The sequence below is a fragment of the Zosterops lateralis genome, assembly GCF_965231275.1.
Source record: "Zosterops lateralis genome assembly, chromosome: 13".
NCBI classification, from domain to species: Eukaryota; Metazoa; Chordata; class Aves; order Passeriformes; family Zosteropidae; genus Zosterops; species Zosterops lateralis.
The window spans coordinates 1,167,584-1,272,102 of record NC_139773.1 but is presented as its reverse complement, the minus strand read 5'-3'; the positions used below and the strand labels follow the sequence as shown (position 1 = coordinate 1,272,102).

The window sequence follows — 104,519 nt, the reverse complement described above, 5'->3', positions numbered from 1 at the left end:
CACTGAACTTGGTGTTAAACACACATCCAATGCAAAAATACTGACTACTTTAGAGCTTTATGTATGTAAAATTATATTTTCATACTGTGATTTTTAAAATTTTTTTCTTAATTTGGAATGTCAGATTATTACCAAGAAGTCTCAAACCTGCTCTGCTGCTAATGAAGCTGTCAAAAACTTACCTTTCAATTGTACCAACAAAAATTTGAAAGTGTTATTGCAGGCCTTGAAGTGAGACCGATATAAAGGACAGTATTTTTGGCTAGAGAAGATTGCTTGGGAAGCACAGAAAATGAAGGCATGTTAGGGCAAAGCTCCATGAGGCTCCTGTGCCTCTGAATTTTGCCTGGTAAGTATTTCTTGTGCAGCAAAGGCAGCAGCATCCTTGTGAGAGAAAATGTCAGTAGAAGCCGAGCTCAGAGCTTCCCCTGTATTTTATTTCCCGTGCACTGTGGCTGTCCCAGCTGCCGTATCCAAACTGGTATCTTGCTCCAGGAACCTGCTGGCAGCACGGTGCTGGGCCGTGGTTCCTTACAAGTTAACCCACTTATCTTCTCAGAGCAGCAGCACCTGTTCCAGAGGTGGTTGGTTCTTTCAGTCGAGCTGTTCAGTAACTGGTGCATCAGGAGGAGTGTTGCACTTTGGTACGTAAAATACCTGTTTTTAGCAGCTGATAGAGAGACACTGTTAGTAACAGTTGCCATGAAAAACCTCCTGCGACACCTGTTAAGGTGACATTGCAGATTGGTTTAGATGGAGATTCCTCAACCTCACTGGAGCTTTAGCCATGGTGAGTTCTCCCTTGTTCTGCATAATTCTCTGTTCTGCTTGTTGGAGTATGGGAAGTGTTTGATTGTTTGTTGCTTTCAAAGAGAGAAGCTGAATCAGGTTCCTTTCTGATGGTTATTGCCATCAGCATCACAAGGGGATTCAGTAACTACATTCTTTACATACACAATTGCAAATCATACTGGATTACGTAATGTTGTAAGCAAGAACTAGTGCATAAGAAAAGGTGCCCAGTTCTCACCCCTCACCTTTTTTTTTTTTCCCACAAGGCTGTAATTTTTCTCTGTAGTACATGATAGTGATAACATTGCAGGCTCTTTTCCTGCTGTGTCCTTTGCAAATTGACTTCATTGCTTATGGTTGTACATTATCTTTATCAGTGTAAATCAACAGTGCTATTCCTGAACTATGGAGATAGCAACAGACAGACCTTTTGAAGCCAAATTTGCAGAGTGAGAAGCAGAGTTGTACAGAAACATGGTGGAAAACATAACCAGCACAGGTTATCAGGGAGTTCTGCTCAGTCCCCCCCAGGGGACAATGGAAGTGCTGTGGAATAATGGTCTTTTCTAAAATATTCCTGCACAACTGCTGGAGCAGCTGGAGGGTCCATGTATACACTAATAGTGTGTAGAAGAAATAGCTGTAAACAGGTGATAGACCAAAGCAACAGCATTTGAATAAGTGGGAAATAGATTTAATGTATTAAATGTTACATAATTAGGTTTTGCCCCGGAATTGAGTTTCTGCAATTCTTTGCATATTAAATATTGGTCTGTCTACATAGAAAGCTAACTTGGGGTGCTTTCATTAGAAAGTATTTAAACACCCAAATGGAATGGGATCTGTAGAACACAGGAGGAAATATGAATCCATACAATGAATATTGTTGTATTCAGCAGCAAGCGCAGCTTACTGAGGGGGTTATGAGTTCAGTCAATAGTCACTAAATTGTATTGCACAGATAACACATTGAATTTTTTTGTGTTCTGCTGACTAAAAGAGTTGGTGTACATTTTCAATCAATTAATCACAATAGAAGTTTGAAAATATATTGGAAAAATAAGCAGCCAGTACTCAGTTCATACCTGCAGTGATTGTGCTGGATGCAAATACCTGAACGGTGGATACAAAATTACTGAATAAGAGAAATAATTGAAAATCAGTATCGGTTTCTAAACCAAGGTAAGCTCTGCTTTTCCAAAAATTATAGTGTTGTCATCAGTGTAGACACTGGGGAGGAGCACAGTCCCATCCTCAGTCTCTCTACAGCAGATGGATGTGGCTTCTTGGGTTTCTCTTGAGTGAGATGAATGAGATGCTTGTCCATTCAAGCTGGTGTTTCAGATGAAATGCGAACAGTTGAAATCTAAAAACTTTTCTTTCCTACTGTGAATGTGAGGCAAGAGCTGGGGAGTTTTTGTAATTTTCTTTTTGACTTTCACCTGCCAGTTTACAAATGTCTTTAGCTTAGGGTGTTTTAAAATCCATAGATTTCAACTACTTCAATTAAATTGACTTTGCCACATGGGTCAGGGTTTCTTTTTCATCACTATTTTTCCATGACTTCTTGGAGTAATTGTTCTACAAGCAAGGTAAATGTGTGTCAGACATAAAAATGTCCATTGGATGGTGCAGGGTAAAATATCTGCCACGTCTGCATAATCTGCTACAAAGTTCTGAAACGTGACAGCCAGAGGACAGCTCAAAGCCTGGGCAGCTCCTGGATCCTTCCTGGGACCAGTTGGAGGGAATTTGCTGTCTCTGAGGTGCACCTGCAGTCATCAGCCTGCACCTATAAATTTTTCTTGAGCATTCTTGTTGTTTCTTGGCAGTGAGTTTGTGATGGAGCTTAGAAAGGAGAGATGTCTCACCACACTAAAGACACTCTGCTCATTAATTTGAGAGATGAGGTAGACTCAAGTTCTATTCTGAGAGCTTAAAAAAATAGGAGAATGGACAGTCATCTCTTCCTGAGGTGCCTTCCTCAGGCTGATAAGGAGCACACTCCATAAACCACAGGAACTCCTCACTTCCATGGTCTGGGTGCGGGTGGAGTAGCGTTTGGGAACAGACTATACAGAGAACAAAAGGGTGTCAGTCTTGAAGTTAATAGTGCTGCACCTGAAAAATCAGCAATCTGGCCTTTAGGTAAGGAAAAAATATTAAAATAGAGGTCTGCTTCTTTATTTTTACCCTGCAAGAGGAAAGTGAAGACGTCTCATGATGAAGACAACTCTCTTTCTGAATGCTGCTTTGCTAATTGGTGTGACCCCACTGTGTGTCTGCATTACTTCACAGCGTGTGCTGGGGCCTGGGGTAAACATTTCCTTTTGGAAAAGCTGTACACAATGTGCAGATAGAGGGAACATGGTCTCTTCTGCCTCTCTAAGATGAGTTGGAATGAATATGTTGTTTTGAAAGGGTTTTTTCATATTTTTCAGATGAGCAACTCTCTTGAGCTTTGTGCTTTTTATTACATAACGTTTAAGTTTTTTAATTCTGACTATGACCACAAGTTTTTACTTTGCATTCATAAATTATTTGCTGCTTGTAGCCATGTAAAAATGAATACATTTCACTTTATTCTAGCTTCCTAACATCTCTAATCCCCCACAATTTGTTTGGGAGCCTTAACTCCGCAGTGTTTTGAGTAGGAAATATTTTCATTAATACTTACAGAATTCAAAGTCATTAGAATTTGCTCTGTATAAAATTAGGACTTTCTGAAGAAATATTGGCACAAACTGTCGAAGCTGTTAGGTTTTGGAACTTGTATTCAAATTACTCATTTTCTCTGCTTTATTTCTTTCACCTCATAATTAAAGATGGACAAAGCAAACTCAGGGCTGAAGGGCCTGCTTTGGAATCTGACAAAGGCAGTCACTTAGAAAAGATAGTGTCTTTTGGGTGGAGAAAAAAGAAGTGCCTGAATTGTAGAAACAATTTTAGGTGCTATGGCTTATTTTGTTGTTTGGCTCTGCAGACCAGTCAGTTCTGGCATTTCTATGCACCAGCTTCTGTGATTTCATCTCTTATGTGTATAAATACGTTTATAGTTTCATAGGGAATAGTTATTGACTGATCCATTTTAGTATTTGTGGAAGTTAAGCTTTAAAATTTGTCAATGGTTTAAGAGGACTCTCTGTAAATATCTTTGGCTGTGAATATTTGAACAAATGTGATCATTCTACAGTTGCTCTTAAATCTACAGCTTAAAAATATTTTTATCTCAAAATCAACTTCTTAGTGTTATTGGGGAAAAAATATATTGTACAAACTTTCATTCAAAGAAGAGACATTTATTGTTTTCACCCTGAGAATGAGGTTTGTCTGCTCAGATTTATCTGGATGTGGATATGTATATCTTACATAAATATTTGTTTGATGTGACTGTTATTGCTGGCTATGGAAGTAGTGTTGAATCTTCTGCTACATTCATGTTTTGGGAAGAGTCCATTTTTATCTTCAGAGTAGTACAGTAGAAGGTAGGGGTGATATAAAAACATTTCACTGTCTGGAGAGTGTGACTGAAGTGCTGATCTTTCCGGAAATTTGCTGGGACTTCAGTTTGCTAAACTATTTTTTTCTTTAAAGTGCTGGTTGAGGAGACTTTTAATGAGTATCCCAGCTGCCTGTGTGTTGGAAGCAGAGAGGCAGCAAAGTGAAATGCCTTTTTGAGTCAATTCCTATCTAAACCCAGAACTCCATCATTTACTGATTTTACAAATAAGAGAACTAAAAGCTTGGCTTGCCAGAAGTTAATTATTCTAGTCTTTAAAAGAGGGCCCAGAACACTCTCATGGTCTTACTCACTTTGCTAACCCAGCCTTTTGAAAAGAACCATGGTAAATATTTATTTAGCTGCCATAATAGAGTATGGGAATGTCTTCTAACCTCAGCAATGGGGCTGCTGCTTATAAAAGCTTTAGTTTGAATGTTAAAGATTTATGGCTTTACATCACAAATTATATTTCCAAAGGCTTATCCTGGCACTGCTGTATTTTGTTTTTGTAACTCTGTTGTATTGTCATCTTTCATGGATAACTTGCTGTGGAACCACATGCCAGGCCGTGTATTACAGTCAGTTCAGAGCAAGCATTGAACATTTTCCCAGTTAAATATTTCTCTCTGGGAGCTGCAAGACCTGCCTTGCATATCAGCAGCTTGCAGCCCAACCTGCTGATGAGTATTTGCTTTGCTTATGGCTGAATACTTCATATGTGATTTGGGAGTCATCTTTGGAATTAATTTCTGTGTTGTTCAGCAATGGGAAAAACTTGGGAACTGGGATGGTGCTTGGTTTGTTGCTCAGTTTTCAGATTATTTAATCTAAGTGCTCTTCTCCCATCTAAAAACTGAAATTTTGGATTAAAACAGTTTTTTTGCTATTTTTAGAGCATGGAAGATCCTGCCTTTAAACTCCAAATCAGAGACTGAATAAATACTTGTAAGTAAGGAAGCCTAATTTTTACAATTTTACTCGTTGACCTCAGGATCACCTTTTCCATCATTTATGACAAGAGAAAGCAGTCTGCTTGCAAAACAGTAAAATGCATTCAAGTCTTTTGGTATTGTCAGGCCATGACAAAAGCTTAATAAGATGAAAACGATTGAATTATGTGTACTCTCAATTTTTTCAACTCTTCAGTAAATTCTCACTTGTGGAGCTGAATCAATTGAAAAGAGCAGCCAAAAATGCAAAGTAGAAATACTATTAAGTAGTCTGAAATATTTAGTTGCAATGAACTGCATTAAAATAATTTGTTATAATTAATTGGTGCTTTCTGTTATTTGTTATGCACAGCAGTTTTCATGTGTGTACCACAGTCTTATCTTGAAGCAAGAAAATGAGGCTCTTTCTGAGCTGGTTAGTGCCTTATTGCAGAGATTTATTTCTTAATCTTCACTGGAGATTTTGAGGTACTGCCTGTTTTTTTAGCAGGCTGATTTAGTTCTTGTTGATTCAAGAATATACAGAATAGGACTGCTGTAATTAAAGCTTGGTGGTAGCTATTGGCAAGTCCCGAGTTACTTGTGCAGTAGCATTGTACTGAGGACACGATGCATTTTAGGGAGGGGAAATCAGAACAATATGCTGATTTGCTTGTGTGGGCTAATATGACTCATTTAGAATGAGCTCCTTTAAAAGTTGTTTCTTTAGGAAAAACTGTCAGGCTAATCTCATGTTTCAAATCAATTTTAAACTGGAAGTCTCCCTTCGATCTGCAAGGCCCTAGCAATTCTCCATGGTTGGGGTCAGCAGTTTACAAACACTGCCTGGGCCAATGATCTGTGAAATCAATCTTTGAGTCTTCCTGCTGCTGCCTTTGAACAGTTTCATTGGTGGCAAAGTAGAAATGACTCAGGCTATGGGATGTGATTATAAACATTCTAAAGCTTAAAACATACAGAAGACAAAATGTTGATGCTTGGAAAGTTTCTTTACCCTTGGAATGAGAGAATTTTGGTCCTGACATTTTCTGGAGGTACGTCACAAGATCCTGAACAGAATTACTTTGGTAATGTGTTGCTATTGCATAAATATATTTGAGACATTTTGCCCACCTTTCAAATTGAAACTGTGGTATAAATGAGTCAGCTTGCAGTCTGCTTGCATGTTAAAGCTAACATTTTGTTTGTTCAGATACTTAATAGCTTTTATTCTGTGAATGAATAAGGTGGATTAATTTATATCCAACACTTCCTAGTCAGAGAGAAGTCAGTAGTTTTAAAGCCCAGTGAAGCAATGGTTGTAGGTGCCACAATCTGCTCCTCTGTTTGAAAACAGTTCTTTAAAGCTGAACTGTCATGGTTCCTCCATCTGGAGCCCAGTACCTCCGTTAATCAAACATCATTTCTGTTGTTGCTTCAATATCTGTGACAACTGGCTTATTGTCCCCCCCAGTGCCAAGTGGTGGCTCATATTAAGGCATTTTTCCAAAACAGTTGTTTTGGGTGAAGGTTCTTGCATACTGACTCCAGCTAGCAGTGGATTCAGATATCCCTCTGAAGGGTTCACATCTTTGATTCATCTCTCATCTTTTGCGCTTGTACTTTCTTTACTGTATCTTTCAACACAGCATATCTAGAAAATACTGTGTGTTCTGGCTTGAAGGATTCACCTCAGTGTAGGTGAATACAAAAGTGCTACAAAAATCATAGTTCTGGCTGCGTGTGCAGGAAAATTGCTGGAACCTGTGGCAAAATTTGGTATTGCTGGCTTTTTCCAGTGCCAGAGGAGCTGATGCTGTCGGGACTGGGGAGCACAGGGGTGCCTCCCATGGAGCTGAGGCTGTGTAGGAACAAGAGCAGCTGTTGGACGTGTCCCAGCGCTCAGGGCCGTGGCCATACAAGGAGCCCTCTCGGTACAAAGCTGCTCTGTCTGCTCCTTGTTTTCCACATGTGTTAAAGTTCACGGGGCTCTTTGTCTGGGGTGTGCCACGGGTGCCTTTCATCCCCGAGGTGTCTGCAAGCATCTCTCCGTATTACTAAATGGTAGAAAGGAGGTGGAAAAGAGGGAAAACTCTTACTGAATGTTTCAGGGGGTCTTTGCCAAATCACATTCTGGGATTCATTTCTATTTTAAATACTACAGTGGCTGCCAAAGCTGGCAAACTGTGATCCCCTTTAGAAGGGGGAGGAGACTTCATTGCTTCTCTGCCAGGGGAGGAACATCACTTCGTTTCCCTTTTGCTTTGTTTTTTCTTTGGTAGGGAACAAAGAAATTCTGGAAATTCTGCGAGAGAAAAGTAGAAAAAGCCATTTTTCAAAGCTTTTCCAGAAATTTTACAAAACAATGGGTTTGATTTACACTTTAAATGTGGTTTCCTGTCTTCTCTCACGTTATTTGCATACCTTTAAAAATAGCTTGGTTTGACTTTATTTTATAGGAATGTGTCCTTTCCTCTGCTGGTGGTGGTCGGGGTATTGTTTACTTGATTATCTCTACATGCATATAAGCAAGAAGTGGTCAAGTTTAATCACCAAACAATTGGCCAGATTTGCATAGAGAAAAACTGATTAGGATCACCAAGAAAACAGGCTGAACATAGGATATCTATGCTTAAATAACTAAATCCCAGAGTTTAGGAAGATAAGATGACTGAACAGCAATAAAGAAAGAAAAAGAAAAAACTGAGCCAAAAAATATCTGGGTTTTCTTCCTGCCTTTGTCATGCTTCACTTGTAGCCTTGGAAACTGAGACAAAGAGGTTAAGAAACTTGCTCATTCTTAAAATGGAGATAAGATGCAGTGTACAGCTTATTTTAGTCTCACTTATCCCTCTGCAAAGTGCTGTAAGTGAACAGTGCTGGATTTATGCAGTACATATCTATAGCATGAACCTGTTTATTTGGGACCTGAGCCAATGAACCCACGTTCAGTTGTGTTTCCTGTGCATACCTGTTAGTGCTCCCTTGTTTGAATCTGTCAGTCTCTGCAGGTTATTTTATCCTCTCTGTCTGGAGGGGGCTGGATTTTGGTGGAACCAAGCAGTCCTGGGACCTTGGTACCCCAGCACAGGGCAGGCTGGCTCCAGACTTTCCAAACAAGCTCCTGTTTTCCCTCCAGGTATTCAAACCAGGGGTTCAAGATTGTGGGATTAAAACATTGGAAAGGGTTCTTGGCAAGTTGATCAACTGTGAAATAGTTACAAGCTCTTATTTTTTAAATCAGAGAGTGGCACTTTTTAGTTAAGGTCTGTTCCAGGGGCTTTTGTTTTATAGGCTCTCTGGACATTCCCATGCTGTTTATATTAATGCAGCTCATTTGTAGGCAGTGCAGACACTTTTAGGAATTGTAAGACTGTGGAGACGTTTAATGGCTGAGGATAAATTGCACAGCTGTGGACACTATTTATACTTTCCTGTATAGAAAAGAGTCTGTATCATGAAATAAGCATAGCTCAGTGTTGTGTGTTATTTTTCATGTTTTTTTAATCTTGGAGAGGGCTTGTCAGCTCTTGGGTTTACATGTTAAAAAGTGTTAGCGTGTCCATATCCTGAGAAGATAAAGTTCATGCTTTACCCATTAAGAAAATAGATATTGAAGAAAGGAGAGTGAAGGTAAAATGTTTAAAAATATTACTAAGGAATTATAGAAGCACTGCATAAAAATTCTGGGCTGAGAGGAGTAGTTCCTAAATAAGCAAAGAGTAACTAAATATGATTAAAAATAACCAGGACTTGATAGAAGGCAAAGTGAATAGTATCTCATGCAACAAGTTAGTTTACTGGTTAAGGATCTGAAACCTCTGCAGAGCACACATCCCTTCCTAAAGAAAGAAATGTCCAAACCCACAGCTTTCAGTAAAAGAACAATTTAAAGCAAGTTCCAACTTATTAAAATCTGTAAGGAGAAATAATTATAACTTTAATAATTAGATCTCAACCAGAGAACACAGAGAGCAAGTTGTTTGTTCCTTGCAGATGTGTTAATGATGAGAATCTTTAGAAGTCAACTTTAAAGGACAAAAGGACAAACACAATTATAGGATGTGTAAAATGGAAATTAGGCACTGAGACAGAAACGGAATTGCTTCAAAGATAAGAGGCTAGGATAAATTAAGAACTAGTAGATACCATCTTCGAAATACTGGAATCTAATATCTTTGACAATTACTTTGAAGAAAGTTTGCTGAAAGAAACCATAGGCAACTGCAGACACTGTATAGTTCTGGGCTCCTAGTTTTTATATCTTGCACGTGGACTGTGGCTAATTTCAAGTTGTCCCCATATTTTATATCTGCAAGGTTCCATAAAATTATTCTGCTACGTAGAATATTCCGAGTGCTTCTACATCCTCTAGAGATTTAGTTGCAGCACTGTAGTTTGTTCCTTTTTCTCTCTTAATGCTCTAAAATCCACAGGCTTGTTCTGTCTCAGATTGCTGTCTGTCATGGAAACCAGGGTATAGCTGTAGTGGGTGAATTATGAAGTACTTTGATCAAGGGCTCAGGAGATAGGATCTTTCCTCTCTTTTCTTCCCTTGTAATGTCAACACTGTGGTTTTTAGAAAATAATAACTTGCACATATGCTCTGAAATTCCAACTTTGGCTCTGACTTGTCCTAAGCTGTTATTGCTTTGTTTGGGGTCCATGTGATTTGACAGCTCTTGTCCCTCTAAGAAACCGATTTCCAAATTATGTATTACGAAAGTTTGATCAAAAGATAAAGCTTGAACTAATAAGATGAATAACTTGCTGACATCAAAGAGAAAACGGAATGGGGCAGAGCCTGGAACACTGATGTGTTCCCAAAATATTTCTTGTGGGTGAGTTCTGCTGACCACTGCGTGTGTCTCGTTGCCACAACTATTGCTGAAAATGAGGCTATGTACTTACCAAAAACATAAAATTTGTTTAACAAAGATTTTCTCAGAATATTTTGTACATTGATAATTTTATTTTTGATTCAGAAACTTAGAAGGTCCTTAGACCTGCCAGCCATGTTCCTGCAGTTCTGTTCAGGACTCAGACTGATAAATTCTTTCTGGGTCAGGTTGGAATCCATGAAGGGGACATTGTCCCTCTCCTGTCAGTCATCCCTCAGCTACGGGTACTGCCCCTCCCTCCACAGTGCAGGACAGAGCTGCAGGACCTCTTCCTTGATTTCAGTACAGAGTGAGGGGATTCCTTTACCTAGGGATTTAAACATCTTAAATTGAAGTTGTTTTCCTGTGCACTGCAGTGAGCTTGCGCAGGCATTCTCCATATTTTGCTGAGACACAGCACCTTGATAAATCACTCTATCTGACAAGAGCAATTTTTTACTTCTTGACTGGTATCTTCAGCCCGCTCACAAATGAGGTGGGTTTTTTTTCCATTCTTCAGATGTCTGGTTATGTGAAAAAAAGATGTGGATGCAGCGGTAAAATCTGTCAGCACCCTTCGTTAAGACAGAAGTTGTTAGTCTGAGGAGCAGCAGCTGTCTGTGCGCCCCTGGGGGGCAGAACCTCTCTCTGCTGAGTGACCCCAGAAGGGACCTCTGGGCCACAATCCTGCAGTCCTTTGGGAAGAACTGCTGCAGTATGATGCCTTCATTTGAATGGCACTTTCAGGAGAGGTTCCTCTGGAACGCTTAGATGTGTTTATACATGTGCGTCTGTTTCTTTGCATATTTAGCTTTTTCCATTCTGTGCATTTCAGTCCAAGGATGCGTGCTCAGGGAGATCAGGGCAGATTGCTGGCTGGCTCCACAGCCTGATGGGGCCCTGCTGTGGAAAACCTGCACCCCATGATCCATCTGAAATTGCATAGTGCTAAGTGATTTGTGACTCCAGCCTGAAAAGCCCTACTACTGCTTCAGGCTTCTTGAAAGTGGGACAAACTGATGTTACTGCTGCCATGTTAGAGGAGCAGTGTATGAACTGTGCTGCAAATGTAGCTCGTGACTTCCTAGCAGCAGCTCCCTCAGCCTCAGTGTCCTTCAGAAACAGGGAACTGTGGCAGGGCTCAGTGCAGGAGCAGTGCTGCTCATTCCTGAGATGGCAGAGGAGGGAAGATGCACCAATGCCATAGCACAAGGTAATTAATTTTTCTTTAGATGTTTTTTATTACATAAATTGTCAGCATTGTCCTGATGATTCTGCACAAATACATCAACTGAATAATGCAGCTGTACTTGTGAGGGTCCATGTTATCACATTGCAGTCTGGGCAGCTCTGGCATGCAGAACCTCTCACAATGAGCTCCTGCTTCTTGATTTACTTGCTCTGTGGCAGTAAGTGGGAATATTTGTTTCAGACTTGCAGGGGTTTAAAACATGAGAGGGTTTTTATTGAATGTATAGAAAGTTGCTCATTTTGTGAAAAGACTGTAATATCAAGTGCTCAACAACTGAAAGCCTACACTGAGTGAGAGAATTTAATAAAACTTGGAACTTGCTAGCAAAGGAAGGGGTATCGCCTCATTCTACACTGGTTTCCCAACCATAAGGAAGTTGGGTATGATGTAGCACCAGTTAAATGCAGACTGCAGCATTTCAAATGCAGCCACAGGCTGGGCAGTCAGACTTCTACATTCTGAAAGCTCTTCATTGAAGGTCTTACAGATCAACTGGCTTGTAAGTATACCTGATTAATCTCTCTTGAGGATGAAATAACTTAGACATGTTTGGGAGAAAATAAGTTCTTCATTAAAAATTTTTCATAACCTTTTATTAAATTAAGGAAAATAGAAGTATAGTTCTAAAGAGGTTTTCTAAATGGGAATTTTTAAAGGAATTTGAATTAAGAAAGGCTATCACTAGTTGCATAAAAGTGTAATTAAACATTTATGATACTGCAAAATCATTTTCCATGTGCCTACATAAAGCCAAGCATTCTTCTTGTGTTCCTCTTGTTTCTGTTCTCAGATTTGGGGTCAGGGATAAATTAATGACTCTTAGTTGTGTCCAAGCTCTTAAGCTGTGTTTTATTCTCTTCCTGTTGTGCAATCTGTTTTCCCAGGAGTTTGTCAGTCACAGTGGAGTAATGCATTTACTCCCTGAACTTGGGCTAGCCAGGACCCTTGGGGTATTTCATGACTCCTTCTGGAAGGTGCCTGTGGTGTGATCACATATGGTCTGTCAGTATTCCTTGGAATCCCCTGATATCAAGGTAGAAGGCAGTGAGGGAATCATTTAGAAGAACACATCATGGGGAAAAAAAATCATAATTTTTCTCTAGAAGGATTGTGTAGGTGTTTAATACCATCTCAACTTGATGATGTTCATAGGGAAAAATGTTAAAGTGCATATCTGAAGGAATGGGATCTATATTTGTATTATTACACTAATATTTGCCATTAGGCTGCCAGACTGTCTAAATGTAGCTCAGGAGCCAAGCTCTTCACCATGGCTTGATAATCCCACTGTGGTGGGCTTCATCTGGGAATGAAAACCTTGCTGAAGTCCACCTAGCCTTTTTACCTGTGTCTAAAAGTAATAAATTATGTCAGGAGTTAGCTTAAGAAGAGCTTCAGTGCATTATAGTCTGAAGAATCCATAAAAGTCAATGTTGCAAGATGGCAGTAAAACTTCCTTACTACCTTCATGCTGAGCTCCTGCAAGCAGATGCGAAATCAGGAGGATTGTTTTATGGCATGTGACTGTTGCCATGATATTCTTGGTTGCCATCAGAAAGGTAATTTTGCTAAATGACTGTGATCAGCTACCAATTGAGACAGAAAAGTGCTGCATTAAAATAGCATTCTGTCAGTTCCTGTGCACCTCTCATCTTTTATCTCAAAGAGCTGTTTAGCCATACAGAGCTCAGAAGCAAGAAAGCAAAGCATCTCAAGGTTAGAGCTCATCATGCTTGGATAGTGCAATTCCCAAGAGCCTAAACACAACAAATCAGAATCTGTGAAATGATGCATGGCTTCACGCTTCTGTAGTTTTGAAAAAGTACATATAGATTTCTATTCTTCCATTCCAAAGAGCCTTTGAAGTATGTCAGGTATTTGTAGCTTTGGATGTCTCAGTTGTGCGTGGAGAGTTAATGACTCACACCTTTCCCAAACAATTGAAGTGCTTCCTGAGTAGCAGAGAAAACATTCCCTCCTTTGCTCCAGTACTGAGTCTCATTCTGATTCACATTTGTTTGTTGTTGTGTGGCAAACACCATTTGGCATGTTTACTCCTAGGTCTTAATTACCCTGCAGCAGTACTTTTCTCATTATAAGTCTTATTTCTGTTCCCTCTCTCAACTGTAGCATGAAACAGCATCTAAATTAATCCAAAAATAATGGCTCAGTTCTTCCTCCTATCTTCCCTCCTCTCACTAGCTACCTCTGCTTCTTCCCCTTCCACCAGCACCTGTGGGCCCTCCACTGAACTTGAGTCAACTTGTTAAAGCAGCAGAGAGTTACTCCATTGGAGAAAAGAGTTTTAGCACTAGTTTTGCAATTCAAATTGCCTCAGTGATGAGGCTTATAAACATCAGGACCAGCACAGAGAAGGGAACCACACTGGCACCAGGAACATGGCAAGGGAGAAGGACCTGTGCAGTATTTCTGTATTTAACACAATGAAATTAATTAAATTCTTTATTTTGCTTAACTTTTGTTAAAGATTTATGTTGCTTTTTGTCCCTGAGCTTATCCTGAGGCGTGTGAGAAGGAAACAGAGCATGCGCTGGGGCCAGAAGAGAAGGGAATGGCTCTGGAACCCTTCCCTATGTCATCCTTCATTGTTACCCAACCCCTCACATCAGAGCAGTGTTTTGGCAGATGTCTTGCACAGGCCATTTTGAAGAGCTGCCTGTACCTCCTGTCCTGTCTCTTGGTTAGGAGGTGTGTACTCATGTACCTGTCCAGAAATGGACCCCAGAAAAAATGGACATGAGGCAAGTGCTTATTTAGCTGAGTTTCTGTTTACCCGGATGAGTTCATGGCCGGGCAGAAGGATGTCAGCATCACCAGGATTGAGTCATGTCAAAACTTTTTTTTTCTTCAGCCCCTTGGCCATATTGTATTCCACTTACTTATCACAAATGTGTTGCTCTCTCATTTGTGCAGAAAACAGGTTCATAGGGTTCTAATGGAAAGCAGGCCATGGAAACCTTTTGGGCATAGCACCTGGAGTGAGGAGGTGCCTATGGAGCAGCAGATCTGCAGAACAGCAGCAGCAAGATTTAGGAGAGCTGGGTGGGTGGGTGACAGTGTTCAAAGTCAAGTTTGTCACAAAAAAAATATTCATTACCCAAACTCTCACATTGTGTCCATTTCTGACGTTTTTATTTGAAAAAGTTGGAGGTATAGCCAGTAAGTGGTTGTTGAAAAATGCAATGAAACATTTATGGGCTAAACGTAGCCTATAGGATGTGGTTAAAATGGAGTTATTTGTAGGACTTGGGCTTTGTGACGCAGCATTGCTTTGAACTTTAAGTCTTGAGGACTGTTGTAGAGGCTATCTGTGCTTTGCAGAAGAATCTGTAGCAGCTAGATCAGATCTCTCCTCGATGGTCCTCTTTGTATGAGTTGTTACTCAATCACCCTTCATTCTCTTCATTCCTCTGCCCTTTATGCTTCTGCCTGGTTTTCTTCCTCCCTCTTACATGCTTGATGGCATTTATATTCCCCTCAATGCATCTCAGCTATTTCAATGTACCAGTGGTACTTGTTGTTCTCCCACTTCCAAACAACACCGATTTGCTTCCCCTTTTGATAATTTTTGCTGTTGACTGCTTACCTTGCACAAGTTAAATATTTTAACAGGTAATCAATACTACAGAGAGTTTAAGCAAAGCAATTTAGCAAAGACACTGATAGGAAACCAGCAATCATCCTCTGCCCAAATAAACTAATATATAAACCCAAAGTTTCCCCTCCACATCCCACACAAATGTCTATCTTAGCACACAAATAAAAATATTTGAGATGTTATGAGATTCCTGTGGGTTCTTTAAATGAAATGACCTTCTCTTGCTATCCCAGGTTTTAAAAAAACAATTGTTGGAAACCCAAAATGCTTTCCCTGAAGTATTCTGTAACGAGACCACACAGATTGAAGTTTGCGTGTTGTGAGAACAGGGCAGGGTTGTGCTGTAATAGAGTTTATTAGGGAAATCTGGAGCGAAGGCATCCACGGACCAGACGGAGAATCACAACTGGAAGCTTTCTTTCTGTCATCCTTCTCTGCAGCATTTGAAAAAGAAATTGAACTAATAGCCCTCATACCTCAAAGCTGTGCCTTCAGGGAGCCATTATGTTCACTCCTCTTTGCACAGAGGATAAATTTATTTCATAATCAAGTGTTGTTAATGCACGGAAGAACATCTGCTTTTTAATGCTGGAAAATGAGCAGAATTTGTCTTCTGAGTATATTGCAAGTGGTGCTGCAGTTCTGGAAAAATCATTTTTCTTCAGGTTTTGGGAGTTTAAAATAATTCAAAATTTTAGAAGTTTCATCTTCATGAAATTACAAGTACAATAGAAAATGTTTGTTTTTAGAATCTTAGAAAACTGCATCTTGGGGTACCTTTGACTTGTTCTCTGCTGTCTACAAAAAAAAAAAAGTGAAACATACCAAACTGTCTTGAAAACCACTATTTCTCCCAGGCTGAGTTGTCCGTCAGATGATTCTGATTATTTTTGTAGTCTTGGTAATGGTTAATTGTAACAAGTGAGACTGTAACTTGTTGCAGGATCTAGTTGGTCTTGTTGGGCTTGCATTATTAATGAAAAGCAGAATAAAAAGTCTGTCTGCTTTACCATCAGGTTCTCATTGAAGTTTTGTCTCCAGAACATTTTGGCAGGATTATTTAGTGATTTCATTCTGATGTGTCAAATACATTCACATATTAACAAATAAATTTGGCTAGGATTGCAAATATTTGTTTATGTAATGTATTGCAGTAGTTGTATTTTGGTAACTTGCTATTCTTCTCTTCCTTGGTTCTTAGATATAAATAGAAATGAGTTGTCCTTTATCCATATATTGAGAAATTCAGTTTCCACCTGCCTCCAGATGCTAAATTGTCCTTTTCCAACAAGTTCAGTTTAGCTAATATGGGAGATGGACTTTTGTGAATCTCTTACTCTGATAACTCAGTCCAAACTCAGAGCCACATCAGAAGTAGCAGTCTGGAATCCTGTGTCTGGGAGTGACTGCTTCCTTTTTGTGAGAGGCTTGGGGGAAAAGGGACAAGGTCTCTCCCCAAAAGAAGAAAGTTTCTCTAGGACTAGCTGCAGAGTTTTTGATTTTGCTCAGAGACCTAATCAAATCAGATCTTCAAAACTGCAAGCCAAATATTAATGCGGGTTCAAGAGACAAGCTGTTGCTAGTCTAAGAAAATTATTTCCATTTTTCTATTCAGAGTGAAAAAAATGCGAAAGAAAGCTGAAGTGACCATTTTAAAACATTGTGAGGATTTTTTTCCTGTGACTTCTACTCTCTCTGGGTAGGAGGGAGGCATTAAAGGGTAATTCTGTCAGAACTTTTTGATTATGTGATCTGCCAATTAACCAGTTATTCTTCTACAGATTGATTATATTCTAAATAAGCTGTGGTGATTGAAACCATACCCCAACTTCTTGTGAAATCTTGGAATAATTCTTGCAAGAAATGTTTCCTTGGACCAAACTGCTTAATGAACTTGATGGTGTTTGATAGCCACATGCCAAATGTAGATAAATATTTTATAGTTATGGATCACTTATCCAATCCATTCCACAGTAATGGATCTGGTATCTGCCCAGCTGGAGCTTTTATGCTGCTGATTATCCTGTTGGGACTTAGAGGAAAATGGAAGCACTTGAGGTCAGTGGAAAATTTTCAGTGTCAGGGTGGAAAGATGAGATTTATGGTGGAAATACAAGACTGTTCATGGTTGGAAAAGGTGAATAAACACTTTTTAAGTGAAAAGTGTCAATTTTATGACAAAAACAATTCACGGAAGTGCAGTAATTGTCCTGAACTACTTTACACTGTTTTTCCCTTTTTTTCTCCAAAGGAGCTGAAATACATATTGTTGAACCTGTTAACTTTGGGTTGCTTTGTGTGGTGGTTTCACTTTGTCTAAGCACAACACTGAAAAAAAGGCTGTGGAATATCTAATTTCCTTGAAAAAATGTTTTTACTCCTCTCAATTTGGGGCAGAAAACAAGTTCTTAGAAAACTGAGGTTTATGGGGGGTTTTTAACCCATAAACCTCAGCAGAGAGGAGAGCTGTTTCCAACACACTTTCCCTGTGGTTCCTCATTTTCCCTAGTCCATTCCATCACCAGCATCCCCCTGTCACACCCAGTGCATGTCAGTGCCTTTTTGTCACCTCTGCCAGGGACAGAATTTGAACTGTTAAGCCTTCCTCAGCAGTCTTTGTTTACTCAATGGTACTTCCCCCCAAAAAATTTGCAGATTTTAAGACAGATTTGTTCTTCCCCCAAAAAAATTTGCAGATTTATTAGTTCTGACACTCCTTTTATTTGGCTGGCATTTGTTAAGGGAGGGCATGTAGCAATAAACTTCATTTTCTTAAAATACCAATATGGACATGCAATTTATAGGAAGTTAGTCCAGTGGAATGAGTGTTAGAATTTTTTGAGAATGTTACTGTATCATGCCCAACTCAAGTTTTTACCTAAGAATTACCACAATTCTGGGAAGAGCATTTCTCTAAATGTGTTTCCATGATCAGAATAACTTATGAAAAACAAAATGCAATGACATGGCAGGAAATTAGAGTTGCCCCTTGTATACAATCTTGAACTGAAGTAATATGAAAAGCATGAGGCTGAAGTTCCCAATCTGGCTGAAGTTCTCTGGTATGGGGGATTAGTTTCCCGGGAGCACATCTATCAGTCTGATTACACAACCCACAAGCACTTTCATCAGCTCCAGCTGCCAGAAAAGTGCAGGGATGGTCCCTTCGACCAAAAGTGCAGATTTTTATCTCCTTACACAGATTGTAAATCCGTACCTTAAGAAATGTTTTGTTAACATGCAGATGGGCTCAGGATGGCTCAGCTTCGTCCTTACACTTTAAAGAGGAAAACAAAGCTCCAGAAGCTTTGCCTTAAATATAGTTGGGGAGGGAGTAACCGATCATTTTGTGAGCAAGCTTACTACTGAATAAATTTGGATGTTTTGGAGCAGAATACCATGTAAACACTTCTTGTACCTTACCAGAGTAAAAAGGATTCTTCTTCATAAAGTCTGGTCCGTTGCTGTAATTCATACTGCATCAGTTCTGCCCAGTTTTTAGCTTCAGATTAAAAGTTGGAGACAGATGTCTAGACTTGTAAGATACTGGAATTAGAGGTGTGTGACACAGCGAGCGGAAATGTGGTGGATTAAACTGATTTTGTTTTCAAGCTTCCTGGTTTTTTAAACCTAAAAGAATTATAATTTAAGATCTAGTCTGTCATTCCATATTCTTCATTTCCATTTCAGTTGATTTTTCAGGTTCATTTTGGAGGATGTGTCTTCGAGGGCATGGGGAGGGAGGTGACAAAATGCTGGTGATAGTGGCATCACTCCAAGAGCTGTGAGTCTGTTTCCTGGTTTGAAAATTTTCAGGATCAGTTTTTTAAAATTGCTTTGGTTTCTGTTCCTCTTTCCTTAGGAAAGCACTGCTTAGGCTGGATTGGCACAGAGTGCTTTTGGCTCAGCTCTTTTCACTGCTTGGCATTTGGACGTGCCAAGGCATGCTCCAGGCTCAGCATTCACTTGCTGCACTGAATAACTGAGCTGATAAAGGTGCTGAGCACTTGCTCCATCAGGCAGGGCAGGGCTCTGCGCTGATTCCTGAGAGCCTGATAAAAAAAAAAAAAAAAAAATGTTTAAAAGGAGAGATTATGTCCCTTTGTTTCTCAATTCCTTACTTCTTGTTCCTGTGTAATGAAGTTGTCTAATTTCCATGTGTGAAACACTGTCTTGTCCTGTTGAATGTCAGTCTGTTTTTCACTGGGGATTACTGCAAAAACATTTTTAAAATGCTTAGCTTACAACAGGTAATTAATCCTTTCTTAGTAATGCTGTTTGTATTCTCTAACCCCTTTGAGTAAAGGCATCTCATGGGTCTTGAGTGGATGATAAAGCAGTGATAATGAATAGTTTGCTTTTATGGACATAATTGAGAAATAAATTTTGCCCTCTGACATCCAGTACATTTTACCCTCTACTAGTTGCTCTTCAAGATAATTTTTTTTCTTGCTTGAGATAAACTTTTGGTGAAAATGTCCTGTGGACCATGTCCTTGTACACTGTGCATTGCCATCAGCTGCCATCCTCCTCATGCAGCCAGTCACACTTGAGGGAACTCATTGGAGATAATATCTAATGCAGAGAACTCCAGCCTGTGCTCAGCTTGGAGCTTGAACACAGTAATTACACACATTTTTAGCTTCTAAGTGAGCATTTGCACTTGGAAAGGAACAGATCAAAACTGAGAGAACAGGCAAATCGAAACTGAGCATCCTTCTCTGGTAAAATACTTTTTAAATGTTCATATTGCAAGAATGATCATTTAGGAGAATGTTTGAGCACTGATAGTTTGAACACTTGGACGAGGTGTGTGGCTCAGGGCTGTGCAGGAAGGTGGGGGTGCGGTGTGCTTTTCTTTCCCCCAAAAATACCAGTCCAGAATTTCCCTGGAAGCCTGTGAAATGATACATCCGCAGAGAAATAAGTGACTGTATGAAGGGATGGGGGTTTCAACAAGGCATTAGTAGCTTATTAAAAATCTCTGCAGAGGGTAGAAGTTTTATGTTTCAGTAGGGTTTTTTAGTTGTTGGCTGCTGCACTGTTTCTTGTTCTTACCCTGAAAGTCCAAAGAAAATGATGCTGAGTTGTGACAGTGTAGCCCAGTTTTTTAAGGATGCCCTGCTTAAGGGAATATTCACAGGGCTTAATAATGTATTATTCAGCTTTAAGGTTTATTTGTGGAGATTCGAATTCAGGAAATGGTGTTGTTATGCAAGAACTGGAGTGGCTAAAAGGAAAGGAGATTAATATGCCAAGATTTGGGAGGGGAAGCTGGGGTTGGAGGATTATGTTAGCTTAGGCACTGATTTTCACATTGAACTATGAAACTTTCTCCAAAACTTATTCTTCTTCAGAGCTGAATTGGGATTCAGGATCAAAAATATGTTACTGATGCATAAAAGCTGAAGATGTTTCTTCTCTTTGTGCAGAACTTTTCCCACTGATTCAGGAGATCTGGCCATGCTTCACTGTAGGCATTTCTTTCCAGGGACTCATTAAAATGAATGCACAAGTAGCATCAGATCATTTTTATTCAACTATGTTATTAACAAAATGGAAAGTTGGAGTAATTAAGCCATGAAACTGTAACTATCCCTTGGGAACAGCTCAACAATTGTGTTTCAGAATGTTTCCTATTTGAATTCAGTGCTTCCCTCAACAGAGGAGAGGGGCAGCAGTACAGAGATGAGCTTGTGTGTGTACAGATCACAGACTGGCATTTGCAGGGGAGTTTATATTGTGTATGTTTAAAATGGAGAATTTAACATTGGATTTTTTTATCAAGTTGGTGTGTATTTTATATATTTCGTTTTGTTGCCATGTATGTACTGTAACTGCAAATCATAAAAAATAGAAAATTTCCAAGTTCTGTAAGGTCTCATGCCATAAATTATGTCACAAGATACTGCTCAAAATTCCACTGTAAGAGATTTGGTATCTCACATATTGCTTTGTCTTACTACCAAGAAAAGCACAGCATTGCAGCTTTGATGTTCTGTTAGTTTTTCATGGGGAGAGAAAATCTCTTTGAACAGAGAAATGAGTTATAAAGGAGTAAGACTAGAGAAAATTAATCTATAGCAATTAAGTAACTTAAGATCCTCAGGGAATGCATACCTTGTCCTGTTAAGAAAAAAACAACTCTGCTGTTTCAGAAAGGAAAATAAAGATTGTCAATAACTTAATGAAGTATCTAATAAAAGGTTAGTATTGAAAGCTACTGACCTGAAGGCAAGTTGGAAAAGTAATTTGTCCATGTAATCTTTCTCACCTATCTATAGGAAAACCTGGGGCTCTTCAGGCATAACTTCTATCCTGTGTTCTAAGTGAATGTGTCCATGCTGTAACTTTCAGGACAATAAATGTGCATTGGGAACTTTCTTTCCCACTGCAGCTGGACTGAAAGAGAGGATTCTGGCATCCTCAGCTGGGCAGGTCCTGGAGGGGACTGGAAGTACCATGGCCTTTGTCATTTATCCAGCAGCATCTCAGCAGCCTCTGAACACCTGAGCTGTCAAGCTGAGCATTTTATGTGTGGTCTGCAGGCAAAGTGTTCTGACCTATTATGAATGAGAAAGTTGTTCTAAAGCTAGTAGTGCCTGAGGAGAGGAGTGTATGTGAAAAAGAAGGTTCCCAACTGCAGAAATCCCTGCTGGGCAGGGGCAAGGTGAGATGCTCTGATGCATAATTACACCCTGTTCTCGATGGGTAGATATGGTTTGTGCATTTCTTGAGTGCATAGCCCACAAAATACCTGGTGTTTATGTCCCATCACTGTGTTGGGAAATGCCTCACAGGACTGTGTTGCCTTAAGATTTTAAATTAAAAACTTTATAATGGGATATGCAAATAAAATTTACTGAAGCCTGAGACTTTGAGGTGGAAACCTCAAAACTTTGGGAAATACTGATTTAAAAAAATTCTGGATAACATTCACATGTACAAATATGAATCTTTAAAGTGTTAACACACATAATCTCTCACTTGCAGGTGGTACATCTTTAAAGATCTGTGGCAAAAAAACAAATGGAGAAAGACAGCACATCTTAGTTGCCTAATTAAAAAAAAAAAAAAAAAAAAATCTGGGCTAAATCTTTGGTAATTGTCATTCCAGGAAAGGCAACAATAATTTTCACTTGTTCAAACTTCGCTGCCATTAAAGAATAGTTCTCGGTTTTCTGCTGTTCCTCCTTTAGAAGTGTTTGTTGCTCTTGGCAGGTGAGGACACGAGAAAGCTCAGGATGGTTTGGTTATTTTGGAGGAGCTGGAGCTGTTTGAGAAGATAGGAATTTCTCTTTAGAATGGAAACTGATCCTAATGGTCTCTTTGGAGACAGAATGGTCTTTCAAAAATTCTTTTGCTTCTGGATATTAGAATTTTTTTTTTTTTTTTTTGTGGAAGAAAGGCATGTTGAGACTGAAATATGGCACCACTGAACATGTGTCCAGATAAATTCCACCAGTTACTAGTTTTAATTTTGATTAAAAGTAACCTTAGAGATGTCTTCCTGTTCACAATAGCAGCTTTATTCTGACAGTACTTGCTTTTCTTACAGTATTTATCCTTCATCCACTGTCCACTCTGAGTGTGTCTGCTCCTCTCAGGGTGTGTGACAGGGTGAGTGCTGCTCCACTGGGCAGTCAGGAATTCTATCAGGAGACTGGCCGCAGTCACCCTGCACGTCATCCAGAGCTGGAGCTTTTCCTTTGAAAACAGGGATAGTGTTCATTTAGCCAGAACTGTGTGGGTCAGGGAGTGCTATTTATAAGCTGAGACATCCTTGTGTTGGTCTGACAAGTTGATACACACAAATTTTTATTTTGAAGTATTTAAGTTTTTGTATATAATGAACTTGATGTAACCTCATGAAAGCCAGAAGGAAAAACTGTATTTGTTAACATGCCATCTTTTTATTTTCCTTCCATGAACATATGCTGCTAATATTTAATCTTCAGCGTGTCCCAGATCATACTCTGAAATAATAATTTTGCCCTATCAGATCACCTTTCTTCGAAGATGGTTTTTTTTTTTTTTTTTTACCACCTGGAATTAGTTGTTCTGAGTTTAATTAGGTTTAAGCATTAAGGATACACTTGCAAAGGAAAGTTTGAAAAGCTACCACCTTTTCTTTCATATTTGTGTCCTGTTTCAAAGGAATATGCAGTATGAAACCTCAGTAAAAACTCTTTTTAGAGGAAGATAACCATTATTCTTTTGATAATTTCTATCAGCTCTATTTATGGAATGTATAGTTATCCATTCCTTGTTTTTATTTATTCATGGTTTTTCTGTTTTAAGTCCTGGTTTTTTTTCCTCATAATCCCAAAATGTCATCAAATAGTTGAACACTCTGTGTTCACTCTGGCCCACTGTGGAAAAGCCTTCAGGAGAAGGTGTTGGTGTGGAAGGGGAAAGCTCTAGGAAAGAACAAGTGTCAGACACACTTGGCTTTGACAAGGCAGTGCAGGGCTGTGCTTCACTGCTTGTAATAGAAGCTGCTGTGAGTAAAGGGGCATTTTATAAAAAGGAAATTGTAATTAGGGAAATAGCATGTTCCTTAATTGCTGCCATTTCAGAATGATTGACAGTAAAATGATGGTTTGTGTCCTGGTTTTTGGAGGAGAGGGATAGGCATGGGCTTTAGGAAGCACATCTGGTTTTTAAGTGTTTTTAGCCTGTATCATGTAGCAATTCTACATGTTGATTTTGTAGGAAAAGGGAGAGTTCACTGGGAATGTGGAGAGGGAAGGGAAGATACAGCAGCTCATATACAACAACATCTGGAAAAAATCCCTGGAAAAAACCCACATGATCATGTAAATGGAGTGAGAAACAAGGTGGAGCACCTAAAGCTGCTGAGCTCCTGTTCCTGCATCTGTTTAGCAGAGCAAGAAAGAACACAGGACCTCCTCCTTTCCCACAGAGCACGACTGGGTGTTCCAGCCAGCTCCTCCAGCATTTACATTACCTGCTTTAGGAGGACTTCAAAGCAGGCACAGGAATATGGTAACTGAGTGTGGGATCTGATACAAGAGATGTAACTGGACAGTTTCCCTCTGGAGGCAAACCCTCGTGGCTACTGGGTGTTTGTGCAGAGAGAAAAGCAGTTTTATACCAGTAAGGTGTGTATTAGTAGCAGGAGACACCACCAAAACCAAGCAAATTGTGTTATGGTTGTTTTTGTTGGTTTTCAGACATAAACTGCAGATCTGGCTATCACTAGTATCAAACTGCATCATCATAATTCCTTCCCAGATACTCCTGCCAGTCCCTGTGTAACGAATGCCTGGTGGGAATGTGGATCACCTGTTTGGCCAGGTACAGAGCTGAGTGTTTAGTCCCAGGACAAGACCCTGGGCTGTCTTTTCATCCACTCCTGGTTCTGTGTTGTGCTGCCAAAATGAGTATTTGATGTTGGATGTGAATTCTGTCCCTGGGCACACTTGACATTTGCAGAGGGCTGGTATTTATTCTATGCAGAACCAGACTAGACTGGTTTTGTCTACTTAAAATAGCAAATTTGAAAGATTCTTAGCATTTGTCATATTGAATAACTTTCAAACCTTTTCAATCTCATTTGCAAGTTTCTTAAGGTTCCTGGTGTTGTGTCTCTAATACTACAGGCTTTTAGAGATGGATGGGTCTTTGGCTGCCAGCTTATTCCACAGAAGAACATTTGGAGAGTATTTATTGACTGATATGTCCTAATGGCTTCTGAAATGCTGTATCTTGGTTTGGTCTGGAAATCTGCGTAGATATCACATTCTTTTTGTTTGTCTTTTGGGAGAAGGTTAATGAGTCTTGTAAATTTTTAAGGGCTATACTCACATCTGCCAGGCCTGATTTCTGTGGATGGGTGCCGTGTGCTAAAACTCCTCATTATCAGGTGGACTGATGGCTGCCTGGATGTATTATTGATGATTTAATGAGAATTTTCCTGTCTGGAAAAAGGTGACAGGCTGATAGAAGAGCTTTGCATAGAAAGGTGATGTTAAAATATTTGACACTTAATGCATTTATTTCTGAAGGTGTGTTTGGCCTTAAGCCATGGGTACCCAGCATAAAAAGTTGTCCTGGGAAGCAGATGGAATCCTGTCTTGCAGTTGTCTTGCTGTTCTTACAGACCCACAGGATTTCTGTTATAACTTTGCTATAATCTGGAGTGTATTTTTGTAAAAGCAATACAGTTTTATTTAGCGTGTCTTCATAAATACATTGCCATTTCTACTACTGTTTTACCACTCAAAAAGGGGCTCTTAAACAAAACTAAAGCAATGAAGCAGAAAAGATTCTTAGAGTTGAGTGTGGCTACTGTGGTATCCTACCTATCATCAAAACCACCTTCAAGGTGTTACTGCCAACCATCAGGCAGGGAAAACAGGCATTATCTTGCCTGAACTCATAATCCTTAAAGTTTGAATCTGCTCTTAAAGATCTAGTGAGACAAAATTTCATTGCTATGTATCCTATTAAGAGAATATATTACCAGTATACCTAGGATAACTTTTCTGCTAATGTACAGGTTTAAAATGTTTTAGGGACATAAATCAATACCTTAAAATGAAACCCAAAGCTCAGAATGCCCATTTCCTTTAAGACATGCCTCGTTCAGGATGATTAATAACTCTTAGTGGTACACCTCCACTTAGGCCTGTCTAAATCTGGATTGCCACAACTTTATCTTGTGATGTGTCCTCCATCACTCCCACTCCCTGTGGCTCCTCGTGGTTGCACTGGCCTGGTTTCCAGCTCAGTCACATCCTGGATCTGCTCTCTGTGGGATCATGCAAGCACAGGAAGGGGCAGAGGTCAGTGACAAGGGCAGGGCAGTGCCAGCCCAGATTTAGATTGATTTAAAGGGTTGTAGGTCCACACCCTTTTGAAGCATCGCTCGTTTGGAATATATTATCTTCAAGTTTCCACTGAGCCTGGAAGTTTCTAGTTGAAATGGATTTTAGATTAAACAGAGAATTTGCAAAACAATAGGAGAGAGAAAAATGGTAGCATGAGTCATAAGCATGGGACCTTCCCGCTGTCTGCTCAGAAGTGCTGAGATCCCAGGATTAGCTCACAGAAGAGCTGTAGTTTCCAGCATGCAATCAGCCACTGTGTCCATTGTACTTTCAGTTTGCTGGAATAAAAGAACCAGATTAGTCATCAGGATTTAGGGTTAGCATAAAACTCAGGGTTAGCATAAAACTCCTAAAACTACTCATAAAGTAGTTTATGACTGCTTTTTTGAACAGCACATCTTAGATGGTGCTAAATGCTGATATTTTTTCAATGTTTATTGGTTTGATTTGTTGGCAAAGTGGCTATAAGTGTCTAATGGATGTGGAGCATTGGGGTTGGTCTGTCTCTGTATTTATCATTGTGCAGCTCAGCAGTCAAACATGTTCTGCAAAGCTGCCAGATTGTCATGATGTCCAAATGTCTCACTGGACTCCCTGTAATGCTGAACTTTAGATGAGACTGTGAAGGATTTCAATCTAGATTATTGCTACATCATTTCCTGAGCCTAACCGTACCTGTGGGCTGTGGGCCACAGCCTCCTCAAGAAGCAGGGAGTTATAGAAATGTTTGGGCATTTGAGGACTCAGAAAGGCTTCCTTACAGCCTGGCTTCCAGGTTGTCCCCATCACCCTTCCTGGGGACTGCAGCAGTCCCTGGGAATGGGGAAGCCCTTCCCTTGGCTGGCTGCTGCTGTGGAGCAGCTCAGTGGGCAGCTCAGTGCTCCTGGAGCAGCTGCCTGGATGTGGCTCAACTCTGCTGTAACTCAGCCAGCACTTTGGCTTCCCTCAGAACATTCTTGTAAACACCAAAGCATGTTGTCTCCAAAAATTCAAAATACTTAATTCCACACCTATCCCTATCTTCTTCCAAAGCCACTTTTTGTTGTAAATTAAGGCCTTTTCTTAAACTCTGGTGTTTAAGCAGGTTGGTATTCCTTTGCCTGGATTTTTGGAATGATACCATTCATTAATGGCATTCTTGACAAAAGAAATATTTCTTTCTGTACATTTGGGAGGATAATGTGGCCAAACTTGGAATTACAAAGCCTAGAAATGGTTTTGGGCATTGAGTAGTAAATCATGAGTTTGGGCAACTTTATTTGGCATTGTTATGAAGACTGATATCAAATAGGATATTTGCATTGGCAAAGTGAAGGGTGTTTAAATTTTCTATGGAACTTAGAATTTGTGTGGCTTGTGGGGTGATTAAAAGATATCCTCTCAAGATTTAACCAATTTAAATGCTGCTATTCTGAATCTGCTCCCTACTCATCATTGCTAAATCCCTCCCTCACCTTTAGTTTAACATCACTCTCCCTTCTCTTAATGTTTCTGTAGCTTATCTCGAGTGTAGAACAGAAAGCAAATTAAAGCTGAGATTTCATCTGTGGTGGCACTGCAGCCCAATAAAGCTTGACTTTGTTTTTTTCCTGGTCATTCCTTTCCCCTCTGCACTGTCTCCTGTGCCGTGCCAGCACATGTTGGTGAACCCAACCAAGGAAGTGATTCAGCTGGAGAGGGAAAATCCTGCCAAAAAGACCAACTGCCAGCATAAACCCATGTTGTCTTGGGTGGTTTGACTGGCATGGGAGCAAACAGCTGGGAGAGAAAAGGTAGGAGTTGTTTAAGTTTTTTCTCCTGCTGAAAAAGTTATGATGGAGCTGCAGCCTAAAAATTAAGGTTTTGCCTAAAAATAAGTGATATGTAAATGAGACACATACAACAAAAGAGGCAAACACCAGAGTCAGGGTCTCTGTTTTTCAGATCTCTGTGTTGATTTAGCCCAGGTCAGGTCCTTACTAAGATAAATTAAATCAAAGCATACAAGTGATGCTGATGAGGCTCAGGCAAACTACTTGATTGCTGGAGCTCCATGCAATGATGTTTGTCTGATGCAGTTTTTCTGAGCCAGGTTTGCAGGCTGCAGTCTCTTTGAGGAGCACTGTAGAAGGTGGTGCTGGAACTGCAGGTGTTGGTCACTGGTGCCCTTTGTGCAGCCCCTGTGGACCAGGACCAGCCCCCTGACCCACACCAGCAGCCTCAATGCCCATGTGCACATTGCTCCATTGACTCAGCTTTGGGTCTGTCAGGGCAAAGGAGGAAGACAAGGATTCCTTTGGATTAGGTATTTCACTTGGCTTTCCCTTTATTTTTCTCTAGCACTAGAGGCAGACTTGCAGCTCTGCAGCTGGGGGGTGTGTACCACTGTGTGGTTGTGCAGTGGTGCAGTTGGAGCAGAGCCATGGGGAGAGCATCCTCAGAGCCTCTGTCAGGATGGATCCAGTGTGGATCTTGCTGCTGTGGGGCAGTTCTGAGCACTCTGCCCTTCCCCTTCGTCCCCACCCACAGTGGTGTTGCCACCTCAGGCCTTTGCAGTGGAATTCCTGCAGTAACTCATGGACAGAACCTGGCAGGGCAGAGTTCCCTGCTGTGAGAGGAGTGACTGGGCACGGAAGAGGAAGCAGAAGGGCAGGGAAAGGAGTGAATCCTGTCTTTCATTTGCCAGCACAGCCTTGTGTGACTTCACTCAGTGCCACAGGTGATGCAGATAAGGAGGACACACCTTAACTGCTGTGTGTGTGTCAGCTCTCAGCTTTTACCTCAGAAGCACAAGCTGCACAGCCAGGCTACAGCACTTCTGTGGGCCTGTGCATAGCTCAGAATTCAAAAAGGAAAAATTACTTTCCCTTTAGCTTACAAACCCACAGCCTAAGGGCATTTTGCTAAAAGGAGGAGGACCCTGTTGCATGTACTGGGTGTTTCTGGTGATTGATTTTTGTGGTGAATCGTGAACCTGTAGTTTAGATGTTACTTCTGAAACTCACAAACAGGCATTTGCACTGAGCAGTGAAGTACAGACACCTGATGCTTTGGTTAGGTGGCTTTCTCACAGTGCTCCAAAGGTGTTTTTTTTAGGGAAGCATGTTGTGATGGCATTGGCCATCATGCTCTCTCATTGCCTTTCTTCCATTGCACATGCAAGAAAAAATAAGCTGTGTTAAACTTTATTATTTTCACAGCCAACAGTTTTCCATTGCCTTCTGTTCTGTTGGTTTCCTACAAGAGGTTTTCAAACTGCAGTCAGCAAAAATACATTTCTCTACAGCTTCTTACTAAACAGCTCCTGTCTTTCTGAGAGTTTGAGTGTGTGTGGCAGCCTGCATAGGACCTCATTAGATCACTTTAAATACAGGCTTTAGGAAGCAATCCTATCCAGGTCATGCTCCCTCTCAGCCCTCTGGCATGGAGGAAAGTGCTGACAAGTGGGATGCTTTCATTCACAGTGGTGTCTGGTAGAGGAATAAACTTCAGTTCAAAATGCATACGCAGAATTTTAACTCCTAATATCACCTCCCTCAGAGATCAGACAATAATCGGTCTGGTTCCCTTATATAAGGAAAATCACCTCGAAATTTCTTAAATTATAAAGGGAAAGAGGATTTACCTAAGCATACATTTCTAAATATTTTTACTTGTTAAATAGTTATTTTCACGCTAGTACATGCTTTTCTGTCCATAGAAAGTTTGTGTAATGCTCCAAATTCTGTGTGGAAAGAGATCTGAGGCTAAAAGAGAATAAAGGCAATGAGTCTCTGAGCCGTGCATGGGCTCCCAGGATGCTAATGCCTGTGTCAGAGAAAATAAAGTGAGGGGAGACTGCATGAAACCCATCAGAGCTGTTAAGATGTAGCGACGCAAAGCTGCTGGTATTTTAAATAATGGTTAAAATAAATTCCTCTCGGTTAGTGCTGGACTATTTGAAATTCCCCTGCATTTAAATAAAAGGGAGAAGGAATTTTAACCAGCTCATTTGATAGAAAAATGACCTGCAGATGGGGTTTGAGAGAATAATAGGCGGCAGATTACAGTGGGGAAATCATGGCAGAGCATCAGACTTTGATGGGTTTATGCAGAGTGGGCAGTGGGGAGATGAGAAGAATTCCCACTGCAAACCAGTATAGCTCTCATCTTATTTCCACTGCCTGTAGCTCTTCATAGCAGCATTAGGTTTATGAAGTCATATATGCTGAAAAGTTTTAAAACATCAGAAGTGTTATGTGATATGCAAATACCAGTGGGTTTTCTGCTGTTTATGTGCCTATTTTCAAGTACAGTCATATGTAGAAAACCTTACGTGTTTTCCAGTCTTGACCTGCTATGATTGAGGACAAATACTCCTTCCCTAGTTCCCAATATCCTGAAATGTATTTAGTAAATATTAGATTTTATCAACACTTAAGATAATGTACTGAAAATATAAACATAGTTGTTTTTTTTTCTTCAAACCATCATAACTCTGCCAAATTAGAAGGATTTTATGAAGAAGGCAAAAATTTTATACATGCCAGAATTAAATTTTAAAGTGAATTTCTAAGCAGGAGAGCTCTTATGTACATACACAGAATAGCACTGGAATATCTTCTTTTCCTTTCATCTGTCTTACTCTTGGGAAAATCTAAAATACACTTGATAAAACTTACAACAAAAAAATTGAGATTGCTGTGGCAGACTACAAAAATTTAAGTACTCTCATGTGTGGCACCTGAAGGGATTTTTTTTTTCTTAAATAATGGAAGCTAACATTTTTAATGCAATTTATAGCATTTATGACCCCATTTTTGATCTGAAAAAATATCCTGTAAAATTCCTGTGTGGGCTTCTGCAGCCAAAGGATGCAATTTCACGTGTGCCTCCTGTGGGATTTTTCTTTTTTGCTTTTTTAAAATAATATAACTTTGAGTACTGGAGATGCTTACCACAGATTAGAAGTGGGGTGTTCCTCACAGATGTTCCTAGAACACTTTTTGTGGCAGCAAATGAACAATGGCCATGTCTGGACTGAGCAAAGCTTTTGAGCAGGGTCTGTGCAGGGTCTGCCATGGCTGTGGTTTGCAGCAGCTTTTAATCTAAGATGTTTTCCCCAAGGGGGGCTGTACTTGCAGTGACCTTCCCTGACCTCAGCTGGGGTTCCCTGAGTACTCCTTGAGTAAAGAAATGTCACCAGGAGCTGTTCTGCTGTGCCCCTGTTCCTGGTCCAGTTTCCATGGACAGCCAGGTAGTGGTGATCAGGTGAGAAAAGCAACTTTGCCCGTAACAGCAGCTCCAAAGTGCTTCAGTGGGACCTGAGGGGAGCCTGAGCTGGGTGCTAGATCACAAGTGCTGAAACAATTCCAGTGTTTCAAGAATATTTTGTACTTTTGGAAGTGAGTGATACAGATCCCAGTTGGCTTTTAAAGCTGGAAAAGTTGAGTTCCAGGTATTACTCCTACGACATTAAAAATATACAATGACCAGTCATTATTTTTCAGCCTCCTTTACCACCACTCACTGTCCAGTTCTTTGCAATCTGTTTCACTGCCTTTATTTCTGTTCTTTCAATACAGTCATACAATTAGAATGCAGAGGCTCATTAGTGTCTGTCTCTAGCACGGGTGCCCCTTTCTAAATGAACTAGGAAGTTACAAAATGCAGTGAAATGCTCATTTGAAGGGGAAACAGAGCACACTGAAATTATTTCAGTTCTGTAAAGCATGAAGGCACAGAAAAATAACCTGATTTCTACTACAAATCTTACCGTTTGTTCCCTATTTCATATCTTTTAATAATGCTTGAATGGTTCTGCTTGCAAACATGTAGAATCACTGTGAACTTTCTTTTATTTCCTATGATTTTTCCCTAAATAAATTTTCTCTACCTTCAAACACGCCTCTTTGTTGTCACTGCTCTAGAATTCTTTCATCCTCTTCTCAAAAGCTTCTGAATATGACACACAGTCTCACTTGAAAAGAATGCAGAAGAGGAATGCAGGGTGGGGAGTTGGAGGTATGGAGCCCCATCCCCTTGGCACAAATACAGACAACAGGACAGTTCCACTGCAAGGCAGGCTGAGGGGGCCTGGAAAAGAAATCACAAATCATTATGGCATAGGAAAAAGTAAATAGAGGTGATAAAGGAACCAAGTTTATTATCTGTTTTCTTTTTTTTTTTTTTTTCCTGACAAGAACCTGGCAGCTCAAAACAAACGCACAAAGCTGAGAAGCTGGAATGTCCTTCCACAGGATGTTGTGGATATGGGATTGTAAATGGGTTCAAAAGGTAAGTGGATAAATTTATGAAGGAAAATTCCGTGCAAGAATATGAAGTACAGAGACCCCAGTTCTTTCACAGGAAGTCTCTAAGCTACAAATGGAGATGGGAGTGAGGTTGGAGATGTTGCTGTTTGTGCCTCTGTGTTCTGGGCTGCTGCCAGGAGCAGCCTAATGGACACACTGGATCTGGGGCTGAGCTGCCAGGCTGCTGGCATCCTATAACCACTTTTGTTCACTCTGGGACTCTCCTTGGGGTGTTTATGATCTTTCTGACCTTCTCAACATCTTTGTTATTTGGCAGCTTTGCTAAATCTGTGGTTTGTTACCTCTGTTGTTTCAAATGTCAGCAGCTGAATCGCATCCTCCCTTTCAAGTCCATAATTTATCCTGCACAGATGGAGCACTCCTGCTTTTCCATAGCAGTCGATTCCTCTGTCTTTAGATTTGTGTTTAGGAGTGAAATGTGTGAAAAAGTAACTTGCTGCTTCAGCCTTTCCAATTTGGAATTTTATTCTGAACTACCATATAAAATCATTTTCCAGAGGAGCATTGAAGAGATTCCTCTGTAGCCCCGATAACTGTTATTGAAGTATAACACTCACTGAGGTCACTTCACCCTGGGCAGTTGCTTTAGCACAATGAATCATGTTCCTTTGGCTCTGTGGTCTGCACCGGTTACCTGGCAAATCGTTCCTGTTCACCAGCAGTTCCTACTTGTGATCCAAGATTCCCCTCCTTACTGCTGATACCTGGTTCTCCTTTCTGTGTATTCCCAGTGAACTCTTTGTCAGCTGTGGATGTTCTCAAGTGTCACTATTTGCATCACTCTTCTGAGAGTCTTTTACTACCCTCTTTTGATTTTGTCTCATTTTTCTTGAACTACAGGTTTCAAACAACCACTTTTCTCTGGCAAGTGAATTTAGAATTAAAGCTGTCTCCCTTTCCATAACAATACTCATCAATGCAAGAGCATAACTCTTACATTGGTCTTGATCCTAAATTTCAGTATCTTTTTTTTTTTTTTTTTTTTTTTTTTTTTTTTTTTTTTTTTTTTTTTTTTTTTAAGCAAATGCTCTGCCTTTGTAGAAGTGAGGCTGCAGCAAGCTCTCTTATGTGTCTAATAACAAGCCAGAACTGGAGCAATGCTTGCAGTGTACTGTCCTCTGTCCTTGCCTGTTTCCTATTGCTCAGCACCAATTGTTTCCAGTTGCAGCTGTTTTATCCAGCTGCCAAAACCACTAATGCCCAACCTGTCTCTAGTAAGAGAGAGTTTAAAGAGATAATCTTCCTTTTCTTCAGTGGTTTGAAAGATGGCAGTGCTTTGGGTCATGATGTCGTTTGCCTGGTGCATTTAGTCTAACTCTGTGGTGCAGTGGGTCAGTGGTTGGTGGTGAGCAGTGCTGTGCTATGTATGCAGCTCAGGCAGGAAAATTTCAGATAACTGGGAAAAAATCTGGAACCACTGAACACTTGCTGAATTTTGTGCTATTTAAATGCATACTCTGTATCGTAATACTTCAGAAATACTAAGTAGGGAACTTGAAGTTCACTATTACAACTCTAGTTGTTTTCCATCAGTATTTTTAAACTGCAGTCAGAACAAGGGAAAATGCCTTAAGTACTTGAGGGAGAGAAATAGCCCAGGAAGGACTCCCAGAGCCTTTCCCATGCCCTCAGGCCTTTGCAGGGAGCACTGCTGTCACTCCAGTGCTGTTTGTCTTAAGGAGGCTTTTCAGCAAATAGTCTTGGTTTTGTTAAATTTGTCATTGTTTGCTCAGGTTTTGTATTCAGTACACTGTACGTTCTGACTTGTCTGCAAACTCTGCTTATTCTGCTGACTGGCTCTGCAGTTGTGGCCCTTTCACTCGGCCTGATGTTCGATTTCTGATGTTCTCGCTCACCTTCAGCACTTGTTGCCTTTTTTGTGACTTCTGGCTATTTCAGCCAACTCAGTTCACTTTCTGATGTAGTTTCTTCCTCTAGATTTACATAATATATGAGTGCCTTTCTCATTGCAAGGTCAAATGGTACTTCACTGAGAAGTCAAAATGTGTAGATTGGCTCTTGTCACAAGCTTAATTTAACCATCATTTATGTTCCTGGAAGTATTCCATTTTTGATCCATTTCATTTATCTTAATACCTGCTTTTAAGCAAAACTTTGACAAATGATAGCAATATGGGGAAGATATTTTAGCAAAGTCTTTTAAAAATCATTTTCCTAATATGTGAATTCTAGTCCAGACCAGACTTAAAATAATAGCGTTACAAAATGTCAAAGCTGGTAAAACTATTAAAAAAGAACAGGAACTTTGACTAATGGCCCATGTATATGGCTTAACATTTAAGTAAAGATTGCATTTCTGACTTGAGCAATGAGAAGAATTCAGCTAAAGCATTTCTCTCCAGCTTCCTGCTGCAGTGAGTTTTCTTTGTCTGGCTGGAGCTGTGGGAAGAGCTCGGTGCCACATCTCTGGAATTTTCCAGCTTTGTCTGGGCTGCTGTTCCCGCTCTGCCTGTGGCCACGAGCCCTCTCTGCCTCGGGCTCCAGCCGTGGTTTGTGCTCAAGCTGAGTTGGCTTCCGGGGCTAAATACTTGTGTTTTGGGAGGGGTGTGTGTGACAAGCCAGGGAAATGGCAGGATCACTCTGACAGAGCCATCATTGCTCCTAACCGAGAGTACAGAACTGAGGACCACGAGATGGACCCTGCGTCTTCGCCAAGGAAGGAAGGAGCTGTGGGTGCAGCCTCATGGCCATGGGTCCCCTCAGGTTACAGGGGCTGCAGAGGCTGCATTGGTGAAGCCCCTGCCCTTTGGCAAGGTCTGTGCCCAGGAGGGAGGGATGACTTTCCTGTTGAGTTATCCTGGGGCTCTTGTGGCAGCTGTGCAGAATTCTGCATCCTGCTGACACTGGGGACTCGAGATTTGCCTTTGTCCCTGGCATGAAACTGCTCAGCAGGTTCACAACAGCCTCTGCTCTCAGAAACTTCATTCTGTAGGAACAGATTCCACGAGGAGAATGCCATGCACACATTCAATCTGCCACTTTCTCCTCTAACCCCAATTCAGTAAGATTTTCTGATAACCTCTGTCGTCCATCCAGGAGTGTTTGTTCCTGTGGGGTGGAATATTTGAGGCAGTTTTAATGTTAGAATTGTTTGGATGCAAGCCTGGACTTGGAGCACAAAACCATTTCACAGCTTAATTTGAATGGAAACCAGGGAATCGACATCATGTATTCAAGAGCAAGAAAAATGGCATCAACAGCAGGGTGTAATTTTTTTTTTTATTGTCCCAAGCCTGCCTTTGTTTGCAATTTTAGCTTAATATATTCATGATACCTCGAAACAGGGGTATGCATTGAGATGGGGGTTTGAAATTGCTTTTGTGGTTGTTTTTGGCTTATGTAAATGTATATATTCTGTAAAGATTAAAAGTGACTGGAAAAGTCGGTTTGGAAGAGATTATTCATCAAAATTGGGGGTTTTTTTTGCAATACATCAGAGAGGAGAGGGAGAGAAATATCAATCTTGTTCTCTCAGACTTTGGTTTTGTTCAGCTTTCTTGCTTTCAAAAGATGTCTTATTTTTGCCAAAATTTCTAATAAGCCACTGGAGTGAAGTATATGCTAACAAAAGTAATGTTAAGTGTTTCAATAAAAATCTCTCGTGCTAGTTGATCACAGAAGCACAAACTCTGTGGTTATTCCATTAATTCTCCTGAGAGTTTCCAGGACACTTTTTCAAGAGCAGATCTACTTTTATATACTATTCATTGAAATGTATGGATTTCTTTAATTATTTTCAGGTCTGTGTTTTTAATTTTTTATTTGCATATAAAATTTATAAAGTTAGATTATGATCATGTTGTTTCCAGTATTTCTGAAAATACTTTTAAAGCCTGCCTTCCATGATCTGTCAACTCAAATTATTATATTTGCATCTTTTATTCTAGAGCCTGTGCAATTAAAACCATTTAAATTGTTTGTGTTTTATTATAAAGTTCAAGGGAGAAGATAAGCCAATTTGTTCATGGCAATTTTGAAGTCCTGCTCAGTACTTTTATGTAAACCCAAAAATGTTCTATTAGGATTGAAAGGAAAGTGTGGGAAGAGAATGGCAAATCCCAGTGTAAAAGCTGTAGAAGTCTCAGAATGCTTGAGAAACTTTAAATGGTCTTGTTTAGTTAAACAAGGAATTAGGAATTTGCTCAGGGAAGACGTGGGCTGGAGGTTGTATAAAACAGAATCAGAAAGGTCAGGGGAGATGACAGCGGGGCTGGGATGTGATTGATGGTTAAAGGCAGCTCATGTGCATGTGTGGAGAAAGTTATTTCCAGCATTGCTGCAGCTCTGGGGAGATTTGAAATAGTTCAGTTCATTTCACAGATTCTTCAAATTTGCACGTGTGCAAACATTATTTGGTGCCAATTGAATATTGCCTGTAGTTATTTGTTACCTTTTAAATAGCAGCAACGAAGAAAATGTTTGTATTAATCTAAATGGGAAAGTAGGAGTGGTGTTCCTCAAGTATTTTGAGTTCGTACTTGAAGTGAATTTTCTTTTTAAAAATTTTCTATGAGAAGATTTGGAGAAATCTGGAAGAGAATTCTCTGTTAATCCCCAAAAGTGAAGGTTATGACATTCTTCTGCAACGAGATGAATGCTTCTGCAGAAACAATTTGGAGAAGAAAAATATCAGAATCAGTTGAAGGCCCAGGACTTGTGCCGTATTTCAGCAGTGCTGCCGTGCCCTGCCCTGTGCTGCAGCAGGAGCTGTCCCGGCAGAAGGGACAGCCTGGGGACAGCAGGGACATCGGCACGCAGAGGGGAACAAAGGCCTTTCAGGAGGGTTCCAGAGAAAAGGTGGAAACTTCAGCAGCATCGTGGACAGGCTAATGAACGGAATTGCAAAGCACTTCATATTCAAAAACTTGTAATATTGTATCATGTTTAAAGAAAATAATTCCAACTCTGCTACTTCACCAACATTCCTTCTTCCCTTAACACTCCCCTCACTTATTTTTGCCGAGAGATGCTGTAAGAAAATACTTCTCTGCATTTCTCTTGATCCTGTAATAATGGGGAGCCTGAAACACTTCTGCAGTGGCAACTTTTAGTACTTCAGTAAATTGTGGCTTTTGTCAGATAAATTGAGTTGGTAAAATTGTTCTTGATCCCAAAACCCTCATTTATCTTCCCATTAAATATATATATATTTATCTTTATATATATATTCCAGCTTCCATTCTTCCCCTTCAATCTGTAAAGAACAGCATAAGATGTGTGTTGATTTTCAAGATCATTTTTAGCCTGTCAAAGACTGTCTGTCTCAACAACTTTGTAACAAAGATTTTTTTGAATAGATGAGAAAGTGCAGCTGGAAGGGGAGGATCTTGCAGATGGTTCTAATAAAACTGGGCAAACAGCAAACAGGGGTGTGGGCAGAGTGGGTTGAAATGCAAATTGCAATCCCAGTGCAAGTTTTGGGGTTAGTTTGTGAAAAAAAGTTGCATAAACAGTCACTTGAGGGTCTGGGACCGGAGGCAGTTTATTGTTGCCAGCTTTTCCTTCTCCCTGTGTCCCTGCTGCTACCTGAGCTTGTGTGGCTGTGCCAAGAGTCCTCCTCTGGAAGGCCACATTCAGCTACACACAGTGGTTTTGTGAACGTGAAATACCAGTAACAGTCTAGGTTTTCAGTAGCTGTTGAGAGAAGGAATTGTGCTTGTTGGAGCACAGAGCAGTGAAAATGGAGCAGAGGCTTGTGCTGCTTCATTGTTCCTGCCTGCTATCCAATAGCCGAAACTGCATTTTGGCCAAGCCTTGATAAACCCTGTGTTTGAAGTTTGTAGTACGTGATTCATTCATAAGGATGGAGGGTGACTAGTAGTAATTTCTGTCTTATCTGCTAATTTTCTCCTCTTATTAAATGGTATTGGGTCTGTAAAATTAGGCCAACAATTAATGGATAAAAATTGCAGTAGGAGAGATGCAGCTGAGGGTCTGGATTGCTTCTGATGGTCTCAAATTCTATCACTACTTCTTGACATGATAATTTGGGGTTCTTCGGTGGTTCTTCAGGCCAGAAAATCTTATTGACACCTCATTTCCAAAGTCAGAACAGTTAAGTTTTTATTTTTTTCTTCCTCTTGCTAATCTTTGCCTACTTTAATGAAAGGAGGAGTGTTTGAGAGCACACAGGCTTTCAGCTCACATGGCAGCCCTTGGGGATGTGTCTTCATCTTGCTGTGTCAAAAGCTTTTCAAATCAGTAGTTCGGGAGTAGCGAATCCTTCAAATGCATGAGTAACAGATACTTGTTTTATTTAAGAGTGCTTAAGCATGAACAAGTCATTAAGTACTTCCTTTCTCCCGATGAATCAGTTCTATTTTAAACATTTAATGTTTTTAAAAAGTATCAGAAGTTTTGGCTTCTAAACTTTCTCGGAGTCTCGTGTGCACCTCTGTGAATTTGTATTAAAAACATAAAAACATATCTGTCAAGGGCTGCACATTCCCCGTACTGGTACATTCCCTTTCCCTCTCTCCTTGAAGAGTTGGCTATATTCTGTGTGCAGCATTCCTTTGCTCAAGGAGACTATTTGAAAGCAGAGCACATCTCTGCGTTACCTGGCTGATGGCTGGGCAGTGCCACCTCAAAATGCCACCACCTGAGTGGCCTCTCAGGAGCCCACAACGACCCCCAGCAATGGCCCTGGGGCTGGAGATTCCTGCGGGATTGAGTGATTGCTGTGCCAGCTGATCCCTGCAGCCTCCTGGGCAAAGCTGTCACACAAACCATGTGGAATTCCACTGCAGGGAATCCCATGGAGCGCTCTGGTCGTGGATATTGACCCTGTGATGTTGTCATGCTTTGCTCATTCGGTCCATCTGTTTCCCCTCTCTTTACTGTATCGTGCAAAAAGGATAACGAACATAAATATTTATAATTAGGTATTTTTGCAGGGGTTTGTGTCCAAGATACAACATGCTGAGACATTAAACAGCACGAGTGTTGCCAGAATCCTACCAGCTTGGCAAATGTGACAGCCAGCTGAAGGCAAGGACGGGTTTTGATGATAAAATCGGGCCACGTACTGAACGCTAAAGCACCACCAGTTGTTCACAGCTCGGGAAGGGTTCACTTGCAATCAACGTGAATAGGAAAAACCTTTCCCAAGTTATGCTTTGTTTCCTTGTGGGTTTACTCCCGGTTTTGCCTCTTTACACAGTCAGCAATCATAACTCAGATGGAGGGGGCTGAAAGAGTTTTCCTGTTGCTAATCTTGTGAGGAGGAGCCCCTTTACCCTGATTGTCACTCAGGCTGGCAAGCCCAGGAGCTGCTCCAGCCCCGGCAGCTGCCGAGAGCCGGGATGTCTGCAGGAATGGTTTGTGATTCATTTGTTGAGCATTCCTGCCCTTCGTGCTGCGGGAGGGGGCCGAGTCAAATGGCAGCTCCTTCCGTAGGGAGCTTCTTTCTGCTGCTCGAGCCGCCAGGAGAGCCAGGGAAGATGGAGAGAGACTCATCTGCAGCTTCATTGACTCCATCCATGTGAATTGCCTCTTTGGGGCAGTGGCTAAAAAGGATTGCACATCATCTTTATCAATTAACTTCAAATGTTTTAAATTAATCTGTAGTACCGGGCACTGGAACAGAAGTGAATATGGAGTGGCTGGAGTCTTTTCTTTTGGAGTGGTAGATGATGTTTTTTAAGTCCCTGTGCTGCTTGTGAGTACAATGACAACTGTATCTGTGCTCTCTGTGCCACCTGTTGCCTTACCATTTCACATGCAGTATGCTGATGTTGGAGATAAAACGTATTCCATGACACCTATAAAACACCTCAGTGATCCTCACAAGCCACAGGAACACCAGATTTATATCCAGCTGTGGCAGTGAATCTCTACCATCTGCAGCTGTGCCAGAGCTGTCGGAGTGCAGCTCCACATCAAAGGCAAAGGGTAAGGAGAGCCCTTTGTACTGCTGGGCAAAGCCTGCAGAATTTTAGGACAGAAGTACAAACACCTGCATGCAGCTAAAATTCAAAAATGCGTGTAGCTGTTGATATTTTATTCTACAGATGCAGCTCTGGCAGTGTTTCCTGGCTGGGTGTTCCCTACAGAGACGTGCCCACAATTTGGGAACGAGTCCTGCAGGCTGGTGGACATTAAAGGAGGGGAAATCCATCCCCCTCCTCCACTGACCAGCTGCTTGAACTGCAGCATCCTGCCTGAGTCCACAAAGTTCCCAGTCTCCTGTTCTTCTGGCCAGAAAAAAAGACATTTTGGAAGAGGTTAAAATTTTGCACAAACATATCTCCTTATGCAGGGACTTTAAATGATCTTTCAGTGCAGCCATTCCATGCCGTAAAGTGTTGGCTGATTTTTCTTCAGGGCTATTTTCTCTATTTCAAAGAACTGGATAATGTGCAAAAAAAAATTTTGCTGCTGTGTGAGGTTCTCAAAACTAGGAAGGATTGTGGTGTTCCTTCAACATTCCTTCTGGAGGCTTTGCAGGGCTCAGTTCTCATTCCTTTTCTTCTCCTGCATCCTATTTCTGGCTAATCCCATCTGTAAAAGCAAATTGGTTGGTTAGGAGAAGATTCAATTTCCTCCATCCAGAGTAAGCTTTTGACTCATCTCTAATATCTCTATTTAGACAATAAACCACAAGCTGAAGTCTAATTTAGTGGCTGTTCCCTTCCCTGCCTTCAATGGGAGGGTGTTCACCCTTCTTACTAAGTCCATTTTCAGGCACATAATGTGTGTTTTCTCTCAGGATGGTTCTTCTTCATCTCACTTGTTGCTACTCACCTGCAGAGCTATTTCAGAAACTTTCTTTCCAATGTCCTAAGAAGTCCTTTTGTGGTGATAATCATTGTCAAGGTGTTCTGGTTGTGCTGCTCAGCCTGTGCCCTCACCAGGCTATTTTTGCTTTGCACAGAAGGTTAAGTGCTTTGCCCCTTGTTATTTGTGGCTTCCTCTATACAAATAATTTGTGTTTACTTTCTTTCTGCCAACTTTGTCACCCACAAACCTGTTCACACTTGAAATCACAAGAAGCAGAATTCCAGAGGCGGGAAAAAACCAACCCCACAAACAAAACCCCAAAGATCTAGACAGTGCTGTCTCCTTGAATAACTCCAAAGAGCTCTGCTCCTTTTCCCAGGAAAGAGAAATTTAATTCTACTTAATTCTTCCAGTAGGTTCTACAGGCTTTCCTCAGTCTGTCTTCATTGCAAAGCTGCAGCATGGCTCTTGGGCAGGTCAGATTAAAGCAGCAGTGTGCTCCTGGGGGATGGAAAAGAAATGGGAATGTCCAGGACAAGGACAAAAGTCTGGGGGGCAGCTAGAATTCTGAAGAGAATTCAAGTGTCTTTTTACACAGCTCCCATAGCATTTGAGGTAGCAAGAGGTCACTCAAGAAAAATTTACAATAAATCAGATTTGAAATTTGTTTGGAATAATCTCCTTGTCTGTCTTTCACAGAAAATGTTGCTGCTCTGACCAGCAGTCATGAAGAGAAGGGGGTGAAGCAAATTTGTCTGGAGAAGTTGGAAGTTTTGAAATTTTCAGCAGGATTTATAACCAGTGGCTGCAGGAGATTTTGCCAAGCCAGCTGTTGACATGAGAATGGATTCAGTGCCTCAGACTTAAGTGGTAACTCATTTTTTCTGTCATCTTCTTATTTCCAATACAGTACTGTAGGATAATTTGGATTATAGATGATATTGTTTTATTACTAACAGAGTTTAAATAGAGAAATCTTACAAGAGCCAAAAGTGTGATTTTGTGAGCTTCATTAATTAGCAGAAAGTTGGAATTTTAGTGTCTGGTGCTTTATTCAGTAGCTGAATTTTCTTCCTGTGGGTTCATCCCATCCTTTCATCATTGAAGAACAAAAAGATTTTGCTGTTTCTCCATTACTATATGTCTTCCTACCCAATGCCCAGCAAACTGCAGTTTGGAACAGGTTGTAGAAGCAGCTCTGTTCCCTTTTTTTTTTTTTGTTATGTTTTAAGTACTTTGTATGACTCCTGAAATATGTGGAAAGACACACTAGGAAGTTTGTTCTTTTCTGCTAATATTCAGTATTTCCTCAAAAATCTTTTTTCCGTTTTCTGATTTACTTTGCTCTTCTTATTTGCTTATCTTTTCCTCTGCCGTTCATAGCTGGGTATTAAACATCTGAAGTAGTTCTGTTCCTGTCTTCCTATGGTCAGTTTACCAGTCAGGAATACACAACTGCTACTTTCTAAAGTTAAATTGGGAGCAGAAAGACCCCCAACTCTGTCTGCTCTCACATTTTGGGCTCTGTGCCTTTGGAACAATGTAGGACTGACCACTAAAACCAGAAGCTTTAAAAAGGGTAGAGGGGAGTTACCACATCTTTAATACCACACCAAGATGATGTTTCAATGTCTTTTGAGGCAAGAGAGTGAAAGGACGTTTTTGTGCTTTCCTCAAAGCCTGACTAAACCCCAGCACAAGAGAATCTGCCTTACTTTGAAAACTGTAATGTAACTGCATATATCAAAAATGACATCTCACCACGTTTCTTTCATTTGTCATGAGTAAAACAAAGGAAATCTGTTATGTGCTGTGTTTTGTTTGAAATGCTTCTTTCTTATTCTACCCTCTGTTTTTTAGAGGGAGAGTGAACAGATATGACAGTTATTCTAAGTGACTGATGGTAGAAAAATTAGACCTTCATTTCTGAATTTGACAAATATACCTGTTCTTATTTACCAGTCCAGGTGAGGCGTTCATTCCACCCCTGTATCACAGGCTATGTTAGAACTTCAACAGGAGAACAGTCAGTGCCCCAAAAGATTCTGTCCTAATTTCTGTGAGATTAAGGGTGGGATTTCAGAAAATGGTTAATTTCTGTCTGAAACCCACACTGAGGCTCCCGTATCTTCTGTCAGAGCACAGTCAGACCAGCACTTAGGAGCCTCCCAACCAAGAGCTTAGAGCTCAGCCAGTGCATCAGGTGCTCAGGAGGCTGCCAGGTTCTTCCCTCACTGAGTTCCCATCTTTAGGAGTTGTTTCTGTACTGTGTCAGTACAGAACTACTGCTGCACTTCTGCTGCATTGGCAGGAAGGGAAAGCTTGCAGATTCCATCTGTCTGCAGTGGTGACAAATGAAGCTCTAAAGAACTTAAAAGAAAAATGTTTTTCTTCTTTCAAGTTCTCAGATTTGCTGTGCTCTCATTAATGCCTTTTGTTTGTGGTTCCCTGTAGCCTTGCAGTCCTTCCTCTTTGAAGGTGTGCACTGATCCTTAGATCTGATTCACTCAAGTGTCTAATGAGAACAAGAAAAAGACAGTTCCAGCTCTCATGGATGATTTGCAAAAGTTTTGGAGCTGGAGCACTTCAGTGGGGTGTTTGGTTTCTGTAGGGTACTTTAGAGCCAGAACTATGAGCAGTAAAAGGTACAAGGCAGTCCTAGTCACAAACTCTTGCCCATTCTTACTGCGGAAAATGCACCACCTTGGCCTGTGTGTATGCAGGAGGTCAGGAGAGGATACAAACAGGTTGTAACCACCATCCTTTTAGAGGAAACATTTCTAGGGAACTGGAAGGTGTTTTGTCTGTTCCCTTGTACTTCCCTGCCTGGCAGAGCAACTTCTCCATGCATCCAGCCTTTGACAAAACAGCACCAACTGTAAATCTGCCTGGGACAAGGCCTTCAGCTGAGGAAATAAGTTTCCATCATTGTTTTTGCATTCAAATTATTGTTATTTAGCTGATAAAAGTGACAATCAGAGGCCCAGGAAGAGGGAGAACAATGCTATGGGATAGATTCCTCTGCTGGCACAGGAAGGTGTTCATCACCTGAACACCAAGAGGTTTTTGTACTTGAGGGAAGTGCTGGGTGAGCTGGGTGGGAAGAGGCCTGGGAAGTGCCAGGGGTTGCTGCTCTGGGCAGATCCATCTCCTTCCTGCTGGAGATGCTCTGGAGTGGCCCAGGTGGGAACTGACTGAGTGCACATATTCTGTCTGTGTCTGAGAACAGCTGGAGGATGTTGCCAGGGAGGTGCTCTTGGCTCGGGGATTTTAAATGGGAGGGTTTTCTCTCAGCTTGAGAACACATTTTTTCTGTTTGACTCACCAACTGAAATCTGAATCAGTGATAAAATTTCTAAAAGTAATGTTGAATTGGTTGGAATAATAAAAAACACATTTATCATCAGGAAGGAAGAGCAAAATAAGGGGAAAGATTCAATGAAGAGGAAGTCACCACCTTCCCAGTAACAATGGGAGGCTCTGGGCAGCTCACACACCTCAGCCTGCCTGGCTCTGCAGCCACACAGCGAGCTGCCATCACAGAGGGTGCTTCTGAAACCCTCTCAGGGTCCTGTCCCACACATAGAACCCACACACATTCCATGGGATGCTTTCCATTGAACAGACTGCACCAGGAGCGTGTTTGCAGAGGTTCCCTCACCATACAGAGCACAAGCCTGTGTGTGCATGAAAGGAAATGCCCACTGACTCCTGCAGGACCCATTCTTTCCCAGGAACAACAGCAGCCTTTGTTGCTTCTCTTTGGCTTGGCACACAGAACAAGAAGGAGCAGAGACTGCTGGCACTAAAGAGGAGCCCATTGTGATCCACGTGAGCTGTAGATAAAGTGAGGTATCTGCAGGGACAGGCAGGGCCTACTGGCTTAGATGGATTTTTAGGTTAGGGTAATAACCATATTAACACTCTTTTAATGCTCTTACATTTCTATAATGCATTTCCTTTGTGCATTCCTGAACAGTTTTCCAGACTCCAAGTACTGTATCAGTTTCTGTGTGTTCGCAGTTTGGAGAAGCACTGGGCACAGATCACTGCTGGGTGCACTCCTTGTGCAGAGCAGGGCAGCTGCTTCCCCCTCAGGGTAAAACAGGGAACAGACAGGGGAACATTCTAACTGCAGCTACATGTGTGCAAAAGAAAAATGCAAAATTGGGGATATTTATCTCAAAAGAAGCTGAAGAAACTGAAGTCAGGATGTGTTTGTGTTGGGGATTAAGGAAGAAAGACTTTTTTCTTCCCGAGACATGGCTTGTTCATTTGTCAAGTCCAGCCAGGCTTTTCCAGCTGAGGTTTTAATGGCTGAAGGCTGATTCAAAATGGAAACATTGACAGACTAAGGAACAATAACTTAATAATATTTATTCCATGTCCTGTATTCGCTTCTTTACAGAGGGCAGTTCAGATCCTTCACGCTTGCAGTAGTCTCTGTTTTCACTTAGACTTATCTCTGAACTGTGCCCATCACAGGTGTGTTAAAAATTCTGTCCTTGTCAGTTTAGTGATGGAAGGCAGCTGATGCTGTGTTTGCTGAATTCATGCTGGCGTGATGGCTGGAAATTTCAAATAAACAGGACAAAATGGAAAAATCATTTTGTAAGTGGTTAAGGCTCCTGCTCTTCATTTTGGCCATGCTGTTGTAAGTTCCATCCAAGTATCTCTGCTGCTGAGGGTCTTGTAGCTCCTTTTGTGATGGGATGGCAGATTGCCCATTGCAGGAGGAGGGAATTTCCAGTGGTTGGGAGGTGAGAGGCCTTGCTCATGGTGAGGTCTCCTCTTTTTGTTTGCTCAATGTTTGTACCAAATTCACTTTTCCTGAATTGCCATCATGTGAAACTTGTGTATTTTGCTCTGTCTTTTCTTTTATCAGCTGCTCAGCTGGTGATTATTACATTGTATTTTTCATGCTGGGTCCTTTCATTTTTCTCTAGTCTGTTATTATGTGATATGGCCTTGGCAAGAAAGACATTCCCATTCTTCCAAACAAAAAAAAAAAAAAAATCTCAAACCAAAAAAAAGAAAAACCCTGCATACAGTTCAGATCCTGTTAATTAAGAAGACTATGAACTTCTAGGTGAACAAGATAATTAACACATCTGAACCTGCTGCAAGCAATAATCATTTCCATGGAAAGCAGGTAGTGCCACTGTCCCCAGTTCTGGGCAGTGTTGGATTCCCTTGGATACTACAGCACCTACCTCATCCAGGGAGTTGCTGCAGCAACACTTCTTATGCCTCTTTCACACAAAATAATTAGAGTTTTGGAGGTTTCTCAGAATCAAAAGGTTTCTTCAGTTTATCCAGAATGCAACTTTTTCTCTCAAATATCCATTTCCCTGGAGATGGACTAGATGACCTCCAGAGGCCCCTTCAACACTAATGATTCTGTGATTGCTTAACTCTCCTCAGGATAAGTTTAAAATGCACGCAGAACCAGCTGCTGATGGTGCACAGTCTTTCTTCCTTTGTTTTTCCAAAGAGGAGTTCTTTCAGCCCAATCATCACTATCTTAAACATGAACATTAGCATAGCTATATTTTAAGCAGAAATACTTCACAGGCAAATGGGCAGGGCTTTAAAGAGACTTCAAAATACTTCCAAAAATACCTGCCTTGCTTTCTTTCTCAGCCTTGTCTTATATATCATTCTCTGTATGAGTTAACCTACTTTTTTTGCTCAGCTTTTATTTTTGTTCTGTTGCTTTCCATTTCTGGTGATATAAATTTTGTGTATTCTCTTGGGGAAAACTGCCAGTTACACTTTAACTTGCACTGTGGTGGCAGTGCTTTGTGATTTACATTACAGTGGCATTCCAAAGATATTTCACAAAATTCAGACTTTTCCTACTGAAGGGGTATTGGTAGGCCATGTACAAACATAACTGGGATTGTTTATTTTTCCATTACTAGATAAGAAGGTGCAAGGACAAATAAAATACAAAATGAGAAGAATCCCTATTCCGGATTCTTTGGATTCCTGCCTCCCCACCCAGATTTTTTGAGAGCACTGCAGCCTGCTGAGATGCATGTTGGTTATCTGCTGCATAGCCCTACCCAAGATCCAACAATTACTGATTAGTTCTGTCTCTCTTTTATTGTGCCTTTACTGGGCTGTATTGCTGTTCTTATGAACATCTTTACCAGGTTAAAATACTTCAAATTTTTCACAGTGATTTCTGGAATTAGTAACTAGGAGTAAAAGTACCACTTGATAACAAGTAGTGACACCTTGTTTTCTCCTATCAATGCAGCTGTAAATCACTCAGAGGGATTGATTCTATCCAAAAATCCCTGTTTTCAGGGAAAGCACTGCTGCAAATGGAACTAACAATGGACAGCTTTCTCTTGTTGGTACTGACTTCCTCATTCAGTTTTTTTGCTGAAAGCAGTTTCAGGTACCTCACAATCTAAACATGTATTGTTCCATGCAGGAGGAGAGGTGCATCAGCAGTTCTCACTGACACACATTTCAGATTTCTTGAGCACCATCTCTGCTGTCCTCTCCTGTAACAGTTTCAGATATGTGCACTGGCAGTCAAATCAGGATATTTGATTTTCAGCAGAGAACTGTTTGCTTTCAGCATCCATATAAAGCTTACTGAGGAGGATACACACACCCACAGGTTTAAAGATGCCATACTATGAGAAATAAACAGGTATTACTCCAGTAATGTTCACTGCAACAGTTTGAGATGTATTTTATTACATCAGTGTTGTGATTTCAGTGTATTTAAGTGTAGGGCTTTAAGTAAGTGAATTTACAGGTATTAAATGGATCAAAATTTATGAGTTTGCTGTGTTGATGTAGCTGCAGCTAAAGAAAGATGGCACCAAGCTCATTGAAGGAAAAATAGTCCTTGCCTATGACTCCGTGTTACTGATTTTCAAGAGTTTAGCTGATAATATCCATTAAGCTTGATGATGGTGATGGATACAAAAATTAGCCTTGAATATCTGAGTGCTAGTGACATACTTGAGCCTTGCATCAGTCAGTATTCAGTTAATTATCTAAGTATCAGTGCAAAGAGAGCAGGCTCCAGCTGGCTGTAATTAGGGCTGGATTGTTCCATGCCTTCAAGACAATTTTTACATTCATGGGATCTGCAGCTTTCTGTTGTCCTCATTTCCTGCAACATAAAAGCACTTGTGTGTCAAAGAATGAAAGGGGGCAGAGAGTGAGAGAGACTGTGAGGATAAATCTCATTAGCATCCCTTACAGTCTTGCTGAGAAATAGGCATTGCAAGATCTAAATAATTTTTTTAAAAAATAAAAAGGGAAAACAACCCCCAGGAGCCATAGACAGAAAGTGTTATTTCAGTTGACTGCAAGACAAGGTGGATCTTTAGAAAGCACAGTGGGTTCTATAAAAGCTGAAATTTGCTCTGTAAATTTTGGCCTTAATGAGAGACCACCAGCCTGTGCAGGAAGAAAGTTGAATGGCAAATCGGAAGTGTGTGACAGAGCAGTCGATGAGGAGCTGTGGGATTCAGCACTGCAAGTGCCACAGATCACAGCCTGTCTGTGGGATTCAGGCTCTGGGTTTGCCTTTGTGCTGCTGAGTTACCAGCACTGCAGTGCTAGCACTGGCTCCAGGGATGTCCTGCCTTGGGGAGACACTCCTCAGCTCCCCTCAGCTCTCAGGGCATCCTGACCTGGGCAGCCTCTTGTTACCAGCCTGTTTCAACTCATGAGCAACACTGGCAGGTTTTCAAATTCTTCCTCTGTTTGGGGAAGAAACAGCCTTTTTTGTAGTTTGCATGTAAAAGTGCATGTTGGTATTTCAGGGGGATCCAGTGTGGAAGGTCTGTGCCAGTACCTGGGGGTGGGGTGGGAAAGGGCAGTCAGTGAGCCCAAGAACTTCAGAACAGGATCTGTTCAGGCCATGGTGCTGCACAAAACCTGCTGCTCTTCACCTCCTGGGACCTCCCCTGACCCTTCCTGGTGAGGGGAGGGAGAACAGAGGCCCAGCAGCTTCCCTGCTGCTCGTGGCCTGGCGGCCTCGCTCCTCTGGCTGAGTGTTGGTGCTCATTGCTGATCTCCAGCTCCCTGACCTGACAGACATCGACCCTTCCTCTCCACCCACAGGTGCATTTGCTGAGTTTGAAAGCTAGGGCTGTTCAGAGGTGTCAGGAGACACCCCAGATGTCTGGTGAGGGTACATCAAGGTGAGCGTGGCTGTCTAATTTAGCTTACAAATGTCTTACAAGCATAAAGCCTAAAGGAAGTTAACAGAACCAGTAGTTGATAGGGAAAGGTGTACAAGTTAAAGTCCTTCTTTATTTAATGCAAATTCAATGCTGTGATAAACACTAATAGTTGCATGTGTGTTTCTGTTCAGGTTGGCTCTATTCAGACAGGCATCCCCAGCACTGGCTGTGCAGGTACCTGAACTGCATTTAGCAAATGCTTTTGCCATGTGGTCATCAAACTGCAGGTACTGAGCTGTGTTCGAGCCATCATCCTGCAGTGCTCTGGCACTGGGTGAACACAGACAATCTGTGTGTCAGGGCACTTCAGTGGGGCAAGGCTGAAGTATGGAATATGCAACCAAGAAAATAATTTTATTTCATGTGCCAAAATAAACTTTGTAAATTTTCTTTTGTGCACTTGATTATTAATAAAGAATTCATGTTTTGCTACTTCAACAAGAATGCTTTACTTACTGACCTGCTTCTGTGAAAGTTTATGGAATTTAGAATCACAGATTCTGTTTATTGACTGAAACAAAGTCTCTCAATCTTCAGTATCTCTCCAATTTCCTCGAAACTTTCCTATGAGAGCCGTGCAAACCCAGCTGGACAGATAAGAAACTGATACCCAGTGTTTCTGTACAGACCCTGTTTCAGCTCTGGCCATACAGAGTCCCTTAGCCATGGTTTGATGCTGGTTATTCAGCCTAGTAACACAAGCTATTGCATCATTTTGTTATTGCAAGTTGTGAAGTTATTCGGATGTGAGCAAGGGCAATTTGTGACCTGTTCTCTCCCATTACAGATTCAGAGAATTGTATAGGTTGAAAAAGACCGTTATGGTCATTGTGTCCAACCACTTCCCCATCACTGCCAGCCCCAGCACTGACCCACGTCCCCAAATGCCACATCCACACAGCTTTTCAGTCCCCCTAGGGATGGTGACCCTGCCACTGCCCTGGGCAGCCTCTGCCAGGGCTGGACAACCCTTTCAGGGAAGATAATTTTCTCTAATAGTTTGATAGTTGGATATTTTCTCGAATATCCAATGTAGACCTCCCCTGCACTCCACATCTTCTTTATCCTGAGGGGCCCAAATCTGATCCCAGGATTTGAGGTGTGGCCTCAGCAGTGCCCAGCACAGACAGGTGGTCACTGCCCTGGTCCTGCTGCCACACCATTGCTGGTACAGCCCAGATGCCATCAGCCTTCCTGCCTCCCTGGGCACATCTGGGCTCATGTTCAGCTGCTGCCCAGCTCCTTTTCTGCTGGGGAGCTTTCCAGTCCCTCTGCCCCAGGCTGTAGCACTGCAGGGAGTTGTGAGCCAAGGACAGAACCCAGTTCTTCACCCTGTTGAACCTGATACAGTTGGCCTTGGCTCATGGATCTGGCCTGTCCTGGTCCCTCTGCAAAGCCCTCCTGTCCTCTATCAGATCAACACTCCCACCCCACTTAGTGTTGGCTGTGACCTGGCTGAGGGTGCCCTCCCTCCCCTCAGGCCAACCCTTCTTCCTTAGGCACTTAGTAGTCAAAGGAAAGGGAGGCACAGGGGCAGTGCCTGAAGTCCTTTCCTTCCCACAGAAGTTGCCTTTCCTTAGTTTTGATGTCCAGCAGGGGTCTTTGCTGTAGGGCACCATAAGCACCAGTGCTGGCAGCACAGCTGTGCAGTGGCTCTAAGGTTAAACAAATGAGCAGTGGGACTGTGACAGGTTCCACTGTATTTGCAGGACATACAGCCACAGTCTCCATTTTCAATGTCTATATTTCACTGGTTTCCAGAAAATCTTAAGATATGTTTTCCAGGAAATTAGGAGAATTCAGTTATGATGTCAAAATGTTAAAGGTACAACTTGCAACAAAATCTAGGAGCTCTTCAGAAGCTCCTCCACTCTGTTTTGTGGTTCATGGGGTGATTCATCCCAGGCACCCTGCCTTCCCACCTGCCTCACCTCATACAGAAGTTTAAGCCTGTGTCTGTGTTGCAACTTCAGCATAAGGGCTAATGGTTCCTAATTGTTGAGTAGCACATCGAGTGCAGTAAGTGCTGACCTCTCTCTGCAGCTCTGCGATACAGAAGGAATGGCTTTTGTGTTGAAACCTGATTGGAGTAGCTGTAATGCTTCATGCATCATTTTAATGGCACTCTCAAAAAGCCTGGTATCTTGGTATGTCATTATCTCAGACTCTGCAGTTGTTGTTTCTTATTTAAATGTCCTATCTCACTTGAGATTTAATGTAATTAGAACCAGCCTGTGGAAAAATCTTTTTCTATTATGTCTTAGCTATTGTTCCAGTCAAGATGGTAAAGCAAATCAAACAGGATATAATGAAAATGATAAAACCGTTTGCAAGAGGCCGTTTTCCTGAGGGAAGCAAAAGGCAGCACCATTTTCATTTTACTTTGTAATTCTAAACATGGCATGGGCCTGGAGTGACTATGGAGAGTTGTCCAATACACCTGAGAGCAGAGGCAGGTACAGCTGGCAAGAATCTGCCTTGGCTGATCCAACAGGGAACCAGAGGCACCACAGCAATAGTCTTCCACTATTATTGCTCCTGTCCCAGCCTGTTCAGCCAGCACCAGGTCTTCTTGCCAGCCAAGGTATGTGTGAGGGTGCTGGGCCTGCAGTAATAAACATCTTAGATTGTTATTTTCTCTTGGAGCTACAGCATCCTGGATGGGGAGGTACATCCAGGGTGTGGGTCTGCAAAGGCACTGGTCCCACAGCCTCAGTGTCACAGGTGTCTCTAGCAAGAACTGCTGTTCCTGGTTTGGAAGGACAGGGAAAAGTGTCCGAGGATTTTGTGGTCTGGCTTGGAGGCCACATCACAGCAGGAGCCCTCACTGCTGTCTCTGCTGGGTGATTTCTGAGCAGTTCAGGTGTTACTGCTCCATATCTCTTTGCTTTTCTATTAGGTTTATAATTTGATGTCAAAACTGTTTTGCAATATCTTTTCTCATTTGTGCACAAGCCACTTGTGAGCAGGCTTTTGTGTTGTCAGCATGTATTACAAGAATCTATACTAATTCTCAGCAGTATTGATAAACTTTAGGTCTGAGGGGTTTGATCAAGGGCTGCGTGCCATGGGCAGAGCTCACCAAGCAGTGCTTGCACGGGATGCTGACAGGGCTCTCAGCATTGCTAGTTTAGTTATTGTTCAGGTTTGATATTAGTTATATTATATTAGTTATTATAATATTACATTAGTTATATATTATATTAGTCATGCCAGCAGCTGTGAGGGATGGATCGAGTGTCCAGGGACACAGAGCCTCTCCAGCCCTGCTTGGCTGCTGCTCTGCTGTTGGGTTTACCTGGGACAAAGGGCTTTGGGGTGCACAGTGCAGCCAGCTGAATCTATCTTCACACAAATGTCGGAAACAACAGATCAGGCTTGTTTTTCAAAAGCCAGTGATGTAAAAATTCAAAGGATCAAAATGCAAGTAATTTAAGTAATGAGAGAAATCATTAGGTTAATACTTGCAAACTATTGTGTAACTTCAGATGTAATGAAGAAAGAAAATCTACCTGAAAAAACCCTCTTTTTTTGTAGGTTTCTGGGTTTGGTGCTGACTAATTTATAGATCACCTGCGCACAAGTTTGCCTCTGATGTTACCTTGATCTCTTTGGAATTGAAGAAACAGTAGTTTCTTCCTCTCCCCTTCTCCCTGTTCCTTTCTTGTAAAGAAATGATTAAATACTCAGAGTACAAATGCTGCACATGAATATTTATAAGAACTTTTATAACATTTAGCGAGGCAATGCTTCATGGCTGTCTCTCTCTGAATGCACATAAGAAAGTGCCATCATTTCTTCGAAGCTGCACTGAGTCCTTATTTGCTACTGGGTTGGCAGGAGCTGGAGGCTCCTCGGGGCTGCAGTCACTGATGATGACAAAACACAGAGATCATTGGGGTGTTTCCTACTTCTCTGTTAAAGCACTTGGCTTGTGTTTAATATCTCATAAGAACACGTTTTTCATGCATCATTTACATTTAAGCTGCAGAAATCTTGTTACTGGCATTGGATAAATACCTGATTCCTATGTTGATACTTTGGTCCCAGAAGAAACAGAAGAGTTAAATGTCTTCTGCTTGGAATAGTGACATGGTGGGACAATTGAGTGGCCCTGGAGCACACTCTGCACAGCCCTTGGAGGGTCCTCTTGTTAATGCAGAAGTGTTTTAGCCTCCACTTCTCTGCATATTGTCTCTCTGGAGCAGGGCATCCTGTGCATACCTAATTGCCTGTGTAATGCCTCAGAGTGTTGTCACACACCCACTTCTAAAAAGCAAATGGAAGCTAGTAGCTCTTAATAGCAGATTTGTCCCCTTGACATCCTGAAAGAATTTAGATCAGATTAAGCACAAGAGGAGAATGAAGAAAGGCTTTAGGAATAAGCAAAAGGGAGAAGGGGGGTTAGAGTTCTGATTTGTTAAAGCTGAAGATCATTTTAGAACTGGGTTTGGACATTTCTTGTTTATATTCCTATTTTAACCTCTCCCCTTTTCCCTTATAAAATTATTGCCATAAATTACATGTTCTCATGTCCACAAGGTTACTATATGAATGGGAGACTTGCAGTGGTTTTTTTTAAAAACTGGATTGGAAGTTACCTGTTGGGACCTGGCACACCATGTGTGGGTCTGTGTGATGAGGTGGTGCTGGCGTTGCTGTGGAGGAGCTAGAGTTGTTTAGCCTGGAGAAAAGGAGACTCAGAGGTGATCTTATCACTCTCTACAATTCCCTGAAGGGTGGTTGTAGTCAGGGGGAGGTTGATCTCTTTCTCCAGACAGCAGCTGACAGGAGGGGACACAGTCTCAAGTTGTGCCAAGGGAAATATAGGTTGGATATTAGGAAGAAGTGGTTTTTTGTGGAAAGAATAATAAAGTACCGGAATGGTCCACCCGGGGAGGTGGTGGAGTCACCATCCCTGGATGTGTTTAAAAAAAAGACTGGATGTGGCACTCAGTGCCATGGTCTAGTTGAGCTGTTAGGGCTGGGCCGGGCTCGATGATCTTGAAGGTCTCTTCCAGCCTGGTGATTCTGTGAAATGCCCCCAGTGCTGGGGCTGGTCCCACAGACCCTCTCGAGGGCAGAATGGGAATCATCCCCAGAGGCAGGGCTGTGGGCAGAGCCCTGTGGTGTCCCGTGGGTCTGCTCCAGCAGGGTCTGGCTGGGTGATGCACATCCTCCCCAGCAGGTTCTGACAGGCTGTGTCCTATGGCATGGGCTTTAAACAATCCCGAGTTTAGCACCTTTCACTGGATAAGCTGGCTAAGTTAATTTTTCCTGGAATTGATTAATAGTCTTAATATTTCTCTTTTCTAACCATATTTTCTCAGTTTTAAGTCCCCTTTTATCTGGTCACACTTAAACTTGTTGCCTGTGATGTGTATGTCTTTTGTAGATCTCAATCTGAAGATCTCAGAATATCCCAATGGATCTAATACTTGTGATTTCTTCCCTTGTGTGTCTGTGTGTTTATAAATATATCTAATTTATACTTCTCTGCTACAGCAGTATGCAAACTACAGAGATGTATTTTTAAAGAAGGCACCATTTATGTGACTTTAATCCCTGAACTACTACTGTACTTAATTTTCAGGTGGTGATTTTGATCTCCTTCCCAGATGTTTTGGGCACAGTAATTATTAGAATCGTTTTCATAATTAGCAAAAGACAATTGAAGGAGGCTATCAACAAACAGTTTAGTTTACATTTCAATTAAAGCTGTACATTTGTGGCATTTCATCTATCACTACATATTACCATAATAATATTGAAAGACAATAATGCTCTCGTTTGTGCTTTACTTGTGCAAAACTTTTGAACCTGATGCATGACCTCTGGACCTCTGAGCATGTCAAAATCAGAACTTGGCTACCTCTGTAAGAAGAGTATGTACTCACCTGAGAATCTTGAAGTGTGTTTAGCAGCAGCCATAATGCAGGATCTTGGGAAAATGCTCCCATGTTTGCATCTACAAGGAAACAGAGGTATTGTCAACATTAGTGTGGAGCAGCTCATCAAATCCACCCAAACAGATTAAAAAAACTGTAATCCTTGGATAATAATATCTACAAGAGTTTTCAAATCACATTTTTCATAGGGGAGATTGAAATTGGACTTCAGAAAAAAAAAATAGTATGACAGCTCTTCCTAATTTATTTCTTTGCACTGAATTTTTAGTACAGATGAAATGTGCACCAGGGAATGCATAGGCATAGCAAGTGGTAAAATTCCAGGGACCTTTAGAAACTTCCATTTGTCTCTGGTGGCTGGCATATTAAAGGTTTGTGGAGATTTGAGCCAGAATTTATTTTATTACTTCTACAGAGCCTCAAACTGAAATCTTCCATCATACCCTATGAGACAAATGCCTTGACTCAAGTAGGGAACTTGCTGCTAGAGCTTGGTATGTTTCTGCAAACCAGGGACTGCCGACAGCCCAGTGCTGCCGCGGGACAGGGGTGAGGGGCCTGCCTGCTCCTCCTTTAGCTCAGGCATTAATGATGCTGCTGCCTTACTTCAGCAGGCAGCCAGCTCATTATCTCTGGGAAGTCTTCTCTGCCCTTTTCCTTTCCAGTTCTTTCTCCCAAGTTTAGCAAGTAATTAAAAGAGTACAGTGGCTGAGGAGTGAAAACGGAATTTTTCCAAATGCTGTTCCTTGTAAAATGTAATACATTGCCCACACATCTCAGGGCAGTGATTGAAGATCTCGTCACATTTGTCTTACTTGAGATTTAAGCAAAATCATCTGCTGAGCATTTCAGTCTATCCATGTGCATTACAATCCATCCAGGCTCCCTGAAAAGAAAAATGGGAAAATAAGACATGGTTAATGTAGCAGTCTTTATGTGGAGAGAACAGATTTAACACAGGGCATTAGAGACAGAGGCTCCAGTCTATCTCCTGACTACAAAGCTAATGAGCATTATGAGCCCATCCTTTTGTTAAGGATTATCTCAGCCTTGGAGGAGCTCTGGGCTGGAGCAGCAATGCAGGGAGCTGGGGCTGCCTGGCTGTGGCACTGGCTGGGGCTCCTGTGTCCTGGCAGGGGAGGGCAGGGCAGGGCAGGGGCTGCTCTGGAACCCACCCAAACCTTGCTTTGGCACAGCCACAGGTGAACAGGAGTTGTGCAGAGCTGCTCCTTAAAACCACTGGCTATCCACTTTACTCTTCCTGTTCTTGCAGTACCATATGGAAGTAAGGAAATCACTTTGCTCTCTAAAGAAAGAAAGAAGAAACAAGTATTTTTATGTAGCAAAAAAAATTTGTGTGAAGATGTATTTTGAAGACCTGCACAGCACAGAGCAGATCTGCCTCAGTTTCTCAGCTCTGCTGTATGAAGCAAGCAAGAGGCCAATCTTACACCTGTATCCAGGCAGCTGATAAATCTCCTATTATTGAACTTCATCATTTTTGATTGGTTTTTTTTTTTTACATACAACATTCTGGCATCCAAACAAGTCTTCTGCCTTTATTGAGTTTGACATACTGCAAATTCTCTCAAAATTAAGGTTTTGGGATCCCTGTTCACATACCAGGTTTCAACAAAAGGCTTTATAAACCAGCTGACTTTAAAAGCTGAGTGATTGTCAGATGAGAAATCATTTGTACTTGAAACAGTCATAGAAGGTGAAGTTAGTAGTGACTCATTTTCTGGTTATGCCAAAAAATGTTTCTGCAAATCACTGAAATCCAAAAAATTTAGCATTTAATCTTTATTCAGACTACTGAGACTGGTTTTTCTGTCGAATAACTGCTGGATACTATTGCAAACAAAACGCTTGCTTTTTAAAACAGCTTTAAAATAAAACACAAATTTGTTGTATTTGAAAAACCATGTTTCCTGTCTTCCTTGTGCCTCTGTATATTGTCTTTGCAGATGCTGGATTTTAGTGAGGTATAAATAGATAACTTGGTTAACAAGTACACAAAAGGCTAAATTAACTTTAAAATCTAGTATGCTTTATTTTCATTCTTCTGTGTCGTTACTGAGAAACCAAAATGGTGAAAATGCAGTGGATGTTCCGTGGGTTAGGCCTGGCTATAGGTGACAGGTCTGAAACTGGTTGTAGGTAGGAGGCTGTTACTGAGCAAGATGCTCTCTATTAATCTTTGTCCTAAAATTAGTCAGGGTTTTTTATGAGCAGTCTGAAAGAAAATGTAAATAGGGAGAGCAGGAGATTTGAAATAAATGAGATATGCAGAGATACAGCACTGGTTATATGGGGGGAAAAATATGAAGGAAATACATTTTTTTATTATGTATAGCTGTAAACTGGGAATAAAAGATTTTGGCCAGGCTTGCCTGATTGCACTGAGAGAAGTGAAGCTGCTCAAAAGCTTGTGGAAGGCATGAGCACATTATTATGATGAGTTCTGGCCATCAGTCTGGACTGCAAAGGGCCATGCCCCGACTCCAGGTGTGGAGGGATCTCTTTCAGGAGAGGAAGAGTTTGTTCTATGTTTGTCCCTGGGCTGCAGAAACACTGCATTGTCTTTGGAGAGCCACAGCCCAAGAGTGCTGCTAACAATTCACAGAAGCCACTGGTGGTTAAAGGCTTGGGCAACCTTGTTGCCAGAGAAGTCTAGAGAGCTCCATTTATTCCTATTCTTATTTGAAAATAGCAAAGTAGGACCAGAAGTGTTTGTGAAGTATGGGGGCAAAAGCAATGAGTCAGGCAGCCTGATGGCTGTCATGGTTACCAAGGCAACCCCTTGGCCACCGGTTGGGATCCCATCCCTGTTTATGTAACCATCACAGAACATATGCCACCACAACTAATTAAGCCAAGGTTGAGCCCAGAACGTTCAAATCTGCCATACCTCCTTTTTCTCTGTCTAAATGGCAAGGTTAAGCACTACAGAGAACGTGGAGTCTCCCCTGTGCCCATTCTGGGGAGACCTGCCATGAACTTCCTCTCCATGTGCAAAGCATGGTGAAGCAGCAGCAAGGAACCCTCAGCTGCATTCCTGAGCCATTTCCTCCTGCAGTGGGACATGGTGATGTCTCCTGAGCAGTCCATGGGGACTGAGCCCAGGAGCTCAGCAGGGAGCAGTGGGCAGAATTCTGCTGCTGCTATGGCTGTCGTTTGGGATGGTTCTTGTTATAAACAAGTTACTTCCAAATGCCTCAATGTTGCACAGGGCAGGAATAAGCCTCCCTCAAGACCCTCCAAGAGAGCAGGTAATAGCAGCCTTTCCCCTTTCACTTGGAATGGCAGTGAAAAAAGGTAATTGCCCTGGGCTTGGTGTGGTTCCTGGTGTGGGCTCATAGCAGCCCAGTCTGCTAATAAAGTATTCTGTCATAAAAACTTAGTTTGAAAGCCAAGGAATTCAGATGAGTGTGGTTCTTTTACCTTCAGACCCCTGTGGACTGGTATTGAGTCATCTCAGCAGTACAAGAATAGAAAATTCACATTGTGTTTTTTCTGGCTACAAAAAGCTTTGCATTCTCAGGATTCTGTCAAGCACAAGTAGCAAAATTTATGTTTGGCAATCAGCTCCTTTAGGAAGACATTTCTATCGGTAAAGAAGAACTAAAGAAAGAGAATTGAATGTTGGTGGTGATTTTCTTTCTCTTTCCTTTGCCAGAGCTCATTTGCTGTGCTTCAGCTTTGTTGTTTCCTGCTGTGTCCTGGTCCAGGAGTGAGTGCTGGCTGGGCTGCCAGCTTGGCATTCCCAGGTATGATCAGCAGCCTGTTCGTTAATTCCAGGTGTGGGCCAGCCTAGGGGGACAGGGGCAGCAGGAGCAGCTGCAGGGCCGTGCCAGGCTGGGCTCCAGCCCTGAGGCTCTGGGATAAGTGAAGGCACCTCTGGATTTTAGGGGCCAGGATGCAGCTGGTGCTCCTCCTGCCCTAGAGCACATAGGCAGTGAGGGGAGGGTGTTCCTGCCTGCATCAGCCTGCTTGGGAGCAGCAAGGGATTCCTGCTTCCCCTTTGCTCCTCTTACAGCACTGGCTAAAAGTTGTAGTGGTTTACACACTTGATAGGTTTAAACATCTGTCTGTGAAAATGCAGGGTATTTCTTCTCTCATGGAGTAAATTCAGCAAATTCCCCAGCTGCAAAAAACAGTCATTGACTGTAAAGATAAGAACTAACACAGGATTTGTGTTGCATTTCCTTTCTGATTCTGTCCTTGATTATATTTAATTATGCCCTCACTGTGTAGTTTTCCATGTGTGGATTATTTTAAAGTATGGAATCAGATTTTAGGAACTAAAATAAATTACTGGGGTTTTGTTGGGGTTTTTTTTCCTGCCCTACCTCTTGTCGCTTTTGATAGCCTAAAAAGCTGGTTGCTGACTGTGAGATGCCCTGGGTTTGGCTGTTAGTCCTTTTCTGTGCCCATGAAGGGAGAGCCCCCACAATGCCCCTGGAACACTGGGGTGTTGTGGCCTGGCAGGAGCAACACTTAATCATCAGAATAAGGAAAAAACAAATTCTCATTATGTATGCTAAAAGCATCCAGGGCCAGTACCTCCTAATTCCTTTTCAGAATTTCATCTTTGCTGGTGCTTTTTATCCATAATAACATTCTTATCAGTGGTGGCCTGCTATTTTATGGGGATGGATTTTAGGCAAAGCATAAGTAGAATAAGCAAAGAAATTATCTGTTGTAAACTTCAACACTAGTAAACATTAATATCTTTAACCTTTTGACTCGTAGCTCATCACTCATTTCATAAGCTCTGGCTTACGACTGCAGATTAAAATTTCTTGCATTCATCTTGCCTGGTGAAGTAGCTTATTGGGATGAATAAATGACACCCTAATTAGAAGAGTAGCCTGAGTGAGAGTAAGCTGCTGGAACCAGCTTTGATGGTCAAAAAATTACCTGTAGCTAGTTTCTCAAGATTATCAAAGAGACCCTCAAATTAGAATGTCTGTCTTTGATCATAGATGTGAGGAATGAGGCAAAATGAGTGCACCAAGCAGATGGCAGTAGGAGGAGATGGTTGCTGTGGAATGGGAAACTGGAGGAGTTTTTACAAAGATTCAGGCCCTTTCCAGGCATTGCTCTACCACATAGTGAATGAGACAGCAGTATAGGGTTTATTTCTATTTGTATTTTCCACCATAAACTAGTAATGTATGCATCTTCAAAAGTTAAATTGATTCGGTTATTTTTAGAGAAAAGTCCCTCTTCTATCATTCCTCTGTAAGCTTACCCTGATTTTTCTATCCTGTAGTGTGACAAGCTTCAAGCAGTACTAATCTTTAGTAATCTCTTTCCACCTGACTTCCTTACCTTGCTGATTACCACTGCCTGACCTGGGCATTGCTGTGGGTTTGTCCAGGTCCCTGCAGGACCTGTCGGTGTGACTCAGTCCCTTGGCCAAGCCTGAGGCCCTAGATGCCCCATATCAAACATGAAGTCACCAAAGGCAGAAATGAAGACAAGGGATGGCCCAAGACTGACTTGAAAGTCTGGGACAAGAGAGACAAAGTGTGGGAGGAAGAGAGAAAGGCCTGACCTTAGCAGTGGGAGATGATGGGATGTCAGTGTTCCTGCACCATGGGGTTATTTTGTGTATCAGACTAAAACTACTGGAAGTCAAGAGCAGGATTTGGTTAAGCGAAGGAGCAGTCAGGCCCAGCCTCACCCTGCCCAGACTTCTCCACTGGACAGCACAGGAACAATCTGGTAATAATCCTACACTGAAATGAGTAGTGCTGGTTGTAAGCACTGAAATTGAGAGCTTTGGGAGCACCTCATACAACTGTCACTGGCTTATCCCATGTATAAATGTCTGGCTGTTTCTCTGAATCCATTGACCCCTTGATCTCAGTGCCAGCTTGTTTCAGGAGGCATTTTGTGTGGAATAATTTTCTTTTTGGAGATGTAAATATGCTGCACTGAGTTTATTGCTTTTTTTTTTGAGACAGGCACTGAATGGGAGCACCCAGTCTGTCTTCCTTATGTGATGGATCATTTAATATACTATTATATTATTTTATTTGTCTCAATTCTGAACTAAACTATCCTGATCTTTTTGTTTCACTGAAGGGATGAAAAGCTTTCCATATTAAAATATTTTTGTGGCTGTTTTATGTAGCATTTCTTCCTGAGATGTCATAAATAGAAGTGAGCACAATACTCAATAAATCATGTCATTGATTTTCTCACACAGAAAGCATGTAATCTGCTGGTTGCCTGCCGTTTGCTGTGACACCATTTGCATGCCCTGCCATTAGGAACTGGAGAGAACTTCTTAAAAGCTTAAAATAAAACTGTGCCATTTCTCTCCATTTCCCTTTTGCCCATTGGTTCATTGTTTGGTAGGAAGAGCAGGTTTCCTTCCCAGCAGTCATGATACAGAGCACGATCCTTCACCCTGTGCTGTACTGATGCCTGGTTCTGATAAGGGACTGTAATTTGGCATGGTTCAGCCGCCTGGTTCCTGAATTTCTCCACAATTCTTGGCTCTACACAGTCCAGCCCTGCTGTGCTGTTGCTTGTAATTTATCGGTTATTTTTAATACATCATTTTTTTTAATAATGGCTCATAGTGGTTTATTTTTAAACTTAATCCTGCCAATTCTTTATTTAATGACTCCTAAGGCTCCCAGGGGGCACTGAGACCACTGGAGGGTGTCCACTGTGCTGTAGCCTCAGTCTTGTAGCTGATCCTACCCTGGCTGTGAGCCAGCCTCTCCCTCCCCTCCCTCAATTACCTGCTCTGACACCTCCCTGTGTCTGGTTACTTTTTAGTCAGTCTTTCCCCATCCTTTCCAATGCCATTTTGGATTTTGCTATCCACGAGTGATTTGCTAAACTGAAATGGGTTTTTTGGGGCGGGCTTGGGGGGTTGGCACTTGTGGGTTTTGCTGCATCAGGTGTTCAGCACTCAGCTCTTTGGAGCCAAGACCTGCAGGAAGGCAAGGGAAAGAGGTTTAAGCAGAGAGAAGTTGCAGAATTTCTGGACTCCACAATCCAGTGATGATCCACCCTGTTTTCCTTCTCAAGCTGTGCTCAGCAGAAAGATAATGCAGCTGTTCCCGGGTTTCTGACTACAAAAGCACTATAACACTATAATGGCTCTCAGGTATTGCTTTTTTGTTTGTTGTAAGCACATTCTGGAGAGGTTTGGTAAAGTTCATTCTTCTCTGTGAGTGTTTTCATGTGCTTAAACAAAAGGAAAAAAGATCAAAGGGCAGAATTTCAAGTGAGCCCAGGAAGGGTAAATCTAAGATAATTAGATTGGTCAAGATATAGTCATACAGGTGCACTTTCAATATGCTGTGAAGGGCTTAATTGTCACAGTTTTCGTTAAATAGAGTTGGGAGAAACTGAAATGCACTGGAATTGAAGATAATTTTTGAAATTATAATTACTATGCTTTTTTTTTCCTTCAGCTGATATGCTGACCCATAATTTGCTGCTAGATCCCAGAATGTTGTACAGCCATTTTCAGAAAACAAACTGTTGGATTATGCTTTTTTTTTTTTTGCTTAGAGATGGGGTAACTGAAAGATGTTTTGAAAACTTCTATTTTTAATGTTTTGTGAAGGGTGAGACAATACAGGTCTTATAATTTACACTATCACAATTAGAAGTTAACTATTTTTTAATTACAATGTATTTTAAGTGCATTTTGGCCTATTAGCTTTTTTTACATACAGGTGCATACTATGTGAGCCTTCTATTAGGCTTTAAAAATTCTCTACAAATCTATTTCCTACAGCAAACAATTTATAGTTTGGCTTACCTCACTTTTTTGAAAGTAGAAAATAAAAATCAAATTTCCAGGTAAATAAAAAAGTATTCCTAAAGAATATACTGTGCAGCCTTGTCTGAGTGATCATCATTATAAGAATTTATATATGTCTAAATGGACCAAATAAATTTAAAAATTTATTCATGCTAAGTGATTCTTTCTTTTTCCAAAAGGAAAAAAATCTCCAGTTAAGAATGTCAAGAATTCTTATTATTGGGACTCATAAGAGTTCCTGTTCAAATACCTGCCTTGGCTGGCCTGTGGGGCCTCAGCACCAAAGGGCAGAGCTTGGCCTTATTTCAGCTCTGTGTGTTCCCAGTGTGTTGATGCAGAGTCTGTTCAGATTACCTGGGCAGATCCCGAGGATATTCCTTGCCTTTTCCTTGCTCTGTGGCATTATCTCTTTGGGTTAGGTAAATTGCAAAGAAACGCTTGTTTTCTTCTGAAGCATCACAGATTGTCTAGCCCTGGGCAGGTTTTTGCTCCAGTTCATTGGTTAATTCTGTTATGTTTTATCCTTGCAAGTTTTAGGGAGGAAAAAAACTCCCATATTTAGGTTTCCTTCACTTACTTAGTATTATGTTCTATTTATGTCATTTGAACTCTTTTTAAAGGAGAGAAAATACAGTGTGAGACAATAAAACAGGATAAAAAACCCTCTATCTGCAGCAAGATAAAACTTCCTCTTTAACAAAAGTGGTAATGCCCAGCATTTATGGAAATGTCCATCTGTGCTCTCTGCCAGAGCCAGAGCTCTGCCCTGGTACTGCAGTGAGCTGATATTCAGCAAATATCCTTCACTTTGGGAATAAACTTGTGCCAGTCCATAGTGCTTCTTGCCATTCTTTAGCTCCATGGGTTTTCCTGGCATACCCTGAGTGAAGTGAGTGCTTGACACTCCGTGGGAGCATTTCCACAGCCCACTGCCACCTAAGCAGGACCTGCATGAGTTTCGGTTTTTCAAACAGTCTCTTAAAACATTTATGATTACATTAAAATTTAAAAGAAACAGAAATCAAATCCTGGCAAAGAACAACCATCACTTTTTCCCTGCTACGTGAGACTTGCAGTATTGTTTATGATGATCAGTGACTGTCCAGATGCCTGTAAGTGGTTCAGACAAACCACAAAGCCGTGGTGGTTTTGTGGCCTTTGGGCACTCCCATATAGGAAGCCCAGGTTGAATTCCCACTGCTGATTTTTTCAGTCTGAGGACAGGCCTGGCAGTGGTGAGAGGTTTGTGGTTGTGCAGCAGCCCTGACTGGACTGGTGCCGAAGAAGGCTGATCAATGCAGTTTATTCTGCAGCACAGAAATTGCAGCCCCTTTGTCAGGGACAGCAGCACTAAAGGTAAATGGATTGTCCCTGGAGGAGGATGAAGCAAAGGAAACCTCTGCCAGGCTGTGGTGATCCCAGAGGAGACCAGAGGATGCTGGTTACCAGCTCAGGAAAATCCCAGCCTTTCAGTGGGGGGAGATTTTTGCAGCACACAGCATGGCAAACACATGTCTAATAGGTGCATTCATTTTCATATGCTCGTTCATTGAGCAGGCCTGATTAATTAGTGCGTGTCACCATCTGGTACTTACCGAGACTATTCATTTTTAAAATGTTGAAATTGTAGGGAATGTTGCACACCAATTAAGTTCTTTTTAATTGGATTATTTTAGTATAAAGTATTACTGGAGAAGGCCTTCATTGTGATTCAGCCAGCATGTGTCCAAAGGAGACCTGCCAGCCTGAAATTACCTAAAAGAAAGGCAAAGTGCCTGAAATGCATGTTTTATTACTATCTTCATGCACTCAGCAAAGATGATGTCAACAAATAAAAGAGCCACAGAGACATTTCTGCATTACTGTGCAGGCTTCCTGACACGAGGGTATCTGAGCTGATCCCTCCTTCATCTTTGCACTGGAACTCCAAATCTGTCATCTTTTTCCTCTGACCTGAACACTGAAATATGCTTTTGCCTTCCTGACTGCTTGATACCAACTCAACGGAGCCAGGCTGAGCTCTCCTGTGCACAGCTATGTACCTGCTGGAATGAGGAGCATTAGTCTCATATACACAAAGAATGATTTGGCCTTTAATGCTGATAAATTATCTGTGCTGACTCAGCCATTTAGTTAATGAAGTCTCACGATCTGCTGTTGGGAGCAGCAGTTGTCTGTCTGTACTTGCTCCTGACACTGACTCATTGGGTGAATTTTAGTTCCTTAACGTCACTGTGCTGCAGTGGTTCCCTGCATAAATTGTGAATAGTTCTGTTTATCAACTTATATAAAAGGCTTTGAGATACAGGGATGAAATGCAGACTGTTGATGTTACATACTTGCTATTAATACTTTACAAGTCTGATGCTGTTTTGTAAGGAACATCTTGTCATTTCCTTGATTTTGCGTAGATTGAGAGTCTTCAAATAAGTTTTGTCATCTGAACTACTCATTTCAGAAGAGTCAGGAGCTCTGCAGGGTTCACATTCCTGTTCCTTAGCAGGTACATGGAGTGCCAGTGGAAGCAGGGAAGTTAGGGAAGAAAAGACAACCGGTCACTTGCAGCTGGGGAGATCTGAAGTGTGACTGCCTGGATCTCTCGTTGCCTTGCTTTGTGTTGGAGATAGTGTAGGAATCCAGCGATGAACAAGTCAGGGTGATTTTTTCCTGTATTTGTGTGCATTTTCAGGCCCTTCGATGGCCTCTGCTGCCCCCTGCCAAGTTGCAGCTGCGGGTGACAGCCGTGGGAGCAACAGCCTGCTGAAAGATTTCATTTCTCTTATCACTCCTAATCACTCACCATAATTACCACACATAATAGAGAATCTGTAGTTGAAAAAGTAATTCTTTTTAAAGGAAAGGACAGCAGCATAAAGATTGCTTTTAGTTGTTCAGCAAAGAAGAAACTGGCAAATTTTTTTGGAATGCAAATGCTTGCTTTGACATATAAAGGTCACTGTGGATTTAATTTGAAATAGCGTAGGAGTGCTTCTGATTTCAAAATACAAAAGTAGCACAGTGTTGGGATTGTTTGGGTTGTTTTCTTAAGATCCATTTCCTCTAGTTGGAAGGTGGCTGTTTCCTCTGTGCTGCAGCTGCAGGCAGTGTCAGGGCCTGGGACAGGAACTGCCTGTCCTGCTGTGCCCGAGCCAGTTGCAAACCCAGCTGGGGTTCACAGACCTAGGGAGTCAGTGGCTCTTCTGTTCCAGACTGTCACAAGTCATCCTGGGGGTCAAAGCTGTGTTCAGACCAGTTCTGTTGGCTGTTGGAGACCAAAAGAGCTGAAATATGGCACACACATATATATATATATTCTGTGGCCAGGTTCCACATCTGCATTTCCACAATCACCAGGTGTGTGATTAAGGTAAACTGCTGCAGGCAGCACTGCTGGCACATGGAGGGGTGTTCTTGGATAAAGCACAGAGCTGTAGTTGTCACTCCCCCTGGAGAACAATGGTTCTGCTTGAGTTTCTTGTAGTTCCCATTCTCAGGTTGAGTGTAACCCTCCTCTGGCTTAGAGGAAGTGTCAACATCAGTGTCAGAGCAAAGGAGAGTGACCAGTGTGCTGTGACACGGGCAGTGGTAGCACATCAGGATGTAGCCACAGGCAGGTGGGCACTGCAGAGCTTCCTCAGTGTTCCCCTGTTCCCAGCAGGAAATGCTTAGCCTGGGACGCCATAAACCTGCCTGCCTTGTGATGGGATTCTAAGGCAAGTGCAACTTATGCAATTTCAGAGAAATAAGATCACACGGGTAAATCTTGAAACTCACACACAAGCACTAACCCGTTTGTTTAAACCGATTGTTCAAAGCTTTTATGTGATGGAAAAATATATTTTCCAAGAAAGCATTTAGTTTAGGTTCCCATTAGTGTAACTTTACTCCTTTTCTTTGTTGAACACATGAAAAGGAGCTAACCAGAGTATAAAATTCTCTCTCTGGTTTTAGAACTATTTCTTTATGTAATTTTTCTGCTTACAATATATGGCCTTGCAAAGTGTTGAAGCAACAAATCTTGAGAGGGATCAAGAACAATATAAAGGCATTTTACTCTGTATATGTAAAATAAAGTCTAAAAGTGTGGGCCAATCTCAGTCTGGCAGACTCTCTATCTCTTAGGTCATACAGAGAAAGCTTTTGGCAGTGGCTTTTTGGCAAAAAGCTTTGTCTGGAAACATATTTAGTCAGCATATGAAATGTGATAGCCCTGGTAGCATGGCTGTGTCTGCAGGCACTAATAGAGTTAGGCTTCAGCCCCATCTGCTGTTGGATCATGATTGCTCTGTTGGTTTGCCAGCACAGGACAGCCCTTGCCAAAACACAGAGCTGGACGTGAGGAGACTGACAAACCCCTCCTGGTGTCAGCTCTCCTAATGATCCTGTTGTTTGCCACACTGATAAAAGCTAGTGGTGCCCATGGAGAATTCCAGCACAGCCTCCCTGCTGCAGAGCTCCCACCATGGGCTCTGTGGGGAGCTGCAGCTGTACCTGCAGGGGATCAGCCGTGCCCTCCCACTATACCTGGGTGAGCAGTGAGGATATTTGCACCCCAAGGCCTGTAAGAATAGAGCATTATTCATTTCCAGTGCCTGTGTTTACAGAAGTAGCAGTGGACATAGAGATCCTTTCACTTCAGTGAAATGTCTTCAATAATTTGAGTTATGCAACAGTGACATAGAGAACAGACCTGCGGATTTAGCTCAGAAGGCTTAAAATCTTCAGGCATTAATTCATGAAACTCTCAAATCCTGGATACTCTGGTGACTGTAAAGCACAGCAGATTCATGTTTGATTTTTACTTAAGGCTGATTGTTTCAGGAAATAAAAAGATTCACTTTGAAAGAGATTTTCAGTTCTTCTTCAGTTGTTATTTCTGGAGGGGTTAGGTAGAAAAGCTACATGTGAAACAAACCAGGGACTAAAAATCCTTAGCTTTGTTTTGAGGATATCAGAATGGTTTATTGCCATTGTGGTAAGCGAAAGGGAAAAAAGTAGTGACTTTCTAGAAGGATTTCCACTGTATTTTTATCTGACTTTTCCAGCACATCAGAACAGCCTATCTGTTCCGCCAAAATACCTCTCCAGTTATCATTTGACTCTGATGAAAAAAGTGCTAAAATGGCAGAGTTTGGGATCGCTTGAACATATTTTCTCACTTAAGCTGAGCTTGTTCACATTCAAAGCTAGAACAAATTATCTCAATTGCATGTAGGAGGGTAAACATACTCTTACTTTTCTATCTCGTGTTTGAGTAGTTATGGTAAAATCATAATGTGTGGTAATCTTCGAGTTTATATCCTCTTCCTGCATTTGTTTTATTGGACAAAATTAAAGGTCAATGGTCCTGAACTAGTCAAGAGAATTACTCTAAATTCTCAGTCATTGCCATTTTTTCCTCTCTCTGCTTTAAGTAACATGGGGCTTAGCTGCCAAAGTTTTAATTCTTTATGTATGAGAAGAATGATAGTTGCAATTTGGTTTTGCATTTCAGTTTTATAGTTTTGTAAATGAAGACATCAGCAAAAGGCTACTTGCTCCTTCCACATTGCCCCTAGTGTGGAAAATATAATGATCAAGCAGATTTTTCCCCATTCTCATCCTCTTCCTGTTTCATGTTCTTCCAGCATGATCACTGCCCGAGGAAGTGTCCGTACTATGTGAACAGAGTGGAAGCACAATGGATGGGACTCCTACCATGCACTGAGCAGCGCAGCATCAGGCACAGAGCTCTGGGAAAATGTCTGCTTGCAACACATTCACTGAGCACGTCTGGAAACCCGGTGAATGTAAGAACTGCTTCAAGCCCAAGAGCTTGCACCAGTTACCCCCGGTGTCAGAAAAAAAGCCCCTCTCGCATGGAAACCTGAAAGCCAATGCAAACCAAAGCAGCGGCCAGCGTGGGAGGAACGCCGGCAGCTTCCGCCCGCCCGTGGCCAAGAAGCCCACAATAGCTGTGAAACCCACCATGATGGTGGCAGATGGGCAGGGGCTGTGTGGGGAGCTCGCCACGCTGGAGCAGTGCGAGAACAAACCCCTGCCCACGGGGTGGAACCGCAACAAGGCGGTCTTGAATAAAAAACCACTGAACAATAATAATGAGGAGGAGATTGAAGGTTACAGCCATGTTCCTAGGCCTTACGGCAACAGCGAGAGCATGGGGAAGATACCAAATAATAATAATGGACTGACAGAAGTTTTGAAGGAGATTGCAGGTTTGGATACCACACCTCAGCTCGCTGGAAATGAAACGAACTCAAGAGAAACCTTCTTGGGAAGGATAAATAATTGTTACAAAAGATCCTTAGAAAGGAAGATCCCTCCGAGCTGCATGGTGGGTGGAATGAAGGATTCACAGAGTAAGCACGTTATTCTGAGTGGAAGCACTGAAGTCATAAGTAATGAAGGTGGACGTTTCTGTTATCCAGAGTTCTCTAGTGGAGATGAGAGTGAGGATGACACGTTTTTTGGCAGCATGCAGGAAGAGCATGAGAGCTGGGATGAAAGTGATGAAGAGTTGTTAGCAATGGAAATCCGCATGAGGGGCCAGCCTCGCTTTGCTAATTTCAGAGCTAACACCCTGTCTCCTGTTCCATTTTGTGTTGACAAAAAATGGAATACTGTGCCCCTTCGGAACAAGTCTCTCCAGCGGATCTGTGCAGTGGATTATGACGACAGTTATGATGAAATTTTAAATGGTTACGGGGAAGAGACTGTGATTCTTTATGGGCAAGAGAGCATGCAGAGCATGGTATCTTCTGATTCTGCATCTCCTGATTCTTCTTTGACAGAAGAGTCTCGTTCTGGGACAACCAGTAGTTCTTCCCAGAAGCTCTGTAATGGAGGGTTATCTCCTAGCACTCCTCAGGACCTCAAAGTGATTGAACGAGAATATGAAAGTCTTTGTGACAATCAACAAGGGAAGGATGTGCCAAAAGCACCCAGAACTGCTCTGAAAAGTCTGGAAACTCACAAGGCAGTCCTTGCCCTTCGCCTGGAGGAGAAGGATGGTAAAATTGCTGTGCAGACTGATACACAGGAGAATAAAAGTTCTTCAGATGTTGCTAGTCAAGCCGTAACTATTAATTTGGTGCCCGTGGAGGAGCAGGCTAAACCTTACAGGGTGGTGAATATGGAACAACCAGTGTGCAAGCCATACACGGTAGTGGATGTATCAGCTGCTATGAGCAGTGAATGTAAAGAGAATCAGACTGAAACCTCAGAAACCAAAAAGGCATCATCTAACCCAAGCTCACCAGTAACCCCAGGCACACCTATTGCATCCTCTGCAGCATCACCTGTACACATACGTGCTACTCAGAAAAAATCCAGCGCAATCAGATACCAAGAAGTGTGGACTTCTAGCACCAGTCCAAGACAGAAGATACCTAAGGTGGAACTGATTGGAAACAGCTCAGGACCTTCCATTCCTCCCAGGAAGACAAGCCACAAGTCAGCTCCTACTTCACCTACAGCTACAAACATTTCTTCAAAAACTATCCCAGTTAAGTCTCCTAATTTGTCTGAGATAAAATTCAACAGTTACAACAATGCTGGCATGCCACCTTTTCCTATCATCATTCATGATGAGCCCACTTACGCTAAGAGTTCCAAGAATGCTATTAAAGTTCCTATTGTAATCAACCCAAATGCGTATGATAACCTGGCAATCTATAAAAGTTTTCTAGGGACCAGTGGGGAGCTGTCCATCAAAGATAAAACTACAAGTGTGATAAGCCATACCTATGAAGAAATAGAAACTGAAAGCAAAGTGACCGAAGCCATAGGCAGCAAGCCCACTGAGTTGCCCCAGGCAAAGGGGATGGCCAACAGCTCTGAGTGCAGGCTGGGCTCTGTGGCTCAAAAGGTCCAAGAGTTCAACAGCTGCCTCAGTAAAAGCCAGATATCCCCACAGAGAAGTCACAGTGCTGACCACAGCTCCCCATCCAGAGTTCAAAAGGCAATGCAAGAGCCTGCAGCAAAAGCAGACGTAACCCCGTATGGTTCTGTTGGCAGCAGCGGTGGCAGAGAGAATGCAAGCACAGTGCTCTCACAGATTGTGGCTTCTATCCAGCCTCCACAGTCTCCTCCAGAAACGCCTCAGTCTGCTCCCAAGTCCTGTAGCGTAGAAGAACTGTATTCCTTACCCCCTGAGGGAGATGCTACTAAAAACACCCTGGTACGACCCAAATCTCTGTTTACATCACAGCCTGAAGTGGAGTCCTCCAAGACGGAGAACACTGCCATGAAAATGCAGAAAGATCCACTTTCACAGCCCGTTGCCACTCCGTCTCCAAAGCCAGCGCGGGCCACCCCAAGTGCCACGAGTCCCCAGGCAGAGCAGGCGCCGCCATTCCCCCCTCCACGCTCCACCTCCTCTCCCTACCATGCCAGTAACTTGCTGCAAAGGCATTTCAGCAACTGGGCCAAACCCAACAGCCCCACCAGGTCGACAGAGGCGGAGTCCATCCTGCACTCCGAGGGGCGGCGTCCCGATGCAAAACCCAAACGCTGGATATCGTTCAAGAGCTTCTTCCGCCGCAGGAAAGCTGACGATGAGGAGGAGAGAGAGAAAGACAGGGAGAAAGGGAAGTTGGTGGGTCTGGATGGAACTGTTATCCACATGCTCCCCCCTCCTCCAGTGCAGCGGCACCACTGGTTCAGTGAGGCCAAGTCAGAGTCCAGCGAGAAGCCGTCGATCGTTTTCATGTACAGGTGTGAGCCGGCACAAGCAGAGCCGAGGGCTGAGCTCCCACACAAGGGTGGGGTGGAGTCTGCTATTGCAGAGGCCCTGGCCAAAGACAAGGGAGAAACGCAGGAAAAGCCTCCAGAGAGCTCGGAACAGAGCACAGCGAGCCATTCCTCACCACCTCAGGCTCCCAAGAAAATCCCCAGGTACCACTCAGCTGTTTTAGTCACTTACTCAGTTGTGAGCTGTCCTGTATATGCTGCTGAAAGGGAGAGACTAAGGAGTTTTATTACATTAATGCAGTTTTTTCAAAGTATATTATTTTAGGTAACTTAGAGTGTATTTTTAAATCTTTCTGTTATGTTAGATATAGCAGAAAATATGTAAAACATTTACTAGACGCAGTGCCTGAGTTTATCTTGCAGGCTCACTAATATGTCACAATAGTCATGTTCCATTGAATCAGATCCATTCTCTTGAATTTCTACTTTTAAAAAGTATTTCTGTATTATGGGAAACTTCAGAATTTCTCAGCAGAAACAGAAGGCAACTATTGAGAAGTGCAATAGAAATGCAAAGATCTGTGACTCACGGAAGATGCTGTGCTAACTTTACCTCACATGCCCAAGAATTCAAGAGATGCTAATTAACCACACTGCAACATCACTGCAGCACTCCCAACATAAACCTTGTAAAAAATAATAACAGAATAACAGTAATAATAGAATTAGAGTACCTACAAAATAGTGTTAGCTCTGTCTTGCAAGGCCTTTACTGTGCATTGTCCCCTGACAGTATTGGATCCAGTAAGAGCTGGTCACATCAGTTGCAGTCAGTTACATGGGCAGAGTAAAATTCCCTGAGTGCTGGACCACAGCTGTGGATGTGTTAGAATTTGTCTTCCAGTGTTGTTACATTAACCAATTCCAAAGTAGCCTCAAACTCAAATTATTTATTTCATTACAACAAAAACCTAATGGGAGGAAATCAAAAATTTTGTGAAGTGTGAGCCCCAGAAAATATATCATGACAGTGTTTTTTGTTTTTCTTTCTCCATATTCTGTGCAAGAAAACTGCAGTATTTTTTAGTCAAGAACAGTTTTAACCTAATAGAAATCTCTCTGTGAGCATAGTTAGAGCTTACTATAAACTGACTGGCACTAAAGTAAAATAACTTGGTTTTCTTTCTCCATTGTCTACACAGGAAAAGCGCTAGAATAACCCTTGATAGGAGTGCAGTCTCTAGATTTACCCTAAATGAATTGGTGAGAAGTATCTACCTTAAGAGAGCAAGTTAAAGGATTGCAGGAGTTCGTGCTCTCAACCTCCTTTACAGGAACCTGGTTTTTCTCCTCTCTCTGGAGGAAGCTGGAGAAAGTAAGGTCGATTTTGGTTACGGTGCCATCAGGAGATTCCCCAGCTCCCACCTCTTAGTGCCCCCTCTTGTGCAGGCAGGACAGTTCCTGTGCTCTGGTGACCAGGGTAGAGATCCAAGTGAGAAGGAACTTTGCAGTGCTGTTCAGCCACATCAGCTGGGATGGAGCAGGGAGGAGCAGCTGCTGCTCTGGGTGGTGAGAGAGCAGGAACAGGCTGTCAGGGATTCTTGCACTGCCCTGGAGATGGTGCTGTTGGAATGTGTCCTGTTCTCTACTGCAGCTGGAATTCCTTCTGCCCTTCCTTGTGAAGGCAATGGGTCACTGATGTCTCATTCACTTATTCCAAAAGGCATGTTTACTCTTTAGTTTTCTTCAAGTCACAATGATGTTGGTTAAAACCATAGCTCAGAATTTTCCCCAGTGAAAACTGGAATTTTCTAAATGTTAGAATTGGAACTTCTTTTTTCTGACAATGTTGTTCCCTGGTTTCTACAAATTTCAAAGAAAAAACACTGAGGTGCTGAATTGTGGGAATACTGGGCAGTGGGTAGCTTTATGCTTCAGTTCTTATATTCTTGGTGCCTTGAGTTATTTAGGGTTTTTTAATATTTTTTAATGTTGTTAATGAGACAAAACCTTATAATGCCACAAAATTGAAGGGTCTATTGTTGTCTAAGGGGTTTGGCTTTTGTTTTTAGTATCCTAGTGGGTGAGAATCAGGATTTCTAAATGCCATTTTTGCACAAGCAGGAGGCATGACCCATGAGAAGCTATGCTTGTTTTGTGTTAACCCTCCAGGTATTAGTACAAGGTTAGCTGTAATTCAGGCTAAAATATGTGCATGAAAAAAGTGTTTAGAATGTTCAGTTAAGCCTGCAGAGGCTTAGAGGAGAATGGATGACCTGAAGTTAGCAATCAGTGAACGGGACACTTCCCTAACTCAGAATGCCAAGAACAGCAAGCTCTCTGAAAAAACAAACTGCTGACCTGGAAAACAAGATAAGCTTTAAAAATATCCGATTACTGGGGGACCTCAAAAGCAAATTAAATGAAGATACAGCATTTCCTTACTTTGCAATGGATTAAAAAGCTGCTAAAGATTGCCAGCACAACCACAAAGCAGCTGAAGGTATTTCAACTTATCACTAGAAAGGTCAGTTTTCCCTTTGAACTGCACTTGCAAAATAATCAGTTTTTCTGAAAGCTGAAAATTATCTCTGTTATACAAAGAAACTTGGTTTTGGTTTCTCAGTGTGATTGTTTCTGTTTGATGGCAGGATGCACATATGCTGATTCAAAAGAAACTAGCAAATAATAATAATATATTAAATTTACCAAAAAATTGTAGATACATTAATTTTTGCTAAAAATCAGCAGTCATGTCAGTTTTATCATTAATTAGAATGAAAGCATCTTTAGTTCATGAAGCAGCAGTTGTTCTCAGGTGCAAAACCTAAAACTGACCAAAAGATAACATATTTCTGGCCTGAGTCACTGTAATTGATGAAGGTGGTACACCGCAGCATGCAATCCATTCAGCACAAGTTGAATAAAAAGATCCTTCAAAGGCTTTGTTATCTTATGGATCAGAGTGTTCCTGCTGCTCATACCCAGCAGCAACTTGTTCGATTGAGACATTTCCTAAAAGCAAAGTGCAGCACAGAGTCCTGCTGCTTCCTTGACTGTCTTCATAAAGCACATCAGAGCTGAACTAATCTGATCTGGGCACAGCCATCTCCATTTCAGTTACAGGTTAAACTGAAGAGTTTCCTTTCACGGCTGCAAGTCAGCCATAACTTTCCTTTATGGGATCTTTGGGCTAGTCTTGAATGAAGGGAAGATAAAATTCTGTTTTTCCTGAAATACCTCCTTCAGGCAGTTTGGTCTGTGTATTTATTTTGTTCTGGTTCAGATAAGGAAGCATTTCTTCATAGCTAAATTTGTGATCACCAATCTAATTCCTAAGATTGTGTTAATTTTTGCAAAATTATTTGAACTTATAACTGATAGATCTGAGCCCTGTATAGAGGAATATGAGTGTTGTGACAGGTCACTCAGTAGGAATAATGGGAATCACTGATCTTCAAAAATGTAGTCATACATTAAGATCAGGATTTCGTCCAGAGACAGGCAGGAATAACCACCACTGCCACATTCCAGTTTCACATTGTGACTGATCCAGTCTTGCAGATTCCACAGCTTCTTCAGAAACTGCTTGGGAAGATAACAAAATCTGTGCAATCACAGTAGGGCTCTGTTTAAAACAAAGTCCTTCCCAGTTTGGAGGGCTTCTGGTATAACTCTTAGGATGAGGTTCTCACATGAAACGAGAACCTTTTAGGTACAGCCCAGTTAAATTGATGAGAGTTCAAGGATGTTACAGGTGAAAAGAAATTCCTTGGTTGAGCAAGTCTACTGAAATTGGAGAAATTCTCCCTAAAATTTAAGGCAAATCAGCTCTTCCTTCCTCTCAAATCCATGTTGGGGCTTTTCTTATCTAGGTATCGGCAAGCTTTATCTACCTTACTCAGCAGTGCTTAGCAGTGCTTTTAAAAGTATTAAGTAGCTATCTTCTACTATTTCATCAATTAAAAACTTGTGAGATTTTTCTCTAGAACATTTTCCAATTCTAACAGAATTGGAAATTCTGCATGTGCATTGAGCAAATAAGTTTGGTAACATTTTATGTGAGAACTTGCAAACACCAAGGACTGTTAAAGATCCAAGTAGAAGGGACTTTACCATTTATTATCTTATAAATTTAGATTAAGAAATGGTAAATCATTTATTATTGTTCTTAACTCCACTAACACAGTCTGCAAAATGGAAAGACTGAGAACCTAAAATGGATTTAAAAAGTATCGTCTTTATAAGGCTCAGTTAATCTGTGAAACTCATTGCCATTAAGTTTCAGTGACACTAAAGAGCTTAGCAGGATGTCTTTACTGGATTATCAAGTGTACTCCCTTTATCCGTGCAAACATCGCATTATACAAGATCTAAAAAAAACCCCAAACATTCTCAAGCTTCAGGACTAAGCCAGCTTCTCAAAAATCAGAATTAGGAATGAACTTTATGGCTTAGTTGTTCCAGGCGGTCACTTGAGAAGTTTGTTTCACTTTCCTCTTCAGTGACTATTTGTGGTGGTGAGGAGGGACTGAACTGCAGGAGCCACTGGAATGTTTTCTCTATCCGTAGTGCCCTCTGACTGAAACCTGGGCACTGGTTGTCTCTGCTCAGTGTTTTGCAGGAATAAAGTGGTCTGTGTTCTGAGGAGAAGTTCCTGGGTAAGGTGGCCTCTGACCTCCCTCCGGCCATTAACCTCTGCATTTTTCCTCAAGCATTATTCAGTCAGTTTAGGCTATATATTGGCTTTATTAACTTGAAAGTGCAGGGCCTGGGAGCATCTCAAAGCACTCTCTTTGAAACTAATATAGCTACAAATTACACAGTTGGGTTTTTGTGTGTGTAAAACGAAGTCCTCCTCCTTGTCATCTCCAACTGCACAGCTGCCATTGATCGCTGCTGTGTTGATGTCCACTCGTGGGGGAGATCAGGGTCTGAGCTGGCTCCAAGGCCACATCAGCTTTTCTCTGTTTCTGTCACTAATTCCTGCCACTGGGATTTATGTGCTGTCTTGTACAGAACTGTGTTCCCTCACCTTGACCTCTGCATCTGACCCTAATTCAGGAATACACTCTCACAATCACTTCTTATAAGCATTCCACTTTATCTCCCTCATATTCATTGCTGTTTATTAATCACTCTAATTGAGCAGGCGTGCTCTGAATAGAGGAGAACACAGGTCACACAAGAACTGTGATTCCAGTGTCCTTACCAAAATTAACATGCTACACAGGCAGCTTTCTGGATCCTACTGTTCCCAAAAGACCAAGGCGATGTAGACCACATCATCTCCTGCCAATTCTCCAAAAACCGTGGAGGAGGAGAGCCTGGAGGAGAGAGTTACAGGCATTTGTCCCTGCAGAAAAATGACACTTTTAAAAGAGTTTTGAGCCTGTGCACATGTGAGTAATAAGTATTTTAATTCAGTGGGGTATTGTCTGAAGGACAGTCGTTTTTATGGCAAGTTTTTTTGCTTCACATAATCTCAGCTTCTTAGGAAAACAGACACATTCTCTCCATACAGAGGGCTGCTTCCTCCACTAACTGAATACTTGTTTAACTTCAGCCACTTGTGCCTGAGGAGCAGAGTTCTCTAAGATAATTAATTTCTGTGAAGTTTGTTTTTGAAATAAAAAAGGGAAGAGAAAAAGACTTGGACAGAGGAAGCTGCGCCCACTATGGTAGATGCTAAGTATGTGCTCTTATGCAAGGCATCAAAGAATCCATCCTGGCAAAATATCTATAAGTATCCCAAATAAGGAGATAGCTTTAAGTATGACTTGCTACCAAAAAGCAGATAGAAAATTATACAAAATCAGGCTTTAATGGTTCTAATCTGATAGAACTGCCTGTTTATCAGCTGCTCCTCCTTCCTCAAAAAAACTTAAAACAGTTAAAACATTTTAATTGTTTTGTTCATGAAGCAACTGGGGATTTGGTTCTTGTAGCTCCCTGAGTGAGGATAGTTCCCCCTTTTATTCTTCTCATGTCCTGCCAGCACCACTGAAGGGTTGACATTTGCACTGTGTACATAAGCTTGATCTTTCTGTCCTCAGCGTTGAGATACTGGGAAGCATTTCCCCACGCATTTCATGACCTGACCTCTAATTGCTGTGGTTTTAAGTGTATTCTTTTGAGGCACTGAATACAGATTTGAGATACTCTCTTACTCTTTAACAATAGGTTAGTGTTACTTCTTAGAACTCCTCTTGAGAGTTGAACGTGCTTTTCGTGGAGCAGTAGCCATGAGTAAGGCCATAGCCGTCATTCCAGAGCAGTGATGCAGCAGCCGTGCCCTGTGTCCTGCAGGGAGGCAAGGAGGCAGTGCAGGAGTTAAGAAGGCAAGGCTGGATCTGCCTGGTTCCCGGGGCCTTGGCAGGGCCCAGCCCCCGAAGGTAAACACTAAGGTGCAGTAGGTGTATCACTCTGTGCAGAGTTCAGCCCTCTTGCTCACAGCTTGCACAACTTGTAGCACACCAGAACACTGTGGAATCAATGGCTCGCCAGAGTTTCAAGACATGATTAAAAGACTCAAGAAGGCCCTGAAAGAATTTCCTTTAATGGGGAATTGTGTGAGTGAGTACAGTGGGTGAGTTGGTATTTTTTTTCCTTCTTTCTTCCTAGCTGTTGGTTTACTTTGGCAGAACGCTTCTGAGCTTAGGTTTAGTGTCTATGCTTGCATGTGTCTGGTTTGGAGAATGAGTATGTTCTTACCTCACCAAGTGATACTAAAAAGTTACTTTGAGATGTGATAATTCCTGGTTTGTGGCAATGACAGAACTGTGAAGCTATTAGAACCTATTTCTTCTTAAAGAAAACATTCCTGTTGAGGAATGCAGGTATGTGTATTATTTACAGCAACTACAAGTCTTTAGTTAAATTATCCTGAGAACCTTGTTACTGCTTTAATTTTATGTCTGCTTTACTCTGAAATTACCGAGGTTAACTCTTTAATGTGGATACATTTATGGCACATGGAATGTTCTTCACACCATTCCTATGCATGGTACTAAAATTGAACAAAAAATGTTACGCTGATTAAAGATTACATCTTTTTGAATTTAAGCCATTTTTTCTCTTTTACTAACAAGTTCTAATGAGTTTGGTTTGTGTCAGCCTGCAGTTAAAATTCATGAGTCTGAGCAGAAACAGCATGTGCACATTGCACTGTCCTGGGTCTTGTCATGCAGAGCATTGGCATGTCTGAATCTTTGTACTCGGGGATTGCTACAAGATTGTGTCTCAGGATTTTCAGGATTTTGGCTTTGCCATAGACATACATCTATCATTTATGTTAACTCTTTGTGGAAGTTTGAAATCCTTATCACAAAAAATAAGTATCTCTACAGATACATGATGTGCTGATCATTTTTTTGATGGAAGTGTGTTACTCCTGTCCCTAATGGGAGTCACAAGTAGTTCAAATTCTTGCTGCTGTATTTGATCAGGCTGTAGTAATGAGAACTAGCAAACAGCATGTATGCTCCTGAGATTTGGCCTGTAATGAGTAATTGTTTCTGCAAGTGAGAGAACATAAAGGTATGGAAATATTTTTGCTCTGACATGTTTTTGTGGCATATTATTGATAATTGCTGCTATGTTTTCAGTATGATTGTGGGGGTTTATTAAATCTCAGCTTTTTTTTCATGCATATAATGCATAATTTTTAAATTATACTGCAATAAATATATCCATGGAAACCAACTGAATGCACAATTTTCAGAGTTCTGTGCTTTAAGTCATCACAATTTAATTAAAACTTCATAGCTAAGAGCAGGCACAGAGGAATGTCTTCAGTGCCTTTTGCATTTGGCCTAATGCAGGTGGATTTTAATGGTGAAGAATTTTATATGGGAAAGAGATTATTGGCCTAAATGAGGTTTGTTTCCCAGAGTGTCAGTTCCCAAAATCCTACCAGTATATGAAAATGCATCACTGAATTTTTATGCATTTATTGGGACTTAATCCCCCTTGCTATAGCTTGTTGTATTTGTTTGAGGCACAATTGTTTGCAGTGGTAAAAAGCACCTTAAACTCTGCTGCTGTCCTGAGTCCCACACACTTTACCCAGAATCATGCCTGCATATTTATCATGGATGTTTACAGCAGTCAAGCTGTAAAACATTTTATTCTACCTTTTATATCAAAGGCATGAACTATTATATACGTAGAGAGAGAGAGAGAGTGAGAGAGAGAGTGAGTTATAATCATGATAATAGTAACTAACATGTTACTATTTCAGTCACAAGTTGTTCCTTGTCATTACAGAAAATAAAAACCGTAGATAATTGTTCTTACAAAAGGAGGGTGAAAGAGCTGACTTCTCAGGCAGTTTGTTCCCTTTCCTGAGGATTCTTAGTGCCTGACCTGGCTCTGTGTCAGCAGGCCCCAGTGCCCAGCTGGGTGCTCCAGGTGACCTTGTTGTGTTTGTTTCAGTCAAGTGCCCGATGACCCGACCCTGGAGGAGTTGTCCCCTCGTGTCCCCAGAGCCGTGTTTGTGAAGCAGGACAATGGGGGCAGCGCCTCAGTCATCCCGGTCTCGTCCGCCCACAGGACACCCGGGGAGGAAGAGAAAGAAGAAGCTCCAAATTCTCCTGATCTGAGTACCTGCAGTGCTACCTACAGCAATTTAGGTGAGTGAACTCTTACAGGAAAACACAGGGATTGGATCAGATTTTGGATACCTTTCCAGAGTGTGAAGAGCCTTTTCTTCTGAACATCTCAATACATCTTCATAATGGAAGCTTTTAATGCCTGTTTAGTATTGATTTGCAGAAAATAAAGACATATAGTCTCATTCAGAGATCATAACCAAGAAAGCGAAGATTCAACAAACTCAAAGGTTTGTTTCCCTGTAATTTAAAAGTCTTTTAATTGCCCTTAGTGATAAACAATCTCAAATGATTTTTAAAAGAAACATTGTTTTATCCCTTTGGAGGAATTTTTGTCAAAGAGGTTTAAAATACAGAGCAAGCTACCTAATTTCTTTAGAAGGAATAAGTAAAATTCAATATTTTTCTAAACTTTAGCAAAAGATAGGGCTTTTTGTTTTAGAGCATCAATAACTCTTAAAAAAATATTTGTAACCATCTTCTATTGGTTGACACTGTTCTTACCCTAGTCAGAGAATTTACTTTTGCTCCTTCCCAATGAGATATGAATGTCCTGAAGGTACTACTCAAAGATTACTGAATTCCTGACTCATTAAAGAGATCCATGGATGCAGGGCTTCTCTGGAAGATAAGGGAGCAAGATAAAGAAGCATCTCCCCGTGCACAGTATCAGTATTATCAGCCTAATTTTCTAAATCATTTTGATTTGCAGTACTATGAATTCAGGGATACCTACAGCCAGCTTTTCTGAAAAAACAAAACCTCTCATTTATTTACCTTCCAGGATATCCGAATACATGATTTTTGAACATCCCAATCCTGTAAACACAGCAACTTATTAAGCATTTGGCCAAGAGTAAGTTGATTGTGTTGAGATGGCTCACAAGTACAGGGTTTGGCATGTCCACACAGGTTTCAAGGATCAAGGACGAAACTTTAAACCCTCAGGTGCCTACATTCCTTAGACATTCAGTGAAAGTGTTGCATTTTTTGCTTAAATGTGAATTAGTGGCAAGCTTATTAGTGCATGCTGCTATTAAAACATTTATTAGGTGTTGTTCATGACACATAAGGAGGGAAAATATTCTGTCCAAGTGTGATGCTAACATCTACCAAGAAACCCTTCCTCTAAGGAGGAAAACTAAAATCTCTGTCTTTATGGTGAATTACTCATAGATCTAATGAGTTATTTTAAATTGAGTGAGATAAATATCTGTATCTATAATTGCTGTATTTAGAAGACAGGGATATTGCAGACAGAATCCAGGCAGTTAAAGTCTAGCTACGTTAAAACTACTTGTACCGTGTTTATCCCATGCAGCAAAATACCAACAAACACTGGAACAGCTTGCCCAGAGAAGTTATGGAATCTCTCTCTGTGGAGATATTCACAGCTCAGCTGGAGATGATCTGGACAACCTGCTCCTGACTGTCTCAAGAGATCCCTTCCATCAGTCCTGGCCTGTATTAGTGCTGTTCCTAAGTCTGAATGTTCCTTTTTAAAACCATAAAAAAGTCAATCCCTTAGCAATTTATTCAAAATCTTCTCCTCATTGTTGGTTCACTGTGAGCTTTGCTGTCTCCAAAGTAACATTTTGGTGTGAAAGAGTTAAGTCAGCTCTGGGGCTTGCCTGCCTCTGGCTGGGAGAGCTGCCTGTTGGTAGGAACAGCGCTTCCCTAAATGGCACTGAGCTCCCTGGCTGCCCCTCAAAGGCTTTCTGCTTTATTCAAGCCAGCCTTACTTTCTAATTCAGATGGCAACAAGGAGATTTCTAGGTAGGGACAGGGAATAATTCCTACTTGTTTTCACATCTTGCTTCACCTAGGCAGCAAAATCTTATCTTTTGTAGAATTAAGAAATACTGGTATGTGAAACTGGAAGAAAGGATAATATGAGAAGTTACATCACACTTGACTCTTGCCTCAGCTGCAGTTAGAGCTACATGCTACAGTTTGTAGTTTGTAAAATACATCAGGTGAACATCTCAATTTGCAGCATAATGCACAATGTTCACTTTTTAAACTATTCTGATACATATTCTGTGTTTTTTATTAAAAAGCAGATAATATGTTTCTACTTTGATAAATGCCTAATCTTCAGTTCTGACATGTCACATGAAATGTCATGAACAGAAATAATTGCAAGCCTTGGTAAATTTTCATCTGCAGTCAGGTAATGGTTTATATCAGGTACTGCCCTCAAATATATTTGGTTTGGCCTTCCAAGAGACAAGCCTTACAAAACAGAGGATTCTCCTCCAGGAATCAGGTACAACATAAAAGTGTTGAGGCTTTTATGAGATCCCACTATGATGACAGGATAAGGTGTGTTCCTGGCTGTAGAAATAGGAGGAAACTTGATTAGGAGGAGTGCCATGGTCACAGTCAGGCACAGATGACCACAGTTAAGAAATGCTTTAAAAATTGCACAGGCTCTAAAGAAAAGCTTTGCAAATGCCTGGTATTGTGGCAAGCACTTCATAGGGACTAATTCAGAATCTAAATCCATCCAGCTTATCAAAGAAAGAGTCTGGCTTGATCATGGTGTGGATGCTCATGTGCTGAGCAGAACTGTGATGAGGGAGACCTCTGGTATCAACTGTTTAACAAAATCCAGGAGCTGCCACTTGAATCGAGATGGAGAAACAAATGTTCAAATGTGTAAAGGAGGCCCTGGATGTTTCTTTTGTAGGGGGTGCTTTTATTGTTACAGAAGTTAATTCAAGTAAGCCCTGTACCTGATGATAAGGAAGACAAAGCCTTTCCTTTACAGATCTTTAAATTGTTCTCTCTTTGTCTGAATTTGTTGGGGAAATTGACTTGATTGAATTTGCTTGGCTGTAAGTAGATTAAGGTATTCTCAATATACTCAGGATAGTATTTCTGCTATTGAAAAAAGAATAGGTTATTTAAAAAGAATAGGTTATTTCATTATCAGCTGTTTCTCTCTTTACACCTAAAAAAATGGGAAAAAAAGGAGGCTTAGTTTCTAGGCTTTGTGATTGCTGAAATTGGGAAAAAAAACCCAATCACAGCGTCTGCCATGGGGCATTGCCTCAGTCAGTCAGACCAGGGCAGAAAACAGTGCTTTAGTCAGGCTATAAATAAGGTAGTGAGATCATTGTTGATGGAAACTGACAGTTCAGTGACAGACAGTGATTATAGCATCAGTCTGTTGCATTGTGTACAATACATAATTAGCACAGGTAATGTCTGACATGGTGTAATGGAGGGTGGGCAGCAAGACCTGACAAGTCGCCAAGCAAATAAAGTGAGGCTTCTCTTACCTGCATCTCACAAAAGACTGTGCCCAGTTCAAATTATTGCTGAGGCACTGGAGGTGCATTACCAATGTCACTTAACAAATGTTAGCTTTCCTTTCTCTGACATATATCATCATTCTGGTATGATTTTTGTCTACTAAATTAACAATAAATGTGTAAACAATGCAGGATTTAATGCAAATCTGTGTACAGGACAGTTTTATAGAATAGTGTTATACATGGACAGCATTTTTTGAAATTGGGGGTGTGAAGCATGCTGGTAGCTTTTGCAGGAGTTGGAAGGTACTTGATGCATTTGTGGGGTTTTTTTCATGGTTTGGTTATTTTTATCAGTCAGGATAAGTGTTTATTAAGGAGTGATGTCAGATTTGATAGTTTCAGCAGCTAACGTAAGTAGGCTGCAATGCAAAGTCCAATGATAAATCAGTTACCCAAAAAATTAAATTTAAATTCCTATCTCAGAGGTCTTTCAGGGTTTCAGGACTCTGCATGGTGTCTGGAAACTTAAGCATTAATATTTAAATTGTGTATTGAGATTCTATAATGGAAGATCTTTTTGAACTGTAGAATTATTTGAAGCTCTCTAGAAATCTGCTGTCTGTAAAGAGTTAAATTTTTTTCTATCATTGAGCAGTCTGGAATCCACTTCAAAGATCTCTCAAAATGGTAGCTTAATATTGTCCATGTACTTCCTTTTCATTTTGCCTCCCAAGAGTGTGGCTGAGAACTTGCAATGTTGGAGAGTCTGTGCAGTAGGTAAAGAAATGATAAGTTTAAGCATGCAAGGAGAGAAGGAAAGGATAGGCAAGAAAAAGAAATTAATCCTCTGCTAGTATTTCTGTGCAAAAGGACATTCTTGTGCCTTTGATAGAGACAACATTTAAGACAACCTTTTCCTTGCTAGGCAATGAATGTATAAAAATTAGGCTGTGCAGTTTCCTGCCACGCCTGGGGAAAGCTGAGCTGGAAAGACTTGGCCCAATGGCTATGAAAGAAATGTACAGTGTTAGAACTCAGCATAGAAACAGTGCAGACATGAAACTTTTCAACTGGATGGTATACAGATGGTTAGATTTCAGTATGGAAAACTTGTTCTTGTGAGAAGAAACTACACTGTAACATAGCATGTTTTACAAAATCATTTTTCTCATCTGAGAGTACTTGAAACAGTAACTACAGAATGACTGGTACATTCAGTTCTCTGGAACCTGCCACCCCCTCCAGACATCTGAAAAAACAACTTCTGGTTATGAAAACCTTCTCCAATTCTGTTTGGATGTCACACTGCCAGTAGCTATGCAAAAGCAACACTGGTTGCAGTCTCAACACTCGTCTCTGTGGCTTTTGGAGGACAGAGCCATTAAAGCATACAGAAAATAAGAGAATCAAGCAGTAACACTGTTATAAATCTTACCTTTCCTGGAGAGCGCTGCTGCTGCTGCTGGGGATGTGCCTCTTGCCCTGTTTCCTTGTTTCCCTCTAGCACCTGTGCATCCCTGGGTTAGCGAGTCCCACAAGCAAGGCACATTAGGAAACTGCCTCCTGAATAGTGTCTGTCAAACTCCAGCAGTCAGGCTGTCCTAGCAGAGTGGGGAAGAGACTCAAAAGGAGAATATGGGCAAGTGATCTTTAGCACAGCATGTTGCTGCAGAGAAGTGCATAGGTCACAGATTTTGTAAGAGTGAGCAGTTGGGGAAGAGGACACGAATATTGCATGAGTAAGAAAATTGGGTACCAAGTAGAAATTAACTTCTCTGAGGATTAAGCAAAAGGCATCTGGATGTGTGTCTGGCATGCAGACATCAATTCTGGTTTTGACTTGGAATCATACCACACTTCACCTCTGCAAATGGAACTTATGGCAGAATTCCTGTAGTGCCCAGCTTGCACCAGAATTGGATGCTGCAGCACAGCAAACACTCGCTGCAATACAAAGGAGCAGTAGGGTCCCCCGAGCCCCCCAAGAGTTACATTTTTTTCAGCAACCTTTACAATGATTTGCAGTCTTCCCTGAATATCAGGTGTGTACAAAACTGATAGAATTTCCTGCTCAAAACTTGGTTTTTTAAACATTGGAATAGCCAGGCTTATCATTAAATCAATAAGGCTCTTCTGAGGGTTTCTGGAGCTTAAAGAAAAGACAGGGATAGAACTTTCATTTGAGATGTTGTCTCCCTGAATGACTGAAAAGAGAACAATAGTTAAGAAAGCAGGGTGCAAGGCTGTTTTGTTTGTGGATATATATAAAAATATGATCCTCTCTGATCTTCTGAAAGTAGGAGGTGTATTTCAGCATTCTAACTCAGCATTGCAGGGTTTGGTACATCCTGGCCATGTGGATTTCGGGTTCTGTAGTGTTCATAAAAACTAACAACATATCTTAACAGGCAAAGGAAGCTAATATTTCTTTCTTTTTGCAAACTGTAAAGTTATTAATTATTCATTATGGATTGAAGTGATGTAATTCAGATCTGAATCTTAGATCCCCCTAGTCTGGTTCAGCATTCCAGTTTAGTCCTCTCTTAACAAGGATTTGGCAGGCTTGGCAGTGTTAGGTTAACAGTTGGACTCGGATCTTAAAGGTCTTTTCTGCCTAAATGATTTTATGATTCAGCACATTATAAACAGTCAAACAGTTATAGTGTCTGTTCCCTTACTAGAAAAGATGATCCGCTGCAATTATTCAGAGCATCAATTTCAGGTCTGCTGTTTTCAACTGTCAGAGTTGGCTTCCTACCTTACCATGATAGTCAGTGAACCTCCCAGGAGAAGTAGAAAGCTCATGAAATAATTTCTCTGAAAATAGCAGTTGATTGGAAGGATCTCATTTTAATATGAGTAACAACAGTTCAGTTGTCCCAGAGCAGTGAGTTGGTCGTTTGTATTGTGTGTTTATTAGTTTTTATTCTCCATTATATTATTGCCATTTATTTATTCTGCATTTCAAAGGACTCTGGCACTTATGAAACATAATTGCCCTTGATAAAAGCCATCCAAAACACATGACAGGAAGTTTATCTTCCCTGGATTCACACAAATGTCTGAAACTAGAAATTCCAAGTTTATGTGTAACTTATCATTTGGAATCTTTTGAGTGAAGCCAGGTCTGGTTATCTCTGAATGTGACATTGCCAACAAAGGTACCCATGGCAAGCAAGGAATGGAAAGGCATTAGAGAAGATACAGTCAGGGGGAGGGGATGAGAGTTTTAATTGCAGGGTAGAAACTATTTCTGTCAAAATGTTATCCTACTCTTGATGGCAACACATTTGTCAACTAGGGTGAAAGTTGATTTAATTTCCTTGATTTCACTGTGTGAATCTGCTGGGGCAATCCTGACTGCCTGATGTAACTACCAAAGTACCTAAACTGTGTTATTTGTGTCTGGCAGTTTCTGGGTTCCATTCCGAAACAGAATTTTCAGCCTGTCTACTGCATTTCTCAATTGTTTTGTGGACTGTTATCCACCCTTAGTTTTAGTACATTTGAATAGAAAGTAAGAAACAATATTACAGTCAGCTGACTGCAGAAGAAATTATGGGACACTGGGTGTAATTGCTGAAACTGGACTTAGTCAAAGTGTCAAATTGAGGTTTGATTTTTGTTTGCAGTTCTTGTCAGTGATCTGCTGGATGTAGATGGCAGCACTGCTAACACTGAAGCTGATTTCAATATGTATGCCAAGGTGAAATCAAGACTGGCTTGATTAATTAGATATATATTATGATGATTTGGTAATTTATTTTCTAATTAGTTCATCTTTTCATAAATATATCTAGGGGTTTTGAAATATTGGGGGGTGGGTCCGAGTCAAGGTTTTGGGGTCTTTTTGCCTTAAACTTCTTTGCAGAGTGCAAACAGGAGCAGCACATATGAAGTACTTTAATCTTCTCTTACTACTATGTTATTCCACAGGGCAGTCCAGAGCAGCCATGATCCCTCCAAAACAGCCGAGGCAGCCCAAGGGAGCTTTGGATGATGCCATTGCCTTTGGAGGACTGGAAGACCAGGAGACAGTGAACAACTTGCAGCCTACACCACCTCCACTGCCAAAGAAAACAATTTTGAGAGCTAACACAGAGCCAACACCCCGAGATCTCCAGAAGCAGGCTCTGGAGAACAACCTGTGCATCATGGCCAATCCCACTTATGACATTGACACCAACTGGGAAGCGAGCAGCGCCTGCTCCTCAGTCAGCCTGGAGCTCAAGGTCCTGGACAACGAGTCGGGAGATTCCTTGGACAGGCCGACAGAGAAACTGAGGGCAACCACCTCAGCAACCAACAGTGTTTCCAGCCTAACCACTATCAGTATTAAGGACCGGTGTTCCAACAGCATGGAGTCCCTGACGGGGAGGCGCCTCTCCCAGGCCAAGCAGGGCCGAGGCGTGCAGAAGCCGCAGAGACAAGCACTTTATCGAGGCATCGAGAACAGAGAGGAGGTGGTGGGGAAGATCCGGAGCCTGCACGCTGACTCGCTGAAGAAGCTGGCACTGAAATGTGAAGACCTGTTCATGGCGGGGCAGAAGGACCAGCTGCGCTTTGGGGTGGACAGCTGGTCCGATTTCCGGCTCACCAGCGACAAGCCGTGCTGCGAGGCCGGCGACGCCGTTTACTACCCCGCCTCCTACGCCAAGGATCCCCTCAACAACTACGCAGTCAAGGTAAGAGGGCCTGAGAAACCGTAACACAAGGAGTCAGTGCAAAATGTGACACCAGCCATACTCTGCACCACGTCCAGTAGTGATAGGGCCTACTGCTGGCAGATGGGTGAGAAGTAAGATTCCCAAGGTGCAGGCTCTTCCTTCTGTCCAGACCCATTTGTGGCATTGGTATCTGCTGTTTCATTGCATATGTTTTTATTGCAGCTCCAAAATGACTGAAAGAGAAATCAACACATCTTAGTTTTTACTACGGTCATAGCTTAATGACACTGTGAAGAAAAAGCTGTATTATTTTACTGTGTGTCGGCAGTTTTTTGGAAACTCTCAATGACAAAATTCTTTGATTCTCCTGCATGCAGAGGAAATTAAATCATTACTCCTAGTTAGGAAAGTTTTCCTAAAAAATGGAAAAGTTCTCCATTTTCAGAGCCATGTAATTTTAGATGTAAATTCTAGGGTAATAGACCTTTCTGTTCCCATACAAGGTCTTAGATTTTCACCAGTGCTCATTACCAGCCTTTCAAAAGCTCTGCCTAGCCATCAGTTTTTGCCTTATAAGTTCTTCAACTAACTCATTTAAAGAAATAAGATTTACTAGATTTACTGCTAATATATGAGCGCCTAGCTGGCAGCTATCTCACCAGATATTGTTATTTCATGGAATTTTTTTTATAGCTTGTTCTTTCTGAATGCTGTATCTCTGCATTTCTCAATGCTTATCTGGTAGGAAGATAGTGAGAAGGACAGATGAGACTCCTAGCACTGTCAGGCTTCCTGTGTGACCTTGAGTAAATCACTGAACTACTGACTCCTCCTTGTTGAAACTGAGATAAAACATTTATTGCCTGACACAGATGTGTGAGGCCTGAGCTGTTATTCCTTATATTTGACATTCTCACAAGGGTGGTGCTTTACAGAACAAAATGTTGTTACCACTCCCGCATGACTGTTTACAAGTAAGGGATAAAAAAATGAAAGGTAAGATTGGTGTAGCTAATATGTTTTTCTGAAACCTGAAAAGGTATCTTTTTAATGCAGATATCTGGGTCTAACCATTTATATTGCATTAAGGACTTCTTATTGGAAAAGATGTGAAATGAAATACAAATGTCTTGGAGCTGCCATGTCCAGTGGTACTGAGGGGCCAAGGAAGAATCAGACCTTGAGCATATCTGGCAATCAACTGTGGTTCAGAATCAGCATCTGGCATATTCATTGCTGGCTTGGAGGGTTTTGCTTTAATACAGTGATGCAAAAGAATTGTTTCTAGGGTCCAAAGTGTTATTTTTCTATATAGGCAGGTTTGAGTAATCACTAATGTGATATCTCTTTGCACATCACGGATGTGCCTTTAAAGTATTCCCTGAGAGGCAAGACCTGTGTCATTGTTCTGTTATCTCCTGTCCTCAGAAATACATTTTCCTTGTAGAAAGCCAGAGAGAAGAAAGAACAGCAGTGCAACATGGTCAAATAGGTGCTAAATTTTCTTTTTCATAACTCAGGTGTCTTAAAAATAGTTCTCTGACTAACAAGGTTTATTGCATTGTAATAGATGTGAGTGAAGTATCCACAAAATATCCTTGAGCTGGAGGTCACCAGGAACTGTTGTGCTGCTAGGATGAGAGGAAAAGTTCCTCTTGAAAATATCCCCTCTGGCACTTAATGTGATAGAGGAAGGAGTTAGCCCCAAGTCGATCTTTGACTTACAAGCCATAGGTCTAGGATCAGATTTGTCCAAAAGCTCATAACCACAGATTGCTGTTTCATTACACAGAGATTTGGGGAATTTAGCTTTAACAAATACGCTAGTTTTTACTACCAGGGGTGTTTTTTGTGTGAGCCAAATTACATAGTAATCTACCTTCAACAAATAACCTATGTCTTCCTGCCACTTTAAATCCCTCATCCTCAAAACAGGGTGGAAAAAGCAGTGAGATGAAAATTACTGGTGTGCCAATTGAATCCAAAACAGTCTTCCTGTTATTTTGGATCAAGTGTTAGAAATACACTTTGAAGGCGTATCCAGAGCCACATCTCTGGATGGTGTAAATTAATGTAGCTCTTTTGAATTTTGCATAACTACCCAAGCAACACTAGCTAACAATTCAGACAGTTCTTAAGTTTTATAATTTTAATATTAGATCTGAGAAACAATGTCATAATGACATTTTTTTAATTATTACTCTCTTTGTAGAAAATTAGAGATTCACCCTCAAACAGTGCTAATAGTCATGATACATAAAATTGGCATTTTCATACTCTGTCTCCAAAAGTAAAATTACAAAAGCATTGTTAAAAATTCAGCTTTGACCATTTATCTACTGCTGAATTAAATTTATAACAATTAATGATTTGTAGAGGTGAATGTACCAGTCCACTTCTACATTCTGGTGGTTTCACCAATAAAAGACGCTCTGATAAATTTGGTGGAGAACAAGCACAACTTTTTCTGTTGGGGTGGATATAAGAGGAAACATTCATAGGAGTGTGTTGTTTCACAGCACTTTATTATGTTTTTTACTTCAACTCTCACCTAATCTGCTAGTAAACACCCAGTACAAAAATAGCTGCAGGAAACCATGTGGAAATTATTTTGACTGAAACATCAGAAATAAAACCAGTACATAAGTCGTGATCAGAGAAGTACTTTTCCAAATGAAAAAATATAAGTTCCATTTCACAAAAGGTTTCCATAAAATTCCAGACCCTGAGTTGTTTTTCTTTCACCTAAGTGCAGTACCACCTTCTAAGCAGTTGGATCTGGGGCAATATGGATAAACACTCCCCTGAAACCACAGTCTTATCAGTAATTCCAAATATGTGGTGAAAAGGTTACACCAAAGTAAAAGCAGCCCAGAGCACCAGCTCTTTGGACACAGCAGATTGGATGAGTTCTGTTCTTAGTGTCTTGACACAAATTGAATAAGGCACTGATGTGGCAGGGACGTCTTTTATTAAAAAATAAATGAATAAATTAGATTACTCAGAAGGAATAATAGACAATATAACTACTGTGTCAGTGACATAAACTACTTCCACTTTCAGTATTAAACTCTCAAAACAGACACTGTCCAGTATCACAGGCTGACTAACAGAAGCCATGATTCAGAGTCCACACAGAAAAACAGCCATAAAACCCAGCTGGCTCTGGCCACGGGCACGTGTGGCAATGCTGGTCACATGGGGTAACAGGAATTGCAAAGGTGCAAACAGCTCAGAAGGAGCAGTTTGAATTTATTGCTTATCAGGGCAGCGGAAGTTCTCCTAGCAGTAAAACCTTGGGATTCCTGGTAAGGTTCTTGTCCCAGATACAAAACAGGAATGCAGAAGTAAGCAGCAATGGGCTGAACTTGGCTGCCAGTTTCATATTGCAGCTGACAATTATTTCTAGTCATGTTTAGTTTGTCACAGTGTGCTAAGGTGGTTTTATTTGGTAATTCAGTTTCCTAGTGGAGCTTCCTATCAGAAGCACTGTTAAAGGTTGTCCCAGAACTTCTTCCTTCAGATCAAAACAAAGCAATGTACATTCAACTTCCAGCCCATCCCCAGTTCAGTCACAGCAGAATAGAATTCTGTGTTTTGGCACATCGTTAAAAAGTCAAAGCTCTATTCCAAGGCCAGATCAAGAAAATGAGGTCAATCAGAGATCAAACTGGCCTCCTTGGAAAACAAGGTTGTGCCAAGAACAAGCTATCAATTTGGGATTAGCAAGCTTTCATTCTACACTGAATTTCATTTGCAGTTGTCCCTCGGTGCAATACAACAAAGTGGCACAGATGGTACAGTCTTTGTGATCTTCTGTGTTTCTCATTTTCAGCGCTTGTAAATTCCTTTCCCACAATATTCATCGTGCTTTAAGTTCACTGACGCCGTGTAAAATGCATAGGACAGAGTGGAAATGAGATTCCCTGCTGGGAAAGCTGATGGCACAGTAGGCTACAGGACTCATAAAGGAAAAAGAGAAGCTAATGCACAACATTTTGTAGAACCTCTGAAACGTTCAAATCCTGCTTCTTGGGCTGGGAGCACTGAGGAAAATTGAAATGGCAGGATATGAAGAAACCTGTCCTGTCCCCATAAATGTGACAGACATTTAGTTCATGTGGATGCATTAAAGAAAAGATACATGATGACAGTGCATTCCAGTGAAAAGGAAGATGGATACTTTGCATTCCTTCCTACTTATACTTTCCTTTTTTTCTCATTTCTTGCATCATATGGAAGGATTTTTCACCAACATTGCTTCATCTTTTGAACAACCAGCTCTTTATCAGCTCATGAAATAAGGCTGGCCAAGCCCTTATCAACACCTTCCTTTCAGCTCTTATCACATACCATATCTTCATAGCTCAGCTGGATGTATTTCATTAAAGCAAATGGTAAATGACTGCTTGGTCCTACTTTCTGTGTTAGTGTTCTAGTCAAAGTATTTTCACCCTTTCTTCCTGTGCCAAAAAATAGGTATTCAGCATACTCTATATGTAAAAGGCAACAGGATTTCCATCTTTTTGAGTAGATGGCTGGAACAGACAAAAGCTTTAAAAATGCAAAGGAAACTAGACTGTATATTTTTTCCCAGTTTTGACACAGAATTAACCACCACAAGCAGAAAAGCAGTTCTGTGTGCACTCCTTTAGCAATTCCTCACCAGCAGTTGAAAATACTTGCTAGGGAGGCAAATAAATTGCACAATTTGTCAATTTGTTCCCTAATTTTTTTCAAATGTAAAAAGTGACTTTAGTCACATAACTTAGACTCCAGCTCAAACCATTTTGAAAGTTTTAAATCTTCATTTGATGGTCATTCAGATGGTAGTTTTAGGTGATAGTGCAGTTATTCCAGCACAAAATGCTTAGGTGAGAATAATTATCCACTGATGATATTAATCACCAGTATTCACTACTCTATTGCAAAATGGTAGTATAAAATAGACTTCTGAGCAGAACCTTCAATGTAAAAGAATCTGAACAGTGCAATGTAAAACCCCAGCACTTCCTGAAGAATTGCTTACAGGACACTTACAGGAACCTCAGATTACTGCAGGTCTGTCTTCTGGAAACTGCTTTATGAATTCAGACAGGTGTCTGATTTGTTATCACACTCTGAGTTTGGGTGCTGCCTCAAGACAGCCCAGCTTTCCCTTCCTCCTGACAATTGCAGAGTGCCCAGTGGACAAATTTTAGTGTTTGTGTAGTCAGCAATTTAAGCAGCCTGTAATAACCCAGCTGCCTCTTCCCCTTCTCATTTCACGGTGTTCGTAAACAAAAAGCAAGAAGCAGAAAATACATCTCGAATCAGATCTCAGTTCTCTTGTCTTTGTAGATACTGAATGCAGGTTTGTGTACCCATCTACTTCTCTGTATTAAACAAGAGAACTGCAAGTGTCCAAAAGCTATTCGTGGCCAATCACTACTGGCCATTTGTGGGATTAGAGATTTTTTTCCCCATATTGGTTAGATTCCTTAACAGCACAATAAGGAGGGAAAATCTCTTTTAATGAATACAGTCATTTTAGTATTGGTTTTAATCATGATACTATTTAGTATTTCATGTCTGGCTTGATAATTTAAATTCTGTTTTAATGATACAGAGAGAAGTCTGAAGCAAGACCTGATATTTAAGAACTGATTTGGGGGAAAGTTTGGCCCTGCTGTGGCTTCACACTTGAGAGTGGACACTGCTCTGAATGTTTTCAAGAACACATAGAGTTAGTAATGCAACTTATTCTTCCTACAAAGTGTTTGAGGATCATTGTACACAAAGCTCTGTTCTGCTGAATGCTGGAGAGGTCTCAGCTGGAATACTGAATTCATTATAGGATACACTCTTCAGAAAGATGTAATACATGGGGAGAATCCAGAAAAGAGCAACACAAATCAGAGCATCAGAAATAAAGATAGGACAAGTAAGGGCTGAGTATTTTCAAAAGTAAAAAAAAGATGGAAAAAGTTACATTTTCCACAGTTATAAAGGTATCATGTTCAAGGATGGGAATCCAGAATCATGTTTTTAGCTAATCAGCAAGGAGAAGGTCTGTCATTTTAATTTGAAGTAAAATTGGCTTAGGATTGAATAGTGGGAAGAAAGATAAAGAAGACAGAGAAGCAGAACTGTTTTGCAGTGGGTTTAGTAGCCTGGAGAGGCATTTCTCAGGGATGACCAAACAGATGAGACTGGCCTTGCAGGCTACTGGCTCAGGAAAAATGTCCTCTGCACCCACAGCTGGATGCCTTTGGATGCAGATGTGCATGGCCAGTCATTTCTAAATTAGAAGAAAGCATTATCACATCTGTAGAGCATGGATGAAGGTGTGCTTCTGTACTCTCACAGTTCTGGGATTGGCCGTGCTTTCTAAAATGAGGGAATCAAAGCTGATTTTGAGAGGTACAGATCCTATCTCCAATTTTAACTGAAATAGTAGTAAATTTGAGAATTTTCTCTGAAGTAAGTAGGGAAAAGAGGTTGCCTAGGGCTAAAATTGGAAACTAGGAAAAGTCTTGATTATTTTGCTTTTCTTTTTCTGTTGACAAGGAGAAATTCTTTTCATAAACTTTTTAAAAAGCCTTATATTTACCAAACTAAGAAGTGTACATTGTTTTCAGAGCACATACTTCGTGGAGTATATATTCCTTGCAGAATATCAGTTTTAGCTGACTGGTGGTACTAGAAATCCTCCATGGATGAAGAAATAGAGTGCAGTAGCTAAGGCCAAGTGTGGTTCTCAGCATTTTTTGTCAGGAAGTAAACTTGACTTTAAAATTAAAATCTTTCAGAATGAGTTGGCTTTTGGTTATTTTTCAATTAGGTCATTTAAGTATTTTTAAAAACTAAAGGCTGAATTACAACATGCTGAACCTTTTCTGCAGTTGGAATTGAGTATTCCCATGGCTGGCTGTGCAAGAAAAAGGCCACAGACTTGATTGGAGGGCATAGAAGATGAAACAGTTTTGTTTTCCTTAAATCTCTTCTCCCAGTCAGATCTGATATGCACCATTTGTGTACATTCAACACATATATATGGGTCTGTCTGTGTAGTTTTTCTAGTTCTGTCTTCTGTGCAGTATTAAGTATTTAATCAATCTGGGGACTTCAGTCTCAAAGAAAATCAGCTGGCATTTTCTTTTCCTATGTAATTCAAAGGTTATTGCTATATTTTTGATTCTATAACCCTTGAGAGAAGGGAACGGGGCACAGGTGCCACTGAGAACTCACTTCACCTCTGACAAATACATTTGAATTTAAATGAGCAAAAGCCACTGTATAAACAGGGTAAAGATCAACATCTCCTCTTGTAAATAAAATTGACTATAAAATGCATTTTTCAAATCAGTTTTGTGTGTCTATGGCAGTTATAAACAGGCAGTTTTAGTGTATATAATGAGTAGGGAAATGTAAGTGCTTGTGAAGTATGGAAATATGCACAGTCTCAAAGACAAGAGGACAATCAATGTTGGTACAACTTTTGTTTGAGTTCCTATGTTTATCTGACAATGCAGTTTTCTGGTCAAGTACCATAAAAGATTAAATCTCGCATTTCTATTTCTTAACCACATAAGCATGTAAAATATGAAATATTAATGTATGCATTACTGAAAGGTAGGTTTATAACTTACCTGCAGAAGTTCTGAGAAGGGGAAAATGAGAAACAGGAAGAAAAGTCACCTAATGCTTACATTTGGGGCTAGGATGAGATCTGAGTTTCTTGGTGGTGGTGGTGGTGACTGTGTATAACAAATGCTGACTTGTACTAACTTTAGTTAGTCTTTCCTTGGTTTCCTTGGTTTCAGAGATGAACTAAAGGAAGCTATAATTTCATCTGGAGAGAGATGACTTCCTCTTTTTTCTTCTCTGAGCTTTGCACTTAAAACCTGTTGGTGCATTATAACAAGTGAATATTTAGACTCAAACCATGTAAAAAATTAAAACATACACTTAACCTTACATGCTTTGAATGATCTCTCTGAATTTAGTAGAACTAAGGTTAATATGCAAAGGTCAACACAGCTGAGTCTTAGTAATTTTAATCAGTAAATGCCTTAGAAACAGAGGCCCTAATAGGGCTTTTCCAGTGACTTTTCAGGGGTTAGAGCTGCCAGTTGTTACAGCAGTGCAAACAATTAGTAAGGATAATTGCTATGTTGATAATGTATATATCAATAAAATACTTCTGGATATAAATATACCTATATATGGCAAAAAACCAAACCATATGCTTTGGATCTTGATAGTTGATTGAAAGCAATTAAGGCACCACGTTCTAATGATTGTCCATTCATCACCTGAGCCGAGTCTGCCTGGCAGCAGGCTGTGCCATGCACACATACACCCCTCACAGCAGACACGCTGCTGGAGCTCATGGATTTCAGCTCCAGTGGGCAAGGAGCAAACATCAGTCGCCCAGCTGACAGGGGTTGACTTGTTATGCCATGATAAGTCAGCCATGTACAAGTGTTTGATCAAATACTTCATGCATATTTCTTTGTATCCCGTACTGCTGTTGATTATTTTTATCTTGTTCAAGCTTCACACAAAGCTTGCAATAAAATGATACTGATAAACTAGTAACTGTAAAAAAGCTTTGCCGTGTATTTACCATGTATCAGCTGCTGTTCTGATTAAAAACCAGAATTATATTTTCCATTGGATCATCTGTGCAGAGGGAGAGATGCCTGCATGTATTGCTCTGCAGTTGCTTACTAGCCAATGAAAATTGTTTGGGTGCCTTAAGACAGTCTGCCAATGTCAGTTCATTAAAAAAATGTTCATTGTGCATGTTTAAGCCTAGATAGGAGATCCCATCAACAAAGTACATATTAAAAAAAAAGTTACAGAATTAGAAATTAAAGAATTATGTCTCTTCTGTTTATTTCTCCCTCAGATTTGTAAGAGCAAGGCGAAGGAATCCCAGCAGTATTATCACAGCCTGTCTATCCGGCAGAGCCTGGCAATCAACTTTAACATCCAGCAGGACTGTGGCCATTTCCTTGCCGAAGTGCCAGTTCGTCTCCTTCCGTGGGAGGATGACGACGCACCAGATGTTGAAGAAGAAGAGCGGGAAGAAGAGGAGAAAAATGCTGAGCAGAAGAACAGAGACACTGCTTCCACTCCAGAGGCCTCCCACAAAGACAGCCCCAGCAGCCAGGGCACCATCAGCAAGCCCCGCAGCCGCGTGGTGGTGATCACACGGGAGGTGCCGCACCTGACAGTAGCTGACTTTGTGCGGGACTCGGCACCGCGGCACAGCAAGAGCCCCGACCTGTACGAGAGACAGGTGTGTCTGCTGCTCCTGCAGCTGTGCCTGGGCCTCGAGCACCTGAAGCCCTACCACATCACACACTGTGACCTGCGCTTGGAGAACCTGCTGCTGGTTCACTCCAGACCGGGAGGCGGCCCCCTGAGCCCCGAGGCTACGGAACCCAGTCCCAGCACTGCCTGCCCGGCCAGATTAATTGTGAGCAACTTCTCCCAGGCCAAGCAGAAGAGTCATATGGTGGATCCTGAGGTCCTACGGGATCAGTCCCGCCTGGCTCCAGAAATCATCACTGCAACACAGTACAAGAAGTGTGATGAGTTCCAGACTGGCATCCTCATCTATGAAATGCTGCACTTACCCAATCCCTTTGATGAGAATCCAGAGCTGAAAGAGAAGGAGTACACTTGTGCTGATCTCCCCAAGATTCCTTGCCGTTCCCTCTACTCTCAAGGGCTTCAACAGCTTGCCAGTTGCCTGCTGAATCCCAACCCTTCAGAGAGGATCTTGATATCAGAAGCCAAAGGAATCCTTCAGTGTTTGCTTTGGGGTCCACGTGAGGATTTGTTCCATGCTCTCAGTACATCTTCCAGCCCCTCACGGAGAGAAGCTATACTTCAGAACTGGCTCGATATAAAAAGGACGCTGCTGATGATCAAGTTTGCAGAGAAGTCCTTGGAGAGGGACTGTGGAATTATTCTGGAAGACTGGCTTTGTTGTCAATATCTGGCTTTTGCCACTACAGACTCACTTCAGCGCATTGTGAGACTCATGAAGCAGCACTAGTTGTAGAGCCTGTTGCTTTTCATGAAAGCATCCCCACCTCTGTCCCAGCCCTCACTCCAGCTTGCACTAGGGCTCACACTTTGTACAATTGTTACAAAACAGCCTAGACATCAAAGCCAGCAACTCTAAGCAAATAGGTTCTAATTGGAGAAATTGCATCCTGTACCAAGTATGACAGAAACTTTACTTTTTTGCCAGGCTTTCTAGGGATTGATCACATACACGACTGCATTTGGATCAGATAGTATGTAACTCAATTCATATCTGGCTGAAAAGGAGAACAAGCTTTGATACCACTATTTCTACCACTGTAGTAAACAAACTACCCTGCCCTCTTCTTCTGGGTAGTTTCTGTCATTTCCTACATACCATTGATTAGTGAATAGCAGTGACCATAAGAAGAGACAGATTAGTGGTGAATGGGAGATGAATTATCCACCATGCCACAAAACACTCATTTGCTTTCACTCCACATACCACACATTTCCTCTCAGCTTAGTCAGTCCCCCACAAGCAGGCTGTGCTTCTCTTTCCTTTGCTCTCAGAACAGATCCTGTTCTTTCTCTTACACTTTACACCATCAGTACTTTTGTCCCAAGATGTGGTTTTCCTGCTGACCACAGCAAGTGTCAGTGAGCAGTAACCATCTGTGTTCAGTCCTCTTCCCTCCTCCTCTGCCTCACTGCCCACCCATACCCTTTCTAACCATGGATCTGCAATTTCATCAATTCTGCCTTAATCAGACCCTTAGCTTGAGACCTGCATCTGCGTTAAAAAGCAGAATATGCATACTTTGTCTATGCTGTTTCCTAGGCAACTTTCACCTTTCAACTGTTGATGTATTGTAGCCATAACCACATTTATACAACAATACAACACATGGTGGGCCATTGAAATTCCCCTTCCATCACAGAAAGCACTAAAGCCTGACTTGAAATGGATAGGACGTACATAGCCTTCTCTGACAATCAGTGCTATGAATCAGGGATGAAAATAAAAGCCACCTCTTCTGTTTTGTTTTGGTCTGCTCTTGTCACTTATGCCATACTGCAAAGTGAGACTGAAATTGGCTCTGCAGGTTTGTTGGCAGGAGATAGAAATGTTTAGAGGTTGCCTGTGTGTAGCTAACAGGCAACATGGAGACACTTTTACTGCAGACACAGTTTTCTGAAGGGTAAAAACAAGGGGGCAAAAACACTGTTGTTTAATTATTGAGGGAGCTGTTTAGTTTGGCAGCCATGACCAACAGCATTGTGAACCACATTTCCTGCAGCTTTGCTTGGCTGCCCATCTCTTGTCTGTTGTAACCAGTGTTTTCTAATATTACTATAGACAACACCCTAAAAATGGAATGTTGTCAGAAGAGCTCAAAGAGCCTCACAGACAGAGTTTTGGACTAGAGCAGGAATTAGTGAGGATTGAAGAGTCAGAATTTTTAAAACCTCAACTTGAAGGAGCTTTTTCACTTTTAGAGGCCACTGCTGACTTCCTTCTGTGCCCTAACAGCCATTTCTCATGGAACCTCTGTAGAGACAATATCTTTGCTCAGTATTGCTAGGCTAGGAGTTGTTTCCTGAGTTGCTCTGAAGAACGGATCTGGATGCAGGGGGAAAAGCAATCTCAAACATTCTGACCCGGGTGATAGAAAGCAGACAGCTCTAGTTATGAGCCTGTGCTTCTCTCCTATGGATCTATGTGCAATTCTTGTATTATTTTTTAAAGCTGTACATTACAGTGTTCACTTTACACACCAGCCTTTACCCAATGCTAGATCTGCAGCCCCTTCCTTTACTTTCCTGGCACATAAATGCAGAGATAACCATGTGTTCTTTTTATGGATTGCTGTTCCATTTTAATTGTTAAAACTGTGAGGAGTCAATTCACTTCAGCCTTGAAACAAATAGCCACTTTATACAGCATATGCATTCTTGGACCAGATGCGTGGAAACTGAACAAACAGTCCTGCAGGCTTAAAGTCAGCAAAGTAGCTCTGGATCCACGCCATACATCGAGGGGTTGACATGTCTGTATTATTCTTCTCTGGCATCTCTCAGAGCTCAGCTGAATAGCGTGTGGAAGCCTACATCGATTGTGCCATAGTATAGACTCTCTTTGTGACCTTTCTAGAGATTTTTTTGAAATTTATGATGATGATGATTTTGTTTGATTCACCTGTATCAGTGAAGGATCAGGCAAGGATAAGGATAATATATTTTAATGTGATATGTATGTTTTTCTTTCTCTTTTTGGCAAAAAGGTTAGGATGGCGGCATTGATGCAGAAAAACCGGACAGTGCATTAAAGCCCAAGTGCAATGTATGTAGTTGAAGTACTTCCTCTACATCAGGAAAGAAAGTTTCTACACTACTGCTGAGCAGCTCATAGAAGAACCTTTACAAAGAATCTCCTGTTCAGCACAGCCCTGCTTTATCTGGACACAGGAGGGCAATGCTCCCATAGTTCACATATACCAAGCATGACAAGTCACTCGTGTACTACCCACCAGCTATTAGTGACCGTGTGCTGAGCTGCCAGTGGGCTTCTTGTTCTCTGTGGTCTGGTTTTGTGTTCCATAGTGTGTGTGTGTGCACCTGACTTCTCAGCTAGCTCAGATAGGCATAGGAGTAACTCTTGGACCACCTGGCATTGCAGTGGGGTGATCCCTTGAAGCTTCTGGGTGTTCCCATGTTTAGGGACGTGTTCCCACTGTCACTTGGATGTCAAGACGCACATGCAAAGTTGGATTTTGAATGTTGTACAACCGTACGTATTAATGCAGCTGGTCCAACGCCTTTGTATCTCTAGCTATCTAATTTCAGTTTGTATCTTTTGTGATGAACAATACTCATTTTAGCTCTGCAGTATAATCAAGCATGGATAGATGTTCACTACCAACCTCTCTCTTGTGCAGCACTGGGTAAACTTTAGCAATTTGTAATGTTGTGTGGTTTTTTTCTTTAAAAAAGAAAGAATGGTCAATGTAATCAAACCTGATCTGGGCCCTGAGCTCTTCCTTGAGGAGCTCAACGCTGACTTTGCAGATCTGCCCATAACTGATGCAACTGTGTTTGTGGTGGTTTCTCCATCCTGGCACCAGATTGTGCCACGTAAATACACAAGAATGTATGCATTAAACTGATTGTAAACAAGTCCTAAGAATGCTACAGCATAATTGCTAAGCAAAAGGAAAAAAACCCGCTCTGTTTGTAACAGGATCCTGTGTATGGCAGGAACAAAACCCCTGGCTGTGCATGTTAGAACGTACTTGAATATGTGCACAGATCTTGAATTTCTTTTTAGCAATGTCGCACTTTCAGTTGAGCTCAAGAAATAGGAAGAGCTGCAAATCTAAGATAACAGTATTGACTGTAAATATATATTTTTCTATTAATAAAAGCTGTCATTCAAATATTTTTAACATGAGCTCTAAAGATTTTTCCAGTGGAAACTAATTTCTGGAAAAATCAAATGCTCATTTGAAGAATTACGATGAGTGGTTTCTGATCCTTTTAGAGCCATTAAAACCCTCTCTAGTATTACAGAGAGAGCACAGTGATTGGATTCACAATGTTTAGTGCCTTGTCAAAAACCTGAAATGTAGCTGGTCACTTGGTGGAAATCTTATTCTTTTCATAACAGCCCTAGAAATAATATTGTCCATGTAAAGATGCAAAAGACTTTACAAAATTAAATGCTGTACTTTGTATCATACTGGGTTGATCTATTCCATAAGATTTGTGGGAATGGGTTCCTTTACCTTGCTTGTAGTACAGCATAATGAAAGTAGTAACAAAGTAACAAAACTGTGGGCTTTCAAATTTCTGACGCGCAGAGGGAGATGAACAGTGGATACCAAGTGAGTTTTTCCAGCCTGACCAGGAGGCACCAGGAGAAGCCTCTTGCTGTGACAATCTGCTGCAGACACTCCGCGCTGCCCAGGGAGGGATCGCCTCGGTCCGGGAGCAGCGCCAGGGGGAAATGTGCTGCTCCTGCTGTGGGTGGTGGGTGCTGCACACCACCCTTGGGCTGTAGGGAGAAATGCAAACCTCTCTTCAAACAGGAGTGCTAAAAGAACTGCTCCTGAGATGGTGTGGAAACTGGGTTAGTTTTGTATTTCTTAAATGGAAATTACTAATTATCTGTCAAACCTCAGATCTGATCCAGTCAAAATGAATAACCAGGTGAATATAAAGAGACTCTATTAGTAAAAGCTTGCCTACAAATTTTTAGGAATGAGGGAGTCCAGAATTTTCTTCTGGAGCCCCTGGAATGTCCAAATACAGAAGCATGGTGTCACTTCAGTATTCAGACCTATGAAATCAGTAACTCCAGCCAGGATACCATGTTGCTGCCCCACAGAGAAGAGTGCAGGTAGCGTTTACAAAAATGTTCCACCTTAAATCTTTTATGCTCCACACATCCCACCCACAAGGTATGAATGGATTATCTTGACATGTTAACACAAGAGAATTCCTATGTGTTTTAGAGAAAAATATGTTATTTAAATAAAATATGAGTGTTAGGGTTCAGCTACTTGCAGAATTTATTCAGCAGCTTCACACTGTAGGTCCTTAATTTTAACATATATTTGCTGCTGAAATAAAATTGATCTGTTTCTGAATTCCTGTGCTGAGATTCCCATCTGAATTATTTTTGTTTGTTTGTTTATAATAACAAATCCATATGTAAATATAAATTAAATAATCCTGGTTTTATTTAAATCAATTTTAAGTTTTCTGAGGGATACAATAGAAACTGAGTCAGACCTTTTAATGCACTTTCTTTCCCCCCCCTTTTTCCAAATTGCCTTTCTCAGTACAAACAGTACTTAACTGCATGACTAGACCATCAGTTTTACTCTGCTTTTGCAGAGGTGGTGTTGGTTCTGTTAAAACTCCTGTAAGACCTAGAGCACAATCAAAGCCCTTCAGCCAGCGCAGAGGGAGATGTGATTGTGATTTAGTTATGCAGTAAGATAACATCAAAGAAGTACAAAATAGAATTTTAAATACCTCTATAAAAATACACCTGTGGAAATATTCTGTAAACAATCATGTGGATTACAAAGACTTCAAGAGAAGAATACACAAAAAATACTTTTCAAAACACTGGGGAGAAATTTCTTAAGGGCACCCTCAACTCCAGAAGAAGGAGCAAGTCTTTTTCCCTGCTGTGTTGCAGAGAATTTCTGGTGGACATTTGTATGGATTTTCTTACTCACTTGGATGCAGTATTAGAAGGATGGTGATTTTGAGTAGGTGTAGAATGTAATTTAAATAATTTCCTGTAAGTCTCCTTGCATTGGTGCTCCACTCAGCATTTACCTGGAAACCACAGAATGCTTTCAGATCAAGCAGTTGCCAATGAGAAATGAAATACTCAACTTACCTGTACATAAGCATTTTATCACTCTACAGAATTTGAGAATTTGGTTTGTACTTCAGACTATAAAGATTTTTTTCCATAAATTTAAGGGGAAGATTTCAGGGATTTAGAAGAGGTTGGACTTTTTTTTTATATGGAAGAAATATTTGTTCATAAATATATATATATACATACATATATATATGAGTGCATGTGGGCATGTTTTAATATATATGTATGTATATGAATTTTATATCCCAAAAGTATTCTTTGCCCCTTTTTGCTTGAATATATATATATATTATATATTGTATATATAATATATATTTTAAGAGTGTGTAAATTTTAATATAGTCATTTCATAAATAACACCTCTTCAAAAATGACTCAAAACTTCTGTTTCCTTGTTCTTTGGATTGTTGGTATTAGAAGGTTTTGCAGTTGAAATCCTTGGGTTTTTTCTTTTGAAACTTAATTATGCTGAGCATTTAAGAATTTGTTCTTGTTTTTAATAAAAGAGGGAAATTTATTTTTAAATTAGGGACTCCAAAATCAGTGGACTTTCATAAATGGGATTTCTTTAAATGCCTTGAATAAGGGAATTTTTTTTATTTCTATTTTCAGTTCCATTGTTGTGGGTAATTTGTATTTGGAATTCCTGGTTGCATTGCTTTATCTGGTGCTTCATATTGATATTTACACATTTTTATATAAATAAGTATATAAACTTCAAGCCTTCCTTTGTGATCAGGGGCAGTTACACTCTGGTTTGCTGTGGTACTTTGCTGTGTACTCTGTGGCATTCATGTTACTGTGTAAATAAACTAGTTTTACTACACTCAAAATCAAACTTGCGGTTGGCTAATTTTTCTCCCTTCCTAGGTAATTAGACAAAACCGTGTATTTCTGAGGCAAATGCGCATGGGCAGTGCAGCGCAGGGTTTTACTCCAAGAGCAGCTGGGTTTGCAGCAGCAGTGGCAGGTGCACACCTGGGTGAGGCCCCACATCCCAACTCCAGCCAGTGCTCTGGACACTGCCCCACCTCCCACCTCTGGCATTTGTCCCAGAAG

The 104,519-nt window shown here is 41.3% G+C and overlaps 1 protein-coding gene and 1 long non-coding RNA gene across 4 annotated transcripts; one reads left to right on the top strand and one right to left on the bottom strand.

Annotated features, from left to right (window-relative positions):
• The first annotated feature begins 5,219 nt into the window (after window positions 1-5,219).
• Window positions 5,220-104,317, top strand: PEAK1 (pseudopodium enriched atypical kinase 1). Of its 3 annotated transcripts, XM_083871329.1 has the most exons (8): window positions 5,220-5,239; window positions 41,565-41,735; window positions 58,676-58,766; window positions 68,425-71,692; window positions 77,961-78,077; window positions 79,925-80,121; window positions 87,300-88,048; window positions 96,927-104,317. In XM_083871329.1, the coding sequence occupies exons 4-8, from the start codon at window positions 68,538-68,540 to the stop codon at window positions 98,082-98,084; spliced, it is 5,376 nt and encodes a 1,791-aa protein (XP_083727455.1). In that variant the 5' UTR covers window positions 5,220-5,239; window positions 41,565-41,735; window positions 58,676-58,766; window positions 68,425-68,537; the 3' UTR covers window positions 98,085-104,317. The 3 variants fall into 3 exon arrangements, with proteins under 3 accessions (XP_083727455.1, XP_083727456.1, XP_083727457.1); XM_083871330.1 differs by lacking the exon at window positions 58,676-58,766; XM_083871331.1 differs by lacking the exons at window positions 5,220-5,239; window positions 77,961-78,077.
• LOC310914866 lies at window positions 31,799-84,963 on the bottom strand. Its single transcript, XR_014591114.1, has 4 exons — window positions 84,799-84,963; window positions 55,812-55,882; window positions 54,985-55,055; window positions 31,799-31,884 (listed from the first exon to the last, which is right to left on the bottom strand). It is a non-coding gene; the product is annotated as an uncharacterized lncRNA (long non-coding RNA).
• Window positions 104,318-104,519: the final 202 nt, after the last annotated feature.

What these genes read in the sequence shown, in the direction of transcription:
- PEAK1 (XM_083871330.1), top strand. Translation starts at nt 68,538, where the DNA reads ATGTCTGCTTGCAACACATTCACTGAGCACGTCTGGAAACCCGGTGAA. An exon ending in GCTCCCAAGAAAATCCCCAG is followed by an intron (nt 71,693 to 77,960) that starts GTACCACTCAGC and finishes CACAACTTGTAG; the next exon opens with CACACCAGAACACTGTGGAA. An exon ending in TCAACAACTACGCAGTCAAG is followed by an intron (nt 88,049 to 96,926) that starts GTAAGAGGGCCT and finishes TTTCTCCCTCAG; the next exon opens with ATTTGTAAGAGCAAGGCGAA.